Source organism: Myotis nattereri (genome assembly GCF_964212035.1).
Source record: "Myotis nattereri genome assembly, chromosome: 5".
NCBI classification, from domain to species: Eukaryota; Metazoa; Chordata; class Mammalia; order Chiroptera; family Vespertilionidae; genus Myotis; species Myotis nattereri.
The window spans coordinates 74,889,990-75,034,168 of NC_138080.1; the positions used below are offsets into that span (position 1 = coordinate 74,889,990).

The window sequence follows — 144,179 nt, forward strand, 5'->3', positions numbered from 1 at the left end:
AGTCACCTCTCTGATTGGGTTAAGACTCGGAAGACCTGTTTGTGACTTTGCCAACAGGTCAGTCCGAGGCTTAACCCTGTATTGACTCCCCACATCCACTGAGCCAAACCAGTTAGGGCTGAAGACCCATTTTCAACATTGTGTGTGTGCGTGTGTGTGTGTGTAGGTGTGTGTAAATATATCCTCTCAAAGGTCTGCCTAAGATCATAAAGGTTATCCTTTTCATTCTTCACGGAACAGTGTCCAGAGCCACAACATTTTAAAGAGGGAAAAAGAAATAAAGCATGATGACCATTAGCTTAGACTTCAGGGACAAACACCTGAATTTGTGTCTTTAAAAGGTCATTTCTAGTAAAACACTCCAGTGACGTTATTTAATATCTTTGAACATTGGTTTCTTTAACTCTAAAACTAGAGGTCCAGTGCATGAAAATTCATGCACTGAAGGGGAGGTCCCTCAGCCCGGCCTGCCCCCTCTCACAGTCCAGGAGCCCTCAGGGGCGGGAGGTGACCCGGTGATCAGGGGAAAGTGGCGCCCCATCACACCTCTGCTGCTGCCACTGCCGGCAGCACAAGCCTTGGCTGGCCCTGGTTACCTAAGGCTCGGGCAGCCCTGGGCAGCTGGGCAGTCGCCATCCGAGGCTTGCCTGCACCATGGGCCAGCCCTGGGCGGCTGAGGGCTGAGGGGACTTGGGGACTCGGGAAGCAGGCGTGCGGTATGGCCCTGGTGGGGCTGAGGGGACTGGGCACCACCATCTTGTGGCTGTGGGTGCCATCTTTTGAGGGTGTGACAATTAGCATATTCCCTCATTGGCTGTGGGCGCTGCCACCTTTGAGGGCATGGCAGTCAATTAGAATATTCCCTCCTTATTGGCAGTGGGCACTGCCATCTTTGCAAAGGTGTGAGGGTCAATTAGCATATTCCCTCTTTATTAGATAGGATAGTAGCGCTGGCCAGTGCGGCTCAGTTGGTTGGAGCATCCTCCCAAGCACCAAAGGGTCATGGTTTCTATTTGGGTCAGGGCACATACCCAGGTTACCATTCGATCCCCATGAGGGAGGCAACCAATCAAAGTTTCTCATATCACTGTTTCTCTTTCCCTCTCCTTTCCCCTCTCTCTCTAAAATATCGAATTAAAAAATAAAATGGAATAAAGAATCTATTGCTTTGGGATTCTCTTAAGATTGTGAGATAATTCATGTGAAACATTTAAGATGTTGCCTGCCCATTCCAAGAACTATTCTATTACTTTACTTCTGAGAAGTGACTTCTCTAAAGCAGAAATCAAGCCTGAAGAATTTAATAGGTTTTTTTTAAAATGCCAATTTTTCCCATTAACTATTCAGGAATATATATATATATTTTTTTCATGAAGATGTGGAGCAACAGTAACTCTCACAAACGGTATGTGTAAATTGGGAGACCACTTTGGGAAAAAAAAGTATCTAGTAAAGTGGAAACTTAAAATACTGTATGACAAGTCAACTCCGTGATATATATGCTAAAGAATACCCATGTACACCAGAAAAGTATCCTTTTGTTCATAATAGCCAAAAACAGGAAATAACCCAAATGTCCATCAATAATAGGATGGGTAAATTATAGTATATTCATTCAGAGGAATACCAGCTACCTAGCATATGGATAATTCTCCAGCATAATGTTGAGAGAAAAAAGCAAAACACAAAATATAAAATATAATTACACATACAAAGTGCAAACACAAGCAAAATTAAAGTATATCACTTACGGATGCATACATAGAGGTAAATCTATAAAGAGAAAGCAAGGAAATGATGTTCAAGAAGTCAAATTGGTAATTATAAAAATGAGAAGGGGAGGACTTTATTGAGAATAGGACACATGGAGGAGGGGGCTTCCGAGTTACTTTTCTGTATATAATACTTCCCAAGAAAAGATGAACTTAGTATATAAACATAACTTTATTAAGCTTTATTATAAAACACCAACAGTAAAAACTGTTAATATCCATGGTAACTACACATACCTAAATTTATGCACATTTTCAAAATCTTGGCATTTACCATCTTATATTATGCTCTGATCTGCTGGGGAAAAAAGTGAGGAGACGTGAAGGCTTTAATAGTTATTTCCAGATGAAAGGCAACCTCCAAAATAGGATTCACCAGCATTAATATGTGGAAGAAAAAAATGATTCTTATTGCAAGTAATTTATTAAATTCTGGCAAAATAAAAACTGGTTGAATCTTAAGAGAAAAAAATACACTATACAGATCATGTATTATAGAATTGTATACCTGAAACCTGTAATCTTATTCACCAATGTCACCCCAATAAATTCAATTAAAAAAATTTAAAAAAATTTGTTTAAAGGAAAAATGCTTAACTCCTTACCATACCTTATTTTACTTTATTATACCAGTAAGTCCTTCTCATTCAGAGTTACAATTCCCCAGCCCTCACTGCACCTTCAGGTCAGGTTTGGTCTGGTCCCACTTGCTATTCCATCCCTACCTTCCACATTGGCAAAGACACATGAAGAAATCCTGGGTATCTTTACATCTGTCACCATATACTAGTTGGAAACCATTCTGGTCTGAGAGACAAAATGGACCTGACAGGAAACACTATTACCTCAGATTAATTTTTCTGTATCTAAGTTTCTCATCAACAAAATCATTCCTCTATGCTTCTCAGACAAGTAAGAAAACAGCAAATTTAAACACAGGTACCAATTATAAACCTCTAAAATAACTGATGGATGCTTCTCAAATATTTGCTATTTCCTCTGCTTTAAAACAGTGCACTTACTCTTTGGTCAAATATAAGAGTGATATGTGTAACACGATATGAAAACAGGCACTACAAAAACCCCCTGTCTAATCCTGCCTCTTGCCCAAATCAACCCAGCCTAACTAAGGCAGCTTCCCAACAGCCTACACAGGGCTGAATCACTGCTGAAGAGCAGGCAGGAAGAACAGATGGAAGAGCTGACTTCCCTACAATGTAGATGAAGAGGACAGACTTGCTCAGTCACATGCAAATAAGTGAACAAACCAGGATTAGAACCCAAAACAACTGGCCAACTTTTAATTGTAAAGTCAATAGTAATTTGTATTAAATACAATGTTCGTAACACATTTACATGGCTTTTTCTAGGTTTTAAATGATTTTCAGTTTAGCATGTAAAGAAATTTTCCATTTGTCATTGTAAAGATTAGGTCAAATGTAATATACCAGTATTTTTATATTACATTTCCATTTGGAAGACTCTATGTTAAATTCTCCCCACAACAGGTGGGGGCCATAGAGAGGAGGCTGGACAGATTGCTTAGAAACAGTAGCAGCCACAAATTAATGAGTACTTGGGGTATGCCATGCATTAAGATAAATTCTTGACATTTCACTTGATTCTCAGAAGCTCATAGGGTAAATTGCACTAAATTACCCAAACAGAAATTTACGATTAGAAAAGGACATTATAAACAAGGTCACATGCCTAGAAGTGTCACATCTGAAAAAAGAATCCAGACATCAGACACATGAAAGAACCAACATCATACATTAAATTGACTTGTGTATTTATTGCACAAATTTCCCCTAGAACTGGGAGGTTATTATAATACAGGTGTACATTTGAGAAATGTATACAGAACAAGAAACAGTATGTACATTTACCCCACCATCTAAATAACTTAAAGAAAGCAGAAGGATCACATAAGACATCTACCAGAAATAGACATTGTGTAAAATCCTTTTTTTTAAGTGATCATCCCCAGTGTATGCCAATTGCAACAAAATTAAATCGGTGCTGGTATGTTTATTGCACTTAACAATTTCAAGCTCAAAATTAAGACATATTAATAAAAGCCAGTAATATTTAAAATCAAACCAATTAGTTTATATGAAAGGAAAAATTACTTTAAATCTATAATGTAAAAGATCCCTTTTTCATTTCTATTGCAACAAACAGGTTTTTAAAAATATGTAACACATATCTGTCTGTACCATAAGAAGTTGAAAAATATTTTGAACAGTCCAAAACTCTTTTCACATTCATTATAATGACCACACTTTAAAAGCAGCAGCAGCTTACTCCATGGTCTTTGTGTAAGGAAAAAATGACTATGATGAAGGTAATAGAAATTACAGAAGGGCTGGGAATTATAAAGCTCAGGAATCCTATAAGGATTAATAAGAAGAAACTATGGGCCTTTTCCTTCCAAGCAAAGCTTTGTTTTAAGAGTTAACAGTAGCATGAGACATCCACTTATTGAAGACTAAATTTTCTAAATGATAATTTATTAGATTTCAAATAGATAGGACTGTGAATAGCTTGATGATTAATTAAAAAAACATGCAAAACAGATATTATCTATCTGTTATATATCATTCTAAACTACAAAAAATAATGAACAATGACCCACATATGAAATTTTCTGTATTCTGACTTCTGCCAAAGAGATTGATTCATAAAATTCCAAACAATAAAATAGTGAAGAATTTCATTAATGAATGGACTAAGAATATTAAGCAAATGAAAATATATCCATAAACATTCTTTGGCAGCAAGTCATCCATGGGAGACTCCAGCACTAACTGGGGCCAGCTGATAGGACACAGAGGCCAAACTGATTGCAGGCACACCAATTTCAGATTTACATTCCATTAAAACAATAATTTCTTCTTAAATCTAGGTTGGAGAGTTCTTGCATACAGAGAGAGCAAGGCAAAATGTGACCCACCACTATACATTAAAAGTCAAAGCTTAAACCACAAAAATCTTAATTACTGAAAATTGAAACAGCAAGAATGAATGTATTATATAGGAAATGTATGTATTAATAGGATAAGCAATTAGTTTCTTTTTTAAAGCTAATCAATTATAATAAAAATAGTCCATGAAAGCAGAAATCAACTTCACTTCTAGAATTAAAGTATCTTAGACCAGGTAATTAAAGAATAAACTATAATGTAGTATTCAAGTAAACTGAGGTAGTAGAGCATACTGAAAACTTTACTTACCCATATTTTTATTTACATTATTTACAAGAGTTTGGTTCCATATTAGCCTTTCTCAGAAGCAACACTCTACACTATATACAGAATAACAATAACTGAAAAGTGAAAATCCCTGGGGGGAAAAATAGCTTTTGGAATAAGGGAAATTCAAGAAAAGAGAATAATTTTAAGGATTAATGAGTTCTATTTAGTGTAAATAGAATATTATGAAGCAGTGAAACAAAGAAAATATTTCCTGTGGGTTCAAGGACGGCTAATGCCAAAAGCAAGAGCTTCGGCTACCTGAGTACTTTTGAAGAAAATATTATTTTTGCCAATACTTTGGTGCAATTTTTAATCCTAATTTTAATTTATTAAATTAGGTACAAATATGTTAATATTAACATTTATAAGAATTAGCTTATACTTACAAACAAAACAAATAATATAAAGTACTATTATTTGGGGAATTTACATTCTTCAGCCTTAAAAAAGCGGTTGGTTTTACTTATATTTTAGGGTGTGTGAAACAGGAAAACCACCACAAAGGAACATTTCAACATTATATACAATGAATACTAGTTGGAAAGTGTATATATATATATAATATTTAAAAAGTATGTTTACCAATCTTGTATTTCTACTGTTCTAAAAAAACTACATACATATGTACACTTGGGTGGGTAACATAACACAGATTGACACTCATTCTTCTAAGTTTCTTATAATTAACAGGTTACTTAAAATACTTTGAAAAATACCCCCAAATTAGCTATTTTGAATTGACAGTATAAGAAATAATCAAGGTTTTGTAAACCTATGTACCTTAGAAATAAAGAATTAAAACTAATGAAATGACTATTTGTGAGCCATTTAATCATAAGACATCTGTTGCTATTTATGAGTTGTGAAAACACTGTAGTGATCATATAAAAATCCTCAATGTCATTCATTTTATAGAATTTTCTAAGTTATACTTTGGCTTTTTCAAATGCTTTCCCCCAAATTACATATGCTGTTTTAGTTCCACTTGGTTAAAAATCTACCTCCACCCAAAAAGTCCAGTCAAAAAGAAAAAGCCATCCATCCAAGAACACACAATATGCACTGCAATGCATGATACACAGGTGACTGACTCATTCAGATCAGAATCTAATGGGGGAAAAATGCCATAAAGCATGTTGTGTCTGCTTCCTTGTTATCTATTTAACGTTCCAAACAATCTTTATGTTAAAGGAGTATCTGAGCAACATATGGAGAGTGAGTGCTTGCTACAGCAGCCAGAAGAGGAAGATCACTGGATTCAATCCTGAAATTAAGAGAAAAAAAAATCTCAGTCAGGCTTTCTGTACCCAAGTCACTATACCTCAGCAATAAAGGACCCAGGCCACCCTGACCAAAAGAAAAAGGTAAGAGAGCTGAAGATAACAACAGTTGGAAATATTTCAGTCAGTAAAACCCAGAATCAAAATTTTTTTTTAAAAAAACCGAACATCTACCCAGCTGATGTGGCTGAGTGGTTGAGCATCAACCCATGAACCAGAAGTCACAGTTCGATTCCCAGTCAGGGCATATGCCCGGGTTGCAGGCTCAATCCCCAGTAGGGGGCGTGCAGGAGGCAGTCCACGGATGATTCTCTCTCATCGATATTTTTATTTCTCCCTCTCCCTTCCTCTCTCTGAAATCAATAAACACATAATAAAAATATTTTATTAAAAAAAGGATCTGAAACCCAATGGTGAAGTCATGGGTGTAGGAATGCATCTCACTGACGTGCTGATGGACCATGCATCAAATGGTCCAGCAAGAAATCTAAAAAATACAATATTCTATATAATAAAAGCCTAATATGCAAATCAACCAAATGGTGGAACAATTGGTTACTATGATGTGCACTGACCACCAGGAGGCAGATGCTCAACACAGGAGCTGCTCCCAGCCCGCAGGCCCCAGGCCAGCCAATGCAGGTGCCAGTGGGGGTCCCCCGATTGCCCTGCAGGTCGCCCTGCAGAGGGAGGTGACCAGCAGCAGCAGAGGGCAGGGCCAGCTGGCGAGCAGGCGGAGTAGGGCCAGCTGGCGAGTGGGCCGGTGCCTCCCCCTGATCACCCCACCAGTCACCTCCCACAGAGGGAGGCAACCAGCGGCGGTGGCAGGAACAGGGCTAGCGCGCGGTGGGTGACAGCAGAGGCCCCCAATCGCCCTGCCAGTTGCCTCACAGATCAGCCCTGATTGCCGGCCAGGCCTAGGGACCTTACCCATGCACCAATTTTGTGCATCGGGCCTCTAGTAGTATATTAGGATAATAGTGTGCAACCACATCGTTTTGAACACAAATGTTTCTATAAAATATAGAAGAAATAATGGAAGCATCTTAAAAATACATCTTACCACAAATAATTTACAGGAAAAGAAAAATGGCCAATAAACACAGAAACATCACTCATGTAGACTGATTCATGTTAGAGAATAAATAAATATACATACGTAAACTGTAATCAGATTTCATTTCTTAGCAAGTAGCCTGACAAAGATTAAAAAGTTGGTAACAGCCAATAGCAAGAAGTGTGTGCTTCCTGCTATTTGTGATAAATTATTCTGGTACTTACTGGGTAACATTTACTATTACGTATCAAAATAACTATCAATATCTATCAAAAATTTAATACACATGCCCTTTAACCAAAAATTCTTTAAATAATTCATCCTATAATCTTCAAAGATTTTACTCATTCTAGCATTGATTTGTAGTAGCAAAAGAAAATACATCAGGCCCTCAAATAATGTTCTTCCATTAAACAACATTTCATTATAACTATAACTACAGGCCCAGTGCATGAAATTCGTGGACTGGTAGGGTCCCCAGTGAAATTTGTGCATTGGTAGGGTCCCTAGCAGCTGCTGGCTGGGTACTCCCTCCCTTCCCCGAGCCAGCCTCGCCCACCCCTCCCCTCACCCCCCCGTCAAACTCCTGGACAAACTCCCGGTCGAGGGGACAATTTGCATACTATGCTTTTATTATGTAGGATGAGATGCCACTGAAACTTAATTCTTGTTTATATTAATTCGTACATGGTAAAACTGGTTTCATTATGTCATTTCACTTAAAGCTGCAGAACCTCCTAAAGATGTTAAGTGAGAACTCACTGTTTATATAAATCCCACCATATAATGAAATGCTATACAGCTATTAAAAATAATGAGATAGATCAGTATGTGCTTATATGAACAAATGTTCAGGATTTATTAAAAGGCAAGTTGCCCGATGATATAATAGACTAGAAATTAATTTCTATTTTTTATTGTATAAAAAATTTCTGTCAGAAGAAACAATCCATTAACTGTGTTTGGGTGAAGCTTGCCGGGAGCCGGTCCATGCTTGCTGTTTCAAGGGACCTGGCATATATGGCATACTGTTCTTAATATGTTTGCTCACCTTCTTGGCACTATGTGTTTTAACCAAGGTCTCTGAGAAAGGTTGTTTCCCCAGGTAGGGATTTTCCCCTGAAGTTAGGGAGGGAATAAAACCTCTTAACTAAGTGCCAGGCGGGTAATTAATCACTTTAACTACGAACAATCATGCTTAAGATACATAATCTTTACTCCCTGGAATGGAGATAAGAAACGCCCTAACCTTTGTAATAGAGATTGATAGGACTGGAATCAACTAGTATAAATACAGATGTAAGAAGACAGAACTAAAAAGACAGAACCAAGAAGACAGAACCTACACAGAACCTAGAGACAGAAGAACTTCACTGGAGAGAACATGGCAAGATCCTGGACTGAACCTGACTACAGAAATTGGCAAGAGAACCTGACTAGAACCTGGTGACTGAACCTGGCTGAAGAACCTGGACAGAACTTGGCTGGAGAACCTAGTGAGGGAACATGGCTACAGAACCTGGCTGGAGAACCTAGCAAGAGAACATGGACACAGAACCTGGCTGAAGATCCTAAGCAGAACCTCTCTGGAGATCCAGACCAGAACTTGGCTGGAGATCCTGGCTGGAGATCCTGGCTAGGCTGCTGATCAACTGAACACTGTCTCCGTGTCATTCCTTCTTCGCCAACTCCGTCCACACCTTTGGGGACCCCTGGACCTGCTGGGGTTGGACTCCGGCATATGGCGCCCAAACAGGGACCCTTAGGTAAGCCCCCCCATTCCCCTAGGTAAGCCCCACACTCGGGACGGATAGGACTCCACCGTAGGAAGAGGGTGGATAGTCTTTGCCGACTCCGTCCACACCTTTGGGAACCCCTGGAACAGGATTCCCCTAGGTAAGCGCCCCCCACCCCATTGAGAACCCCACACTCGGGACGGATAGGACTCCACCAGGGTACTGCAGACCCCCCTATAGAGGATAAGTAGGGTAAGAAGGTGGATAGTATAGAACTTAGATTGAGAAGATGTGCCATACTGAGTCCAAAGAAAGAAGACTCTGTATTGATTCTTAGATTGAGAAGATGTGCCATACTGAGTCCAAAGAAAGAAGACTCTGTATTGATCTTTAGATTAAGAAGATGTGCCATACTGCTTCTAGCCGAGACCGGTTTGGCTCAGTGGATAGAGCGTCGGCCTGCGGACTGAGGGGTCCCGGGTTCGATTCCGGTCAAGGGCATGTACCTGGGTTGCGGGCATATCCCCAGTGGGGGATGTGCAGGAGGCAGCTGGTCGATGTTTCTCTCTCATCGATGTTTCTAACTCTCTATCTCTCTCCCTTCCTCTCTGTAAAAAATCAATAAAATATATTTAAAAAAAAAAAAAAAAGATGTGCCATACTGCGTCTAAAGAAAAAAGACTCTGTATTGATATTTTAAACACATATGCTTGCTAGCAGAGGAATTAAGGTTACTCCCAATCAGACAGAACGTTTTATACAAGAAGTATGTCCATGCTTTTCTGAGGAAGGAAAGGTAAACGTAAAGGCATGGGAGGAGGTAGGCCCAAGGAGCCTTATCCTTAACCCCACAGCAGCCTTTCCACCCCGGGAAAGTGCAGGATTGGCAAGCTCTCCCTGGGGTGATAGATCAGGACTCAGGTAATAGCGGAAAGCGCCAATCCTACTCTTAAAATGGATACAAGAGAGCATTTCAGGTTTTTCTTTTTAATGCCTGGCTTTTAAAAAATAAAAAAGGGGGAATTTGCCGGGAGCCGGTCCATGCTTGCTGTTTCAAGGGACCTGGCATATATGGCATACTGTTCTTAATATGTTTGCTCACCTTCTTGGCACTATGTGTTTTAACCAAGGTCTCTGAGAAAGGTTGTTTCCCCAAGTAGGGATTTTCCCCTGAAGTTAGGGAGGGAATAAAAACCTCTTAACTAAGTGCCAGGCGGGTAATTAATCACTTTAACTACGAACAATCATGCTTAAGATACATAATCTTTACTCCCTGGAATGGAGATAAGAAACGCCCTAACCTTTGGAATAGAGATTGATAGGATTGGAATCAACTGGTATAAATACAGATGTAACAACACAGAACTTAGCGAGGGAACATGCCTACAGAACCTGGCTGGAGAACCTGGAGAACCTGGCTGGAGAACCTAGCAAGAGAACATGGACACAGAACCTGGCTGGAGATCCTAAGCAGAACCTCTCTGGAGATTCAGATCAGAACTTGGCTGGAGATCCTGGCTAGGCTGCTGATCAACTGAACGCTGCCTCCGTGTCGTTCCTTCTTCGCCAACTCTGTCCACACCTTTGGGGACCCCTGGACCTGCTGGGGCTGGACCCCGGCATATATTAATTACCCGCCTGGCACTTAGTTAAGAGGTTTTATTCCCTCCCTAACTTCAGGGGAAAATACCTACCTGGGGAAACAACCTTTCTCAGAGACCTTGGTTAAAACACATAGTGCCAAGAAGGTGAGCAAACATATTAAGAACAATATGCCATATATGCCAGGTCCCTTGAAACAGCAAGGATGGACTGGCTCCCGGCAGAAGCTGGCAAGTTGGGGAAAAGACAATGAGGAATTATTTTTCATTTTATGCCATAATGCACTATAAATTTTGGATAAATTCACATTACTTTAAAAACTACCTTTTTTTAAAAAATAAAGGCATTATGCACAGAGAATCATCTATTTCCAATCTGGATGGTAAGGAGTAACATTAGTGAAAGAATTTAATTTAGTTTCTAACAAACATTAGCTTCTTGTTGATGTTGGCTCTTTCTTCCTTCATAAAAACTGAATTAGACAAAAGTTCTGGCTTGTTTTAATTTCCTCAACTAACCTTTCAAGAATAACACACACACACACACACACACACACACACACACACAGACAAAATGGCCATGGAACATAAGGAAAAAGATCACGGAACATAATGAAAAGGGCTATACTATGCCTCCCAACAATTTATCTGTTCTTCCTTCAGTTAGCACTTTAGATAACTGTCTTCTTCCCAAGAATAACTATAGAGTAGACAGACATATAGATAATGGGGAAAGAGTAGTAATGTGTAGATAATGTACTACCATCCAGTGTGCTGCTATTTTAATCAGCTCATTTGGATGGTGGAGAGGAGGCTGGGAAGGATTTTTGAACATATATGTAAATAAAAATAAATATTACTGATTTTTCCAAGACAAAAAATTAGATTTAATTCATTTTTATCTCACTATATTCTCAATTTACTGTAATGGCACAGGGGACATGCACTTTAGATCAGTGGAAAACAGGGATATGCTCTTATGTGGTACAGAGCAACCTGAATGATAATAGTGTCCAGCTTCTAACAGGAAAAGACACTTTCAAGAAGGCAATTCTAAGGAATAGCTCTTGCTTAAAGAATGCACAATGTGAAAGCCAGAAAAGAAACCATGAACATACCCTAGAACCACTCCCAGCTCCTTGACATGAACACGCATCTGGCCCCTCAGGTATTCAGACAGCATTTTGCTTTTGAAGTACAGCTCCTGTAACCGGTCTTCAAGATGCATTACACACTGCAGTTAGGGGAAACCAAGAACCAGGTAAGAAAATGGTGTACAATTCTAAATGATGGCAATTTTGAAAGCATCATATTTTTGACAATTCTATTTAGTTATTCCAACATAAACTACAATTTGGAGCACATTTTTTAAAAAACTGAATTTACTGGGGTGACAACAGTTTGCAAAGCATGCAAGTTTCAAGTGTACAACTCAACAAGACATCATCTGCACACTGCATTGTGCACCCATCGCCCCAAGCAAAGTCTCTTTCCATCCCCCTTCCCACCCCCCTTGGCCCCTCTCTCCCCCACCCTGACCCCATCTCCCTTTCCCTTTGGCTATCACCACACTGTTGTCTATGTGTTACATATATGTTTTTTGGCCAATACCTTCACCTTATTTCATCCAGTCCCTCCTCCCCACTTCCCTGTGACAGCTGTTAGTTTGGGCCATGTATCCCTGCCTGTTTTCTGTATTTTTTGTCAGCTTATTTTTTTTCATCATATTCCACATATAAGTGAGATCATATGGTATTTGTCTTTCCCACAAGGGATCCAATTTCTCAACATCCTGGCCAATACTTTATTGATGTTATAAATATCCTTATGGGTGTGAAGTGGTATGTCATTGTGGTTTTGATTTGCATTTTCCTAATGAGTAATAATGTTGAACATCTTTTTATGTGCCTGTTGGCCATTTGTGTATCTTCTTTACAGAAATATCTATTCGTTGTGTCTTTGTTATTATTGAGTTGTTAGAGCTTCCTATATATTCTGGATATCAATCTCTCTTCAGATATGATTTGCAAATATTTTCTTCCATTCTGTGGGTTATCTTTTTACTGTTGATAGTGTCCTTTGATACAAAAGAAGTTTTTAATTTGATGAAGTCCAATTTATCTATTTTTTACTTTTGTTGCCTGTGCTTTTGGAGTCAAATCCAAGAAACCACTGCTGAATCCAATGTCACAGATTATCCTCTATGTTTTTCTTCAGAGTTGTATAGTTTTAGCACTTATATTTAGGTTTGTTCAATTTTAGATGTAAGTTTGAGTTTATTTTTATATAAGGTATAGGTAAGGATTCAACATCATTCTTTTGCATGTGGACAGCCTGTTTTCTCAGTATGAGTTCTTGAAAAGGCTCCTTTGTCTCTGTCTTTGGAAAAGGCTCCCCAGTCATAAACCAGTTCATCATATATGTGAGGGTTTATTTTGGGGCCATTATATTCTATTGGTTATATGTCTGTCCTTATGCTAGTACCATACTGTTTTGATTACTGTTACTTTGTAGTAAGTTTTAACACATTGTATGCGGGAAACGTATTTATACATTTTACTTATACGTTTTACGTTGACTGGTAGTAGAGCGCGGGACACGTATTAATATGTTTTTTTTAGGCCAGCGGTAGAATGCAGGTAACGTATAAATATGTAAACTAAAGTTATCGTAATTTTACTGAATGTTGCCATTTGCGCAAAAAATTAGCAAAAATGGCCCGCGCCACCTGTTAGCGCACGATAAAAACTACCCGCAAACAATGTGTTAAAATCAAGAGGTGTGAGTTTTCCTACTTTGTTCTTTTTCAAGATTGTTTTGGTTTGTTCAGAGTCCCTTGAGATGCCATACACATTTTAGGTTGGGTTTATTTCTGAAAAAAAAAAAGAAAAAGAAAAAAGAAAAAAAAAAGTCACTGGAATTTTTGATAGGAATTGCATTGAAACAATAGATCACTTTTGGGGGGTGTAATCATTTTCATAATAGCAAGTCTTCCAATCCTTGAAATATGGAAGATATCTTTCCATTTATTTATGTCTTTAATTTCTTTCAGCAACATTTTGTAGTTCCCAGTGTACAAGTCTCTTGCCTCCTTAAATTCATGTCTAAGAATTTTATTCTTTTGATGATATTGTAAATGCTTTCTTCATTTCCTTTTCAGATTGTTCATTGCTAGTGTAATGAAATGCAACTATCTTTGCATGCTGATTTTATATCTTCAAACTTTGCTGAATTCATTTACCAGGTCTATTAGTTTTTTTGTGGAATCTACGTTTTCTAAATATAAGGTCATGTCATCTGCAAACAGAGATCCTTTTACTTCTTCCTTTCCAATTTGGATGCCTCTTGTTTCTTTTTCTTTCCTAACTGCTCTGATTAGGACTTACTATGTTGAATAGAAGTGGTGAAAGTGGGCATCTACGTCTTGTCCCTCATTTTAGGAGTAAATCCTCAGTCTTTCACCATTGAACATAACATTAGTTGTGGGTTTGTCATATATGGTCTTTATCATGTTGATCTAGAATGGTTTTTAACTATGCTATCTTATAGTTTTCCTAAGAAGAAAAAAAATCTTGAAAGTTGGAAATGGTGTCATCCATAAGAGGTTACCGGTATTATGAAGAGGAATCATCAAAGCCCTGGCATGACAATGAGGGTCCAGAATGCACTGCATTCTGCACAAAGCTTAGGGACATTGCACGTCCATACATTACATGATACTAATCAGGTACTAAATTATGGCTGCTGAAATCATAGAATCCTATATAATAAAAGGGCAATATGCAAATTGACCCTAACAGCAGAACGACTGGGAATGACTGGTCACTATGACACACAATGACCACCAGGGAGCAGATGCTCAATACAGGAATTGCCCTCTGGTATCATGGCGCTCCCACAGGGGGAGCTCTGCTCAGCCACAAGCCAGGCTGATGGCTGCCAGCACAGCCGTGGTGGCGGGAGCCTCTCCCATCTCCTCAGCAGCGCTAAGGATGTCCGACTGCAGCTTAGGCCTGCTCCCTGCTGGCAAGTGGACATCCCCCAAGGGCTCCTGGGCTGCCAGAGGGATGTCTGATTGCCAGCTTAGGCCCAATCCCCCCGAGAAGCAGGCCTAAGCCAGCAGGTGGACATCCCCCGAGGGGTCCCAGACTGCGAGAGGACACAGGCTGAGCTGAGGCACTCCCCCAAGTGCACAAATTTTTGTGCACCGGGCCTCTAGTATACTATAAGACATGTACGCATCCCCTTCTTTTTCTAGTCAGCTTGGGCTGCCATAACAAAATAACATATACTCAGTGGTTTAAACAGAAAATTATTTTCTCACAGCTGTGGAGCCTGCAAGTCTGAGATCAGGGTGCCAGTATGGTCGGGTTCTAGTGAGAACTCTTTTTCTGACTGGCAGAGAACTCTTTGTCCCTGTGTCCTCACATGGTAGAGAGAATGCAATTTCTCTTTCCCTCTTCTTATAAGGACACTAATCCTATCATGAGGGCCCCATCCTCGTTACCTAATTAACTAACTCTAACTCCAAAAGGCCCATCTTCAAATACCATCATCGCATTAGAGGTTAGGGATCCAACACATGGGACTTTAGAGGAACAACAACAACACCTTCTTTCAGGAAAACAATGATGAAGCTAACAGTAATGGTTCAATGTAGGCACATACTAAATAGTTTAGTCACCTATTACAGTGCTCAAATTCAAGCCTCAGACACACTTACAAAATTTGGAGACAAGTTATGTTTATAAAGCTGAAGAGTGGAATGAAGCAGATTGGAAACAAGACTGGAAACCAGTACTTCCTTTCCCAGTTTATTATCTGTCACTCGTCTCTGGCTACTGGCCACTTGCACAGTCCATTTATCCATATCTGCTATAATACAGACAGCTTCTGCTATTGGTTCATCCAACACTGGATGCTGGGGGGGAAAAAAGAAGAATTCATCTTATAATGAGCAAATGAAATTTTCAAAAGATAATGCTAATGGAATGAGACAAGAGATATGAAATGCAAATGGAATAAAATAATATTGTTATGACAGCTACTGCCAATCATCATAAGTAGAGATGTATTACCAGAATTTTGTAGTCTTTAATCCAGAACTTGATTTTCACTGATCTTTTGGCCGTTTATTCATTCAACAAATTTACTGAGTACCAACCATGTGCCAGGCAATTGAAGAAAAGGTTTTTTACCTTGAAAGAGCTAACAATTTTAAAAATAGATAGGATGGAGATTGACATGAACAAGTCAATCTAAGGTTCTGTGCTAACTATCCCAACCTGTCAGGCATTAATTTGCTTGAACATCTCAGGGACCATTCCTTGATCACATGAAGTACCCTGCTGGCTATGTGCAATAGGTGTTTCTATTTTACGAAGATGTATATCCAGAGTATGGATACAGAAGTTAAAAGGAGACAAGTCAACAGATACTAATATGGCTAAATGGGAAAAAAGTCACTCTGCACGCGCACACACACACAGACACACACACAGATATTATACCCTAGTTACAATTTTAAAAATACAGATCTATAGCTAATAGAAAAAAAAGAATAAAAATACTCAAATCAAACTATCATAAAGATCTCTGAATAAGTATGGAATATTAAGATTATAAAGAACGATTTCTTTTTTTGTTTTGTATATCTTTATTTTATTTGCATTTCTATCACAAACATTTACCTAAATAACACTTTTAAAATTAAAAAATTTAATGCATAGTAAAAAGTATTTTTAAGTCACATATACTGATAATAGGACCATAGGCATATAGCTGTGTTCTTGACTTTCCATGGCTTACACATAAAGACCAAAAGCAAATATGTGCACAACCACTATCAGAAAGAGACGATGAGCCCTACAATGCTCAACTCTTCAACATCAGTCTATCTTTGGAAAGGTAAGAATTTCTTCAACACTGGCCATATAGATTAGCAGCAATAAGACTGAGACACAAGTAATAATTTGAAATACTTGGACCCAATTGCCTTTTTCCTTTCAAATTTTATGTTATTACAATTTTATAGTTAAGAATATACGTTTCCTCCCGGATAAACCCAGGTTTGGCACTCTCAAAGGATATACTTTTGCTCAGTTAATGAACAACCGCTTTGAATAAATCTTTTTGTTTGATGCTAAGGAAACAAAAAAAAAAATGAAGCTCACAGTCTTATGATAAAGATAAATAGAAATACACCTGGCTATAAAAAGACATGTATAGCCCAGCCATTGACCTGGATTGGGCGTCGACCTATGAACCAGGAGGTCAGGGTTTGATTCCCGGTCAGGGCACATGCCTGGGTTGCGGGCTAGATCCCCAGTGTGGGACATGCAGGAGGCAGCCAATCCCTTATTCTCTCTCATCATTGATGTTTCTATCTCTCTATCCCTATTCCTTTCTCTCTGAAATCACTAAAAATATATTTTAAAAATTTTTTTTAAATAAATAAAAAGACATGTAACAGATGAAATAGAAACCAAGTGCTGGGGTAGTATAAGAGGGGCAACGGGGAGTTCTGTGTGACTGGGAGTTTCACAGTAGAAGGGTCACAGGGATAGGACACTGAAGTATGGCTAGGATTGCTGTTGATAATCAGGAGAGAAATATGGATAATTCCCATATGGATAACCCTTTGAGACAATGTAGAGGAACCTGGAGAGTATTATGCTAAGCGAAATAAACCAGTCAGAGAAAAACAAGTATCACATGATCTTACACATATATGGAATCTAATGAACAAAATAAACTGTTGAACAAAATAGATCCAGAGACATAGAATCCTGGAACAGACTGAAAATCACAGAGGGAAGGCAGAGGAGAGGGAGTGGGAAGAGATTTACTGAAGAACTTATATGCATATATGCATAACCCTTGGACAGACAATAGTGCGGTGAAGGTCTGGGGAGAGGGCAGGAGCCGGGTGAAGCGGGCAGGGGACAGCTGTAATACTTTCAACAATAAAGGTTTTTAAAAATTACGTGTGTGTGTGTGTGTATAAAATATGAAAGACTAGTAAACCAGTTACTGAAACAGATGGCTGAAGACAAAACATTCTTTTTTTTCTTTTTTTTACCATAGTGAAAAGGCTCCAAGAGCAATAGTACTACTAATGTAAAAGCTTTGCAAGCTTTGTAATGCCAATTTTGCTATCTGTATCTGTAGTAACCTTTGTTCATCTATTTTAGAGACAGTATGGCACAGGAGTTTAGAAGCATAGCATAAGAACAGGCTTAGTTAAGATTGGGATTGATTTCTAGCTCTGCCATTACCTATCTATGTAATTTGAAAATCTTTCCATGCTATACCTGAAATATAAGAGTGATAATAGTAAGTACTACAAAGGGATTATTTTAAGGTTGAGATGTTACATTAAGTGTCTAATACACACTAGGAACACAAAAAATACTAAATGCTTATTACTACTTCTATTCTTCCCTAGTAATTAGCAGGTAGCAACTCAACACCAAAATGCTTTGTCTTCAATAGAAGACAGTAACCCCATCCACTGTCAGGCTTTCAGAGAAAACACTGAAGAGCACCGTGTGTGGTAATGGGTACAGAGGAGAAAGAAAAGAGACTGAGCGACTAAGATCAGGCGTAAGGAAAGACAAGAAAACACACAGAGCATTACAAGGACCCACGTGGGATTTCCTAATCAAGTACTTACTCAGCACTCTATTAGGCATTGGGAGGACAGAATTGAAAATACAGAAATGGTTCCTTCACCCTGAAGAACAAATATCATCAACTGATATAATTTGTTTCTTCTGAAGCATTAAATTACTTTCTGAACCTTCTTCAAGTATTTATTTTTTTATATGTTGTACTACACTTACTCATTTACTTGCCTTATTTTCTCCATTACTAAGTAAATAACTTGAGGTCAGAAACTATTCCTTTTTCATCTATATATCCCTTGAAGTGTTAGCACTATGTTCACAACAAAGAATGTCAGTAAATATTTGATATTAAAAGGTTGAGCAATATAGCTTTTTAAATATAAAGAATGTGAGTGTGACTAAGTTTTCCTGGATTTACCATAATTCCCCTACTATATAATAAAGCACTAAAATGTACAACTTTAATTTTCTACAGATACAGGTTTAAACCTTTTTGACTAACAATTAAGTGTCTGCTTGCTCACTGAGTCATATTTTCTCACCCATATTTTCCTAGATGGCTTTCTTCATTTCCTTTTTAATGGTTATTATGGGGGATTGGGTGGGAAGAAGGAAAAGTTTTGTTAAAAGAAAAACTTACTAAAGTGACAGATGGAATTGAAGGGAAAAATAGAAAATTCAGCAACAGTTGGAGACTCCAATATCCACCCTCAATAACTGATGGAACAACTAGACAGAAAATCAGCAAGGACATAGGCTATCAAGCAACTTGTCCTGACATCTATAGAACACTTTGCCCAATAACTCTTTAAATGCACATGGACCATTCTCCAGGATAGACCATATGCTGGGCCATAAAAAAAATCTTAAATAAGTTTAAAAGAACTGAAATCAGACAAAGTATCTTGTCTGACCACAATGGAACTAATATAGAGAACAACAATAAAAAAAAAAATTCAAGAATTTCACAAACATTTGGAAAGTAAACATCATGCTTCTACATAACCCTTGGGTCAAATTAGAAAATACTTGGAAGTAAATGCAAATGAAAACACAACATCAAAATTTATGAGACTCAGTTAAAAAAGTGCTTATAAGGAAAATTTCTAGCTTTAAACGCTTATATTTGAAAAGAAAAAAAATGTTTCAAATCAATAACATAGGCTTTTACCTTAAGAAGTTAGAAAAAGAGCAAACTAAACCCAAAGCAATCAGAAGGAACAAAATAATAAAATTATGATAGAAAACAATGAAATATAAAGTGATTACAGAAAAAATAAATTGAGACAAAAGTTGTTTCCTTGAAAAGATCAACAAAACTGACAAACCTTAAGCTAGAATAAGAATCAGCAAACCTTTCCTGTAAAGAACCAGATAGAAAATATTTTTGGCTTTAGGAGATGTATGATCACTGTCTCAATGACTCAACTCTGCTGTCGAGGCAGAAAAATAGTCACAGAATACATAAATAAATGGGTGTGGTCACATTGCAAAAAACCTGTATTTACAGAAAGCAGGTGTATTTGTCCCATGGGCCACTGCTTACTGATGTTTGATGTATGTGGGCCAACAGTGTCTACTAATGAAATCAAGGCATGAATGAACTCTTCTTTGGAGAATCCCCTCCTTTATGGGAGGAAAAAGGAACAATACAGATTACAAAAATCACAAATAAAAGAGGGGACATAACCAGAGACCTTATAGAAATTAAAAGGATTATAAGTATATACTATGAACAACTTTATTCCAATATATTGAAACTAACTAATTTCTAGAAAGACAAAAATCACCAAAATTGACTCAGGGAGAAAAAGAAAATCAGAATAGATATATAATAAGAAATTGAATTAGCAATTTAAAATATTCTCTTTAGGGCCCTAGCAGGTTTGCTCAGTGGATAGAGTGTCAGCCTGCAGACTGAAGGGTCCCAGGTTTGATTCCAGTTAAGGGCACACGCCTGAGCTGTGGGCTTGATCCCCAGTGGGGGGTGTGCAGGGGCAGCCAATCAATGATTCTCTGTCATCATTGATGTTTCTAGCCCTCTCTCCCTCTCCCTTCCTCTATGAAATCAATAAAAATATAAAAAATATTCTCATTTGACCCTGGTTGAGTGCTTAGTTGATTAGAGTATGGTCCAGACATGCCAAGGTTGCAGGTTTGATGTCCAGTCAGGGCACTTACAAGTAGCAACCAATAAATGTATAAATAAGTGAAGCAATAAATAAATGTTTCTGTTTCTCTCCCCCTCTCCCCCCCTCTCTAAAAATCAATCAATAAAAATTAAATAGGAGGAACCAAGATGGCGGCATAGGCAAACACCGGAAACTGCTGCCTCGCACAACCACTTCAAAAATACAACTAAAAGACAAAACAGACATCATCCAGAACCACAGGAAGGCTGGCTGAGTGGAAATTCTACAACTAGAAGGAAAGAGAAAAACACGCTGAGACTCAGAGGAGGTGTGGAAGCAAAGTACAGAGGTACAGAGGCGCACGCCAAAAGGGCTGGCAACTGAGGACGCAGCGCACGTGGAATTGGAGAGGGCTGGAAACTGAGGACACGGTTGTCTTTTTCAATCGGGAGGGAGTCTCAAGCTCCTGACTGCTCTGAACTCCAGTTCCAGGTGAGTCTCTGGGGACCCAGACTCATACGGAGAGAAACTGGACACATCATTAATTAAAATGCCAAGAGCAAAAGACAAAGAGAGAATCTTAAAAGCAGCAAGAGAAAGACAGTCAATTACCTACAAGGGAGTACCCATACAACTGTCAGCTGATTTCTCAACAGAAACTATTCAGGCCAGAAGGGAGTGGCAAGAAATATTCAAAGTGATGAATAGCAAGAACCTACAACCTAGGTTACTTTACCCAGCAAAGCTATCATTCAGAATTGAAGGATAGATAAAGAGCTTCACAGATAAGAAAAAGCTAAAGGATTTCATCACCACCAAACCAGGATTATATGAAATGCTTAAAGGTATCCTTTTAGAAGAGGAAGAAGAAGAAAAAGGTAAAGATACAAATTATGCACAACAAATACACATCTATTAACAAGTGAATCTAAAAAACAAGTGAATAAATAATCTGATGAACAGAATAAACTGGTGAATATAATAGAATCAGGGGCATAGAAAGTGAGTGGACTGACTATTCTTGTGGGGGGAAAGGGTGTGGGGGGTGTGGGAAGAGACTGGACAAAAATTGTACACCTATGGATGAGAATAGTGGGTGGCGGGGTAAGGGCAGAGGGTGGGGTGGGAACCGGGTGGAGGGGAGCTATGGGGGGAAAAAAAGAGGAACAACTGTAATAATCTGAACAATAAAGATTTAATTTAAAAATAATAAAAAATAAATAAATATAGCATATTCTTATTAAATTTTTTCTAGCTTTAAACACCTATATTTAAAAAGAAAAAGTGGCTTATAGACCCAGATGGTTTTATTGATAAATTCTATCAAACGCTTAGAGGAAACAAACAAATAAAAGCAACAACAACCTTCCAGAGAATCTTGAGAGAAAGAGAAGGGGACACTTCCCTCCTATTCACTCTATAAGGCTAGTATCATTCTGTTTTTAAAGCTAGACAAAAACATCACAAGAAAGCTATGGACGAATATCCCTTATGAATACAGACTCCAAAATTCACAATAAAATATTAATAAATCAAAACCAGTCAACACATAAAAAGTACTACATATACCATGACCAAGCGGAATGCCCCCCTAGAAATACAAAGGATTGGTTTTTCATCTAAAAATCAATCTATGTAGTAATCCTGATTAAGTTTAAAGAAGAAACAAAAAATCACATGTTCGTTTCAATAGACACCAAAAAATTATTTGACAAAATCCCACACCCATTCATAATTTAAAGGGAGAAGGGACAAAAAAACTCAAACAATTAGGAAGAGAAAGAAATTTTCCCCACCTGATGAAAGGCATCTGTAAGAACCCTATAGCTAACATCATACTTATTAATAAAAGACTCAATGTTTTCTCTCTAAGATAGGAGCAAGACAAGGATGTCCGCCCTCAGCACTTCTGGCAGCACTGTATGGAGGTTCTAGACTAAAAAAGAAGTCAAACTGTCTATTTATTGATGACATGAGCGTGTATGTAGAAAAATCCTAAAGAATCTACAAAGAAACTACAAAAACTAATATAAAAGTTCAGGATGAATATACATAAATCAACTGTACCTCTATATCTAGCAAAGAATAAACTGAAAATAAAAGAAAATTCTATTCACATTTAAGCATTTGCGATTTTATTGATATAATCTAGTGATAATTCGATATTGGAACTCTCTACTCACTTTCATGGTGTCAGATACAAACAAACAGTTATTAGAGAAAGTGACTGATTCAGAGAACAATGACTGTATTACACAGTGAAGTGTAACAAAAATATAAGGCAATTCTGGGTTCCACTGGTTAAGAGTTAATTCTAAATAAATTCAACAGCAGTGATGGTCACTCACCTGCACAGCATGGGACAAATCTGACAGCAGACACTGACGGAGCCTCTCATCACTACTAATTCCTTGAAGAACAAAGTCAGGCACATAAGACGAACAGTAGCCACCTAACAAGGACCTCCCAAAATTGGCGATGTTGGGCTGAACAGCACTCACTTCAATTAACTTTGACCTAGAAAAAAGGTCCAGTCAAATCCACAAAATACTCCTATCCAGAGAAGAGGGTCTAATGAACAACTTTCTAACGAGGTAAGCATAAATATTCCATAACAGACTTTAGGAATGCTGTCCCTTGTATAACAGATTCTTAATACAATCAGATTATGAAACCATCATCCAAAACAAAGTAGTTAAATACCTCACAAACCCAAAGTTTGGTTTCTAACTTTTCTCAAGTATAAATCTTCTCCTTGTACATTTGACCCAGAATATTATATACATTTCCTGTTTTCCTCTTAGTGTTGGCCAAATTTATTTGTAACAGCCATTTATTACCTTCTCAGTGATTCTCTCTCCCTAGTTGCCAAACTCAGCATAGGTTCCTTTTTGGAGCATGATTATTCAATCCTAAATGGCTTGAAAATTCCTAAGAAGTAAGAAGTCTCCTACACACCAACATTACTTTTCTCCACTGCCTCCACAAAGCCTTCCTGGAGTGCCTATAGGACTTAGCCTTTAATCTTTCCTGTGAGTAATAGGGCATGATAACTGAACCGTCCAGGACTATGATCTGTCTTTCATATTAGCTGCTACCAACTTTCAGAGACAAACTAAATAAAAGAATGGTACATATCTACATAAGGCCTATTATAGATTGAAACTTCCTACTTACCCAGGAAAAGGTATCTCCTCTTCTTCTGCCCAATCTTCTTGCTCTCCTCCATAATAACTGCTTACTTGTCTAGTCATATCATGACCTGTATCTTCACTTTCACTATCCCCAAGGGCACTATCTGAACTTTCATTTCTTGGAATGTCCCATTCAGTTCCTACAGCATTTTTTTTCTCTGAACTCTCTTTATCCCCATGGGGGACAAGAAGGGAGAGTGTACCTCTTTGATCCTGCTGAGGGTAGCAGGTTTTACATGAATCTTGATGAACTGCTTCTACACATTTACAAAGTTCATTTTTCTGTTTGCTATTTTTTGTACATAATCTTTTTGAAAACTCTAACATGCAGCAGTGTTCTTTACTGTTTGTACTTGTTTTAACTGGGATATCATCAATAGTTCTGGTTTCAATGGAATCATCATTAAAATATTCATCAAATAAGCTCATGCTTTCTGGGTCTGAATGATTCCAACAGGGAAGTTCACAGGGCTCTCCAGAAACCATTGGTATATCAGACTCTCTAGATTGGTCCTTAGTTGTTTGTTTAGTTTCTTGATGCAGATCAATAGCTTCTCTTTCTTCCTTCAGTGGTTTGGTATGATGCCTGGTGATCTGATCCACCACAGCCTGACTCCTGAGTTCAGTATCTGAGTCAGGTGACATAGAATCCCCAATCAAGAAAGTAACCTTTGTCTGGGTTGCCTCACAAGAAAATGCAGCGGTCACAAGCTTATCTGGAGGTTTCTTTTCCACAACCATTCCTGTGGATCTCAGCACCTTGCCTGTGTGATTACCAGAATCCAGCAATTCCTCACTCTGCCATGTTTCTTCTGCTGGTTCTAAGCCTGATTTCAACAATGCACATTTGTCAACTGGAGCAGATGCTGTGCAAACAATTGTCTCTAACTTGGTGTCAAGGCAAGCTCTTAATTTATCTCTGCACTGTTCAACATCAACAGCATTTTCTTCTTGGCAGTCAGAAGGAGAAATCATTCCACATTCATCTGCAATTCCTAGGAACTCCTTAGGGGTGTTTTGAATATCTTCACTCTCTTTTCTCAAAGCATTCTCTGAATTTTGCCCAAAGAGTGGATGACTACAATATTTACAGTTACAATTAGGAGTCCTTGTTTCTTCTGACTCTTTAAAGAGCAAACTGCTTTTGTTTCTATGCATTGTGATAAGCACATATTCAGATTCTTCTATTTCACCTTTCTCTAACGTGGTTGTAATTACTGTGCCTGGCATAACAATGGCTTCATCTTCTCCATTTTCTAAAAGATGGGTTTCTTGAAGTTCAGAGCATCTTATGAAATAAGTAAGAAAGTAAAGCAGCCTCTGGACCATGTCTTGTCGTTTGCCAACTACCACAGTTCTTGCTAATCTTACAGGAGAGCCAATAGCACCATACAAGTCCCCTGCAATGGAAAAATAAGTTAATGGACACATCCTTTACTCATGCAGCTAAGCAAGCTATTTTCAATGAATGGAAACCTACTCTTACTGTATGAGGGTTCGGGTTTTATTCTTAGTTCTTTAATAGGTGAGTAACTATTCAGAAGAATAGGATAAGATGAGTGGTCTAAAACAAAGAGAACGATGAATGCAGGGGTTTTCCATCTTCCTCCTTAAGAAGTTGCTATGGTTTTGAAACCTCAAGAAAAAAGTCAGTTGTAAAAGTTGGATTTAACAAGAATATTTTGTGTCAGGCCCCAAGTAGAGAAGCAAAGCCCTCCATCTAGGTGGAGAAGTTCTGCCTAAAATACTATGTACAAAAATATTCTGTAGCTGCATCCAATGCAGAGAAGGGAAGCACAATACCTTCTGGGGGACAAGGAGAGGAAGGGAGTGGTGGTGGAATGGACAGAGCTAGAGTGGTCACATCATACACTTCATCTTCCTTGATGTAAATCATAACACCAAACATTAATTTTTGCTACCCTAATCAGAACCCTATAGCACCCATGGTTTTAAAAGCTCGTTTTCCTTTCCATTCTCTCAAGGGTAGGGGGCCTTAGGACAGATCAGAAAAGGCAGAAAGAGTGAGACCTATCCTAAGAGGAAAACAAAGGGAAACACATTTAGCCATGTAGTTCATTTTCACTTTTGTATCCATATTAGACATAAACAATAACTACATTATAAAAGGGGGCAGGAGTAACTAAGAGTTACCAATGTCATTTTATATTTATCCTATACCTCAACTTAAACCAAAAAAAGGTTTAAACACTTTAAAATGGACAATACAAAGTCATTAATTTAAATATAATTGAATTTTGCAAGTTGTTAGTATAAATACTTAAAACCTCTATTTAAATTTTATAAAACCTTCACACTTTTTAAAGGAACGAACACATATAAGTCTCAAATAAAGGTAGCTACAAACAGTATTATGCTAAATTTTCTTTTTTTAAGCTAAGACACTGGCCCTAATACCATCATGCCACTATTCAAAGCTATTCCCAAGGCTCCCACTAATTACTAAATAAATTGAACTACTTTGGCATGGCAACTGAGTCTTTCATGACTATTTCCACTTTACTTCTACAGGTTACCTTCTTATGCACCCAAAGTCCTTTTTAAAGTAGACTACTTAAACTGAATATGCTCAGAACTTTCAACACCTAGACCCCTTTACTCATGTTATTATTGTTCCTTTCCCTCTGTATTTTTATCAGTCCAAAGCTACCAACCCAATCATCTTCCCTTGGGCAAAGTTTCCCCAATTGAACTCCCACTGAATTTTTTATTTCTCTCATAGTTGCTCTTTGAATTATCATTATTGCTCACATATTCATTACCTATAGAATAATACTGTCAACTTCTTGAGGGTAAGACCAGATATAATTTTATACCCTCCAATGTTCTTTGCTCTTTTCACAGAGCCTTAGATATATCATGTACTCAATATATAACTATAGAAGTGAAAATAGGTTTGAAATGTCCCCCCCAAAAATACTACTGAATCATGTGATTTGAAAAAAGGAGTTATTAACCATACAACAGAATACTACTTAGCATTAAAAGAGAATGAACTATTAATAAATAAAAGATAGGTGAATCTCAAAATAATTGAACAAAAGCATATACTACTCTGATTCCATTTCTTTAAAACTCTAGCAAATATAAACTAATCTATAGTGACAGAAAGCAGAACAGTGGCTACTTGGGTATATGTGACAGTGAACAGGAAGAGTGGTGAAAAACAGGAGGAAGGGCATGAGATAATTTTGGAAGTGATGGATATGTTCTCCATCTTGATTTTAGTGATGGTTTCAGAGACATATATTTTGACATATACATCAAAACTTACAAAATTATATACTTTACATATGTGTTTGCTATATATTAATTACTCTGTAATTCAGTAGAAAAAAGGAGAAGAGGAAGGAAGAAAAGGAGGGAAGAGAGAGGGTGGGAGGAAGGAAGCAAGGAAGGAGAAAGGGAAAGAAGGGAGGTTGGTTACATGAATTAATAAGCCATATGACAATCTGCCTGGCAAGTTAATTCACCAACATAACCTAAAGGAAGTTTCTATGAGGTCACCAACATGTTCTCATTATATTCCTCCCCGATTACCTAACAGCAATAGAGTAAGAGCAGCTACATTTACCAGTCACTGTCCTAAGCACTTTCACAACTCTATGAAGTATGTAATACCTATTAATTATCCCCACTTTGCAAATAAAGGAACTGTGATCCAAATGTGGCCTGCCTGATTCCACAGCCTGTGCTTTTTAAGCACCATGCTACACTGCCTTCCTAATGACTGTCTACTCATCAACTATTCCTTCTCTCCTCTATTAACCATTTATTCACTGAGGCCTAGCACGAAGGGAAAAATTACTCAAAATTACTCAAACAAAATTACTCAACAAACAAACAAAAGTGGAACAATACAAACCTCTGCTTTTCAGTTAACTGGATTTACTAGGTGTACCAGTTAATAATGTGGATTTTTTTCAATAGATGGCGTTACATGTATATTGATATATATGCGATTTAATATGTATGCTATTTTGTTGTATTGACAGCAAGCTCAAAACTTCATATATCAAATTTGCTGAAGGTGTTAACATCATAGATAGTGTTATGCTTAAAAATGTCAAATTTCGTGCAAAACAAGAGCATTTGCGGGAAGTTTAATTCATTATTTTGAAGAAAAAGTTATCATATACTTCAAGAAGCTTATGCTGAACACTCTCCATCTCAAGATCCTTGTGAACGCTGGTTTAAACGCTTTAAAAGTGATGATTTCCATGTGAAAGACAAAGAACGTCCAGATCAACCAAAAAAGTTTGAAGACCAACAATGACAAGCATTATTGGATGAAGATGCGTGTCAAACTCAAAAACAACTTGCAGACAGATTAAACGTTGCTCAGCAAACAATTTCCCATTGTTTACAAGCAGTGGGAAAGATTTTAAAGGAAGGAAAATGGGTGCCACATCAACTAAACAAAAGACAAATGGAAAACCGAAAAGTCGTCAGTAAAATGTTGCTTCAACAGCACGAAAGGAAGTCTTTTTTGCATCGAATTGTGACTGGCGATGAAAAGTGGATTTATTTTGAGAATCCCAAATGCACAAAATCATGGGTTGATCCAGGTCAACCATCAACATCGTCTGCAAGGCCAAATTGCTTCGGAGAGAAGACAATGTTCTGCATTTGGTTGGATCAGGAAGGTCTGGTGTATTATGAGCTTCTAAAATCAGGTGAAACTGTTAATACTGATCGCTACCGACAACAAATAATAAATCTAAACTACATTTTGATCATGAAATGACCAGAACGGGCCAGAAGACACAGCAAAGTAATTTTGCTTCGTGATGATGCATCATCACACACTTCAAAACCAGTTAAAGACACGTTAAAAGATCTTGTCTGGGAAGTATTAACCCACCCGCCGTATTTGCCAGACTTTGCTCCTTCAGATTACCACTTGTTCCGATCGATGGCACACAAATTTTTTCAGCAGCACTTCGAAACATATGAAGAAGTGGAAAATTGGGTCTCTGAATGGTTTGCCTCAAAACAAGCAAAGTTCTATTGGGACAGTATCCACAAATTACCTGAAAGATGGGGGAAATGTGTAGCCAGCGATGGAGATTACTTCGAATAAAGCACTTCTGATGTTTCCCTTGAAATTATTGTGTTTTCTTTGATTAAAAAATCCGCCATTATAAACCAGTACACCTAGTATTGTACTATCATGAGTCACTTTGTTGACTCATTCTTTCTAGGCAAAGGATCTAACACAAACCCCCGAAGATCCTGAAGTTACTAGTGAACAAACATTATCCTGCTTCCCTTGCTCCAACTGCAGCTCTCTAACTATAAGGAATCTCTCTATATATAAAAGGCTAATATGCTAAGTGTCCCTCCAACCATCTGACCGATTGCTATGACACGCACTAACCACCAAGGGGCAGGCACTCGATGCAGGAGCTGCCGTGATGCACACTGGCCATTTACAGAGAAATGGCACGACGGACCTGGCGCCAACAAAGCAATGCTCAGCTTTCCCCAGTGGGACACAGGCCTCGCCACCACCACGGAGTGACAGCCCACCAAACTGCAGCCAACGCTGCCGAGACCCCATGGCACAAAATGCGGCCTACAGCCCAGCCCAGCCTAGAAACAGTTGCTGTGGGCGTTGGGTAATTACATCACGTAGCAATGCCCAGCTTCCTTTCCCTAGCGACTAGCCTCCTTGGAGTTTCTTCAGCCCAGGAACATGACTTGCTTTATAGCCAGGTACAAACATTTTATACTGTAAACCAAATGTCTGTAAAGCGTTTGCCTCATCTCATTTGATCCTCACACAAGTCCTGGAGTAGGTAGATAGAACATTCAGTGGAATCCTATTTTCTTTTCATTAGCTGGAAAATGGAGATTTAGAAAGTTTAGAAACCTGACCTGACTGAAAAGAAGAAATGGTGGACCCTGAAAATAACTTCAGGTTTTCTCGCAGAATATAGTCAAACACTGCTACAGTTAAATATTTTACCCTTTGTTCTCCCTGCATGATCTACAATAATAATCTGCTTTGTATTGCTATTTACTGCTGTGTTGCTGACAATTACCTGAAAGAGAAGTTGGGGTGCTTTCCTGGGCTGGAAAAAGTTTAGTTAAATCATAAAGCAGGTCTAATTAAACAAGTTTATTCTATATCTACAAAAGGCTAAATTGACTCGCGCATGTTCAATACACATAAAGCTCTCGCTGGCGCCAATCGCATGTGTGTGTTTCAAACTGTCATTGCCAATCATGAATTTGGTTGATACTTCTATTATAGAGAAAGAGCGAATAGTGGTATGAAAACATTTCTTCTAATTAATTTCCTTTCAATGTGCACAAATCCGTGCACCAGGCCAGTATTAAACATAAGATAGGGAGGGGAGAATAAGACAATTCAGCAGATATAAAATGACAAGAAATGAACAGGTGCTTTAGAATGAAGGAGGTAAAAAAGACCACTTACTTCCTTTTCTTTTGGCTATAAAATAACTCCGGACAGTTACACAAAATTCTAAGTATAATGCATAATATAAGGGTTATTAGACTACATACCCAGCTGTGCCCAAAGTGGGTTATATGGATGAGTTTTTGCCAACATGTCCACACTCTGAGAGGAATGTTTTTCTAAAAATATTTTTATAGGTGGTTGTCCATTTGGCATGACAGTTGGAACCCAGGCAAGATGATTGGTCAGAACTGCAGTAATGAGTGCTGGCAAGAATCTGAAAACAAAATGCATCTTATCAGATTCCAATTTGCCTTCATGAAACCTCAGGTAAATACAGTAACAGAATAAAGCAAAGAGAGTACATATTCTCATATGGCCAAACAGCATACAAAAAGAGAGGGGAAAGGATAGGCATATCCGGGATAAAAATGAAAGTTAATTAATTTTTTTGGTTGTGTGGGAGTCAAAGAAAATCCTTGAAATAAAGACAGCATTCACAAGGAACTATTTCTGATCGTAATTACAAAACAAATATGCGGTTTTACATTAAAAACTATGGATTCTTTTCAGTGTTTAATTTACACAATTTTTATTAACAAATCAACCAGGAGGTCTATACATTTCCAAAGTACTAAATGGGAAAATGAAGGAAAGCATTAAACAACCTACCATCAAAGAGAATTAAAAAAATTTGAATTACTCATGTGAATTCTGGGAATTTTATGTGAAAAAATATGGTAAAATATCACTTTAAAAATGGATCACAGGGTCCAGCCGGTATGGCTCATGGTTGAATATTGACCCATGAAACCATGGTAGTCATGGTTTGATTTCTATTCAGGGCACATTTCTGGGTTGTGGGCTCGATCCCCAGTAGGAAGCAGCCAATCAATGATTCTCCCTCATTGATGTTTCTCTCTCTCATTCCCAATCAATAATTCTCTCTCATTGATGTTTCTCCCTCTCTCTTTGAAATCAATAAAAAAATATTTGAAAAACCAAAATAACCACACCCACCACTATTTTTTTAAAAATGAATTACTAGAATCCTGGCACTTCTTTATATTGTTAAATTTCTTTTTTATAGAATGAAACATTAAAAGTGGATACAATTCACAAAAAATGGAAAGCCTCAGAGAGTTCTGTAAGATGTCAGGACTTTTCATTTCACACATAAGACATTTTTACTGTTTCTTATTCATAAAGTTCTGTGGCCTTTTTCCATACCTTATATTGCATTATCTTTTAGAATTCAGTTTATTAATACTAGTAATCTACACTAATAAAAGAGAAACATGGTAATTGGCGTACGACCGCTACCCTTCCCATTGGCTAATCAGGGCAATATGCAAATTAACTGTCAGCCAACATGGCGGATGGCAGCCAGGCAGCTTGAAACTAACATGAGGCTTGCTTGCTTCAGTGACTGAGGACTCCAACCTTCCCCGCCTGCCGCTGCAGGCCTCTGAGCCTGCAGTTTCAAACATTGTAACAAATACAGAAGCTAAACAAAACTCCAGAAACCAGCTTTCAGCTAGCCGGCATCTCAGAGCTGGAGTTGATACACAGTTTCGATTATAGAACCGAAACAAACCAGATGCCTGCTTTCAGGAGCGGAGGCCTAAGAGCTGGAGCCTCAGAGCTAAAGCTGGCCCAGAATAAAAAAAAAAAAGAAAGAAAAAAAGGAGCAGTTGGGAGCTTCAGTCCCAGCCTGAAAACAGCCCTCAGCCCCTCACCCAGACTGGCCAGGCACCCCAGTGGGGACCCCCACCCTGAAGGGTGTGTGACCAGCTGCAAACAGCCATCATCCCCTCATCCAGGCTGGCCAGGCACCCCAGTGGGGACCCCCACCCTGATCCAGGACACCCTTCAGGGCAAACCAGCCGGCCCCCACCCGTGCACCAGGCCACTATTCTATACAGTAAAAGGGTAATATGCCTCCCAGCACCGGGATCAGCGGAGCCGCGAGGCCTCCTGGCACTGGGATCAGCGTGACAGGGGGCAGCGCCCAAACCCCCTGATCGCCCTGCGGCTCTGTGTGTGACAGGGGGCGGGTCGACAACCTCCCTAGTGGCCCTGCTCTGTTCCTGACAGGGGAAGGTGCCCCAACCCCCTGATCGGCCCTGCTCTGTGGGTGATAGAGGGCGGCACCCCAACCCCCCCCTCCCCCCCGCACGGGCCCTGCTCTGTGTGTGACAGGGAGCGGGGCCACAACCTCCCTATCGGCCCTGCTCTGTTCCTGACAGGGGAAGGCGCCCCAACCCCCTTATCGGCCCTGCTCTGTGGGTAATAGAGGGCGGCACCCCAACCCCCTCCCCCACCACGGGCCCTGCTCTGTGTGTGATGGGATAGAGCCATAACCTCCCCATTGGCCCTGCCCTGAGTGTGACAGTGGTGGCCCCCCAACCCCCTGATCGGCCCTGCTCTGTGTGTGACAGGGGGCGGTGCCCCAACTCCCCTATCGGCCCTACTCTGTGAGTGACAGGGGGGAGCTCCTCAACCCCCTGATGGGACCTGCACTGTGCGTGACAGGGTGCAGCGCCCCAACCCCCTGATTGGCACTGCTCTGTGCGTGACAGGGGGTGGCGCCACAACCTCCCCATTGACTCTGCCTTGAGTGTGACGGGGGCGGTGCCCCAACCCCCCAATCGGCCCTACCCTGAGCGTGACTGAGGGTGGCATCGCAACCTCCCAATCCGCCCTGCTCTGTGCATGACAGGTGGCGGCGCTCCAACTCCCCAATCGGCCCTGCTCTGAGCTCGACCAGGGGCTGCACCTAGGGATTGGGCCTGCCCTCTGCCACCTGGGAGCAGGCCTAAGCCAGCAGGTCGTTATCTCCCGAAGGGGTCCCAGACTGCGAGAGGGCACAGGCTGGGCTGAGGGACCTTCCCCTCCCCTCCAACTGCACAACTTTTTGTGCACCAGGCCTCTAGTATCTAATAATTACAAAGGTAATGGTTAATTCTTTTACTTTCATAACTGAGTTTGATTATAATTTGATATCTAGTTATAGTAAACTAGAGGCCCGTTGCATGAAGAGATTTGTGCAATAGGCCTTCCTTCCCCTGGCTGCCAGCACCGGTTTTCCTCCGGCACCCAGGACCCAGGCCTTCGCTTCAGCCGCAGTGGAGAAGCCAAGCCTCTTCAGTCTTCCGTTGTCTTCAGTCTTCACTCCGTGCCTGCATATGCAAATTAACCGCCATCTTTGTTGGGTTAATTTGCATAATCATCCTGACTGACTGGTGGGTGTAGCAGAGTGACACCAATTTGTATGTTTCTCTTTTATTAGTGTAGATAAGAGCTAAGATATTTAAGATAGCGCAGATAATTAAGACAGACTTACTGATTTTTTGAAGCATTTTCCATTAGAAAAGTGAACTCCTTCATGAATCGATGGCAAAGCTGGTTCTTTTCTGGAATCCCTGACATCATTGTAAGCCAAACAGGCTCTCCAATTCGTGGCATTGTGTAAAGATTACAAATTGTTGTCCTAAAAAGAAGAAAACACACTATGAAATTCATAGTTCACAGAATTACACACCTTAAAGTTACCTTACCATCTTGGGCCTCACACCTAGATTATTAAAGCTTTTGAGAGGAGACAATAAATCAAGTTGCTTTTTTTTGGTCATCAGGACAGTACCATGGAAAATGTTCTGTACATAAACTCATAATGTTGGTTCTGCCACTAGCTCTGCCCCCAATGACTGTGTGCCCTTGGATAAATTATCTCCCTACTTTAAGCATCAGTTTCGTCCACTTGTAAAAGGATAGGACTAGATAATTTCTAAAACCTCTTTCAGTTTTAGATTTCTAAGGTATATGCTGTATTTAAATATAAATAACGAGCAACATAGAAAAGAAAAATATTATAAATGGGGTAATAGCTTATCCATATACCCACTTAAAACAACAGTTTAGCCCTAGCTGGTTTGGCTCAATGGATAGTGTGTTGGCCTGTGGACTGAAGGGTCCCAGGTTCGATTCCGGCCAGGGGCACATGCCTGGGTTGCGGGCTCGATCCCCAGTGGGGGGTGTGCAGGAGGCAGCCAATCAATGATTCTCCCTCATCATTGATGTTTCTATCTCTCTCCCTTTCCCTTCCTCTCTAAAATCAATAAAATATATTAAAAACAAATAAACAAAAAACACAACAGTTTATCTGCATCATTTAGTTGTCTCAGCTGAGACTTTTTAGTAAAGTTGTGAAGGATGATGAGGACACTATAGATGGCATGCTATATTTTAACTCTCAACCTTCTGAAGTTTTCCTTGAATCAACACAAGAAAGGATTAAGTAATTATGATAGTGCTCTTCCGCCTATTTCATTTATTTAAGCAACAGCTAGTCTTGTGACTTACACTCTCTCTTGAAGGCTTCAAGGATAACTTTGAAATGTCAATTCTTTTCCTTTACATTAGAATCTATTCAGCAAAGTCCTACACTCTTATCAGACTAAACAACTCCTGTAAAGTCGGGCCTTAAGAATCTAATTGGTCTCTAGTTCTCTGATAACTCCACAAGTGCTAGCATCCCATTTCAGCATAATTCTCTAGCACAGGGGTGGGCAAACTTTTTGACTCGAGGGCCCCAATGGATTCTTAAACTGGACCGGAGGGCCGGAACAAAAACATGGATGGAGTGTTTGTGTGAACTAATATAAATTCAAAGTAAACATCATAACATAAAAGGGTACGGTCTTTTTTTTTTTTAGTTTTATTCATTTCAAACGGCCGGATCCGGCCCGCGGGCCGTAGTTTGCCCACGGCTGCTCTAGCACCTACAATCCAAAAAAGGAAAACAACAACTTTCACTAAATTGTGACCCAACATGCACAAGCTATATTCCAATGAATAGAAGTGACAAAAAGAGGTTAACAATTTTTTTAAAAAATATGTTTTTATTGATTTCAGAGAGAAAGGGAAAGAGAGAGGAAGAGAGAGATAGAAACATCAATGATGAGATAATCACTGATCAGCTGCCCCCTGCACACCCGCTACTGGGGATCCAGCCTACAACAGGGCATATGCCCTTGACAGGAATTGAATCTGGGACCCTTTAGTCCGGAGGCCAACATTCTATCTACTGAGCCAAACTGGCTACGGTGGTTAATAAAGAGTTCTTGACAGGACATAAAATCATTACTGAGAGCTTAAAAATAAATAGAAAAGAATTAAAGGTATTTTACAGAGAAAAATATGACTAGAATATAAAATAAGGACATGTGAAAATGCTTATTTTTAAAGCATACTAGGAATGTCCAGATACTACTTAATAATATGGAGGTAAATAACAAAAGAATAGTTAAGGGAATAAGAGAGGTTGGATGGGATTCGCTTATTTTTCATTATTAGACGATTCAGTATATTTATTTTTTGTTTCTCAACCATGGGAATTTACTTTTTGATTAAAAGAAACACTGTATAAATGAATCAATGAGCTGGTCAATTCATTTGCTATTAATTTCTTTAGTGTATTAGTGTCTACTAAAAACCTGTGTGTCATGGGTCAGGGGCAGATCATTAACATTAGTATAGTGGCCCACTGAGAAACACTAATGCCTTAGCGTTTTGGTGTTTAAGGATATGTACTATGATCTCAAAGTGTATCAGGTGCAAAGAAATTATGAGTAATGCTTCTCCCTATATACAATTCTATGTTGTCATCAATGATCAAGAAGTAATGGTGCTTTCTTCCCCACTAATGACTACCTGGTATGTCTTGCCCTTCAGTGGTAAGAAGGGCAGGTGTTTTCAGTCATCTGATTCTTCATTTCTCCTAAGCTGTCCTTGGAGAATGAAAGACTCCTTTAGTTGTAAGGGAACTGTGCATATAATTTAGTTTTGCTTGTTATGCATTAAATCTATATAAAAATCCAAGGACCTCATCTTTCTGAAAGGAAGCTATGCTAACTAAAATGTACTTCCTGCTTCTCTAGGTTTCAGGATTTCTGTATACATGTGAATCATTTCCTTCCTCTTCTCAACTACCCAAAATTCATTAATTTTTCTGGTCTCAAATAATCACCTAGTTTAAAAATCTAATTATAATTTTTAATAACCATTTAGCTTTAAAATTAAGTATGACAGTCTCATTATTTGCAGTAATGTTCTACAGTCACATCAGTAATGATGTGAACACTGAATTAGTAAACACTGAGTCACTATTCCTAGGGGAAGTACAGGGTCAAAGTTCTAGTGAGCCTTTGGATCACAACATTTTTGCCAACCCATCAATACATAATCTTGTTCTATATGGATTTATTAACATCAAATTCACAGCCAACAGCAAAATGACTCATGCCTGAATGAAGCTTACCTAACACATGTTATTTTTCTCTGTAAGGCACATCACAGCCTTCTTGCACTTAGGAACATTGGTCAGCATTTCAGCACAATATATGTCCTTCTATATATAGAAGGACATATATATAAAGAATAAGAGCTGAAATAAGAACGCAGAGCATTGTCTTGTCCGATATCATCTGGGAATGTGTGTATAAGGCCACTCAAATTTTTCATTGCTCTGTGCATGTTCACAAATGATTGTAAAAGCATTGGGGAATGTGTGTGTAAGGCCACTCAAATTTTTCATTGCTCTGTGCATGTTCACAAATGACCGTAAAAGCATTGTGGGTATATTTTGGGATTATGAATCTTATAAAGTAGTGAATTCACAAATACAGAATTCATAAATAATGAGGATCAGCTGTACACATTAGAGTACTTCTACAGATAGCCTTCAGTTCGATTCCTGGTCAGGGAATATGCTTGGGTTGCAGGCTCAATCCCAAATGTGGGGTGTGCAGGAGGCAGCCAATCAATGATAGTCTCTCATCATTGATGTTTCTATCTCTCTCTCCCTCTCTCTTCCTCTCTGAAATCAATAAGAATATCTTTTTAAAAATTATTAGTTTATAAAGTTTTTTAGATACTGTAAGAATGCTTAATTAACCTACATAGCCTTTCAGATTTCCAGTGACTGAAGTGAAATAATCACACTAATATAAAAGGAAAGGCACTCAATCATGATATATATTTTCAATGATTTTATAACTCATACATGTTTTAAATTCTAGGCAATGTTAAAATTCTAAGGCTAGGCCATTCATACTACCTTATTACCAAAGCAATTAACTTGCAAGTATTTAATTCAATTGTTTTAAATAAAAATACTGTTTATAACCTAAGAGCAAGATCAATCTTCTAAATGGAATGAGTCTTATGACAATATTTACTATTCTGGTAACCTCAGCTGGGTCTATAATGACAGTGTTACCTCGGAGCTCAAATAGGGACTCTTGGCCTTCTGCCACAAAGCTTGTGACTGCAGAAAGGAACTGTAATCCAATAATGTAAGTAATAGCTCCAAGTTCAAGGGCAAAGATTCATTACCTTGTAATGCTGAAAAATGTAAAACTCAGAAACAATATTGCAGGATTCTTAGGCAAATAAGCAAAAAGTCAATACTGTCTCTCCAGGCTAAAGAAGGAAAAACTAAGTAGATGAGAGGATGAAGTAGTCCTGAAATGGTTCTCTCAAAGGGAGACACACATCAGTCACTTTGTGTGATTCCTAACGTAAGTTTGTATGCAATATGTTTGCCTGCCATAATGAGAGCAGTTACAGCAGTTGTTGCAGCTTTAGGCACAAACTTTGTTGTGTGAGAAAATTCTGGCAGAAGAAAAACTATTTGCTTTGCCATCATCTAGAAAAAAGATCAAGCAACATCAAGTTCGTATTCACTATATCCATCCTTGTATTCCATGTATCCAAGAACATCAGATTACTATCACTGGTTAAATAACTAGTCCCTATATCTAACAGCCCAACAGAGGACAAAGCACATTTCTGTTGGAATAAGGGTCTCTTCTGGTCATCTTAGCTTGTCTAATGGTCCAATACTAAAAATCACACTGCTGATGGCTCCCTTATGTGCCTCAATTCCAAGCACTTTTAATATTTAATAACTTAGAAACCAATAGGTTACTGAATTATACACTCCTTTGACAATGAAAGAAAGTAATTTAAAGAATTAAATTTTATCAGAAATAAGTTAAAGAATACAAATAAATCTTTTGTGTACACTGCAAAACAACTCTATATTATCAGAATGTAGAGAATATGTACCTGAATTCATTTAGGGCATCAACTATTCGATTATAAGCCAAACTCCTCTGGCTGGTGTCAGCTGATCTCCGGCTCATTTTCATAGCCTTAAAAGCAATCAAATAGTTAATTCTTATACTGATCATGGGTAAAATATGGGGGGAAAAGTTAAAGACAAAGTCACATATTTCCACAATACTCTACCACCATTTTTATCTAGAAAAAATGTAAAGAAGACATACATATTTAGAGTCGCTTTCTTTTATACACTAAGGTCATTAATGACTACAACGAAATTCAAAATTTTCAAGTGTTAAATCTCTTGTTGTAACTGTCAAACCACAGAATGTCAACACACAAAGAAATTGATGTTGACAGTTTCTGGGTTACATAAAACTATTTTTTTTTTCTCAAGTAGAGCAGGACACAATAACAACTCAGTAACAATAGCTCATGATTTTCTCTAATATTTCCAAATGGTTGTGTTAAGAACAGGGGGATGAGGGCATGAGTGGGGGGAGGAGGTTGGGGGTCAATGGAGGGATGAGGACACATTTGTAATACCTTAACCAATAAAGAAGTTAAAGACTAAAAAACAAAACAAAAAAGAAAACTATTTTTTAAGATCTGAAATATAAAGATTCTACTGAAAGATACCTTAAGTTAGTAATATCTGCTTTCTTTAAAACATATTTAGCCAAGGTTGAAAAGCCTTGCTTTAAATAGAAAAAGGGGATCAGGATTAGTCTGTGTATATTAAAAAACAAAACCTCTAATTTTGTAGATTTTTTAAAAGAATATATTTTATTGATTTTTTTTTACAGAGAGGAAGGGAGAGGGATAGAGAGTTAGAAACATCGATGAGAGAGAAACATCGATCAGCTGCCTCCTGCACACTCCCTACTGGGGATGTGCCCACAACCAAGGCACATGTCCTTGACCAGAATCGAACCTGGGACACTTCAGTCCACAGGCCGGCGCTCTATCCACTGAGCCAAACTGGTTAGGGCTAATTTTGTAGATTTTTAAAAGAGGATGTATTTCTGCGTTAAGTAACTACAAATTAATTTTTAAATATTTTAACATATATCTAAAAGATCAGACTACATCAGCCATAAATCATGCTCATGTATATCAAAAACCTTCATAGGGTAAAAGGAAACTTACTTTATGTTTTTACAAACTGTCAATAAACTCCCAATTTATAAAGAAGTGAATTTTTTTTTTAGCTAGAATTGAGAAGTATTCTTCCTTAATTTTACCAGCAGTAGAAATGTTTAATTAAATCATAGATCTCAAAAGGTAGTACAAACTTCAAAAGAATACCCAAGGTGCCCAGAAACAAAATCCATAGCTTTACAATAAAAAAAAAAGTGACAGTTTAAACTGGCTCCAGAAGATAAATTTTTTTGAATGGTTTAGTGTTTATTATATTCTATCATTAATTAACAACTGTAGAACTTTTCAAATTAAGTTCTATAAATTTATATAAAAGTATTCATTCATATAGCTTTATCTTTCAGCTTTAATAAGAAATGAGATGTTAAACTTGAATAAATATCCAGAGAACTATAAGTATACTAGAGGCACATTGCACGGTGTATGAATTCATGCATGGGTGAGGTACCTCAGCCTGGCCAGAGATTGGGGCTGATTGGAGCCAATTGGGGACGCGGGAGGTTGGCCAGCTGGCTGGGGGGAGGAACCAGCAGGAGGTTAGCCAGCAGTCCCGATCGGGGTCATCAGGGCCGACCAATCAAGGGGAGGGGCTGTGGAAGGTTGGCCGGCCACAGGAGGTTGGCTGTGGGAGCGCACTGACCACCAGGGGGCAGCTCCTGCGTTGAGCATCTGCCCCCTGGTGGTCAGTGTGCGTTATAGAGACTGGTCGACCGGTCGTTTGGTCGCTTAGGCTTTTATATATATACACTAGAAGCCCAGTGCACGAAATTCGTGCACTGGGGGGGGGGGGTGTTCTTCAGCACAGTCTGCACCCTCTCCAATCTGGGACCCCTCGGGGGATGTCCGACTGCCGGTTTAGTGGGATCGGGCCTAAACCAGCAGTCAGACATCCCTCTCACAATCTGGAACTGCTGGCTCCCAACTGCTCGCCTGCCAGCCTGCCTGTTTGCCCCTAGACACTTCTGCCTGCCAGCCTGATCACCCCCTAACCACTCCCCTGCCAGCATGATTGGTGCCTAACTGCTCCCCTGCCAGCCCGATTGCCCCCAACTGCCCTCGCCTGCTGGCCCGATCGCCCCCAACTGCGTTACCCTGCCGGCCCAATCACCCCCAACTGCCCTCCCTTGCCAACCCAGTAGCCCCCAACTGCCCTCCCCTGCCAGCCTGGTTGCCCCCAACTGCCCTCCCTTGTAGGCCTGGTCCCCCACAACTGCCCTCCCCTGCAGGCCTGGTCCCCCACAACTGCCCTCCCCTACTGGCCATCTTGTGGCAGCCATCTTGTGACCACATGGGGGCGGCCATCTAGTGAGAGGGTGTGACAGTCAATTTACATATTACCTCTTTATTATATAGGATAGATAGGTAGGTAGATAGATAGACACACAGACTGACTGACTTTAGGTTAAAGATGGTCAAAGCATTTAAACATTTGAAAAGTCATCCATAATGAGTTCTATAGTGCTTAAATACTCCAAGTTTTATACAAAGCTTGAAACACATCTCCCAGTAACTTAAAAGTTCAGTTCAGCCATAGCTAAATATTATGTATTGACTTTGGCAACAACAGACTACAAAAAGAGAGAGAAGCTGACTAAAGAAAATGTCAAAAGTGCCTAACTTCTGAAAAAGTAAAAATGGCTTTTACTCATTTTTTCTGTGAAAGAAAAAAAAAAAAGGCATTGCTAATGACCTATTTGTCTTTTGACAGATTTGATGTGAATAACTAATATCATTGTCCTCTCTAGAGGCAGATGATTCTTAGTCACTACTAAGTTACTGAAATGCACCCTCTGCTTTCTAGACTACTCTAATTGGTCTTTACATATCCAGCCTTTTTACTCTAGTCTCTTTTAAACATGCTGCCAAATTAATCTTCCTGAAGCACAATTTGGAGACAGCCTTAAAAACAAAGTCAAAACTTCTCTCAAGCATTCTAGATTCTTTGAGATCTGTATCCATTAACTCTTCCAGCCATCTCCTTTTTGCATACTGTCACAGGGATTAAGAACTTTAGTTATATCCACTGATTCACTGGTTCAACTTCTGGGAATTTCTTCTGAAAAATAATCTGGAAAATTCACCAATGTGTTAACTATACTGTAGCTATAATTGTGAGAAAGTAGAAATGGCCTAATAGAAAATTTGTTACTTATGGTAAGGAAAGTGACTAAAATATATTTAAGAATAATTTATAATGACAAGAAAAGGCATGTGTTACAATTATGAGGTTTTTTTTAAATATGCATGTACTTAAAGCAATATGGACACAGCACAATCCCAATCAAGTGAAAGTACAATATGCATAGAAAAGGCCTGGACAAGACTTTCAGCAAAACATTAATGAATTATCTTTGGGTGGCAAGGATATCTGTTTTTCTTGCTATTCTGCTATATCTAATTTTTGAAGTTTTGTTTAAAAAAATCCTACATATCCTTTAAGACAGAGGTCGCCAACCGGTGGTCCGTGAAGTCCAAAAGGTTGGCAACCACAGCTTTAAGATGCAGCCCAAATGAAACATCATCCCAATAGTGTTATTTTTTTCACACCTTATCTTTAGTTTCTAGAATAGTGCCTGCCACTTCTTTCTTATGAACTATTAAAAAAAGCTTGGCTTGTTGTCCTCTCCCTTTTTAGTATCCTTATTTTCTATCTTGTATTCACAATTTTCTTACTTTATGAAAATTTATTATACACTATCAGCAGCAATTGATCACTTGTGCTTTCTTAAATCATTTTCATCACTTGGGTCCCTGGCCCTCTCCCCCAAAAGTACTCTCTCCTTTTTCCTCCTACTTGAATGGCCAATCCTCAGTCTCTTCTCAAATGTTAACTGCTGAAATGCTCCACAAATCAGGCCTAGGATCTCTGCTCCTCTCTTCTCTCCTGACCTTTTCCCTAAATTCTAGACTTATAAAAAACCATTTGGATGTCCAGGAGGCATCTCAAACAAACCCCTGATCTTCATCTGCCAAATATATTTTACCTGTAGTTTCCCCATTTGAGTACTGGTAAGTCCATCCTTCTTATTGCTCAAATAAAATTCTTGAGTCAACCTCTATTGCTCTCTTACACCCCAATTCAGCCCACCAGCTAATCTCATTAGCTCTATTTTCAGTATGTCCAAAATCCAACCACTTCTCAACAATTTCACCACTAAGTTGGTTTGAGTATCCATCATCTCTTACCCAGATTATGCCAATAACCTCCTAATTGGTCCTACCAACATCTATCTTTGCTCCTAGAAATCTATTCTCCACCAGCATTAGAGTGATCCTCACATATAATGTCATTCCTCCACTCAAACCTCCCAATGGTCTCCCATCACTCTTAAGAGTAATTGACAATGCTCTTACAATGGAATCCTATAAGGCCCTATATTATTTTGTCTTCTAACCCAGCCACTTGGGCCTCCTTCCTGTTGATCAAGCATCAGGCTTACTCCTAACACAGGACCTTTGCCTCTGCCTGGAACATTCTCCTCTCAGACAGTTGTAGCTCATTTCCTTCATATTTCTGGAGCATATGTCATTTTATCAGGAGCCTTTCAGACTAGTCTCTAAAAATTACCAAGCCTTCCACCCATCACTTCTTATAAATCTGTTTAATTTTTCTCCACAGCGCTGAATCCCATCTAGTAGCTTATATGTTCATTTGTTTATTTGATGTCCCATGAGGTCAGGAGTGTCACTTTTTTCAGATCTTATCTTCAGTTTCTAGAATAGTGCCTGACACATTATAGGCCCTCAAATATTTATTGAATGAATGGATGAATGCCCTTAGGTCTTTTATTAGGCAGTAAGCTCCTTAAAGAGTTAAGGTTTTTTTTGCATCTCCCAGAGCAGTTTGCAGGGTATATGCACAGTACCTATTAATTTTTGTGTCAAATAAATAAACACAACGCTTAAGCAGAAGAATAAGATTCAAAGAAAAATAAAGGATATAAACAAACCAACAACATGACTATGCTTACCTGTTCTATTGCACTCTTTAATTTGTTCATGTGGCTTTCAAAGAGAGGAAAATGTGAAAAAAAGAATTCATTAAATTTGTTATTTTCATCTTCATCTTTGGATAATGAAAAGATTACGCCAATTGCAATCTTCTTTTTTCTCACAATTCCTGGTGTAGGGCCACAGCTTTCATCTGATAGATTAAAGCTTTCTTCTATAGACCTTAAAAACAAATATTTTTATTTAAAAAAATATAAATATAATTAAATTTTCAACTCTATCCCCTTGCTAATTAAATGTAGGCAAACTAAAGGCCTTCTGTTTTATCAAGTAAATCTAAAAATTCCTATCAATTGTAAATCTCTTTCAGAAATCTACTGGCTAGTCCTTCATGGTCAAATTTTAATAAAAAATTTTAGGAGTCAGTGTAGGAACACTTTGGTTTAACTAAAAGTCACTAAAATATAGATAATCCCAATTCATAATTAACCTAAATATGCCTGAATTTTAAGGTTTATAGATGAGTCTGATTCAGCCTCTTCACTGTTCTAGAATCTACTTGTCTCTTCTTTTGATTGAAGGAGTAAAATCAAAGATGAAGGAATTACAGGGGGTAAATAAAAGAGAAGCTTCATTATCTATAGTTGCACTTAACATAGACAAAAAAAAAAAACACACCACCTTTCAAGCATGAATTAACTTGCCAAAATAGAAACAGGAAAAACTGAAATATCAAATTATGCAGTACATGGATCAAAGTCCCAACAGAAGAGTTAAGACTAGAACACTCTTACAAGAAAACAGAGGGGGACGGTTCAGATCCGAGTCACGGCACCAAAAAAAAAAAGAGAGAGAAAAGAAAAGAATAAAAAAAGAAAACAGAGGGTCAAAAGCTTTATGATGGACTTGACAATGATTTCTTGGGTAAGACAGCAAAAGCACAGGCAACAACAAAAAAAGAGATGAACTACATAAAAATTAAAAACTGTTGGTTGAGCATCATCCCATGCACGAAAAGGTCACCAATTTGATTTTCGTCGAGGTATGGGCAACTGAATAGATGTTTCTCTCTCACATCAATGTTTCTCTCTTTGTCTCTCCCTCTCTAAGAAAATAGATTTAAAAAGGAATAAAACGGCAACCCGTGGAATGGGAGAAAATATTTGCAAAGCATTTGTATGATAAGAGATTGATATCTAGAATATATAAATAATTCCTACAACTCAACAACAAAAAAACAAATAACCTGACTTTAAAATGGGCAAAACACTTGAACAGATATTTCTCCAAAGACATATACATGGCCAATAAGCACATGAAAACATGTTCAACACCACTAGACATTACAGAAATTCAAATCAAAACCACAATGAGATACTACTTCACACCTATTAGGATGGCTGTGATAAAATAAAATTTAAAAAAGAAAAATAACAATTGGCAATGATGTAGAGCAAGTATGTCAAACTCACAGCCCACAACAAATATTTTTGCGGCCCAGCCAATATTATGGTATGTGAGAAACATTTTAATAAAAATTTCGTAACTTAATTTTTACAATATTCTGTTATACATAATTATTAATAACGAACTATAACGTTCACTAATGACTAATTACTATAATCGTGTTGCATTCATTTCCCTTTTGCGCCTTACGCATAGGCGCACCATTTCTCTCCACTAATACTAGCACCGAATATTTTAGCAGCCAACTGCCACATCATTAGTCTTCCACTGACTTGTTTGGTGTGCACAACAGGAAATATTCGCTTTCAGAGAACAAGAAAAATAGGTTTATTTGTGTTACACTTATTAATCTGTGGTTATTCAGTGTCTGGTAAGTTCATGTTCGAGAAAAAATATTAATTTTTATTAAAATGTTCTATTGTTTTATGTTAACGATTACTCATTTATTTCAGCCCTTTTATATTCAGCATGGCTCTATCAAAATAAACCTACATTTCTATGAGTATTGAAGCTTTTGTGTTTTTGTGGCCCACATAAACTTAAACCTTTTTTATTTGGCCCATGTTAGCCTTTGAGTTGACATGCTTGATGTAGAGAAATTAAAACTCTTGTGCTTTTCTGGTGGAAATGCAAAATGGTGCAGCCACTATGGAAAACATTATGGTGATTCCTCAAAACTTACAATCCAGCAATTCTATGTCTGGGTATAGACCAAAAAGAAATGAAAGCAGGGACTCGAACTAGTATTTGTACACATGGCCATGTCCATATCAGCATTATTCATAATAGCCAAAAAGTGAAAACAACCCAAATATCTATCAATAGATGAATATGAATAAACAAAATGTGTTATATACATATAATGGACTATTATTCAGATAAAAAAGAAAATGTTGATTCATGTTACAACATGGATGAACCCTGAAGACATGCTAAGCAAAATAAGCTAGACATAAAAGGACAAATATTATATGATTCCAATTATATGAAGTATCTAGAATGGTCAAATTCATAGAGACAAAAAGTAGAGTGGTGATTTCCAGGGACAAAGAGGAAGGAGGAATGGGGGTTAATTATGGTTGAATGGATAGAGTTTTAGTTTGAAGAGATAAGTTCTGGACATGAATAGTTGCACAACAATGTGAAGGTACTTAATGCCACTGAACTATATATCTAATAATGGTTAAAATGGTAAATTTTATGTTATGCATACTTTACCACAATAAAAAAAAGATGCAATAGATTTAAAAATAATACAAAAGATCAATGAAACCAAGAGCTGGTACTTTGAAAAGATAAACAAGACTGATGAGCCTTTAGCCAGACTCATCAAGAAGCAAAGAGAGAAGACTCAAATAGAGGAGAAACCAAGATGGCGGCATAGGTTAACGCCGGAGTCTGCTGCCTCGAACAACCACTTCAAAAAACAACTAAAAGACGGAACGGACATCATCCAGAACCACAGGAAGGCTGGCTGAGTGGAAGTTCTACAACTAGGAGGAAAGAGAATATCATACCCAGACTCAGAGGAGGCGCAGTGCTGAAGTGAAATACTCAGGTGCGGAGTGCACGCGGAGCGGGCTGGAGGCGGAGGGCGCGGTTGTTGTTTTCAATCGGGAGGAAGTTTCAGACTCTGAGCTCCAGATCCGGGCGAGTCTCTAGGGACCCAGACTCAAACGGGAGAAGCAGGACTGTCTGGCTTCGGTCGGAACTCGAAGGCAGCTTTCTCTCCGAGGTTTGCAGCGGTTGCTGGGACTCTGTGAGGCAGAGCCCCTAGGGACGGAACTGAGAGCAGTCATAACTGCTCCCTCCACCCGCCCTGTTTGATCCCGTGCGACCCGCCCCGCCCAAGCCCTGCGCAGAGCCATTTGCCGGATAGCCTCAGGCAAACGCTAGATTAGCACCGCCCTAGAGATCCAGCACAGAAGCTCTCCCACTGCAGACACAGCTGACTCTCATAGCCAGTTAGCCTGGAGGTCAAATCACCCCCGGTATTGCCGACAACAATCAAGGCTTAACTACAACAAGACTGCGCACAAAGACCACTAGGGGGTGCACCAAGAAAGCATAAAAAATGCGGAGACAAAGAAACAGGACAAAACTGTCAATGGAGGATATTGAGTTCAGAACCACACTTTTAAGGTCTCTTAAGAACTGTCTAGAAACCGCCGATAAATGTAGTGAGATCCTCAAGAAATCTAATGAGACCCTCGATGTTATGATAAAGAACCAACTAGAAATTAAGCATACACGGACTGAAATAACGAATACTATACAGACTCCCAACAACAGACCAGAGGAGTGCAAGAATCAAGGCAAAGATTTAAAATGCGAAGAAGCAAAAAACACCCAACCAGAAAAGCAAAATGAAAAAAGAATCAGAAAATACGAAAATAGTGTAAGGAGCCTCTGGGACAGCTTCAAGCATACCAACATCAGAATTATAGGGGTGCAAGAAGATGAGAGAGCAAGATATTGAAAACCTATTTGAAGAAATAATGACAGAAAACTTCCCCCACCTGGTGAAAGAAATAGACTTACAGGTCCAGGAAGCGCAGAGAACCCCAAACAAAAGGAATCCAAAGAGGACCACACCAAGACACATCAAAATTAAAATGCCAAGAGCAAAAGACAAAGAGAGAATCTTAAAAGCAGCAAGAGAAAGAAACTCAGTTACCTACAAGGGAATACCCATACGACTGTCAGCTGATTTCTCAACAGAAACTTTGCAGGCCAGAAGGGAATGGCAAGAAATATTCAAAGTGATGAATACCAAGTACCTACAACCAAGATTACTTTATCCAGCAAAGCTATCATTCAGAACTGAAGGTCAGATAAAGAGCTTCACAGATAAGGAAAAGCTAAAGGAGTTCATCACCACCAAACCAGGATTATATGAAATGCTGAAAGGTATCCTTTAAGAAGAGGAAGAAGAAAAAGGTAAAGATACAAATTATGAACAACAAACATGCATCTATCAACAAGTGAATCTAAGAATCAAGTGAATAATCTGGTGATCATAATAGAATCAGGGACATAGAAATGGAATGGACTGACTATTCTTGGGGGGGAAAAGGGGTGTGGGAGATGCGGGAAGAGAATGGACAAAAATCGTGCACCTATGGATGAGGACAGTGGGTGGGGAGTGAGGGAGGAGGGTGGGGTGGGAACTGGGAGGAGGGGAGTTATGGGGGGAAAAAAGAGGAACAACTGTAATAATCTGAACAATAAAGATTTAATTTAAAAAAAAAAAAAAGAAGACTCAAATAAATAAAACTGGAAATAAAAGATGTGAAGTAACAACTGACACCACAGAAATACAAAGGATTGTAAGAAAATACTATGAACAACTATATGCCAAAAAATTAGACAACGTGGGTGAAATGGACAAATACCTAGAAACAAACAATCTTCAAAAATTCAATCAGAGAGAATCAGAAAACCTGAACAGATCAATAACAACTAAAGAAATTGAAGCAGTGGTGAAAAAAGTTCAAGCAAACAAAAGTCCTGGACCAGACCACTTCACTGGGGAATTTTACAAACATTCAAAGAACACCACCTATATCCTCCTCAAACTATTCCAAATAATTCAAGAGGAAGGAAGATTTCAAAGCTCATTTTTCTAGGCCAGCATTATCCTAATTCCAAAACCAGATAGACAATACAAAGAAGGAAAATTACAGGCCAATATCCCTGATGAACATAGATGCTAAAATCCTCAACAAAATATTAGCATATCAGATCCAGCAATATATCAAAAAGAACATACACCATGACCAAGTGGGATTTATTTGAGGGATGCAAGGTTGGTGGGGGGAGCACAGGAGACTTGGTTGAAAAGTTTGTAAGGATGAAATTCCGAAAAGGGAAGTTGGCTGAAGGTGGCCCACCACTCTTTATCAGAATTCTGACTTAGGGGAGTTGGCCAAAGGCAGCTGTCCCTAATTGTTCCTTGACCTTTCCAAATAAGTTTGTGTATGTGCAGACCCTCAGGTATTTACCAGAATCTTTATGCTTGATCTTTAGGTGCCCTTGCTTAAAGGATATTGCAGACACATGCGTCCTCCCAAGATTACTTACCCTACTGATTGTATCTAAAAGATAAACTTTATCTCAAACTGCTGTTACAATAAAAGCCTGAAGAGGCAGGCGAAAGAGGCTGCCTGGTTCCTTTAGCCAAGTAGTCCCTTAGCCCTCTCTTTCAGAGCAAACCTGTGTCAGAGTAATCATTCATCCATTGCTCAAGGTCTGCCGGTCAGCCCTGGCAAAGGTTGGTACAACATTCTTAAATTAATAAATGTGATAAACAAAATAAAAGATAAAAATTACATCATCATTATCAACAGAAGTAGAAAAAGCATTCGACAAAATCAAGTACCGATTTAAAAAAATATATTTTTATTGATTTCAGAGAGGAAGAGAGAGGGAGAAAGAGACAAACATCAATGATGAGAGAGAATAATTGATTGGCTGCCTCCTGCATGCCCCAGACTGGGGACTGAGCCCACAACCCAGGCATGTGCCCTGACCGGGAATCAAACTGACCTCCTGGTTCATAGGTTGACGCTCAACCATTGAGTCATGTTGGCCTGGGACCCATTTTTGAAGAAGACTTTCACCAAAGTGGGAATAAAAGGATCATACATCAACATACTAAAGGCCATATATGACAAACCTACATCTAACATCATACTCAACTGGCAAAAACTCTAAAAACAGGTATAAGACAGGGATGTCTGCTTTTACCACTCTTATTCAACATAGTGCTGGAAGTCTTAGCTACAGATGTCAGACAAGAAAAAGAAATAAAAGGCATCCAAATTGGAAAGGAGGAAGTAAAACTGTCATTATTCACAGATGACATGATACTGTACATAGAAAACCCTAAAGACTCCACCAAGAAACTACTAGATTTAACAAAGGAATTTGGCAAAGTAGCAGGATACAAAATTAACATCCAGAAATCTATAGCATTTTATACACCAATAGTGAACTCTCAGAAAGAGAAACTAAAAAAACAATCCCATTTACCATTCCAACAAAAATATTAAGATACCCAGGAATAAACTTAACCAAGGAGGTAAAAGACCTGTACTAAGAAAACCTATAGGACACCGAAAAAAGAAACAGAGGAAGATATAAACAAGTGGAAGCATATACCATGTTCATGGGCTGGACGAATTAACATCATTAAAATGTCCATACTACCCAAAGCCATCTATAGATTCAACACAATCCCTATTAAAATATCAATGGCATATTTAACAGATCTAGAACCAATACTTCAAAAATTAATATGGCATCAAAAAAGACCCCAAATAGCATAGCAATCTTGAGAAAGAAGAACAAAGTTGGAGGAAGCACAACACCTGATATCATACTATACTACAAAGCCACTAAAATCAAAACAGCCTGGTACTGGCACAAGAACAGGCATATAGATCAATAGAACAGACTAGAGAACCCAGAAATCAACTCAAGCCATTACACTCAATTAATATTTGGCAAAGGCATAAACTTGAGTAAAGACTGTTTCTTCAGTAATTGGTGCTGGGAAAATTAGATAGCAACATGCAAAAAAAAGAAAAGAAAGAAACTAGACCACCAACTTACACCACTGACAAGAACAAATTCAAAATGGATAAAAGACTTAAATACAAGTTATGAAACCATAAAAACCTTAGGAGAAAACAGGCAGCAAAATCTTAGACATCTCATGTAGCAGAATTTTCACCAATACATCTAGTAGGGCAAGAGAAATAGAGGAAAAGACTAAGCAAATGGGACTACATCAAACTAAAAAGTTTCTTCACAGCAAAAGAAACCATCAACAAAATGAAAGAAAATCTACTATATGGGACTCATCTTATCAATGATACATCTGATAAGGGATTAATCTCCAAAATAAATAAAGAACTCATACAACTCAACAAAAGGAAGACAAACAATCCAATTAAAAAGTGAACTTCACTCATCATCTGAGATGCCAATTAAAACTACAAAGAGGTATCATCTCATACCTGCCAGAATGGCTACCATCAATAAATATACAAACAGTAAGTGCTGGCAAGGATGAGGAGAAAAAGGAACCCTTGGACTCCACTGGTGGGAATGCAGACTGGCGTAGCCACTATGGAAAACAGTATGGAGCTTCCTCAAAAAATTAAAAAGGGAACTGCCATTTGACCCAGTGATCCCACTTCTAGGAATATATCCTAAAAAGACAGAAACACCAATCAGAAAGAATACCTACATCCCTATGCTCACGGCAATTTACAATAGCTCATAGTTATTTACAATAGCTAAGATCTGGAAACAGTCCAAGTGCCCATCAGTACATGAGTGGATAAAAAAGATGTACATTTACACACGGAATACTATGCAGCTGTAAGAAAAAGAAGGATCTCTTACCCTTTGAGCCAGCATGGAGGAACCTGGAGATTATCATGGGAAGTAAAATAAGCCAGGCAGAGAAAGACAAATATCACATGATCTCACTTATATGGGGAATCTAATGAACAAAATAAACTGACAAACAAAAATAGATCCAGAAACATGGAAGCAGTAACAGACTGACAAATCTCAGAGGGAAGGGGAAGAAGGGGTGGCGGGAAGAGATTAACCAAAGAACTTATATGCATATATGCATAGCCCAGGGGTGGGCAAACTTTTTGACTCGAGGGCCACAGTGAGTTCTTAAACTGGACCGGAGGGCCGGAACAAAAGCATGGATGGAGTGTTTGTGTGAACTAATATAAATTCAAAGTAAACATCATTACATAAAAGGGTACGGTCATTTTTTTTTTTAGTTTTATTCATTTCAAACGGGCAGGATCCGGCCCGCGGGCTGTAGTTTGCCCACGGCTGGCATAGCCCATAGATACCAATAATAGTGTAGTAAAGGCCTGGAGCTAAATGGGGGTACAATGAGTGAAGAAAAGGGGGAACATCTGTAATACTCCCAACAATAAAGATACATTTTTAAAAGTTTTAAGTTCCAAACTTAAAATACAGAAAATGTGAGTCCAGTCTCTAAAAACCATACAAAAGTATGTTTAAAGAGCTATTCAATCTTATTTATATAAATTGAAGGTTCCAACTTACCATCTAGGAAATACCCCATTCTCCAAACTTGTTGTTTGGCTGCGTCGCCAACGTCTCTGGTAGCTGCTGGCACAACTTCGGGTAAGTGAGGAATTTGGGGAGGGAAATGGCGTAATAAGCAAGCTGCTGAGAGATGCTGTCAAATCAGAATAAGAACAAGTATAATGTGTAAGTCAATTACAACTAGGCAAAAGGACAAATTTCTTTTTAACAAATTTAAGAGCCGTGACTCAAATTTTCCATTTTGCTTCATGAGTCTCTAAAATTTTCATTTAATAACATAACTGTTGGAGCAAGGACTCAGAAGAGAAAAATCATATTTTAAGTGTGTTGGCAAGAGAATCTGAGACAATCCCTCTTGACATGCTTATCCCCAGCCCCACCCAGGAAGAAAATGCTACTGTGAAACAAAGCGTTATCTCTTATTTCTTTGGCCATGAGACTACCCTCTAGCTTAGCTGAACCCTTAGTCCTTAAATTAAAAGAAATATGATGTGATTCAATTTTAATGCTGTAGTTGGATTTTAAGAAAAACTGTATTTGAAAGTAAGTGTCTAAATGTCATTTAAAGATGTCACTTAAAAGTATTCATGGATAACTTGTGCATAGGTAGTCAAGCTTGTAAATGTTTGGCTACTTTTAATAAGTGTCTCGACTATACCTACCAAGTTCCAAAAAAAGAGGTAAATCCTATCACCTGCTCTCTAGAGCATCCTAATGGTTGACAGACACATTCCAATAGAGGCCATTCTGATGATAATTACTATAATCCCATAACTGGGGATTATTCTCTTCTTAAAGAATCTGCAATCTAGAAGTTCTATTTCTTGCCTAGGTGTAATAAACTACAACTCTATTTTTCCTTGGGCTAGGAATGATCCCCTCCTTCCCACTTGATCCACAGAGAAAAAGACATTAAGGGCTTGCTTTTCATTTAGCAATATTTTTAGGTTGCCATCTTTACGATTATAACCACATACTGAAAATTTATAAAGTAATCTAAAACAGGAAGTTATTATGATCATCTATGAAAAGGTACATGCCACATGATAGGTCATGTTGGATATCAGGACTGAAAACTAAGAGATCTACCTTATAAAGATTTGTTTTTCTGAATTCTCTGACAAATTCACTGATAAAGGGGAGAGGCCTTAACTACCATGCAAACATCTGAACCACCAATGAATTAATTCCTTTCTTGAAAGATCACATTTTATCAATTGGTATTACAAAACTTTGTAAACTAATATAAGACTGGGTATGTATAACAAATGTAGGTAGGTATGGGTTCAGTGAAAAAACAAATGCTACTCTAAATTTTGAAAAGCTATGTTTTACTAAATTCTGAAATTAAAAATAACCCTATTAGAAAAAAGAAAATACACCATTAACTTAAATGGCATACGTGAATTTAAGGGCTTGAAGAAGCCTTACGGATCAATCTAGCTAGTCCCTTCAATTTATAACTGAAGAAAATGAAGTATAAAGATATGAATTTCTCACCTCTAAAATGCTGGATAAAATAATGAGTTAAATTATAGCCACAGAAGAAAAAACTATATAATATAGAAGCAAAGGTATTAAGAGAAATATACTCTCAATTAGTTCCAAAGAACAAAAATATAGAATTTGAAATGAAAGGTGAGATTATTAGAAAGATGTAGACTTTTCATATTAGATTAGTGTTTCTCAGCTCTAGCTATCCATCAGAATTAGGTGCTGAAGTTTTTCATGTTGTTCTGTTTCTCAAATACAGATGCCTAACACTTTTTCTAGGCTAAATCAGTGTTCAGGCATCTGAAAATTTTTTTTGAAACTTCATTTTTCTAATGCAAATGTAGGGATTACAATATATGGTTAAGTATGGACTTCCCATCTACACTCAAAATTGAACTGTAATCAATTTGGATAGCAGGGACATATGTGACAACACTATGGATTACCACAGTGATTAAAGTTTCTCACACCTAACAATAACTTAAAGCCTAAGCTTATTCCTTCTTTCACTTATGCTGATCTCTGAGCCCTGACAGACATTTTTCCTTTTAAATGGAATATCCTTCTTCCATGCCTTTGCCTGGATAATGCTAATTATTTTTCAAGACATAATTCAATTATTATCCCTCTGTCCCTTGCCCAGGCTGTTAGGTTCCCTTTATCTGGGGCTAGCACAGAATTCATCACATAATGAACCATTACAGATTTGTCCTGACCGTTCTCTCATTAGACTCTGCTCCTTAAGGCAGACTCTGGACTTTTTTTTTTAAGCCTCACCTTGTTTCAACAAAAGTTTGTGAGACAAATTTTGGGAGAGTCTACATTTGGGGGGGGGGGGGGGAAAGTGTAACATTAGCTCAAAATGCTTAAGTCATTCTGGGCAAGAGATAGTCTAACCATTTAAACTCTAGTGAGGAGCAAGCAGATATAAGCAATGTGATTTTCTACTATACTATCTAAGCAGTCTCTTGAGCAATGCTTTTTTTCTTATACGGCTAAGCCTAAGCTAATGTACATTGATCTCTAGGCCAAGCATGTCAAACTCACGGCCTACAATGAATATTTTTGTGGCCCAGCCAATATAACGGTATGTGAAAAATGTTTCAATAAAAATTTCTTAATTTTTACATCTTGTTATACATAATTATTAATAACGACTACAACGTTCTCTAATGACTGATTACTATATTTATGTTGCATTCATTTCCCTTACACAGCGCAAGTGCACTATTTCTCTCCACTAATACTAGCAGCGAATATTTTAGCAGCCAATTGCCACATCATTAGTATTGTACTGACTTGTTTGGCGCGCGCAATAGGAAATATTTCGCTTTTGGAGAACAAGAAAAATAGGTTTATTTGCGTTACGCTTATTAATCTGTGCAGTTATATTCAGTGTCTGGTAAGTTAATGTTCAAGAAAAAATATTAATTTTAATTAGAATGTTCTATTATTTTACGTTAATGATGACTTTTATTTCAGCCCTTTGCATTCAGCATGTCTCTATTGAAATAAACCTACATTTCTATGACAACTGAAGCTTTTGGTTGTTTTTTTTTGAGGCCCACATAAACTTAAACCTTGTTTATTTGGCCCATGTTAGCCTTTGAGTTTGACATGCTTAATCTAGGCCATGCTCCACCAAGCACGTTTAATAATATAAGTGAAATATTTTAAATTTAATATATTTCTCTCTACTGTTTCTAAAATTCTCTTGTAATATCAATATAAAAGCTATATACATAAAATTAAAGAATAAAGGCAAAGATAAAAAAGAAAATCAGTGTCAGCTAACAATTATCTCATAAAAAAACTGAGTTAATACATAAACCTGGCATTACCAGAGCGTGCTATGCCACTGTCTCTGTCCTCATTCAACTCTCTTCCAGGCATGTCCATTGGGTTGCTGTGAACTGTGAATCAAGACAAAACTGTCAGTTAAAAAATATACTGCTATTCCAATTGACGATGTTCCTTTTAAATAGCAAACTCAATCATGCTCATCTCATTGCATTCCTTTATTTTTTCAATAGCATGGCACAAACCCAACACCAAGAGCTATTACTCAGCTGAACAAGCTTTAAGATCTATATTATGATTTGACATACAATATGAAAATAGTCTATAATATTATAAAGCAAGGGTGACTAAAGTATTTTAGAAGCATATTCAACGACATAGCAAGATATTCACAACATAGTATTAAATTTTATGAAAGGAAGCTACTGAACAGTAAGAATGGTGACTGCTGGGCATATGATAGTTCACTTTATTATTCTGCCTGTAACAATTTATGTTTAAAAATATGCACAATAAAAATTTTAAGAAAACTATTTGAATAGTATGGTCCCAACTTTGTTTTAAAAAAAGGCGGGGGGGGGGGGGGGGGTTATTCCTGACTGACAGATGGTTAACATTTTTTGCCTATTGTCACATTTCCCAAATTTTCTATAACAAATATGTACTGTTCATATCTCATATTTGTACGGAAAATAAATATTAATTAAAGTAAGAAATTAAATAGTTTCCTAAATACTGAAACATGAACACACTCACTCTACAATGATATAAACAAATATGCTCATATGCCTTCTACAGAACAATTATAATGATGCTTGTTCATCTAAATCTTAGCTCTAAGAGATTTTATTCTTATTAGTGCAGATCAGAAGTTTTACAATAATAATAAGATATGATATTTTCTGCAATTGGTGAACTATGGTTCAAAAGCTACTCAGCCATGGAAACAAGATAGTATCACATTAGAAATTCTGAGTTATAATAATTATACTAAATTTTGGTCTGGAATTCTAAAGTTAAAGTCATTATTACATAATGAGATAATAAGTGACAAACACTGAAATTCATAACAATGTCAATTCCACTGATAAAAGTTTCTGGAAACTTTAAGAACATATTCAGTAGAAATAAATTATGTTCTTGCACTTTCTAAGCAATATTTTCTTAACCAAACCCTCTATAACAGCGGTTCTCAACCTGTGGGTAGCGACCCCTTTGGGGGTCAAACGACCCTTTCACATGGGTCGCCTAAGACCATCAGAAAACACATATATAATTACATATTGTTTTTGTGATTAATCACTATGCTTTATGTTCAATTTGTAACAATGAAATTGGGGGTCACCACAACATGAGGAATTGTATTAAAGGGTCGGGGCATTAGGAAGGTTGAGAAACACTGCTCTATAACTATATTTATTTACTCTCTTGTTTCCACAGCTTAACTACAGATTCTAGCCACTGGGTCACACCAACTAGTCTACCCACACAGCACATCGCAAACCTGCAAAGAAAGAGGCGCTCCTGATCAGGCGGAGCGGACCCTGTTCAGAGAATGCCCGCCTGGGGCTGCAGAACTGTGAAAGACCTACATGGCAAAAATGTAAAATACATGTGAAAGAGAGCTGTTAGAGAAGCTGCAGTGCATCAGGAATAAAAGGTGAGCTAAAGCAGCACAAAAGCAGACCAACATATATGAATAGAAACTTTTAAACTAAGTTTAAATAATTCTAGTTGGCTTCCCTTTTTTGAAACAGGATGGTTTCCCTCTGGTCATGGCAAACATAATTTCATGCCCATTTACTAATAAATTTGTATAAAATAAAAAAAATAAACTACTACTGCATAAGGTAAAAATTATTTTAAATGTTCCATGCTTTCTAATATAAAACAACCTTTTTTTAATTTGTTGGGGTGACATTGGTTAATAAGGTCATACAGGTTTCAAGTGTACATTTCTATAATGCATGATCTATATGTTGCATTGTGTTCACCACCTAAAAAATCTTTTTAAAGAGCCAAAAAAGCACAGTAATGTTATCTGTATAAGTTGGCACTTGCCAAATAAATTTATCTTTTTAAAAGTCAGTTTTAAAATGACAGTTATCTTGCAATGGCAGTAAGGAGAAACCACCTAAATGCTTGGCTTAGAAAACAAAACACGACACATACAACAAAGAACAAATACAAAAAAGGAATCTATTGACAAATTAAGTATAAAAATAGTTTTTTCTAACCTAGTAATAAATTACAACATAATGGAAGAAACCAAACTTCCTAGACTAGGAGGAGTCAGCCACTAAGGAAGCAGGTCACCAATACAGCCTGTCAGTCAGGGCCAGACTCCTGGCTGTTCAAAAAACTTGGCAACTACAGACTTGACCAAGAGAAAATTATAGTCTAAAAGACCCAAAAAGAACAACATTTACAGTCTGGAAGCAAGCAGTTGGGTTACCTGTTAGGTTACTCTTTTTAAAAAATATATTTTCTTATTGATTCCAGAGAGGAAGGGAGAGGGAGAAAGAGACAGAAACATCAATGATGAGAGAGGATCACTGATACTGCCTCCTGCATGCCCCACACTGGGAAACGATCCTGCAATCCGGGTACGTGCCCTGACTGGGAATCGAACTGTGACCTCCAGGTTCGTGGGACAGGGCACCTGTTACTTTTAATCAAGATGGCCTAAATAGTCACCCAGGAGATTTACCTAGGATAGAATAGGGAACTTTCTATCTAAAAAGTGACAAATGTATCTTTCAAATTGCTAACAGATATTTTTCCATAACAAAAATTTCTACAATTATAGTACATATGCAACAATTCTTTCATGTTTCTTTATTCAGCTTTCTTCAGTTCTCCCTTCAAAATGTATCTGCTCTCTTTAAACTCCTCCCCTGCCTGCCTCTTCCTTCGTCTCAGCATACGACTGTCTCCTACAGTCATATGAGACGCATATGTATGTAGGCACACACAGAATGCACCAGATGAGAACTCTTTTCCTACCAACCTACCTCCAAACTTAATCAAATTCTCCCCTATTCTTGCCCCCTTCATGCCTGAGCAGTAATAATAGGTAACATTATTCAAACCTTACTATGTGCTAGGGACTTATTCAGTGAAAAATCCTGAGAGGTCCTTCCTTACCTCCCTTCCAAAACTAACTTTTCTAAATCAGCCAGGACCTTCAAAAATCTCATTTGGCCAAATATCACCTTTATCTCTAATCTCATTCTCCTTTCCATCAACATTTAAACACAGTCAAAACTCTTCTACCTTCTCACCATATATCTAATCCTATAGTTCCATAGTTCTTAACAGATTTCGTACCGCTCAGTTTTCTCGTGTTTCGCGCGCCATCTGTTAAGGACCGCTCACGAGTGTTCTCGTTTTTCATGCCCATGGAAAAAGGAGCGAATCTAGATACTTAGGTAAATTTTGTTTGGTCCCGCTTCATAGAGGAAAATGTTTTACACAGTACCATACGTTAAAAAAGTACTAGGAACTTTAATTGTTTAAGTAAATAAAAATGTTATAATTATTGAAAAACAACACCTAAAGTGCATTTAAATAACGTGCAGCTTGCCCAAAAACGTGCGGTCCCTGGCGTATGTCTTAGAGATTTCTATGCGGTACGCAATGTGTTTTAAAATGTGGTCTAAAGACCCTTAGGAAGTCCCTGGAACACTTTCAGAGAGTTGGGGAGTACTTCCCATTCCAACTACATGTTTTTTTTTGAGACTGGATTTTCTTAATGCACTTCAACCAAACCAACATATCACAAGAGACTGGAAACAGAAGCAGATATGAGAATCTAGCTTTCTTCTAGTAAGTCAGACATTTAGGAGATTTACAAAAATGTAAAACAATGCCACTCTTCTAACTCAATTATTTTTGTCTTGGAAAATAATTATTTACATTAACATGAAAAGGGTTATTAGTGTTATTTTTTCATGAATTACTAAATAAATACTTTGAAATTTTCTGTTTTAGTTTCTAATACAATATATATCAACAAATGTGACCAATATAAACAAAAATTCTCTGTGGTCCTCAATAATTTCTAAGTTTTTAAAAGGATCCCAAGACCAAAAATTTGAGAACCACTGCTTATATCTTGGAAAAGAGACTAACTTCTGAGTCTCTCCTAAATTCTGAAACTGTTCACATATGCCACCAAAAGCCTTCCTGTTGCTTAATGCAATCCATACTATCTTATATTACCTTACAGTGCATTTGATGCTGACTCCCACGAACTGTAAATCCACTGAGGTAGAAACTATGTCTGGTTTACTACTATATCCTCATGGCCTAGCAGAGTGCTTGGCATAAAACAGTACTTGATAAGTATTTGTTAATTAATGGGAAATATTAAGAAAATAAGAAATGGTGCTCAAATATTCTTGATTCACCGTCAGAATGTACAAATAAAAGCTGTTCAACATTTAAAGTCTGTACTCTGTTAAATAAATTTCCTATTCTATAACAGAGAAGATGAGTATATCTAGCACCTATTGTATTTAGTATAATTACCTTTATACTAGTGATAATGAATTTGTATTAGTAAAATATATAGCTTTTAATAAGCCCTTTGAACTTTGAAAAGTGTCAATTATAAAGAAAAAGATTCAGTCATTTTCTTCTCACATCTTTACTTTGTTAAAGCCAAAGAAATAATCAAATTACGAAAAAGCAGAACTTTTTTTCTATAAAATATACACACTTTGTGAAGTGCATGCCTGACACTATATCCCACAGTGGGTGCTTAATAAATGGTTGCTCACTTGAATGAATTATAGAATGTTATACTGTTCAAGTTGGAAGAAAAAAACTATTTTCTACCAATTCATATAACTAACACATATTTATTTAAATTAATTATAAAAAAAATTATCACTAAACAGGGAAGAGAGAAATATTCACTCTAACTGCTGTCTACTCTGACATACTGCAGTTCTCTATTCACTGGAAATAGGGTCAGCAGCAATTTAGTTGTTTTCTAGGCTAAAGCAAGTGACTAGAAATGTTAGAAACAATTTGTCACTTTGCAATGTTTAACTTAAATAATTACAACAATCAACTAACCAAATTACTAAATAAGTTGTTACTCCAATAAATCTTTTAAGGAACATCAACTTTGAATATCTTCTCATCTAAATTACAGGTCAAAATGAGTACCATTCAAAATTAACTTTTATTGTTAGGGAAGAGAGAAAGGAGAAAATATAATTAATACCAGACTTCCTCAGATGGTTTTTCAAAGATACATCAAACTTAAAAACAAGTTTGATAGATACAAAATAAACATTATGCTCAAATATATGAAAATTATATTTTCCAAATAATAAAGATATAATATATACTTATAATTTAAAAGCCTTTTCCACTTATAGTATTTGAAACTCTTTGGTCTTATAAAAGATCTACATTAACAAGAAAAAACTACATATCCCTGTTATACTGTTCACATTTTTAAAACTTACAAAACCAAAGGAACCACTTATTTACCTATATTTCCAAGTAGTCCATTAATAACTGTGTTACTGTCAGCCTTTAATGTACTGTTGTCCTGATTGATGAATTCAAGACTATCTTGCAACCTAAAGGGAAGAAGAAAAAAATATAAATTCCAAATTCATTATATGCTCCTTATTCATTATGGCCCTTCCTTGAATATCCTAATGAAATTTTAGTGTGTAACAGTTTTTTAAATTTCCCTATTAGTACTAGAAACAAACTAATAATTTTAATCATCCTAAGGGCTAAATCCAGTCTGCTGCCTGATTTTGTAAATAAAGTTTTAATGGAACACAGCCACATCCATTCATTTATGCATTGCATATGGCTGTTTTAATGCTACAATTGCAGAGCTGAGAAATTACAACATACTGTCTGGCTCACAAAAACAAAAATATTTACTATCTGGACCTTTATAGAAAAATATTGCTGACCCAATTTAAATTACAATCTTTCCTCTCATATTTTGACCCTGAAAATATTTTCTAAACTTCTGTCAGGATTAAAAAAGAAAATAAAAAAAGAGAATCAACCAAATATCCAAAAAGTATCTCTAGTCCACACATTATAAACGGCCTATATTACTTCTTTTAGTAAATTATTCAAACAACAAAAATAAAATCACTTTATGCATTTAATTCAAAGTATTGTTCTTTGGTATTTTAAGAAATGTTAATTAGAACTTAGAAAATACATAGGAACTGAGGGAATTACAGTTAAAGTCAGTCATGACAATGTAGGATCTCTAATTTCTAGTTTAGTATTAAACTCTTAAAAATTAGTACCTCTGGCATCCATCTCTCTCTATATATAAAAGGCTAATATGCAAAATGTCCCCTTGGGAGTTCGATTTCTCACTATGACATGCGCTGACCACCAGGGGGCGGCGAAGAATGAAGGAAGGCCCCAGCTGGCAGCTGGAAGGCCCCGATCAGCCCTGATTACTGGTCAGGCCTAGGGACCCTTACCCATGCATGAATTTCATGCACCGGGCCTCTAGTGATAGTATAAAAAAAAATCTTTCCCTTTCTTTCCTAAAAGTTAAGTCTTTTTAAAGTATTGACAATAAATAGCTCTTAAGAATGGCCCTCGTTCAGAGTTGGCTTCTGGCTATCTCTTGCTGCTTTTGACTTGGGTACCCCGATGGTTTCTGATCTGTAACCTGCAAAATCCCTCCCTGGGGTCCACTACCACTTCGTGCTAGCCCCAGTCCTTCATTAATAGGTTCTGGCATGTAGCCCATTATCCTAATAGTAGGGGCCCAGTGCATAAAATCGCACGAGACCCATGACCCAGAGTCCTGTGGCTCAGCAGGACCCAGAAAGAGTCCTGCGGCCGCCACCGCCTCTGGAGGCGAGACCCAGAAACCCGCCCGCACCTCCAGTCAAGTCCTCCAGAGTCAAGTCCCCGCCCACCCGTGCGTACCTCACCACACACAGTCCCGCCCACCCCACGCATGCAGCCTCCTGCTGATCGGATGTTACGGCATGACAACCACAGGCTTTTTATATAACAGATCAGCTTCACTATTCTAATCTTGGTAATAATAACCTGTAATATCCTTGTGCCCCACCATATGGCTGGCCTTGGTCACTCCTAATTGCAGGGTTAATGTGCAGGGGGATCTAAAAACTGAAAAGCACAACCTCCGCATGCACTGCAAAATGGAAAATCAGCATATCAACGTAACATGGAAATGCATTCAACATTTTACTTCCAGATATAGCTCCAAGCAAATTAGAGAAAGAGAAATCACATTTCCTGTTCTTCAACTAAACTCAAATGAGGAAGCAATCTGGCCTCCAAACACAGAGTGGCTGGATGGGTAAAAAAAAAACAAGAGCCAACATTATGCTGCCTACAAGAGATTCACTTCAGCTGTAGGGACACACATAGGCTCAAGGTGGTGGGGTAGAAAAAGATATTCTATGCAAGTGGAAACCAAAAGAGAGCAGGGGTAGCTGTATTTATGTCAAACAAAACAAAATGTTTTTGTTTACCAAAAAACGGTAAAAAGAAACAAAGATGGTCATACAAAAAGGAGTCAATTCATCAAGAAGATATAGCTATCATAACATCAGAATATCTAAACATATTAAGCAAATACAATCAGATCCAAAGGAAGAAATAGACAACAATGCAATAGAGGATTTCAATACCTTACTCTCAATACTGGATAGATGATCCAGACAGAAAACCAACAAGAAATACAGACCTGAACCATGCTTTAGACTAAATGGCACTAACAGACACATACAGCATATTCCATTCAATAGCAGTGGAAAACACGTTCTTGTCAAGCACACACGAAACACTCTCCAGAACAGGTCACATGACAAGTCACAAAACACGTCTCAGCCAATTTTAGAAGACTGACATCACACCAAGTATCTTTTCTGACCTTAGTAGATGAAAACTGGAAAAAAAAAAATAGAATGAAAGCTGGAAAATTCACAAATATGTGGAGATTTTAAAAAATGCTCCTAAACAACCAATGTATCACAGAAGAAATACAAAAGAATATCAAGAAATATCTTGAAACAAATGAATATGAAAGTATGCATATCAAAACATGGGATGCTGCAAAAGCAGTTCTAAGAGGAAAGTTTATAGCAAAAAAAATGTCTACATTAAAAAGCAAGAAAGATCTCAAACAATTTCACTGTACACCTCAAGGAACTAGAAAATAACAAATTATGTCCAAAAGTTATCAAAAGTAAGGAAACACAGTAAGTATCCACTTAACTTCAATAAGTTCTGCAACTTTATTTAAGCAAAATGATTTATAATGAAACCAATTTTACCACACAGGCTAATTGATAGAAACAAGAGTTCGATTCTTACAGAATCTCATCAATGTTATAGTAAAACAACATTGACCAAAATGACGTTATTCAAGCACCTGTTATTAACGAAAATCAGAGGGGAAATAAATAAAAGAGACCAGAAAAATAATAGAAAATATCAATAAAACTAAGAGCTGGTTTTCTGAAGAGATACACAAAGTTGACAAGTCTTTCACTAGACTAATTTGGAAAGAAAGAGAGAGGCGATTGTGTGATTGCAGGGGTGGAGGTGGAAGAGAGCATAGAGGGGACAAATGGTGATGGAAAAAAATAATATAAAATAAACACTTTGAAAAGTCACTCTGCTTCAAAAACAACACAATAGCATCAAAAACAATCAAATAGGAAGAAATTTAAGAAAGGAGGTAAATGATCTCTACAATGAAAACTACAAGCCTTTCTTGAAAGAAACTGAAGGTGACACAAACAAATGGAAAAATACCCCATGTTCATGAATCAGAAGAATGAACATTGCTAAAATGTCCCTATTATCCAAAGCCATCTATAGATTCAATGCAACCCCTAACAAAATTCCAGTGGCATTTTTCACAGAAATAAAATTTTTAAAAAACCTTAAAATTTGCAGAGCCTGGCCTGTGTGGCTCAGTGGTTGAGCATCAACCCATGAACGAGGTCGTCACAATTCGATTCCCAGTCAGGGCACATGCCTGGGTTGTGGGGTTCCATCTCCAATGGGGGCAGCCCATCAATGATTCTCTCTCATCATTGATGTTTTTATCCCTCTCTCCCTTTCCCTTTCTCTCTGAAATCAATTAAAAAATTTTTTTAAAAAGTTGTATAGAGCCACAAATGACCCTGAATACCCAAAACAATCTTGAGAGGAACACAGCTACAAGCATCACACTTCCTAATTTCCAACTAGACTACAAAGCTACAGTACAGTAATCAACAGTATGGTACTAGCATAAAAATAGACACATAGAACAACGGAACGAAACTGAGAGCCAAGAAAAAACTCACATTTACAGGGTATGGCAAAAATTGGTTTATAGTTGTGAGTATGGGAAGTGGACTTTATTCTTGTATTATTATTTATTAATTAGTATATTATTTTCCATACTAATAATTATATTAAACCTACTTTTGCCTCACCTTGTAAAGCATGCAGATTATAGCTAATAATACTGTATTATATACTTAAAAGTTGCTAGGAGAGTACATCTTTAATGTCCTTACCACAAAAAAATAAATGCAAGTATGTGATAGGATAAAGGTGTTAGTGCTATGATGGTAACCATTTTGCAATGTAAATGTATCAAATCAACACCATATATACCTTAAATTTACACAATGTTTTATGTCTGTCATAGCTGGGGGGCAAATCTGGTTTCCATAAACTTTCAAACTTAAGGGAGCAGTCTGTTAGTTTCATATTCTGCACACCTTAAATAATTCATTTCTCCCTGTATCCATAACCACTTACGTATTAAGACTCCCACAGATGCTGCTGCCAGTCCTTGCAGTAAAAACTTTGCTAAGCATAAGCTGTGGAGGGGAACTAGGAAAAAAAAAAAAAGAGAGAGGAACACAGAGAGATCAAAACTAGAACACAAGAACCTTCTCAATTTATTATAAATAAAAAATGTATAACTCAGAGAGATTTCACAGCAGTCACAACAGCCATGAAGCAGAATTAAACCTATAGAAAATTATAAATTGAGAAATCTGACATTCTCAATCTGAGTGAAGACTATATGAAAATTCATTTATCTTAAAAACTATTAACTATTCTAAATGGATTCATTAAGAAAAAAATCAGAAAATCCCTTACCGGATCTGATGAATTTTTAAGGTGGATCCTTTGTAGCTCATTGCTACTGAGCCAAACATCATCTCTCCAAGCATATTGGCATCAGAAGAGCACCGAGAGCCCTAAACAATAACCATACATTAATAAAATTGTAAGATTTAAAACCCTATGACTATTTCAAATATTTTTATTAAAAATTCCTTTGCTATAGTTCTACATAATGGTTTTTAAGTGATTCTATGCTGTTGTGCAGCTTGATTTTCTTCATTTCACAATGTCTTATAGATCTAACCATATCGCTGTACATGGATTTCTTTTAAGAGCTGCACAGCATTCTACTGCATGAAAATACCAACATTTATCAAGTCAGCTCCCTTTACTGATGGGTATTTAGGTCATTTCTAGATTTTTGCTATTACAAATAATGCTCAAATGAGCATGAATAACCACATCTTATGCATATGCAATGTTTCTCCAGGAGAAGTTATAAAAACTGGAATTCATAGAACTTGTAGAATAACTTTTACCACTCCTACAAAAATAGGCATTCATAAATGGGGTAATTGTGTCTATTTTTTTAAAAAGGACTTATTTGAAACATTAAAATGTCTTGTTTTTGAAGAACTCATCAAAAACTTATTCCTTTCCATTTTTCTTTAACTGTCTTATAGGAGTCAGAAAAAAGCTAAAAATTGAACTCATCCATTTGGTCATTATTTAGATACTATGGCAAATATCACTAATTAACTATCAAATATCTATTCCTTATATTTTGAAGTGCTATTTGTTTCAGGGCAGCACGTGCCCTGAAAAAAACAAACAAATGCATTTCAGAGCTGCCTCTATAAATAGGAGATTTAAGGTTGGTTTCTATATTCAATGGGTGAGACTAATGGCTAGAGCAGCAGCTTTCAGAACTATCCACTTACAGGCCTGGTCAATGAGATAAAAATGGAAGTCACTGGAGACAGAGATGCCACATTAGAACAACAAGGCAACAAGTACACATTAATTCTGTCTAGGCAGAAAGATAAGGAAGTTTTCGTTATCTTGAAACCCATATGTACCATACTTCTTGTCATGTAAGAAAAAAAATCCTTAATTTGCTTAAGTCGCTGTTATAGAGGGTGTCCCAACCCAATTCCTAACTGATTTATATAATAACACAATGAGGAAGATGACATAAATAATATAATAAATGATGATTATTCACAAATTTTACTAAAACCATTATATTGTGGAAAAATCAAGAATTTGAAGTTTTAAAAAAATTCTTAACAATCATTCACTACTTTAGGGTTTCTAAAATCTGAATCCATTCGCTAAAATTCATTTTTCACTGCATAATATCAGAAAGGCAAGTTTGCACAACTGGTCAAATTAGAAAATGTCCAAATTAGCATACATATGAAGATATATTTATAGCACAGCACTATTAGGAAATTGTTAAGGTATTCTGCTAACGGTGAAGAAGGAATATGGGAGGACAGGAGGAACTATGTAGTACCTCCTAATATCTGAACTTTAATAACTTCAGAGTTCTTCATATAATTCTGTCACATTGATTTGGTATAAGGGCCAGTTTCCATCCAAACATAATTATCTAATTACAAACAACTAAAAAGCCCAGTATTCCATTTTGGTACCCCTAAATATAAAATACTTGTCACTCATTCATGCAAGCTTGGCTGACACAAATAAATTCACATTTGCTTAGTATGATACCAAATACTGATCTTATGTAAAATATAGCAAGTTCATAGAGAAGTTCCTATGTAGTTACTTATTTGTTTAATTCTGTTTACTAATCCTCACTCGAGGATATTTTTCCATTGATTTTTAGGGAGAGTGGAAGAGAGAGGGGAAGACAGAGAGAAACATCTATGTGATAGAAATACACTGATTGGTTGCCTCCTGCACAAGTCCCAACCAGGGCCCAGGCAGGGGAGGAATCTGCAACCAAAGTACATGCCCTTGACCAGAATCGAACCTGGGACCCTTTGGTCTGCAGGCTGACATTCTATCCACTAAGCTAAACCGGCTAGGGCAAATTCTGTATTTTTAAGTGTCATAATAGTTTTCAAAAATAAAAAATGCACATTTCTAATTGTATATACTTCAAATCATACTTTAATTTCATACTATAGCTGAACTGTACAATTATTTTATATTTATCTTCATATTTTAATAATTAAAAAGTATATAAAATAAGAAATTATTTTGGTAGCCCAAAAAATGCTGAAGTGGAAAATAAAGGGTAAAGAAAATACCCCTGCTGCCTATGCCTATAGTTCTCTGTACTTCCCCTACCCTAAGATTTATCTAAGTACATAAACTTACTTGTTTAATTATCTGCCTCCCCAACTATAAGGTAAGCTTCAGGAGGGTAAAACTAGTCCATGTTATATCCCAATCCCTAGAATAGTGCACAACATATTGTAGGTACTCAAAAATATTTATGAATGAATAAATGACACCAGTGATCTTACCTGGTACTTAGGACACTGTTCTTTCACATCAGAAGATGAAGTAATAGAACTATCCAAAGAAGAAGAACTGTCTCCTCCAGGTTTCAGTTGGCAGCATTTCCCAAACACTTTAACTTGAGCATCACTACAGAGTTTCTGAAATTACAGATATTATCCCCATTTATATTTTAACTGATTTTTAACCATACATGAATCTAATTATAGCATAAAAACCTTTGCAAATCCAAACATGAAATAATTCAAAATACTATAACCTTAATGTAATGACTATTTGCATTTTACCGTATTCTCTCCAATACTGTTTACTTTTCTTTATGTCATTAACTATAATTACTTGTGGAGTTTGTATCTTACTTTTCTCAACAACGTTATTAAATCACTAGAAGTCGGGTGCACGAAATTCATGCACTGGGGGTGAGGGGGGAAGGGAGTGCGGGTCCCTCAGCCTGGCCTGTGTCCTCTCACAGCCCTGGAGCACCACAATTGATCGCCCAAAAGAGGTCGGCCCTGCCCACCCAGCCGGGGCTCCTTGATGCCTCCTCCCAGCAGAGGGAGGCCCTGTCCACCGGCTGCAGCCTGCCAGCCAGTGGCCTGGGTCACCCTCTTCGGGGCAATAGTGGAGTCCCCTCTCCCCGCCCCAATTGGTCAATAACCCTGCCAGCTGGTGGCCTGGGCCTCCCTGTGCAGGGAGATCATGGGGCGATGGCCGGGCCCCCAACCAATCGCATCGCACCCACCTTGGCTGGCCTGGCGCCAGTGGGTGTCATAACATGGTCGTCTGGAGGGTCATTCTTGCTGTTTGGTTGTTCGGTCTATTTGCATATTATGCTTTTATTATTATAGATTATTATAGATGGGGATCTTTCTATATTACTATGGGCTAGACAATGTTCATTACTAGTGACTTAACAAATATACTAAAGCAATTTCAAATTATTTGGCCTCAAAACCCCTTTATGCCCTTAAAAATTATTGAGAACTGCAAAGGTCTTCTGTATGTGAGCTATATCTACATTATTTTCAAAAAAAAATTAAAAATACTTATTAAATCAAACATAATACAACCACTAAAGGTGAACATAAGTAACATATTTTATGGAAAAAATACTTCTGGGAAGAGATGCAGAGGTGGAAGAAAACATGTAAATGAGAGCTGTATATTTCACTATATGTACATACATATAAACTTAATCTTTTGAAATAAAAATGTATTGAACAATTGAATTTTTAATAAAATCTAACTTTAGGATCAAAAGGTTTTGTAGTCAAGTATGGAAGAAGAATGTATTTCTACTTCTATTTCTATTTCTATTTCTATTTCTACTTCTAGGCTCCAACAGGTTCTTGAATTTTCACTCAGAACCATCAAAGCTGCACCTCACCAAGGTCTGTGATACCCCTAAAAGCATTCCAGTGCTTTATCATAGTTACCAGAATGTCCACTCTTCCATAAAATAGACCTCCAAAGGTTTTCAGAAGGGGGATGAGGGGACATTGTGGGGATAAGGACACATTTGTAATATCTTAATCAATAAAGGGGGGGGGGGGAATAAAAAAAAAAGAAGTAATGTGACTGACATCACAATTTTTGGAAGACCAATGGCATTGTAAAAGAGAGCATCTGGTAATTCCAAATAATCTCTAATCAAAAATGTAAAGAGAGAGCGTGGTAAAACAAAAACAAGGGCTTTAAAACTAAATAGACGACATTTAAATCCTGGTTCCTTGAACAAGTTACTTGACCTCTCTAAAGCCTTATGTCTTTAATCGGGAGAAAAACCCTACCTAATGACTAGGTTATTTGTAATACTTTTAGGGGTATATATGTGTCTGTGTGTCTCTCATTACATATTTGTACACAAATAAATATATAAAGTGTCCTATACAATGTCTAGACCAAGCATATGCTTACTGATTTGTAGTTATGTTATTAGAAAAAAGTTAAAGTCAAGGCTAACATAACTGAATGCCTACTCTGGAATCAGGAACGTCACTAGATATTTTCATTTATAGTATTTCATTTAAAAACTCACTAAAAATATTGGTATTTTCAGTATTGATATTCTTGGCCACATCATAAGAACTTTGCTACTTATTGATCACCCATAAAATGCTAGACCTTAAGTATATTTTTTATAATACTCAATATGGTAGATATTACAACCCAATTTTACTGATGAGAAACCTGAAGTCCAGGTTAAGTCACTCACCAAGATTACAAGAGCTAGTGAGTCTGTAATATACCTTAGAGTCAAAATCAGTTGGCCTGACAGATCTACTATTACAAACTACCATTTTATTTGTTTACAAAAGCATTTGAGTAGTATGTGTACTGATGATTAGGGAACAGAAATGAATAAAATAGACCCAGTCCTTTTCCTCATAGAACTAACAATCTAAGTGGAAAAAGAGACACTTAACAAATAATTAGACCAAAGTATATATATATGATGAAACATATACTTCAAATATATTTTTAAAAAGTAATAATATTAAAATACCAATGGCATATTTCAAAGATCTAGAACAAACTCTCCAAAAATTCATCTGGAATAAAAAAAGACCTCGAATAGCTGCAGCAATCTTGAGAAAGAAGAACAAAGTTGGAAGGATCACAAAACCAGATATATCAAGCTGTATTACAAAGCCACTGTCCTCAAAACTGCCTGGTACTGGCACAAGAACAGACATATAGACCAATGGAACAGAACAGAGAACCCAGAAATCAACCCTAGCCATTATGTTCAATTAATATTTGACAAAGGAGGCAAGAGCATACAATGGAGTCAAGACAGTCTCTTCAATAAATGAAGCTGGGAAAATTGGACAAATACATGCAAAAAAATGAAACTATACCACCAACTTACACCATACACAAAAATAAACTCAAAATGGATAAAGGACTTAAGTGTAAGACGGGGAACCATAAAAATCTTAGAAGAATCCATAGGCAGCAAAATAGCACACATATGTCATAGCAATATCTTTACCGATACAGCTCCTAGGACAATGGAAACTAAGGAGAAAATAAACAAATGGGACTTTATCAAAATAAAAAGCTTCTGCACAGCAAAAGAAACCACCAACAAAACAACAAGAAAGCCCACTTCATGGGAGAATATATTTGCCAACATTATCTCTGATAGGGGTTTAATCTCCAAAATTTATAGGGAACTCATACAAAAGGGAACTTAACAAAAGAAAGATAAACAATCCAATAATAAAAAAAAAAAAATAGGAAAAGGACCTAAATAGACACTGTTCGAAAGAGGACATGCCGAAACCGGTTTGGCTCAGTGGATAGAGCATCGGCCTGCGGACTCAAGGGTCCCGGGTTCGATTCCGGTCAAGGGCATGTACTTGGGTTGCGGGCACATCCCTGTGGGAGATGTGCAGGAGGCAGCTGATCGATGTTTCTTTCTCATCGATGTTTCTAACTCTCTATCTCTCTCCCTTCCTCTCTGTAAAAAAATCAATAAAATATATTTAAAAAAAAAAAAAAAAAAAAAAAAAAAAAAAGAAAGAGGACATACAGAAGGCCGAGAGATACATGAAAACATGCTCAAAGTCACTAATCACCAAGAGATGCAAATCAAAACAACAATGATGAACCATCTCACACCTGTCAGAATAGCTATCATCAAAAAATCGACAACGACAAGTGCAGGTGAGGATGTGGAGAAAAAGGAACGCTTGTGCACTGCTGGTGGAAATGCAGACTGGTGCAGCCACTGTGAAAAACAGTACGAAGTTTCCTCAAAAAATTAAAAATGGAACTGCCATTTGACCCAGTAATTCCACTTCTAGGAATATATCCCAAGAAAACAAGAAACACCAATCAGAAAGGATATATGCACCCCTATGTTCATAGCAGCACAATTTACAATAGCTAAGATTTGGAAACAGCCTAAGTCCCCATCAGCAGATGAGTGGATTAGAAAACTGTGGTACATCTACACAATGGAATACTATGCTGCTGTAAAAAAGAAGAAATTCTTACCATTTGCAACAGCATGGATGGACCTGGAGAGCATTATGCTAAGCAAAATAAGGCAGTCAGAGAAAGATAAATACCACATGTTCTCACTCATTTGTGGAATATAATGAACAACATAAACTGATGAACAAAAATAGAATCAGAGACATAGAAGCATCGAACAGACTGTCCAACCTATGAGGGAAAGCGGGGGGTGAGGTGGTAAGAGATCAACCAAAGGACTGGTATGCATACATATGAGCATGACCAATGGATATAGACAGTAGGGGGTGAGGGTGGGGGTAAGGGCATGTGCTGGGGGGGTGGGAGCCGCCAGGGAGAGGTCAATGGGGGAAAAGGGAGACTCATATAATACTTTAAATAAAGAATTTAAATTTCTTTTTTGAAAAGTAATAATAATATTAACTGAGCTAACTCATAGGCACTTATTTTCTGGTCAGGTACTATTTATTCTGTTTTACATATTCTTTTTTTCCTCATAAAAATTCTATAAAGTACATACTATTATCCCCATTTTACAAATAAGTAGTCAAAGAATGATGTTAAAATTAATCATCCAAGAGAGGACTTAATTTAGTCAAGGGAGAGCAAGGAAGTTCCCCTTGATCATTTAAGCTGGAACTACAAACAAAGCATAGGAGTTACGGTGAAAGAGAAGAGTGGGAGGGCTTGAAAGATATTCCAGACTGAAGGAACTATGTATTGTGCACGTCCAATTTCTGAAATAAGAAGGAACTTGCTACAGGGAGAAAAGAAACAAACACACATCAGTTCCAGAACAACACATAAAAAGTATGCATAGAGGTGTACATAAAAGTTCACTCACACTCACACATACTCATACACACACACTTTCTGCGCCCCCCCCCATTCTTTCTCCCATAACTCACACTCACACACACACATACCCCTCTTTCGCCCACCAACTCCCCAGTTGTCTGATGTCTTTTCTCTTTCCCATTTTGAACTCATGGCTTTTTTCTTGAAACCAAATAACTAGTGGAAGAAGGTCTAGTGAGGGGACAGGGGACAGTCAGCAACCCATCTATGAGAACAACTGTAGGGCCAAAAGGGTTTCCTTTTCTTATTTTTTTGCTCTTATTCCTAAGGGAAATTATACAACATTTTATTTTTAACCCACAAAAACTAGCAACATGCTACGTAAGAATAAGAAATAAGTTATGAACACTGAGAAAAACATGCCTCTCATTGTCCTTAACATATATTTATTTTATCAACTCTCTTGTATAAAACCACTATCTCATTTCCCCTAGCACTCCTCACCTACATGAATGATAGCCATGGTGAATATCCTCCTTATCCCTTTGGGCTTTGATAACCTATTAGCCAACACCTTATGTAGATGCCCTCCTCAATCTACCAGGGCCCTGATGCTCAGCTCTGATCCAACATGTCTCTACCTCCTGACATCAGTGTTCAGCCCTACCTAATAGTTTTAAGACTAATTTAGAAGAGAGAGAAGGGTGGGATAAAGGTAGACATGGGGAATCAGAACTTTTAACCTGGATACATAATCATATTCCATGTTCCAGATTCAGTGTCACAACTGAAATTTAAATAAATAACCAGCACTTATAACATATAGTATTTCTATTTATAAAGTATTTTGCATGAATTTTCAACTCTTCTTCTTGTCCTGTTAACTTTTTAAAATTTTAAATTGCATGGAAGTAATGTGTTTACTTATAAAGTTCAAAAGTCAAAACAATGCCCGGCTGGTGTGGATCAGTGTTGAGCATTGGCCCATGAATCAGAAGTTCACAGTTCAATTCCCGGTCAGGGCAAATGCCTGGGTTGCAGGTTGCAAGTTCCATCCCAATAGGGGGACAGGGCAAGAGGCAGCCGATCTATGTCTCTCATTATTGATGTTTCTATCTCTCCCTCTTCCTTCCTCTTTCTGAAACCAATAAAAACATATTTTAAAAGGGAAGACAAACAATCTAAAAAAGGAGCAAAGGACCTAAATAGACACTTCTCCAAAGTGTACATACAGAAAGCCAAGAGACATATGAAAAAATGATCAAAGTCACTAATCATCCAAGAGATGCAAATCAAAACGACAATGCGATATCACCGCACACCTATCAGAATAGCTATCATCAACAAATCAACAAATGACAAGTGTTGGCAAAGTTGTGGAAATGAAGACTGGTGCAGCCATTATGGAAAACAGTATGGAGTTTCCTCAAAAAATTAAAAATGGAACTCCCATTTGATCCAGTGATCCCACTTCTAGGAATACTAGAGGCCTGGTGCACTAATTCGTGCATGGGTGGGGTCCCTAGGACTGGCCGGCAATCAAGGCCTATTGGGAAGTTGGCCGGCCGGCCCCCTGATTGGGGCCTATCAGGGGAGCCAGCCAGCAGGGGGTAGGGACCGCAGGAGGTTGGCCGGCAGGGGGTGGGAGGAGGGGCTGCGGAAGGTTGGCTGGCTGGCCCCCACATCAAGACCAACTGGGGGGCCAGCCAGGGGGAAGGGGCCACAGGAGGTTGGCTGTGGGAGCGCACTGACCACCAGGGGCCAGCTCCTGCATTGAGTGTCTGCCCCCTGGTGGTCAGTGTGCATCATAGCAACTGGTTGACCACTCATTCCGGTTGTTCGGACATAATGGTCGCTTAGGCTTTTATATATATAGATATCCTATGAAACCCAAAGCACTCAGCAGAAAGAATATATGCACCCCTATGTTCTCAGCAGCACAACTGACAATAGCTAAGATTTGGAAACAGCATAAGTACCCATCAGCAGATGAGTGGATAAAAAAAAACATGGTACATTTACGTGGCAATAAAAAAGAAAGAACTTGTAACTATTTGCAACAGCATGGATGGAATTATGCTGGATAGAATTATGCTAAGAGAAATAAGCTAGTCAGAGAAAGATAAGTATCACATGATCTCACTCTCACTCATATGCATATTCTAATGAACCAAATAAACTGATGAACAAAAACAGACCCAGAGACGTAGAAGCATGCAGAGGGATAAGTGGAGTGGAGGGGGAGAGATCAACGAATGAACTCAATGCATAACCCATAGACACAGACAATAGGGTGGTGAAGGCCTGGGGGAAAAAGGAGAGAGGGCAATGGAGGAAAAAGGGGATATATGTAATACTTTCAACAATAAAGATTTAAAAAAGAGAAAGAAAATAAATGTCAACCTAAAATGTCCTATGGTACTAGATTGATGACAAATAAGGCAGTGTTTTTTCCTTTAAAAATCTAAAAATAAGGGCTCTTAATTACAAAAGGATGGCCAAGATGTTTTATACTGACAAACAAAAGCACCATAATTAAAATTTTACTCACTTTTTCCAATTAAAACATGACATTAAATCAATAACAATGCTCACCGATACTGATATGTCTTCATTTTTTCTCTTAACACTGGAGTCAAACAAGACATTTCTTCCTCGTCTTTCACAGTCTTGATATACAATCAGTCGAATCTGGCTTGGATCAAACTCTGGCAAAGGCCAACTTTAAAGAAAAATAAAGATCCATTAGAGTTATTTAATAAATATTCCACATAAATTTCTATAAATAAAACCTATATAACAGCCCTAGCCAGTTTGCAGTAAAACTTTACAGTAAAACTTTTAAAAAGCCACTGCATTTGTCTTATGTACTATTATAATGCATTTATTTCACAATTAAAAAGATTAATGTAATAAGAGAGAGATAGGGAGGAAAGGGAAAGAGAGAAAACAAAAAGCTGTGAATACTAGTCTGGTGAACTGAACACACAACTGATAGGACAGTTGCTAAGAAATAGGAGAACTGCCATTCCAGAGGCTGTTTGTCATTAGTTACATTAGGCTGAATGGTCCATTCCTCACAATCCATTAGTCACAGCTCTTGGTTGGGATTCCTCCTTTCCTTAAGAAAACCTGATCCTTAACCCTATCAATATCTGTCAAGCAAATTGTAACTGGCAACATAAAACATCTTCATCTCAAACTCTTGACAGTATATACAATTTTAGTTTTCTCCTGTCTAATCCTTAGCAAATATCTGTGTGTTTGAAACTAATGAAAGAACCTCCAAGAAACTGAAGCTAAACCACAGAGATTCATCCATAGACTACACTAATTTGCATCCCATTGAACAAAAATCTTACACCTATGGATGAGGACAGTGGCAGGGGTAAGGGCATGGGGTGGGGTGGGAACCAGGTGGAGGGGAGCTATGGGGGGAAAAAAGAGGAACATCTGTAATAATCTGAACAATAAAGATTTATTTTAAAAAAGAAAAAGAAAAAAGAAATAAATACCCCTGGTCAGTGTGGTTCAGTTGATTGGTTATGGTCCCATGCACCAAAAGATGGCCGGTTTGACTGCCAGTTTGATTCCCCATCAGGGCACAGGCCTGGGTTGCAGGCTCCACCCCCAGTAGGGGATCGGGCATGCAGGAGGCAGCCAATCAATGTTTTTCTCTCCTGGATGTTTTTATCTCTCCCTCCCTCTCTCTGAAATCAATAAAAATTTTAAAAAAGAAATATAGTAATTTTGGATAAGTGGTAGATGAAATAAATCAAAACAGAAAATTAACAGATTATGATAGAGGTAGGTGATAGTAAGAAGTAGTATGGAAGTGGAAGAGGTATAGTCACTTTTTAAAGTGCCTATATGGACAAAATTCTGTAGAGAAAGAGAAATTGGGTTTTGCTGGATGTAAGGTCTTTCAACAAATCTTGAATAAGTACACCCTCACTTCATTCATCCAAACCCTAAGACACCCGAAGAATAAAATCCAAATTCCTTTGCTTAGATGTAAAGTTGTTTAAAATCTGGTCCTGCTCTGCCTTTCCAGAATTATGTTAGCCATGATACCATGGACATTGGATATGTGAAATTAGGAAAGAGAATGGCTCTCAGTTTTCAGATTTTATTTAAACAGGTATCAATAATAAAGGTAGGGAATACAAGGTGGGGGCGGAGGGGAGAAATTTTGGGATAAGGATGTTAATAGGCTGAGTTCAAAGGGCCTGAGACAACTGCAGAAAGATGTCCAATAGACTGATGACAAGCAATGGTCTCAGAATAAAGGCTGAGCCTAGAATTCTAGACACAGGAGTTACTGACACACACAGTTGATAATGAAATCATTTAGGGAGAACTTATTAACTGAAAAGAAAAAGGAAAGTGAAGGATCAATACACTAGAATTTTAGGGCACAACAATATTTTAAGGACAGAGAAAAGACAAGTAGAAAAGCTTCTAAGGAACATCAGTAATGACAGACTACCAGAGTGCTGGCTGGTGTGGCTCAGTTGGTTGGGCATGGTCCCATGCACCAGGCAGTTGCTGGTTTGATTTCCGGTCAAGGGCACATGCCTGGGTTGCTGGCTCAATCCCTCATAGGGGGGTATGCAGGAGGCAGCCTATCGATGTTGCACTCTCACATTGATATCTCTCTCTCTCTCTCTCTCTCTCTCTCTCTCTCTCTCAAAATCAACAAACTATTCTTTAAAAAAAAGAGAGAGACAAAAGAGAAAACCCATGGTAAAATGTCATTTCAAAAATCAAGGAAGCCGAAACCGGTTTGGCTCAGTGGATAGAGCGTCGGCCTGCGAACTGAGAGGTCCCAGGTTTGATTCCGGTCGGGGGCATGTACCTGGGTTGCGGGCATATTCCCAGTAGGAGATGTGCAGGAGGCAGCTGATCGATGATTCTCTCTCATCGATGTTTCTGACTCTCTATCTCTCTCCCTTCCTCTCTGTAGAAAATCTATATTTAAAAAAAAAAATCAAGGAAGATGAAAGATGAAAAAAGGAATAGTGTGCACAGTGCCAAAGGCAGCAGAAAGGCCAAAATTTATAAAAACTACAAATGTCCATAGAGTTTATCAATGTCTTTGGTACTCTTGCAAGAACCATTTCTGTGGAGAAGTAGGATGCGGACGGGGGTCAGTCACAAAGCAATAGCAATGGACTGAAGGATAAGAGCTGAGAAAGTAAGGATAGTAACTGTATGCCATTTGGAAAGATTTCCCTGTGAAAGGGGAAGACATAAGAATAGTGTGACAAACTATAATTGCAGTGCAAAGTTTTGAAAGTAAAGGGGGACCCTAAACACACAGGAGTAAATTGAGATTATTTTGGGCAACCAAGATGTATGGTCACCCCTGCAAGTAGAAGAGGAGTTGAGGCTACAAGAGGATGTTTTCTTGAGGAGATGGGGGAATAGACATATTGAGATTTTTTTTCTATCTATCTATCTATCTATCTATCTATCTATCTATCTATCTATCTATGGGGGGTGGCGGGGCAAGAAGGCTCAATACCTAGAGGAGCTTAGACCTTAGGACAGGCCTGAATAAGATAAGAATAGAGATGGAAATTACATAGCCTTATATTTAAATGGAAAAGAAATTCCTAGAGTCATTTGTTGTAAAAAAAAAAAAAAAAAAAAGGAAGAAAAGAAATAAGAAAAAGCTGGTCAAAGTTATTCTTCACATCTTCAAAGTATGTACCTGAAATGGAGAGGTTTTTTAAAGCCTTGATTCCCTTTATGTTACAATGGAAATAAGTGTAAATTCTGAAATTTATAGACCTATGAAATTGAGTATAAATAAATTTGTTACCAAAAAAGTTGCCTGGCAAATTTATTCTATTTCAAATACACTAGGAGAGCATGATATTAAATAACAACAAATAAGAACCCTAAAGTGACTTCTTTATTAGGCAAGTCATTTTAAATGGTAATAGTCACCCTAGATTTATTCATTTTTCAAGTGAAAGAGAAGCCAAAATGACCTACCTAAAGTCACTGTTCTGGTTAGTGCTGGCTGGTCTCTCCCCTTCCTTTCACTCCCATCTCTACTCTAATCTTCTAGTGGTATTCACTTCTAATCAGCACTTCTGACATCTAATCCACCATGCTTTCCACTTCATCGTGTTGCCTCTTTTCATCAAAATTTAACTGAAGACATACCTAAGCCAAGTCATTAACAGAGGTAAGTATACCATCACCTTCACAAAAACTATATACTACAGTAAAACTTTCCTCAATATTAAGCTATTGTGTTCAGCATATTAAACATTAGTAAGAAAACTACTCAGTGATGAACCACAACTATTTTAAAACTCTGCACAGACGTTATTTATAGTTTATTTCAGCTTATCTGCTCTGCATGTTTTTTATCTCACACCTTAAAGAATGCTAACAGAAAGTAAACATGCTGGAATAGACACCTCCTTTACACACTAACTCCTCAGAAGACTACATGAATTCCTGTAACATATGTTACTGTTAAAATAAGGCTAAATCATTCATTCTCAGTGAAAACAAGGTGGCTTCCAAGGAGCCAAATTTGGTTCTTGGGGAGGGAGGAAAGAGACAAAAAAAGTTTTAAGATATTACAATAGGTGTGGCCTCCATAGGGCCACAATACATAAGCAAATACACAGTGTATGTGTGGTATTAGAACTTTGGGGACTGGGGTAGGGGGGTTTGACAGTAAGAGAAAAACTGTCTAAAAAAAGATCATTAGGGGGAGAATAATGTTTTTAAAAAAAGGTTGAGAAAAACATCTAAATACTAGTCTGCATCTCAATGCATTAAAAACGGTCATGTTTAAAGAAAATACCTAAATAATTCACCTTTTTATTCTATTTGGCCAATTCTTCTGTTTCATCAATCATCTTAAACTTGAATTTTATGCACTTTTAGATAAATACCAACCAACTGGTCTCTTCTCTTTCTCTACTCCTATTCCCACTTCATCAGCCATACATTTCCACTCCATCAAGGAGTCTGGAATAATCTCTGACTCATACAGTACACACTTATCACAACTGAAGATTTTAAGTTCATTCACTCAATAACTATTTGTATAGTGCTTACTATGTACCTGGTACTATGTTAGTTTTCCTTCCTGAGACTTATCCATCATTGTTGTCTCACTTAAATGAATACATGCAAGATGATGTAGACTATTCTGAGAACTTATTAACACCCAAAGCTCCTGCAAGTAGAGAGGGCAGCCAAGTTTCAAAAACTATGCACAGAGAATTAGAGAAAGAGCCACCAGTACTGGAAAACATTCTAAGTTTGGTAAAGGATAAATTATTGAGGTAGGACGGGAAGGATGATGGAGGGATAAGTGAGGGAGGAAGAGATAAGCAAAAAGCTTTCCCAACATAACACCAAAATACCAAGGACTGGTCACCATCAGAACCCCAAAACATCATATTCAATTGGAGAAATATTTTCTGTGGATGGGGAAAGTGATCCGAGTTTTTAAAAAACCTGTAGAAGGATTTTGCTTTAGAGAAATCTGATGTTAACTAGCCAATATTAAATATGTCTCCTGAAAGCAAAGTATATGTCTTATAATACTTTTAACATAACACTTTAATTTTTTGCCCCACAATGCAACATTCATCATTCCCTCTGTAAAACATACTAACCAGCAAAGGATGACAAATGAATGTATCTTTATGTATTTTAAGCTAAAAATGTTACAACATGTAGTTTTTTAATTCTCACTTCACTGGACTTTTTCCATTAATCTGGAAGTCCCAATTGTCAGATAAAACAGCTTATTTTCCTTTTGATATATTTACTGTGCATTTAAAAAAAAAAACAGTAACTGTGAACATATCAGCAATTTCCAATCATTTCTAGTAAAATACTTTTAATAAAAAATTTAATATCCAGTAACTGAGATATTATGACTGAAATTAATCAAAACATCTATATCTGCATGAGATACAGAACTACATTTGCATCAGACAATCATTTACTCAGTTTATAGACAATAAAAACTCAATTTTTTGTCGAGGCAAGGACCCAATTCAATAACTTTTCCCCAACTAGGGGTCAAAATATATACAAAATTATAGAAACCGTTTACAGAAAAGTAGAGGAATCATAAACTACATGTAAAAATTGCACTGTAGAGAGTTTTTAAAGTCTTGAAAAAATACACATCATTATTTAAAGTATCTCTCATGGCATTTCTGCTACAAGTCACACATCAAAGCAGGTGCTTAAAAGAAATTTTCCTAAGCAGGTAGGATCGTCAAGTAACAATGTGCTGTTATTGTAGCAATTTTGCTTTTCAATGTAACTCAAACTGGTTTTGTAAACAATGGAAATTCCTCCCAAATTGACAACTTATTAATCACAAATTTTAGTTCATAGTTTACTTTGGCTATTCATGCTTCAGTATCTTCCTAAGTACTACAGGAAGAAACTGGAAGAGATAATGAATATAACAGAACTTCAATTAATTTGTTGAATAAATTCATGAGTGAATGAATGGCTACTTCAGGGGGTAGCACTTTAATGCTGGAAGCCTATATGTATAGGCTCTATGTACAGTAATTATTTCTCTAAGGAATAATTCTCTAACCTGACAGAAAAATAATCCCATAATTTATATGTTAATCTCAGTTCCAAAGAACTCTCTTATCAACACCAGATAACCTTTAGTCTGTTTATCTTTAGTCATACTAAATTCAATTATACCCAGAATATTAATAAAATCCTAATGATTGTCTTTTACATTTCAACGACAAGCATAGTCAGCTATTGGGCTGCAGGATTACTACCCTTTAATCAAATTAGATGATTTATATGAAATGTTATAAAATAAAGATAAATTATTACCAATGTTCATTAGAGATCCCCAAAATCCATTTATATTGATCTCATAATCTAACATGTATAAAATCATATGCAAAAAGTGAAATTTTACATACAATATTTCAGAGAAGGGGATTAATCACCTGTAACATGAATTCCTGGTGAAATGAAACCAATGCAGGAACAAATTTATATGCCCTCAGAACATAACATATCATCTACCATATCTGCTATCATATTTAGTGTTTTTCAGTAACACATACACCTAATTGAATTCTATATCTGACCTATGTGGCTTTAAACTTTCTGACATTAATTCTGTATACCTAAGAACTTAAACTTCAGTGGAACACTGAAAGAATGTTAAAATGAACTGAACTACTGAGAACCAGTATCCAAGTTGTTCAATTTGGTTATACATATTGAAAAATTATTTTTAAACTTCCAGAGAATTTATTTAAAATCCAAAACAAAAGCCTGGCTGCCTGGTGCAGTGGTTGAGCATTGACCTATGAACCAGGAGGTCACGGTTCCATTCTAAATCAGGGCCCTTGCCCGGTTCGATCCCTCATATGGGGCATACAGGAGGCAGCCAATCAATGATGCTCTCTCATCACTGAAGTTTCTATCCTCCCTCTCCCTTCCTCTCTGAAATTAATAAGAATATACTTTTTAAAAATAATAAAATACCAATGGCATATTTCACAGATCTAAAACAAATACTCCAAAAATTTATATGGAACCAAAAAAGACCCCAAATAGCCACAACAATCTTAAGAAAGAAAAACAAAGTTTAAGGAATCACAATACCAGATACCAAATTATACTATAAAGCTAGTGTAATCAAAAACAGCTTGGTACTGACATAAGAACAGGCATATATCAAAGGAACAGAATAAGGGAACCCAGAAATCAACCCAAGCCATTACGCTCAAATATTTGACAATAAATGGTGTTGGGAAAATTGGACAAGTACATATAAGAAAATAAAACTAGGTTACCAATTTATACCACATACAAGAATAAACTAAAAATGTATAAAAAAACTTAATTGTAAGTTGTGAAACCATAAAAATCTTAGAAGAAAACATAGGCAGCCAAAGCTTATATATCCCACGCAGCAGAATTTTCACAGATACATCTCCTAGGACAAGAGCAAGAAAGGAAAAAATAAACAAATGAGACTACATCAAACTAAAAAGATTCTGCACAGCAAAGGAAAGCATACTTAAAATGCAAAGAAACCCTACTGTATTGGAGAACGTATTTGCCAACGATACAACAAATAAAGGGGTTAATTCCCACAATATATAAAGAACTAATACAACTCCTATGCATTTTTAAAACAAAGTCAAAACAGTCTTTATTTTCTAAATAAGGTAAAGGCAGCATATCAAATACCACCTTTTATGTTATCTCTAAAAGAGTCACATTAATGAAGTCTTCGGTTGTATATTTTTTTAAATGTATGTTTATTGATTTCAGAGAGGAAGGAAGAGGGAAAGAAAGATAAAAACATCAATGATGAGAGAGAATCATTGATCAGCTGCCTCTTACACACCCCCTACTGGGGATAGGGCCTGCAACCCAGGCAATGTGCCCTTGAGCGGAATCAAACCCAGGACCCTTCAATCCTCAGGCCTACGCTCTATTCACTGAGCCAAACCAGCTAGGACGGTTGTAGATTTTTTTTTTAAATTTTCTTTTTTATATATTTCTTTATTGACTTCAGAGAGGAAGGGAGAAGGAGAGAAAGATAGAAACATCAATGATGAGAGAGAATCATTGATTGGCTGCCTCCTGCACACCCCCCACTGGGGAACAAGCCCGCAACCCAGGCATGTGCGGGACCCTTCAGTCCGCATGCTGATGCTCCTTCCACTGAGCCAAGCCGGCCAGGGCGGTTGTAGATTTTTAAGAGCTCTAACTTTAAGATCAACTTTTGAAAGCCACACACCTGATGCCTAATTTTTTTTATTTCATCCATTTCTATTATTTCCTGTAAGATTTTGGAGAATTCATTCATAAAGGCTCCGTCACTATGAAGGAGTAATCAGGCCAACTAATAAAGGTCAATCCCAGTATAAAACAAAGCCACCTAGATTCATCATAGGTCTGCATATTGAAGGAGGTAATAAGCAAGGTTAGACAATGGTTAAATTTTAAGAAAAGAATATACACACAATTAAAATTATATAGAAATATGACTTTAATTTTGAAGATCTAAAATATTTAGTATGTCTAAAATATTTTAAGAAACACAGTAATTGGATTTGTGATTCCTTCCAACAAAAGCTCTCCGCTTGAAAGGAGACTGGGAAGCTTCTACAGCAAGACAGACAATATTGATAATTTTCCTCAAGCTCTCTCTCAGTAACTACTGAGGATCATTAACTATCATCTATTAATGTGTAACTTATGAGTACTCAAATGTTACTTCTTGTAACAAATGAGTACTCAAATGAATACTGTTAGATGTGCTACATACTGCTTCTGTATCAAGAAATAAAGAAATGAACTTGACTCAAGCAAGTTGCCAGTTTCTCGGAAGTTTCTAATTTCATAGAGGTATATATCCAAGTAAAAATAATTATGAACAAAGAAAGATTCTAATGCATAGTTAAGATACAGTGGAACATTAGTGTTTGTTTAGTATCTAGTTTCCAGTTCCAAAGTACTATAAATAAGATATGAGACACCAAACAAACCTACGTAATACCAACTGGTACAGGAAGACAACAGGGCTTTTTTCCCTCCTAGCAAACAGTTATTTTATTGTGCATGCTGTTTTCAGAACACTGAACAATCTTTGCTCTAAGCTTTTAAAATTAATATGTAAACATATTAATACATATTTAACTGAAGATTTTGGCAGGAAGAAACTGTAAAATCCCAAAGCATCTTTTATACACAAATAAAACAGGAGAGTGAGGATAAAAACCAGTTCACTAAAAAATTAAATACCTATCTAATCTAGTAATTTCACATTGAATTTATAAAATATTTTAAGATAGTCTGCTCTCCAGATAAGTGCAAAAATGTGTGCTAGTATTTTTAATTTAGTTCTTATCATAACTAGCAAGTTAGAAAAACTGAATTTAGTAAATGCATATAAAATATTTCTAGTCCCTAACACATTATCTCTAATTCTAAAAATTTAACTCCTGAGGACTCCATTACATACTCTTAAGGAAAGCCAGACAATATAGCTGAGATACTAAAATTTTTTACTGCTATAAAGCCAGAGAAGAGATAGTAGTTGCCAGAAGTTAGTGGGGAGGAGAAGGGTCTGATTGCAGAGGGATAGCATGAAGGAATTCTTTGGGCCATTGGAATAGTCCAGTAAGGGTGGTAGTGGCTGTAATTATCTTAGCCATGTGTTAGAACTGAAAATAAGTAAATGTTTATGCATGTTCTTATCAGCTTTTACAATAGCCGAAAGGTGCAAACAGCCCAAATGACCATCAATGAGTGGATGAATAAACAAACTGTGGTATACACTGAACGGCCAGATTATTATGACCACCCCATCAGTACTTCATTGGGCCACCTTTTGCCTTCAATACTGTGATGATGATTCTTGGCATTGACTCCACCAGATGTTGAAAGGTGATGCGAGGAATCTGACATCATGACTGATGAATAGCACTGTCCAGTTCTGTGAGATTTGATGGTTGTGGAACCAGCTGGCTGATGGCTCCTTTAACTTCATCCCACAAATGCTCAATTGGATTGGGATCTGGTGATTGTGGGAGCCACCTAAGCAAGGTAAAGTCTCCCTCATGTTCTTGAAACCACTCCTGCACAATACGAGCACCGTGGCATGGCGCATTGTCTTGCTGGAAGAAGCCATCTCCATTGGGATACGCCATCAACATGATAGGATGAACTCGATCAGCAACGATACTTAGGTATGTCGTGCTATTCAGATGTTGTTCCACATGAATTAAAGGGCCCAAATCATGCCAGGAAAACATGCCCCAAACCATAACACTGCCCCCACCAGCTTGAAGAGTTATACTCATGCATGTGGGGTGCATGCTTTTATGGTGTTTCTGCCAAATTCTAACTCTGCCATCTGCATGATGCACCTGGAAACGTGATTCATCAGACCACATGACTTTTTTCCAATGCTCAACTGTCCAATCCTTGTGTTCTGTGTGAATTGAAGACATTTTATCTTGGTAACTGCAGACAGCAAAGGTGTTTGAACAGGCTTTCGGCTTCCATATCCCATACGATGCAGTGTACGGATAATTTGCCCACAAATCTCAAGTAGTCATAATAATCTGGCCACTCACGTTCAAATATATCCCACGTTCAAAGGCTGTTAAATCGCTTTGTTTACCCATATCTTCAGAAAAAAATCACTTCTACTGTCGTGGTAAACAACCTGCTTCCCTCTAGCAACTTCAGCGCGAAATTATAGCTAATTTGCCTACAAACGTCAGGTGGTCATAATAATCTGGCTACTCAGTGTATACATCCAATGAAATATTATTCAACCATAAAAAGGAATGAAATACAGAAACATGTTACAACATGGATGAACCTTGAAAACAATATGCAAGTAAAAGAAGACAGACTCTAAAGGTCATATATTATATAATTCTATTTACATGAAATATTTAAAACAGATAAATCCAAAGAGACAGAATACAGATTGGTGATTGCTAGGGACAGAGAGAAAAGGAAAGGAGGACTTTGAAGTCATGGAAATGTTTTGAAACTAGTTATAAATAGATAGATAAAGGTAGTGGTTGTGTAACACTATGAATGTACTAAATGCCACTTATTCGCTTTAAAATAGTTAATTTCATGTCATATGAATTTTACCTCAAAGTATACACCTATATGCATATATACAATATATGAAGTTTCATACATAAGCAACATGGTAATAATGATGGTGGTGGTGATACAGCAGATGATATGTGCTTTTGAAAAACTAAAAAGGGCAGAGCATCTGCCTTTAACATTTAAGGAATATGCACAATACCTGCAACGGTTAAATATATTCATATGCACACAAAAGACATCCCTCTGGCCCTAACTGGTTTGACTCAGTGAGTAGAGTGTCGGCCTGTGGACTGAAAGGTCCCAGGTTCGATTCCGGTCAAGGGCATGTACCTTGGTTGCGGGCACATCCCCAGTAGGGGGTATGCAGGAAGCAACTGATTGATGTGTCTCTCTCATCGATGTTTCTAACTCTCTATCCCTCTCTTTCTCTCTGTAAAAAAAATCAATAAAATATATTTTAAAAAAAAAGACATCCCTCTGTAAAAATATAGTCACATCATAAAAGGAAAAACAGATTCTCATTTGACTGGCAAATCTTGTTTGAATGACAAAGCTTAACAATGATTGATTTCAGTAAACCTTTGAAATTACCATTACTGACATTTGGCTTTGACACTTCTATCAAGATATGAAACTCTCCCCCTAGCTGGTTTGGGTCAGTGGACAGAGCGTCAGCCTACGGACTGAAGGGTCCCGGGTTTGATACTGGTCAAGGGCACATGCCTTGATTGTGGGCTTGATGCCCAATAGGAGGGCATACAGGAAGCAGCTGATCAAAGATTTTCTCTTATCATTGATGTTTCTATCTCTCTTTCCCTCTCCCTTCCTCTCTAAAAATCAATAAAATTATATACATATATATAAGCATATATATATATAAAGATATAAAACTCACCAAGAAAATGAAAATATGGCCTCATCTACAAAGCCCAGAAACTGCTGTTGTTGGCAGGGAGGAAGACCCTGTCACCAACTTAGAAAAGAACAACCCCTAATGGGTAACTAACTGCTTCTCAATGGCCAGAGTTAAGCCATATGTCACAAGGATCATAGGACATTAAAGGCCAGAAATCATGCCTTTATGCACTCAGCATCGTCTGTGTGTCATTTACTGTGCCAGAGTACACCAAAAAAGATTAACTCGGGCCCTAAACTTCAAAAATACACAGTTCACATTCAAGCCTGTGAAGCTAATGGGATTCTGATATATAACTGATAGAATTAAAACTGGTATAACCAATTTAGAAAATAATGTGGCAAAATGTAATAAAGCTAAACATATACATACCATCTAACTTATAAATTCAATTCAAGGTACATATATCTTCCAAAAAAAACTTGTACATAAATGTTCATAACAGCATTATTCATTACAAGCTCAAACTATAAATGATCCAAATATCCATCAACACAACAGCCTGGGTAAATAAACTGTGGCCTACTCACACAATGGAATACTGTACTGCAGTAGTTCTAGACCAGGGATGATTTTGGCCCCCCAGGGGACATTTGTCAACATCTGGATATGATTAGGTTGTAACAACTGGGCGGGAGGGGGGGGGGGGTGTGCTACTGGCATCTAGTGGATGAAGGTCAGGATTCTGGTAAACATCCTTCAATGCACAGGAGAGCTACCCATAACAAAGAATTATCCCATCAAAAATGTCAAAGGGCCAAGTTTGAGAAATCCTGGCTTACAGCAATGAGAATAAACTAGACCACACAGATTATACGGATATATTAAAACATAATGTTGAGCAAAAAAAGAAGACAAAGAAGAATGCATATCTATAATTCCACTTACACAAAGCTCGAAATCAGGCAAAATCAATCCCTGGTGTTAAAAGTCAGGATAGTGGGGATCAAGAGGGGTACAAGCAAAGTTCTGTTTCTTGAGCTGAGTACTAATTATTTGGCACTGTGTGTAAATTTGTTGAACTGAATAATTAAAAAATGTGTGTATATTTTTAAGTATATTATTCTTCCATAAATAGCTTATTTTAAAAAAACTTATATGCATTTCAAAGACAGACAATCTGTCCTAGCTGGTTTGGCTCAGTGGATAGAGTGTTGGCCTATGGACTGAAGGGTCTCTGGTTCAATTCCAGTCAAGGACACATGCCTGGGTTCTGGGCTTGATCTCCAGCAGGGGGCGTACAGAAGACAGTTGCTCAATGATTCTCTCTCATCATTGATGTTTCTATCCCTCTCCCCCTTCTCCCTTCATCTCTCTGAAATTGATAAAAACATATTTTTTAAAAAAAGAGGCAAACCAGAGACCAGAGAAAATTAACAATACATATTATCTAACAAAAAACTTTTTTCCAAAATATATAAAAAGCCCTGGCTAGTGTGGTTCAATTGATCAGAATATCATCCTATACACCAAAAGGTCTGGCAGGTTCGATTCCCAGTCAGGGTACATGCCCAGGTTGTGGGTTTGATCCCCATTCTGGGCACCTGCAGGAAGCAACTAATTGATGTGTCTCTCTCTCTCTCTCTCTCTCTCTTCCTGCCCCCCTCCCTCTGCCCCTCCCTCCCTATCTCCCTTCCTCTCTCTAAAATAAATTATATATATATATTACATAAAGTCTTGCAACTCACAGTAAGAAGTAATCCAAATTTTAAATGGCAAAATATTTGGACACATTACAAAAAAAAGATACATGAATAACCAATAAGCACAAAAAATATGCTCAACATCACTGGGCATGAGGGAAAGGCAAATTAAACTACAATGAAATGCCACTATACACCCACTAGAATTGCTAAAATTAAAAAGGCTGATACCAAGTGTTAGTGATAACTAGAATTATCATACATTGCCAATGAGAAAGTATAATGGTACACTTTGGAAAATATTTTGGCAGGTTCTTATTAAGTTAAACATACACCTGCTTACAGCCCAGCAATTCCACTTAAGTATCTTACACAACAGAAATGAAAACATTTTGATACAAAGACTTATACATGAAGGTTCACAGCAGCTGTATACCTAATAGTCTCTCCACCCCGCCCCCCCCCCCCCCCGCCCAGGAAATAATCCAAATATCTATCAACTGGTGTATGGATAAACAAATTTTAGTGTATCAATATAATGGAATATTGGTCTTCCATAAAAAATAATTAGCTACTGAAACAATCAGAAACATGAATGAATCTCAAAAACATTCTACTGATGTTTACATTAAATTTTAGAATACGCAAAATTAATCTATAATGACAAAAGCAGATCAGAAATTGTCTGGAGTCAAGGGAAATGGACGTTGGTAACTGACTACAAAGGGATACAAGGGAACTTTTGGGGTGATAAAACTTCTATATCTTCATTGTAGTGGTCATTATACAGGTGCATATATTTGTCAAGACTCACAAAACTATATTGTTTATATTAACTGGGTATGGTAAGACACAGACACGGATATGACTGTCATGAAGGAAGGAGTTTATATTCACAGTTCCCTAGAAACAGGAGGCAAGCCATAATACACCAGGCCACAAGAAGTACCAGAGTGGGTCAGAAGTTAGAGGAGAGGAGAGAAAAATCTATCAATAAAATGTGGTTTTCGCAGGAAAGAATGGGCAAGGCAGAGTAAGGGTAAGCAAATTAAACAGGTTTAGGATTGGCTAGTTTGAAATAATTTCAGTGGTCTCCACAGTATAGGAACAACCCCCTTGGCTGGTAGTTGGCCCTCGGGTGATTAAAGCAAGGGGATAGTTGCCCAGGAGTGTAAGAGGCGCAATAAAGGAGGTAGATGAGGAATATATCCTGGATTCATTGGTTTGCACATTTTCTGCTTAAGTCATTAGCACAGCCTCTGAATTGATCTATGACTTAGAAACAAAAGCTTCCTGGGGGTTGAGAGTTATGGTTTTGGCCCTCTCAGCAATACTGAAAGCCGTAAGACAACGGAGCAAAGCCTCCAAATTTCTGAGTATTCTCAACATAGAATTTACCAGCCTGACAACCAAACATAAAAAGAAAGTCTCAAAAAATTTTACCTCCCAAGCACTCATTCTCAGAAAGCTCCTAGAGGAAATGAGCACCCCAAACAAGGGAATAATCCAAAGAGGAAAAAGTCATGGAAGCCAGCCAACACATTCTAACAAAAAAAGGTCAAAGGAATTCCCAGGAGAAAGGCAAAGAAAGCCTCATGACAATGCTTTGGAGCAGACATACAGGACAAGTAGTCTAAACCAGAGATGGAAAAAGGCAGAGGGTTCCAAGGACATATGCAGGAGATAAAAAAAAAAAAAAAGAAAAGAAAAGAAAGAAAAGGAGAGGGGAAGGGAGGGGAGGGAAGGGGAAAGAAAGAGCGAACTAATCAAGTATCTGATAGGTTTAACTAAGAGATAAGTTGTTTTGAGAGGTATTTGGGGGGAAAGTGTTGAAGGATGTAGAAATAGTTGGCTAAAGATTTAAAAGAAAACAAGGTGACCCCTCTCAAAGGCAGTTAACTACAAGAAAACATAAAATATACTTAGCTCAGTGGTGAACATTTACAATATAATAGTATATATAGCTAACCTCGATCATGTTATTAAGATAACCAAACATTGTAATATTGGCAGAACGAAGGGGGAAGGGTATGTGTGAGTGTGTGCATGTGTGTATGTTTAAGACCTAAAACTTTACCAATACAGGATATTACTACATAATGCCTAAGATGAATACGTTTCTTAACAAACAGTACACTCATATGATTTGTAAATATAAAAGTAAATACAGTAAACCTGGATATAATGGACTAATTGGGGCAAGGGGATGTCCGTTAAAGCCAAAAGTCCAATTTGTTTCCTAATGCATGTTAAAAATTGACAAGTTTACCTGTTTTTACTTATGTAGACACATTGGTGTAATTAAATTTAAGTACGTATGAAAAATTTAATTTCACAGAAAAGTTTTCTATATGTATTATTGTAATTTTAAACTTATAGTAAATATGTCTAGTAAATGGGTACATTCCCGTCACCCTGAGTAAACAAATGCACATGGCTGGGGCATGGCTTAGCACATAGTCAGAACATCCCGAGTTAAAAATGCTGCAGAAAGTCACCAACAGAGCCAATTATTGGGTGTGATGGGGGTATGATCATGTGCCGATCATTCCTCAAAACTGTTTATGAGTGGTGACTCATAGATTTCTATGTAGACCAAAGTTGTAGATATGCAATATTTATTAATGTCAGCAAAATTACTAGTGTTCTTTCCAACATATGGCCTATTCGCTAAAATTTACTAAAAATAAACAGTGAAGCCCAGCCGGTGTGGCTCAGTGGTTGAGCATAGTGCCATGAAACAAGAGGTCACCAGTTGGATTCCTGGTCAGGGCACATGCCCTGATTGTGGACTTGATTCCCAGTAGGGGGCATGCAAGAGGCAACCAACTCATGTTTCTCTCTTATCACTGTTTCTCTCTTATTGCTGTTTCTCTCAATCCCTCTTCCTTCCTCTCTTCTCTAAAAACCAGTCAAAATATTTTTTAATAAAAAAATAACAATGAAGCCAGGCCCCTGCGACTCAGTGGTTAGAGGGTGGGCCTGCACAACCAAGGGCCATGGGTTCGAATCCCAGCCAAGTACAAGGCGCATAGGGAGGCAACCAATCAATGTCTGTCTCTGTCTCTGTCTCTCTGTCTCTCTGTCTCTCTCTCTCTCTCTCTCTCTCTCTCTCTCTCTCTCCGTCCTTCCCTCTTTTCCTCCCCTCTTCCTTTCCACTCTCTTTAAAAATCAATGAAAAAAATATCCTTGGGTGAGGATTCTTAAAAAACAAACAAACAGTGAATTAATAACAAAAATAACCTGTTATTTTAATTACAGTGGGGCCTTGACTTACAAGTTTAATTTGTTCCGTGACGGAGCTCGTAACTCAAATTATTCGTATGTCAAATCAATTTTCACCATTACAATGACATGTGATGCTGGGCTGATGTTGTGGTGTTCACTGTGACGTTCGCTGTGCCAACTAGCGGTGGGGTATCTAAAGCTGGCTCGTAACCCGAATTTTAGCTCGCAACTCAAAGCAAAAAATCGGCCAAGAGACAACTCGTATCTCGAAAAACACGTTAATCGGGACACTCGTAAGTCAAGGCCCCACTGTTAGGGTTAGTAAGTGATAGGGAAAGTATGAAGTGTTATAAGAAATGCAAATGGAGTATCTATTTCTGGAAAATCAGACCACCCTTGCCATCTTAAAAACATAAAAATAACAATGAAATTTTCCTTTAAATTGGTAAAAACCTGCTTAAATTACTCATTTAAGTGAATAATTACTTTAGGCAAATAAAACAGATACACCTCTGTTAAATGAATGAAAATGTTTTTTCCATTCAGTGACTTTTTTTCTAACATTCAGGACACTTATTTTTACTTTTTAAAAATATGGTTTTATTGACTTTAAAGGGAGAGAGGGAGAGAGGGAGGGAGAGAAAGAAACTTTGATGAGAGAGAACCATCAATTGGCTGCCTACTGCACAACCCTACTGGTGATCAAGCCCACAACCCAGGCATGTACCCTGACTAGGAATCAAACCAGTGACCTTTTGATGCATGGACAATGCTCAACTGACCAGGGCTCAGTGACTATTTTTATTCATTCATTCATACATTCATCAAATATTTACTGAATGCCTTCTGTGAACCAAGCACCAGGAATACAGCACTGAACAAGTTAAAGACTATGCTCTTATGGAACTTACAATCTAGTGAAGGATATCTATATATTCTAAATATATAGAGGGCTAATATGCAAATTGTCCCTGCGGGAGTTTGACTGGGAGACCGGGAGTTCGATCGCTTGCTATGCCATGCGCTGACCACCAGGGAGCAGCACAAAGTGAAGGAAGGCCCTGGCCAGCAGCCGGCCTGATCACCAACCAGGCCTAGGGAACCTACCAATGCATAAATTTTGTGCACTGGGTCTCTAGTCTACTAGTCTAATCTAATGAAAGAGAAACATGCAAACTGACCACACCTCTGCTATGCCCAAGTCATGCCCGCCAGCCAATCAGAGCAACTATATGCAAATTAACCCAACCAAGATGGTGGCCGGCAGCCACAGAGCTGGAGCAAGCAGGAGGCTTGGTTGCCCCAGCGATGGAGGAAGCCGAGCTTCCCCCCTGCCCTGGCTGGCTGTGGCCTCTGCTCAAGGCAACAAAGTTTCAATTATAGAAGACAAATAAATCCCAGATAACTGCTTCCAGCCAGCCTTCACTGGGAGCTTGGGTGGCTAGGGCCATGGCCAGCCTGCAAACAGCCATCAGCCCTTCACCCAGGATGGCCACACCTTCATGGGGTGAGGGTCCCCACTGGGGTGCTTGGCCAGTCTGCAAACAGCCATCAGCCACTCACCCAGGCTGGCCACACCCTCATGGGGTGAGGGTCCCGGCTGGGGGGCTTGGCCAGTCTGCAAACAGCCATCAGCCCCTCACCCAGACTGGCCAGGCACCCCAGCAATACCCCCCACCCTGACGGGGCTGTGGCCAGCCTGCAAACAGCCATCAGCCACTCACCCAGGCTGGCCAGGCACCCCAGCAGGACCCCCACCCTGATCCGGGTCACCCTTCAGGGCAAATAGCCGGCCTCCATCCATGCACCAGGCCTCTATCCTATATAATAAAAGAGTAATATGCAAATTGACCCTAACAGCAGAACGACTGGGAATGACTGGTCACTATGACACACACTGACCACCAGGGGCAGACACTCAATGCAGGAGCTGCCCCCTGGTGGTCAGTGAGCTCCTACAGGGGGAGCTCTGCTCAGCCACAAGCCAGGCTAAGGGATGCCAGTACAGCCGTGGTGGTGAGAGCCTCGCCCGCCTCCTCAGCAGTGCTAAGGATGTCTGACTGCAGCTTAGGCCTGCTCCCTGCTGGCAAGTGGACATCCCCCGAGGGCTCCCGGGCTGCCAGGGGGATGTCTGACTGCCAGCTTAGGCCCAACCCCCCGGGGGAGCAGGCCTAAGCCAGGAGGTGGTCATCCCCCGAGGGGTCCCAAACTGCGAGAGGGCACAGGCCGGACTGAGGGACTCCTCCTAGTGTGTGTGTGTGTGTGTGTGTGTGTGTGTGTGTGTGTATATATATATATATACATATATATATATATATATATAAATAATAGCCTAAGTGACCATCTGACTGTTCGACCGTCTGACTGGTAGCTATGATGCACAATGACCACCAGGGGGGCAGATGCTCAGTGCAGGAGCTGCCAAGCTGCGGTGACTTGGCAGCTACAGTCCTCGGGTGATGCACCAGGAATCAGAGGAGGGAGCCCTATTTCGGGTTGCATCACCCGAGAACTACCCTCTCACAGTCTAGGACCTCTCAGGGGATGTCGGAGAGTCTGTTTCGGCCCCATTCCCACAGGCCAGGCCGAGGGACCCTACTGGTACATGAATCCGTGCACTGGGCTTATAGTAGATTCATAAACAAGCAACTACAACATAAGAAAATAACTGCCATGATGGGGAAATACAGAGAAACCATGAGTTCTATTAAGACTTTAAAGAAAGATGTGTTGTGGGGTGGAAGAGATCAATGGGGGGAAAGGAGGACGGGGAACATATGTAATACTTTCAACAATAAAAATTTTTTTAAAAAAGATGTGTCGTAGCGTATTATTCTAAGTAGTGTGCAAATACATGAACCAGATTACTCTCAAGAAATGTTAGTATGGTTCAGAATCCATAACTAGAGGAAAAATTAGAAGACCAGAAAGGATAAACTGAGGGAAGAGGAAATTTGAGAAGGAATTCTGACATCTGAGTGCTTCCCATGTCATTTAATACTCAAAACAACTCTAGTCTTGGCCAGTGTGGTTCAGTTGGAGCGTGGTCCCCTGCACCAAAGTATCACAGGTTCGATTCCTGGTTGGGGCATGTACAGGAAGCAGTCGTTATCTCTTCTCTCCTCCTCTCTCTCCCTCTCTCCCTCTCTCTCTCTCAAATCAATGAAAACATATCCTCTGTGAGGATTTAAAAATCACAAAACTCTAAGATGGGACAGACTGTATCTCTAGCATCCACTCCCTCACTGACATGCACATATATAGCCAAACTTTAATGACAACATACTGCTTCCCAAGGTTATATTTACAGAAACTATTGGGGCAGGAATCTGAACTCTGGTCCAACACACAAAGCTATACCTCCAGAAGAAAATGACAGACCAGATTTAGGAGTTTGGATTTTGTAAAAGATGATTCTCTGATTTTTCAACATGGTAGACTAACAGCATATTGGTGCCAAGAACAGGGAGAGGACCATGTGAGAACGGTTTAAGGCTCCTTTAAATAAAGAAGTTCTGTTACTTTTTATACAGGAAAGCTTTTTTTAAGGCAAATATTTTCTAAAGGATAATTTAAACTCATCAGATTTAAGATAATAATTATTATATTAGTATGAAATGAGGTTCAAGTTTTAAAACTATTGAAGCTGTATTTTTCACTAACCTATTTTCTTTCAATAAACATAGTTCTAAAAAATTTAACAGCACTACTTAGCGATAGAAAAGCAAATCAAATTAATAAAATATATTTGCAATTCTTACTGCAAAATTAAACACTTACAAATAACTATTGATACCACAGATTATTGGCATGTATTTACTTATAACTCTCAATTTTCCACTTTAATAAGATATGATCATACAGGATTCTCTGTAAAGATTATAACCATTATTTCTAATATAAGATTAAAAGGTATAATTTATGGAGGGGTAGTATTATAAAAATAACAAAAGCCCTTGTAAATGCAGCAAATCTTTATAATAGGTGTCCCAAAATTCACGCAAGAAGTAATTTTGATAGAAAACAGAGGTTTAAAATTAAAAAGTGTAAATTTTTTATTGATTCATAAAGTATACAGTATAGGGTTATGTATGGAATAGCATATCAGGTAAATGGCCTCCACAGCTTTGCTGGCACATACACACTCTTTTGTTGAAATTTTCCATGACCGAAATGCGGCTGCTCAGGCAATAACAGTTAATGGTGCTCGCTATCGTGATATGATAATCCAGTTTTTTGTGCCTAAATTGCAAGATATGGATGTGGATGACATGTGGTTTCAACAAGACAGTGCCACATGCCATACAGCCTGAGAAACAATTCAATTACTGCATAAGTCATTTCCTGGTCATGTAATTTCCCGTTTTGGTGATCAGAATTGGCCGCCCAGATCACGCGATTTAACGCAGTTGGACTTTTTTCTTTGGTGTTTTTGAAGTCTAAGGTTTATGCCAACAAGCCCACGACCACCCATGCCTTGAAGGAGGAAATTGAGCGCTGTATCAACGAAATTCAGCCACATTTATCAAAACGGTCATGGAAAAATTTACAATTATAAACCTGCGTTTTCTATCAAAATTACTCCTTGCGTGAATTTTGGGACACCCTCTAAAAATCACATTGAAAAAACAAAACTTCTCACAGACAGTAGGGGGGTGAGGGCATGTGCTAAAGGATGGGAGCAGCTGGGAAGAGGTCAATGGGGGGAAAAGGAGACTTACGTAATACTTTTAACAATAAAGAATTTTTAAAAACTTCTGAAATATGATTCTTACAGATATTGACAACATTAAGAAGCTAGCTTTTAGTAGACATATATAATACTGTCAACAATAAAGACTTTTTTAAAAAAAAGAAGCTGGTTTTTAAGAACTTTAGAAGCTCAAAATGTGAAATAAAATCAGAATACTGAAAGAGAAAAAAATAATTCAGCACTACAGACTGTTTCTCCTACAGAAATAGAATGCTTTAAGAGTGAAGCCATTTCCTTAGCTCTCGTTTACTCCACATCCATCTCACTCCAGAAATATGGCTCCTCAAACAAAACACACATTAAAATCACCAATTATCTCCAACTTGACAAATCCAATGGATACTTTTCTGTTTCTCATCTCACAAGACCTATCAGCAATAAGCATACAAAACAGTTCATCATTCCATCATTTTTGAAACACTTCCCTTTCTAAACTTTCCTAATACCACACACACCCCTGGCTCTCCCCTCTCTCTCTTGGCCATTCCTTCTTCATAGACGTTCCTCTCTCACATCTGTACATTTTTCATTTCTCAGAGCAAAGTCCTGTTCTTCTCCAATTATCTGTCCACACCTTCTTTCTATATAATTTCATGCATTTCCTTAGTTTTAATATTGACAGTAAGTCCCAATTCTACTGTGAACTCCAGATTTACTTTATTATCTGTCAACTAGATATCTCTTAGTGGGTATTTCATTAGCAATTAAAACTAGACCAAATGTCCAAAACAGAACTTTTGATTCTCTCCATCTGCCCTCAAAATAATTTCATATATTCATTCTACACATATTTAGTAAACATATACTCAGGCATTGTGTACACCGGCACAACAATATGCGCTCCGGGAAAACAGATAAATTGTAAAAAGGGCTATGAAGGCTATAAGCAGTGTGCTCTGATAGAAAATAGGATAGAGGGTGTTCCAAGATAGACCTCCACAATATTATATTCTCCCTTAGAAATTCGTGTCCACATAACTACTCCAGACAGAAACGTATGTATCTGTTCCCCACAAACAACCCATCAGGTGGTTCCAAAGAGTTCTAACTCCAAAATACACCTTGAAGTTAAAGGGAGCTCTCAAGTAAAGAAGAGAGATGCAGAAAATGTAATGACAACTGTGATAAATGTCACAGAAGGAAATAAGCTATGGAAGAAATTACAGTGAAACCCAACTCAGTCTGGGAGAAATCAGAAAAGGCTTCCTGGAGAAAGAAGGATAAGTAGGATAATGCAGATCATCACAACAAAAAACTAAATGAAAAGGTACAGAAGACTATACCAAGAACAGGGAAACAGCACAGCATGACACATCCCAGAATCTAACATAAGTCCCAGGTAATAAAACCATAGGAAAGGGAGAGGGGAATTAAGGCCAAAAAGAAGAGAGACATTATCAAAGGCTAATGAGATCACATCAAAAGGGCACATAAATTCGAAGTCTTCCAATGGCCAAATATGGGACAATTTGACTATAATGGATTAATACATTCAAATCCAGGAACTCATGATGATAATAAAATGATTATTATAATGAAAACCTTCACTAAACAATTCATTATAAATTATTCTGAAAAAATGATAAAGGAAAACAATCACACTTTTATGCTGTTACACCTGTGGCAAAGAGTAACAAAGTATGTAATCAAAGAAAAGTTCTTTTAGGAAATAAACCCAGAAAGAATTAAAGATTCAGGATATCATCATGTCACAACCCCTAACAAGATATGAATTCTGGCAAAAGTCAACAAAAGATGGTAAAATCATTAGTGAAAGGAGAGTTTTATAGTAAAGAATAAGACTGAAATCACTAATCAATCTTATAACATCATTAACAGTGGGACAACCAGACATTATGTAACTCTAATGGATAGGAAGTATACAACTACATCTACGGAATATTTTTATTTAAAAAAAGTTGACTCTAAATCTAATAAAGTTTCTATCTTCCAGTCTGAAGGAAATAGAGAATAGGTTATAACAGTGGATCTCATAGTTGAGCATCAGAATCAGCTGGAAGGGGCTTATTAAAACACAATTTGCTGGGAACCAGTGAATTCTAAAGGGAACTATAAGGAAGCAAACAACAAAATAGAGAGTGTGGAAAATATTACAGGATAAATAACCCACTTTCAATAACAAATCACATTTAAAGGGAACAGGGGGATGTCATAGAATAAAAATTATTTAAACAACATAAATGCAAATGCAATATTCACTCTTAAGATTCTGATTCAAACAAACCTACTATAAAAAGACATTTTGAGACAATCAAGAAAATTTGAATGTAGACTAAGAATAGATGATATTTAAAATTTTTTAAGTATAATAATAGAATAATGGCTATGTTTTAAAAAAATTACTTTATGGAAATTTTTTTAAAGTCAAAACTAGAGACTTGGCAAAAGCCACACACCACCATATAGCACCACTTTAAGGAGTTTGAGCCTAAACTGAATGGTTTTACATAACCATGAAATCATCATATTAACAACAACTTCTGGTTCCTGAAAGCCATGTGGTAAGCACTGCATTGAGTACTTAATGTAACTTATCTTTCTGAATTCTTAAAATAACTGAAATGAAGATATTAACTTTTATACTCTTTTGCCTGCTGATCATGATCAGAATTTGCACTTCTTTAAGGGTAAAGTAACGAGAATAGTTTGGAGAAAGGCAAAAGTAATGGCAAAAGACCAATTAAGTTATTTCAACAGGTTAAGAATTCCTGCTACAGACAATATGAGCAAATGTTGATGCATTAGGAACAAAAATATAGAAACTATGTTTGAACAAAACATGAATTATGTCCTCCAGACATTTAACTATGAAACAACCTTCTTCAGCAAATTAAACTTTTTTTTCAAGAATTTTACTTTTAAAACAATCATTTCATATGTACTGCAGTTACTGGGCTTACACTTAATTCTTACTTCGACTGGAAAGCAGCCTGATGGAGAAAACATAAAGCAATACCTGCTAAAATGCACCTTCTTCCCAAAATTCTTTAAGGGATAAAAACAAACTATTGTTTTAATTCTATAAATGACTGAAATATCCTCCCTGTGACACCCTTCACACTCACCTCCATCTCAAAGTAGCTTAGATAAAACAAGCAGGAAGGATCATAAGAGTGAAGAAGACTGAAGGGAATGGGATGATCCCTAACCATCTTTTCCAATGGGATAATCATGAAAGAAAATATTAAAAGGCTACCAACGCTTCTTTATCAAAAGCCTCTCCTATCAGAGTCCTATTGCAGCTTATCACCAATGGGCCTTACACTGTATTACTTCCTCTAGGAACTGACTTCTTAGAGGCTGGGGTATAGTTAGTTGCTAATGGTTAATTGTGTCCAAGCCTGATTACCAGTATGATTACATCCATATGAAATTCTAAAAAAGTCAAAACTTCTGTCATTACACAAAAAGCAGATCAGTGATTGCCCTCGGTGAGGCGTTAAGGACTGACTGCAAAGGGGCAAGAGGGAACTCTTTGGGTGAGGCCAGTGTTCCAAAACTTCACAGGTGGTGGGTACATAACTGTATACACGTCAAAATGTACCTGAAATGGTTGTTTTATTGTATGTAAATTATAGCTCAATGAAATTGTTTTTAAAAAGATGTGGGGTTAATTAGATCTGCAGGTTACTAGTTGTGTGACATTAACCAGTTTTCATTTTCTCACATGTACACTCATACACACTTTATTTTTAAAGCAATCATTTCTTTATTATACTGCAGTTATTGGGCTTACACATAATTCTCACTTCCACTAGAAAAAGGACCCTGTAGTTATCTATACTGCTACTTGTCCTATCTCACAAGGTAGTTGTGAAATACCACACGAGATAACTACTGAGAAAGTGCTTTGGCAACTCTAAAGTAGTATTACACAACTTTATAGTAGACTTCACATTTTTAGAAAACAGAGATGAAGATGGTTTTCCACATGAATGACTTGAGACGCTTGGAAACTTGAGTATCCTAAAGTCAATCTTTGCCCAGAAATAGAAAGCCTATACAATGGACACTGTTTTAATATCCTTCCTAAACCTGCTTTCTACTGACTCTTGATTACTGGATGGCTCCATGCAGTATTATCTAGACTGCACTTTCGTTTTTCAAAAAGAAAACACTAAAGAAACGTTTTTAAAAGATCATTAAATGAGCATGGTAATACATCTGTTTCCCAGTAGAAAAGGCCAAAACCTAGAAAACGGATACTGAGCACTTTTCCAAAATATTCACAGCTGAAACTTGTCTTCCCCTTTAGTCTGTTAAATTTCTTTCCATCTACTACTACAATTCCACATGTATTACTGAATATTTCCTAGTGTAACCTGCATTAGCAGGAGTGAGTGAATAATTCTAACATCAAAACTTTTAAACCAGTGTAGTCATTTCACTCTTTCGCCTGTTGCAAAATTTAACAGATTCTCATTTTTTCCTACCACCACTGCACCATTGGGTTCTCCACTATCCTACCAGGTATGAGTGATATTTGACATTTAGCCTAGCTATATATACAAAGTTTCCACACCGCACAAGTATGAGGGCTGTTTTGAAAGACATAGTCTCTTCTTCAAATGCAGTTTGGCGACTAAATTCTACCGTGAACCCGGGTTTTTATTACATTGTTTGACAATTTAAAAAAGTTTTTCTACCAGCAACAGGTTTTGCAACCAAACATTAACAAAGCCTGTATGTAGTATCACAGAGTATGTTGCTATCGGTTTCCATTGTTAAAGATGCCTTTTAGTAACAGCTCTAAGGGGATGATCCCATGGTCCTTTTCTACGGTCCTGCTCCCGTCTGGTCAGTAGGAACCGTAGCTCTTGGGTTTCACGTTTTTCCTTCGAAAACATTAACGCCGCTCAGTCCGGGAGCCGCACACCTCCAATTTTAGTTTCCAAGAAACCTGCAAGAACGGCATCTTGCCCGCTCGCTCCTCCAGCCTTCCCTACACGCGGACGGTCGGCCAGAACGTGCAGCTCTCCCCACACCACCAACCAAGCTGGAACCGAGCACCCAGAGGGCGACTGGTCACGGGAGGAGGGGAGAACTTCTCCGCCTGGAGGACGGCGGCCGAGGTCCAATCCAGCCCGCGCCCAACTCCGCTCGCCGCCAGAAAAGCGTGTGGACCCCACGTTCAGGCCGCGGTGCTCGGTCCGGAGGGGCAGAGCCGCGCGCAGCTCCTGAGCATGACGTAAACAAACCGACCCGGAGGAGAGGGAAGGGGCGACCCGGGGTGGGGGGTGGGGAGAGAGGACCTCGCTCGGACCCTCCAGCGCAGGCCCGCAGCCGCCTGGCCCCTCCGACCGCGACCCGGGTCCCGCTCCCAACACCGCGTGGCCGCGCGGACGTGGACACCGACTGTCCTAGCGCCTCTGGAGCCGGGAGCCACCGGGCCGTCGGCTCCGCGCCCCCCGCCCGCAGCGCCCTACCTGAACGCGCAATCCGGGTCCCGCGCGTCCCGACCGGGCGCGCCCGACCCGTTCCTCTTGCTGAAGAGCTTCTGGAACAGCGTAGGGGCCATGCTGGCGATGGCCAGACCGGGGTCGCTCCTCGGGGTGCTTTGCTAGGCCCCCGCTTCTAGAGCCGCCCTGCCACCCCCATGGGCGCCTCAGTCATATGACAGAAATTAGTCACTTCAAACGGCCACGGCGCGCGGGGCGGGGCGCGAGGCGAGGCCCGCGCTCATTGGCTGGCAGTGCGCCGCGTCACGTGGCGGCGCGCGGAGCAGGGAGCCAGGTGGGGGCGTGGGGCGGAGCTGGCGCCCATAGGCTGTGGAGTAGACTCCCTCACGTGGCAGCTCACGGGGCGGGGCGTGCGCGGAAGCTAGAGGCGAGGAGGGGAAGGGCGGGGCGGGGCGGGAGGGGAGCGGAGGGGAGGGGAAGGGCAGGGAGGAGGGGGGGCTGGGGAAGCCGAGCCGGGCGCGCGCGGGTCCTGTTCCTCCGCGAGTCCGTCAGTGGCTCTCTGAGGCTCCGGCGGGTGGAGCGGGGAGGACACCAGGGACTTTGGAGCGCAGAAGCTTTCGGCTCCCTTCACCCTCGGACCGCGAGATGCCTAGAGCACCCCGACAGTCACCCCGCCCTCGTCGTCCTCATCTCAGCCCTTGTGGCTTCGCACCTCCACCCGGCGCCTGGCGGAGCGGAGAAAGCGCGCGAGCGTTACCCTGGGGCCGGCGTCGGCTGGACCTGGAGCCCGCGGCCTCGGCCCGGTCGCGGGAAGTGTGGACTCAGAGCTCGACGGCGCGGGGCTGGCTCGCGGGGTCTGGTGGAGGACCCTGCCCTGACACCCGCCACCGACAGGGCATAAAACTGTACTGATTATGCAGATTAAATCGGAAATACTTTCAGGTTTAATAACGGGGTATAGTTTTTCCTTTTAGTTAACACCACCTCTTTCCTCAAAGAGGTGGAGGGGTCTTACAGTTGCCTTCTTAGGTTTAGGGAGTCAAGTAGGAGAAAATGTGAGAAAGAAAATATTCATTAATGTTATATGAATGTGGGGCTGTTGAGTTAGATTAGACATAAGGCCTATAACTTTTTTTAGTTTATAATGTGTTTTACTTTACTTTTATTGTTGACATTATAGATGTTCCCATTTCCTCCTGCCCCTTTGCCCACTCCCCTAGCCCCTGCCCCCACCCCTTTGTCTGGCCCTCGCCGCAGTGTTGTGTCTGTGGGTTATGCACCTTCTTTCCTCCCGTCCTCTCCTCCCCCTCCTGACAGCTGTCAGTCTGTTGCATGTGTCCAAGGCCCACACTTTACACGGGAGTTGAAGGTTCAGCCTCCCCCACAGCCCCGAGAGCCTGTGGGTCTCTGTCCACTTGCTTCCAATAACGGTAAAGACTGGGCAACTCTTCTGGTTACTAGATATAGGAAAAGGTGGCATTAAAACTGAAATTGTCATTTCAGAGAGGAAGGGAGAGGGAGGGAGAGAGAAACATCAATGATGGGAGAGAGTCATTGATCAGCTGCCTCCTGCACACCCTGACCGGGACTCCAACGATGACCTCCTGGTTCATGAGTCGCTCAACCACTGAGCCACACTGGCTGGTCCATAGCCTTTGTTTTCAAGTTTGTATTGAAGGGAGTCTCCTGTAGGCACTGTATGAAAGGGTCTTGTTCTCTTATCCATTCCATGTCTTTTTATTGGGGTGTTTAATCCATTTACATTTAAAGTAACTTGATAGATATGTAGTTATTGCTATTTTATCCATATTTTTATTTTCTTTAACATTTTTTGTAATACTGGCTTGTTGATGAACTCCTTTAGCTTTTTCTTGACAGAATAAATGAACAACTAAACAACCAGAAACAAACTCATAAATACAGAGCACATTTTTATGGTTTCCAGATGGGAAGGTGATGGGAGGATGGATGAAAAAGGGGAAGGAATTAAAAAGTACAAATTGGTAATTACAAAATAGTCATAGGCATGTGAAGTATAGCATAGGGAATATAATCAATATTATTATAACTATGTATGGTGTCATATGGGTGCTAGGTTTATCAGGATGACAACTTTTTAGGTTCTGTAAATGTGTAATCACTATGCTGTACACCTGAAACTAATATAATATTGTATGTCAACTATTATTTTTTTTGCCCCACCCGTCTTATTATTTTAAAAATTTTAATGGAAATTACATCATGCCTGGCCTTTCACACATTTTTAATTGAATTTTCAGGGTACTTATGACCTGAGAATTTTTTTCATGAAGTATAATTTGAAACTACAATTTTAAATTTAAAAATTAAATTAAATTATATGCTGAAGTAAAGAGGTCCAGTCCCAATGTTGACCTTTTAACGATAACAAACCATTTTGAAAATGTGATGAGAACTATCTCCAGAAAGAGATGAACTCCTTTATTTGATGCTCTTCCAGGGAGGTTCACTGAAAGACCTCTGAGACCTACCCATAGATATGAGGTAAGAGTACACCTTCTCCTAGGATTTGCCAGCAGGAATCCTCTTTGACTTCTCACATATGCCAAACAGTAAGCAGGCTTATTCTACTTTCCTTCATTTTAATCATAATTAAAGTTATATCCTCCACCTCTAAGCCTTGAACACCAATTGTAACTCCTTCCTTCTTCACACCTTTTCCTGTGCTCTAGCTGATAATACAAAAACAAACAAAAAATATTGGACTCAAATAGTCCTGCTTTCAAATCCTGGCTCTTGTCACTTTCTAAATTACATGGTCCTGGCCAAGTATTTATTTCTCTGAGCTGTATTTTCCTTAACAGCAACATGAAACTATCAAATGTTCATATCCTCCAGCATCATTAGGCTCAGTCTAAGAATCAAGTATCATTCTTTCTTTAGGAATCTACCACCTGATTAAACTATCAAATAATCTGTTCTCATTCTCTCCCCTTGCCCTTGGATTGTAAACTCCTTGAAGGCAGGAAATAGGCCTTTTACTTAGTTTCTCCTTCCCCCACTGCTTATCACATTTTTGCTATTAAAATTACCGAAAGAGTTAATCACTTAGTTGAACACTGATTTAGAATTCAGATCTAAATTTGGTTCTAGCCACTATCATTAATGATCTTTTTCATTTCCTAACAGCTTTCTCATATTTCATCTGCAGATGAAAATGTAAAACAAAAATTATAAATAGTTTGTTATTGGCTTAAGGCCTGTTGAATCATTTACAAGAATATCTTTATGGGACTCATTTAAAAATAAATACTGTACAAGTTACATAACCTCACATTAATTCATTGATTTTAGAATTTTCATTCTTATGAAAGCAACTTTGAAAGTTTTACTCTTATTTTATGTACAGTAACAGTAAAACCATCAGAGTTAAAATCTCACTAACAGTTATACAACTGTACTTTGTTAACTGATAACAGATTTGCTACTTTGTAAGAAGGACATTGTTGAGATGTGACAGGTTAATTATAAAAAAAAAAAACCCTACATATAGTGTTAGCTAAAGAAGATTGTGTGGGGATGAGGTAATATATTAAATATTCAGTGTATGATTTATTATACATACACATTCCTTGCTTCAGCAAACCTTGAGTGTGGAGTTTCTTTCAGTCAGACCTGAAATTAGGTCTCTCGCTCACATGGTTTCAATTAAGTTCTGTTAAAAAATAGTTCATAATATAAGCATTTTCACTTTTAGGGCTTTAACAACTTTACTAATTTTAATTGATACAAAGGAAAAAACAATCAAATGAAGTTACATAGAGCTCTGGTTTTAGCACTTTATAAATTAGTTGAAATCATCTATTTAGTGAACAGTCCTCTAATATAAGTTATTTTTTCTTATTTTACAATACAAATACATATATTTAAGAAGCATACAGAAAATGTTTCTTTTTTAACTGATTAATAGTAAGTTATAAGAATCTCAGTAGAATTTTAACACCAGGATATTATCACAAATAATTAGAGAATTTTGATTTTTGAATTTCATATAATTTCAGGCAGACATTCTGCTTTATGGACTTTGACTTCACATTCATGTCTTCAAAGTACTGAAAATTTAGCCACAGCTGCTACATCCTGCCATTTGTTTTTATTATAATATCTGGAGAAAAAAATATAAAAATCAATTACTTCATATACATCACAAGCAGGTGTCCAATAGTTATTAATAACCAGACATTGTGGAGAGAGCTCTTGATGCGCAGGCCACTTGAGCTGCACAAATCCAGAGTCTATTTAAAAAAAAAAAAAAAGGAATGGGTGGCCCACTCCTTCCTGGACATGCTGAGGACACTCTTTGGAGATGCAAAGAGACTTGCTCAATAACATTCCAGTGGAAAGCCCAGCAAAGACAGCGGTCAGTGGGCACCATAAGGCCTCTAACCCCAGCCTTGTAACTTGGAAGAACTCATCGCTGTCCTCCTTCAACCCAAGTTGAAGTCCCTCACATTTTCTTGTCCACCCTTCCTTTGCATTCTCCTACTCTTTGTTTTAATTGAGCTCAGATTTTTCCCAATAGAAGATTCTGGGCCCTTTCCCCCCAACATCTTGTACCAGGAGATCCAGTGGAGCCAGATTTATTTATTCCTATTGTCACTTTCATAGTTTGATACACCTCACCCTTGACCTAATTAGCCTATCTACATCAATGGTTCTCAAACTATGTTTTACCTTAGAATTCACTGAGCTTTTGAATGTCCTGATATCCAGGTCATACTCCATTACAATTCAGTCAGAGTCTCTGGGCAAGGGACTCAAATATTTAGGAAAGTCGGATGTGTAGCTAAGTTTGACCACCAGAGACTTATACCTTTGTCATTCATAGTATGCTCCGTGGACCAGTAACTTCATCATTACCTAGGAGTTTATTAGAAATGTAGAATCTTGGTCTTCATTCCAGACCTACTGAATAAATATCTCCATTTTTAACAAGATCCTCAAGTAATTCATATATTAAAATTTGGGAAGCACTGGGTATTCTACCTTCTCCTTACTATTTTCTTTACTGACCTCATACAGTATCTGCACATGTATTAAAGAATTTGGAAACCTGACCACAGTAATCCTCTCCATTCCAACTTTTGAATAACTTCCCAATAATCATCCCACCCAACCAAATCCCACCTACCCTTCCTCAGCCTTCACATATACATCCAGAGCCATGCCCTATGTTTTCCCCTGACATCACCTAGCATGTGTCATTTCTGAAACTTTACAGTACTGGAAACCTGGAGTCATCCTCTTAACTGTCCTTTTCTCTTACTATCCTGTACCAGTACCTAATCAGTCACTAAGCCCTGGCAATTATACCAATAAGCATTTTCAGTTTAAACGGGTTTTCAAATCCCAGAACTCCTGACCAGATTGCTGAAGCAATGACCCAGGAATATGCATTATTTATAAATTTCCCCAGGTGGTCTGAGTACCATACTTTGAGATACACTAGCTCGGATCCTTATTTTCTCAACTTTGTTCATCATGACTTTTGTAAAACTCCCACCTGATCTTTCTGCTTCCAGGTTCACTTCTTTCAAGACACCTCCAAATTTCTAGCCAGAATGATCTAAATAAAAAGCAGTCTGACCAGGATAAAGCCAAAAGTCAGTATGGCTTAGGAGGCTCTCCATGATCTGAGCCCTGATTACTACTCACAACTCAGTTCTCAGAGAACCCAGTCTCCATTCTAGCTGACCATGACTACTTTCAGTTCCTTAACTACCTGAGGATGCTTTAGAACTCTGTGCCTTTATTTATGCTGGTGTCTAGAAGCCTATGCTCAGGATGCCTCTGAGGGCTTCAGATCATCCTTCAGTGCATTTCTCACCTCCCCTATGTACCCCAAAAGGGTCCTACATGGAGCTCTATGAAAGCATCTATACCTCCATCGGACTTGTTTTATATATCTGACTTCTTCCATGAGATTACAAACTTCATAAAGACAACTATGTCTTTGTCTCAAAATTATCAGCAACAGTGTGTAGCATAGACATGCAGATCAACAAAGGTTTGCTGAATGAATGAAACAATCAACTTCAGAACTTCCTCTTTTTATTTTATAGCTACATGACACCAGATCAACAGTCTTAAAAGGTCTTCATGATGTCAAACTTGTCTGATTTCTTTTTCCCCAAGGAAGTGACTGGCATACTTCATCTCTGTATTTGTACTACATCAATAGGTGTGTAGTCAAAGACTGCACACACTTTATATGAGATGGCATAATCAAATTTATCATCAAATACAATAACCACACAATATATTTCAAGCTCTTGCAATTTAATGAAAACAAAGGAATCAAAGTTTTCAAAGGAAATTGTAGTGAGCTAGACTTGAGTAATTAACTTAACCTATAAAAGCAAACAATAATCATTGCATAACGAGTCAGACACTTTTCACAGGTTATCTCTAATCCTTGCAACAACTCCTTAAGCTAAGAGCTACTATTATGCCAATTTTACAGATAGAAGAGTAAAATTCCGAGGATTTAAAGAATTTGTTCATATGACAGAGCTATATTTGAACTTAGGGATGTCCTACTCTTAAGTGACTTCTACCACTCTCAGATACTCTAATCTTTTTTCATCTCATTCCTATTTAATACTTCTGCCTGCTATTATTATCTAAAAACTCAAACTTCTCATATTACTAGCTTGAGATAAAAATTGATAACACACAATTTATCATCTCTTTTAAAGGTCAAAATAAAATAGAAATCTTAAAATCTTACTATAAGGATAGCCACAGGTTTCGTTTAATTTCCCAAAAGGTATTAGCCTAGAAGTCTTCCCTGACACTTCAGAGCAAAGTTCTATGTTTTGACAGTGCCTTGCTCCACTTCTAGCTTATCAACTTACAGATAAGACGGTGAGGTTCATCTTATAACTAGTCTGTAAGCCCTGGAGGGCTAACTCATATACCAGATAATATTGTGGTGCCTAATACATGCTTATTGGTCAAATTAAAGTGCCAATATTTTACCCATCCATTGCTATAACTGTAAGAAGTACAAAGCAATGATTGTCCAAACCTCTTATTGGTGATCTATATATATAAAAGCCTAAGGAACTGGCTGACCGGCAAGTAGCTATGACACACACTGACCACCAGGGGGCAGATGCTCTACACAAGAGCTGGTGAGCTGCAGTGACTTGGCAGCTGCAGTGACTTGGCAGCTGCAGTTCTCGGGTGACACACCCGGAACCAGAGAGGAGGGAACCTGATTCCAGGGTGCATCACCCGAGAATTGCCCTCTCGCAATCTGGACCCCTTGGAGGATGTCGGAGAGCTGGTTTTGGCCCGATCCCCACAGGCCAGGCCGAGGGAGCCCACTGGTGCACAAATCTGGGCACTGGGCCTCTAGTCTATGTATCTAAAAGCCTAAGCAACCATTACAACCAAACAACTGGGAATGACCGGTCAACCAGTCGCTATGATGCACACTGACCACCAGGGGGCAGACACTCAATGCAGGGGTTGCCCCCTTGGGGTCAGTACACTCCCACAGCCAACTTCCTGCAGCTAGCCAACCTCTCACAGTCCCTCCCCCTGCCAGCAGGCCCTGATCAGCTGGGCCCCAATCGGGACTGGGTGAGAGGGCCCCGATTGGCCCTGATCACCAGCCAGGCCTAGGGACTCCACCAGTGCATGAATTCATGCTCTGGGCCTCTAATAAATAAATAAATATCTGTTTAAACAGAATACAGAAGCCCAATGTACTAGTATAAAGCAAAAAGAAGAAAACTGCTTTGTCTGGATGAACTAGGAAACTCAGAGCCCTATGTACTCTACCTCCTCCATTCCCTATATTTCAGCTATTCAAACTATTGATAATCAGGAAAGCTAAATTCCAGTATTTATTCTGCCAGTAATTAGTTGTATGTGTGGGGAAGCACAGGACTTGGTTGGAATGTCTGTAAGGAGGATTCGCTGAAAGGTCAGGGGCCTCTGAGGGGACCTTGCCAAAAGCAGCAGCCCCTACCTTGACTTTCCCAAAAAAGTCCGATCCCCTGGGGTATTTTGCTAGAATCTCTATGTTTAGTCTTTAAAGACCTGACCTTGTAGAAGCATATACTTTCTGAAGGATACTTACCCTGCTGATTGTATCTAGAGATTAATATGAGTTCAAACTGTGGTTACAATAAAAAGCCAATAAGGCAGGAGAACAGGACTGCTTTTACTACTGAAGTAAAAGAGTCCCTTAGCTCTCTCTTTCACAGAAACCTGTGTTGGAGTAATCTGTTCAATCGCCGCTCAGGGTCTGCTGGTCAACCCTGGCAGTATGAACTTGGGACAGTCATTTATTGATCTGGCTGTGTTATTTGTTATGTAAAATGAGCAAAAGAGAATAGATTATATAGTTCTCAAATTTAAGTGCTTATTGGAATCACTTTGAGAACCTACCGATTTCAGATTCCTGTGCCTTATTCTAGAGTAAGCATGTCAAACTCATGGCCCACAACGAGTATTTTTGTGGCCCAGCCAATATAACGGTATGTAAGAAATGTCTTAATAAAAATTTAACTTAATTTTTACAATATCCTGTTATACATAATTATTAATAATGAACTACAACGTTCGCTCATAATTGATTACTACAATCATGTTACATTCATTTCTCTTATGCGCCTTTCCCTCCACTAATACTAGCAGTGAATATTTTAGCAGCTAATTGACATGTCATTAGTCTTTTTTAAAAAAAAATATGTATTTTTATTGATTTTAGAGAGGAAGGGAGAGGGAGAGATAGAAACATCAATGATGAGAGAGAATCATTGATCGGCTACCTCCTGCTTGCCCCCTACTAGAGATCCAGCCCAAAACCCCTTTACCGGAATTGAACCGTCAGGCCGCAGGCTGGCGCTCTATCCACTGAGCCAAACCAGCTAGGTGTCATTAGTCTTTAAAAAAATAAATTTTTTTATTGATTTCAGAGAGGACGGGAGAGGGAGAAATGGAAACATCAGCCCTAGCCAGTTTCGTGCAGTGGATAGAGTGTTGGCCTGGGGACTGAAAGGTCCCAGGTTCGATTCCAGCCAAGGGCACATGCCCAGGCTGCGGGCTTGGTCCCCAGTGGTTGCTGTGTGGAAGGCAGCCAATCAATGACTCTCTCATCATTGATGTTTCTATCTCTTCCTCCCTCTCCCTTCCTCTCTTAAATCAATAAAGAAATATTTTTTTTTAAAAAAAATGGAAACATCAATGATGAGAGAGAATCATTGATTGGCTGCCTCTTGCATGCCCCCTACTGGGGATCCAGAGCACAACCGGGGCATGTGCCCTTGACTGGAATCGAACCTGGGACCTTTTAGTCTGCAGGCCGACTGAGTCAAACCAGCTAAGGCTAGTCATTAGTCTTGTACTGACTTGTTTGGTGTGCGCAACAGGAAATATTTCGCTTTCGGAGAACAAGAAAAATAGGTTTATTTGTGTTGCACTTATTAATTTGTGTAGTTATTTAGTGTCTGGTAAGTTAAAGTTCAAAAAAAATTATTTATATTAAAATGTATTGTTTTATGTTAACAATTAATCATTTATTTCAGCCCTTTGTATTCAGCATGTCTCTATCGAAACAAACCTACGTTCCTATGAAAATTGAAGCTTTTGGTTTTTTTGCGGCCCACATAAACTTAAACCTTGTTTATTTGGCCCGTGTTAGCCTTTGAGTTTGACATCCTTGTTCGAGAGAGTATAATTTACAGGTCAGAGAAACCTTGGACTAGATGTTTTCTAAGGCCTCTTCTATCCAGGTTGTCACCATTCTTGGATCTCAACTTACCCATACTACTTCCTCTATCACATCTCTTTTGGACTCCTCTGGTGGTTCGCTTTCACCACATTTTTCCTTTAATCTGCACAGTGCCAGCCAATGAACAAACACCATACAGAATAGGGGTCCTTGTCCATCAAAAGCGAGCTTCATCGTGTAGTGCTGATTAGATTACTGCCAAACTAGCTAAAACATTAAATGCCAGGACTAAAAATAGGCTGCTGCATGTTTAAAATAACATGATCACTAGTTAGCTTGGGGCTTGGCTATTTTTACTGAAGGGAAGGCAGAGAGACAAGTGGCCAGGGGTTGAAAGGAAATTACTTACACAAGGAGGCTGCTAACTGAGGTGAGAGCCTAGGAAGAAGCCAGAAGGTGGCACAATTGGTTCAACATGCATCAATGGGTCTTTGAGAAACTAAAAATTTTGGTCTGAACACTCAAAAGAATTTCCCAGACACATTTTGTTTTGATTTGTTGCAAAATCCAGAATTGTGACATTACCTGATGTCAGAAACCAATATGACAGGCCAAGAAGATCAAATTAAGAGAAGTTTCTCTATTTTTATTTTTTAACTTTTTATTGAAGTATAGCATTCACACTGAAATGTACACATATGTGTACTGTACAACTTTATGAGTTTTCATAAATAACACACCAACATTGCTGGGGTCCAACCCCAGCAGGTCCAGGGGTCCCCAAAGGTGTGGACGGAGTCGGCGAAGAAGGAACGACACGGAGACAGCGTTCAGTTGATCAGCAGCCTAGCCAGGATCTCTAGCCAGGTTCTGGTCAGGATCTCCAGCGAAGTTCTGGTTAGGATCTCCAGCCAGGTTCTGTGTCCATGTTCTCTTGCTAGGTTCTCCAGCCAGGTTCTGTAGCCATGTTCCCTCACTAGGTTCTCCAGCCAGGTTCTGTCCAGGTTCTCCAGCCAGGTTCAGTCACCAGGTTCTAGTCAGGTTCTCTTGCCATGTTCTATCCAGGTTCTGTAGCCAGGTTCTGTCTCTAGGATCTTCAGCCAGGTTCTCTTGCTAGGTTCTGTCTCTAGGTTCTGTTGCCAGTTTCTGTCCAGGATCTTTTGCCATGTTCTCTCCAGCGAAGTTCTTCTGTCTCTAGGTTCTGTGTCTAGGTTCTTTGTCTAGGTTCTGTGTCTAGGTTCTGTGGCCAGTTTCTGTCCAGGATCTTTTGCCATGTTCTCTCCAGCGAGTTCTTCTGTCTCTAGGTTCTGTGTAGGTTCTGTGTCTAGGTTCTGTGTCCTGTTGTCTTGTTACATCTGTATTTATACCAGTTGATTCCAATCCTAACAATCTCTATTCCAAAGGTTAGGGCGTTTCTTATCTCCATTCTGGGGAGTAAAGATTATGTAGCTTAGGCATGATTGTTTGTAGTTAAAGTGATTAATTACCCGCCTGGCACTTAGTTAAGGGGTTTTATTCCCTCCCTAACTTCAGGGGAAAATCCCTACCTTGGGAAACAATCTTTCTCAGAGAGGTGACCTTGATTAAAACACATAGTGCCAAGAAGGTGAGCAAACATATTAAGAACAGTATGCCATATATGCCAGGTCCCTTGAAACAGCAAGGATGGACCGGCTCCCAGCACAACATAGCTAGCATCCAGGTAATGAAACAAAACACTACCAGCACCCTAGAATTCCCTCTTTAAACCCTTCCAGTTGCTATCCCTGTCCACAAAAGGGCATCTACTATGGTGATTCCCATGATAGTTTACCTTTGCCGAATTTTGTACTAAATATATTAAATATACTTTATTGTACCTGGCTCTTTATGTAACTAACGTTCATCAATATTGTTGCATGTACATTGCAATTGTATATTGTTGATTCCCAGTGCTATATAGCACTTCAGTGAATGAATGTACCGCAGTTTACTTATCCATTATACTGTTGGTGGGCATCTAGATAGTTTCTAGTTTAAGGCTATTATTAACAGTGCTGCTATGAACACTCTAGTATAGATCTTTTGATGAACATATGTACATATTATAGTTGGATATACTCCCAGAAGTGGAATTACTAGGTCTCCAGGTTCCAGGGAAATGGAATTGCTGGGTACACCTCAGTGAAATTTCCTGGAGTCCAGTGAAATGAGAGATATGCTTCCAAAGGCGAAAGATAAGTTGTTGCATCGGGCCCTTTATGCAACCAAAAAAGAGGCACAATGCTTAGGGGTCCTTTTTAGATTCTGGAGTCCACATATTCCTCATTTCAGTGTAGTTCTCTGGCCCATTTACCAAGTGACCTGAAAAGCTGCTGGTTTTGAGAGGATCTCAGAACAAGAGAAGGCTCTGCAACAGGTCCAGGCTACTGTGCAAGATGCTCTGCCACGTGTACCATATGATGCAGCCAATACAATTAGCTGTACTTGAAGTTAAGTGGTGTATAGAGATGCTGTTTGGAGCCTGTTGAATCACAGCACAGGTTCTTAGGATTTTGGAGCAAAGCACTGCCACTCTCTGTGGATAACTACTCTCTCTTTTTGAGAAAAAGTATTTGGCTGTTATTGGGCATTAGTAGATACTGAATACTTAACTATAGGCCACCAAGCTATAACAGGAGCTGAGTTGCCCATCATGAATTGAGTGTTGTCTGGTGTACCATGCCATAAAGTTGGCTGTGAAGAGCAACACTCCATTATCAAATGCAAATGGTACATATGAGATTGGGCTGAGCAGGCCCTACAGGCATAAATAAGTTATATGAGGAAGTGGCCCAAATATCCACACTCCTGTTATATAACCTCTTTCTCAGCCTGCACTTATGGCATTATGGGGAGTTCTCTATAATCAGTTGACTGAGGAAAAGAAAAGACAGGCTTGGCTTACATTTGGTTCTACATGATATTCAAGTACCACCTGAAAATAGATAGCTATAGTACCTATAGCTCCTTCTTGGGGCAACACTGAAGGAAACAGGCAAAGAGATATCCTCCCAGTGGGACAGAACTTAGAACAGTGCACCTCATTTTTCACTTTGTTAGAATTATGTTCATGGACTATGGCCAATAGTGTGGCTGGATGGACAGGACTTGGAAGGGACAGGACTAGAAAATTGATGACAACGAAATTTATGGAAGAGTCATGTGGATCGACTTCTCTGAATGGGCAAAAAAACATGAATATATGTGTCTTATGTGAATGCTCAACAGAGGATGAATTAAGCAGAGAAGAATTTTAATAAATAAGCCAATGACTTGTTCTGTGGATACCAGTTAGCGTTTTGCTCCAGTGATTGCCCAATGACCACAACAGAAGTTATGCATGGGCTCAGCAACATGACCTTCTGCTCACCAAAGTAAGCCTGACTATACCCACTGCTGAGTATCCTATATCTGTCAGCAGCAGAAACCAATACCCCATCCCCCAAAAGGCACCTTTCCTTTGAGTGATCAACCAGCTACCTGGTGGCAGGTTGATTACACTGGACCACTTCCATCACGGAAGGGGCAACATATTATTCTTACTGGAATAGATACTTACTCTGGATGGTAATTTGCCTTCCCTGCATGCAAAACTTCTGACAAAACCTTCATCCAAGGTCTTACAGAATGCCTTATCTATCATCATGGCATCCCACATAGCATTGCTTCTGATCAAGGGACTCATTTCAGAGCAAAAGAAGTGCAGCAGTAGGCCCATGTTCATGGAATTCACTGGTCTTACCACGTTCCCCACCATCCTGAAGCAGCTGGGCTTAATAGAATGGGATTGTCTTTTGAAGACAGTTACAGCACTAGCGAGGCAGCAATACCTTGCAGGACTGGGGCAAGGTTCTCCAGAAGGCAGAAGGTATTGCTCTGGATCAGCATCCAATATACAGTGCTGTTTATCCCATAACCAGAATTCAAAGGTCCAAAAATTTAGGGGATGGAATTGGAAGTGGAACCATTCAATATTACCCCTGGTGACCAACTAGTAAAAGTTTTGCTTCTTGTTCCCATGACTTTATGCTTTATTGGTCTAGAGGCCTTAATTCCAAAGGAGGAAAGCTTTCACCAGAAGATACAACAATAATTCCATTGAACTGGGAGTAAAGACTGCCACTGGCCACTTTAGGCTTCTCATGCCTCTGGGTCAACAAGTAAAGAAGAAAGTTCCTGTACTGGTTGGGGTGATTGATCCTGAATACCATGGGCAAATTGGACTACTACTCCACAATGGAAGAGTATGTCTGCAATACAGAAGATCCCTTAGGACATGCCTTAGTATTACCATGCCCTGTGATTCAGGTCAATGGAAAACTACAACCCATCCAAGCATGACTAGATCCTTCAAAAATAAGATTGTATGTCACCCCCCACCAGTTTAAGAACCATAACCAGCTAAGGTACTTATTGAGGGCAGAGGGAATATGGAATGGGTAATGGAGAAAGGTAGTTATAAATACCAGTTACAGCCACATGACTAAGCAAATATCTTTGTTTCCTTCCCTCTCTTATACTCTATCATCCTATATAAGATGTATTAATAATAGTTAGCTTCATAATACAGTACTTGAGTTACAGAATACCAAGGAGAAGAACATCACCCAAGGACTCTGAATCCTGTTCTGGGGAATCAGTTAGCACATTTTTAGTTGTATGTAGGACAGTCACATTATGTTAGGACATAGAAGTATGACTTTGTGACTGTTTTTATTTGGATATTAAATATGATTTAAGGGGATGTGTATGAATGTGTAGTTGAGATGGTTAGTTATAGTTTCAACTTGGCTAGGCTATCTACCCAATTATATTAAATATTAATCTAATTTAGGAGCTGGTGTTGCTGCAAAGGTATTTTGTATATGTGATTAACATCTGTAATAACTGACTTTAAATAAAGGAGATTATCCTTGATAATGTGTATGGGCCTCATCCAAACAGTTGAAAAGCCTTAAGAGCAAAACTGAGGTTTTTCTAAGGAAGAAGAAATTCCTCCTGAGGACTGCATCAACATCAGCTCCTGCCCAAGTTTCCAGCCTGCCCTACAGTTTTTACCATACCTTATAATTGCACTAAGTCAAATCCTTGAAGTGTGTATTTACATCCTATTAGTTCTGTTTCTTTGGTAGAACCCTGACTGGTATGTCATCTACTATTCCTTACCACTATGCTATTATCAGAGATAGAAACAGAAGTCTATTATGTGGTCTCTGTCCTTGAAAACTTCATAACCTAAAAACCATAAAAAGTTAGCATATAAATTATGTCAGGGAGTAGTAAATTATTATCAAATGAGTAGCACTGAATTAAGTATTCAAGGAACTTAGAAAAGAAAAATATCTCTGTGGATTTAGGGAGTGCTCAGGACAGGCTCTGTGGAAGAAATTGGGACAAGGATATGCAGTGAGGGAAGTACAGAAAAATCTAAACTTGGAGTTTAGATGGAAAGATTGAACTCCTTTCTACTACTTGGTAGGAATATGATCTTGGACAAATTGCATACTACTTTAAGCCTCAGATTCTTAATATATAAAGTGAGGATAATAGCACACATCCTGTCTATCATAAAGTCATAGTGAGAAATAAACGAGATATAAAAAGGTGCTTAGCTCAATGCCTGTCACAGAAAACCTGCTCAACCACTATCTCAATATCTTTAAAAAGAATGCTACTAAAAATAAGACCCAACAACACTAAATTTTAAATAATTATAAGAGGAATCATCTTAAATACATTTTAATTCTATGGCATTAGCTAATTTTTCAAAAGATGAAGTATTTGACTTTCAAAAAAAATATTTTAATGAGGTTCTGAAACCTGACCAAACTTACTATTAAAATTTTAGTATTTCCCCTTGTGCAAGAACTCTCAGAATGCAATTTATAACTGAACTTCCCATGTATATAAGGAATTTACAATGAAAATGTGTTTTATAGCTTTTTAAAAGTAGTTTCTGCAGTACCTTGAGGAATATCTTTAGGAAGAGAATATGTCTTCTTCTTTACAATAACACCTTTACTTTTCACTTGTCTAGTGCCTGGTGATGCTCTAATAATACAACATATTTCTGATGTATTTAAAGGAACCTGAAAAAGAATAACAGACATTGCATAATTCTTCCAGATACTATATTTATGTTATTTTATTTCAAAGGCAAATAATTAATAAACATATTTCATAAATATTAATAAAAGCACTTATGAAATGCTTATCCACTCTGGACACAGATTGGTTTTAAAACATTTGCTTATTTAATATTCATAAGAACCAGGGAAGGCACATTATATTATCCCCATTTGTAAAATGAGGAAACTTAGATTTCAAGAGGTTGGATAACTTATTTAACGACTGAGAGAAAATCATGATAGAGTTGAGATTCAAGCACTCCAAAGTGAAAGAGAGTGTTTACATGATTTACTGAATTAAAACACAGTTTATATTTAACTTGTGCACATAGTCAGTGCCTAGATGGCATAGGTGAGGGGCTTGACACAGGACTGGAGGCAGAAGGGGATCTTTGTGTGGCCCACGGATGCCACTCTCTGACAAATCACTGCCGCTGACCATCCATAGTACACAGGGAGACGTTCCACAGGTCTGGATGGACTTAGCCAGCTGAGGGATGTAGGCTGCCACTTTCTCTCCAGTGAACTCTCTGGCATCCTCAAAGATGCGATCCACATGGCAGGTGAACTCCTCCAAATCAGAAATGACAAACTTCTTTCAGAATGCCTGGGTCAGGAGCACAGTGTTGCTGCTCACACACTTTTGGAAGATATCTCGGTCCAAGAGGCCACCACTGTTGGACTCTAGAACCATGGGGCACATCTGGCTCATGCAATCCCAGACCCAGGGATCTGATGTCTGCAGTCCAGTAGCCTTCAGTGCAGTAGTGAACTTGTGGACAGGGATTCGCTCCTGTCCCTCAGCAACAGTGTAGAAGAGCAGATCACCCAAGCTGGACAGCATGCCACTCTCTTGACGAATCACTGTCCCGCAAGCCTTACTAATCCTGGTGCTGCAGCTGGTGGCTACGCATCATCTCCCTGCCCTGCGCAGCGGCCTCACGGAGATGGTGCCAGATGCCCTGACAAGGTGGGGGCTCTGGCTCAGATGATCCCTGCTCAGCGCATTCTGCAGAGCCTTCATAGAGTGCATCCCCCCAGCATGTCACCCGTTCCGACAGAGCACCCGGGGCATCTCTATTTCATTTATATCTGCTCTGTTCTTTGTTATTATCCCTCTAATTGCCTCTAGTCTCAGCCTTTTACAATCTGTTCTCTGCCTCTGGATCCAGAATAAACTTTATACAGGAACATTTGATATCATTTCCTTTTCATAATCCTTTATTGGCTCCCCTCAGGAAAAAAAAATTCAAAAATTTTAATGTATATTACAAGATCCATTACTCTCTTGGCCCTGGTTTATCTTTACAAACTCATCTCTAGTTTTCCCCTCATCACCTGGATCCCCACTCTCACCCCAGGGTGAGACTGAGAGGTCTGGCTACACTGAACCACTACACAACCCTAAAGTTTTTCCTCTTTATTTCTTTTTCTCTCTGCCTCTGTCCCGTCCTATTGTTTTTCTCTCTGTATCTCTTCCTCTTTTCTCTGGCTCTTTCTCTCTCCACCTCTCTCTTTTTCTATTCATCCCCTCTCTCTACTCCCACCCGCACCCCCATGGCTCTTAGAAAAATGAGTTTAATGTATTTATTAACAAAGCATAGTACTTTCAAATAACATAATGAAGTTGGTGACCACAATTTATATGTAAAGACAAAAGCTGAGTTTTGGATCAAAGTAGATTAATATTGTTTCTTCTGGTTGTTTAATACCCCTTGGTCCTGAGGACGCAAAATGTTTTGGCTGTGGCAGCCTAATATCCTTTCTTTGGAATTGTAACTGAAAACTTACTCCACATGTACTTTTTTTTTTTTTTTAATTTCTAGCAACTTTATTAATAACTGCCCAAAACGACAATGTTTTTACCACAAAAAAGAAATGTGCTATCAAGCCATGAGAAGACATAGAGGAATCTTAAGTGCATATGACTAAGTGAAAGAAACCAGTCTGAAAGGGCTACATGCTGTATGATTCCAACTATATGACATTCTGGAAAAGGCAAAGACTATACACAGTAACAATATCAGTGGTTGCCAGGGGCTCTGGGGAGGGGGTGAGAGGGATGAATAGGTGCAGCACAGGTGACTTTTTAGGGCAGTGAAAATACTCTGTATACTATAATGCTGGGTACATGTTACTGTCCATGCCCATAGAATGTGTAACACTAAGCGTGAACCCTAATGTCAACTATGGACTTTGGCTAATAGTGATGTGTCAAGGTAGGATCATCAGTTGTAAATGTACCCCTCTGGTTGGAGGATGTTGATGTGGGGGTAGCTGTGCATGTGCGCAGGAGGGGGAAATGGGAAATCTCTCTACCTTAATTTTGCTATGAGCCTAAAACTGCTCTAAAAATTTTAAGTCTTAAAAACAAAAAACAGAAGGGAGCATTTGAGATCGTCTCCCAGCATGTCATTAGTTTGGCTCAAGGAAATTCATAAAAATTCTTAAACACACACACATACACAAACAGAACACCTACTTTTAAGAATTGCCTATATGTAAGATCACTTGGTGCTATAAAGTCTTTTACTTGGCTAGAGGATGCAATTAGGAAACCTTAAAACCCCAGAAAATTGTCACATAAACCACATTATCTGATTGTGTCTTTGCCCTATGCAAAACAGCACTTAAATCTTCACCTTTAAGTGAAGCGAGTCTACCTGAACACCTTCCCACAGAAGCTAGTCTCCATGGAAAATGTTTTAATTAAGCTAAACCCCTACCACACACACTTCTATTCATTTTTAAAAGCCTGTAAGGACAGTGAAACTACAATTTTTTTTGTATATTAGAGGCATTTTCATGATTTAAAAAGTGGACTGTTAAATTTGTGGGGCCAAAAAGCAACAACTACCTCAACTTGACTTTCCAAGAACCATCTCAAGTTTTATTCCTTGTTTCTGAACCAGGTGATCTTCGGATGCCATGTCTCACGTTGACCTTCCCTTACTATAGTGACCCCATCACTTCCTACTAGTGATGTGTACCCCAACTCAGACCCACTGAAAGGCTGTGCACCTGAGAAGTCAGCATATATTTAACAATCACCCAAATTTAACAGTCTCCACTTACAGGTTTCCTATCAGAAAGGTGCCAAATCTAAGTAACTCTATATAGGGTGAGGAGTAATCTGGAGGAAGATTGGAAGGCTGAAGGAGGTTAAGTATTTTCTTGCCTCTAGAAGGCAGGATTCAATCTGGTGCCTTTATAAATGATGCCATGTTAATTTTTCTCACCAAACATATGCTAACTCAGTGGTTTATAACCTTGGCCAACCACCACCTAAGACCCATTGAGATATACCAGCTCTGCATGATAGGCCAAGAAACCTGAGATGTTCCATAAATTCCACAGTTGATTTGCATGCAGGGAGCCCACCACTGACTTGAAGACAAGTTTTGGAAATACTTGCACAAACTGCTGTTCTGGAGTCAGATAAGGAAAAAGTCATATCACAGGCATTCAAGTAAAACTAACAAGATCCGGAATAGTTTACTCAGGAGCAAATGTTACACTTAATAAAAGCACTGTAATTTCTATTATATTAGCTAATACATGAAAGAACAATTTAAAAAATGGATTCAAACTACTGGTTTTTACACCCACAAACATACATCAGAATCACTGGTGAGGTTTTAAGTCCAGGTCTCACTCTTGGAGAAGGTTGTGGCAGGGGTCAGGCCCCAGGTATTTTTCAAAAGCTTTCCAGGCAGCTCTCATGTTTCCTCCTGGCCAAGTCACTGACTTTAGGTCGGCTGGGGCACTTTGGGTTTTTGGGGCCACTGTTTGGGGGTGTGGGAAGCTTTTCTTGCAGATTTATTAGCTGTAGTGAAGAACTTGGCCTCTGGCTTTTTGGGCGTCTGTCTTGGGTCTTTTTTCCCCAAAGGAGAGTTTCTTTGCTTCTCCACTTCTTCTTTGACTCTTGGCTTCTTCCCTGGGCCTTTACCTGGGGTCTTGGGCTCTGGTGCTTTCGGCATCTCCAAAGCTGGAAAGGCCTTTCTCTTCTTCCCACGAGGTGGGTTGGAACCAGGACTCTTTACTGGAGAGTTCTCTCCTGTGGCATGTTTTTGCATCTCTACATTTTCTTTGGCAGGAGCTTCTCCTATTGGGACCAGCAATGGGATTTCTTCTTCAGATTCAACTTGCACTTTATTTTCGGTTTTTATTCTGCAGGTCTCTTTCTTCTCAGGCTTAGGGGTCTCTTTCTTCTGGGGTCCAGGGCCCTTCACTGGAGAACCACAAGTTTTAGAGGCCGTCTCCTCTGTAGGTAGGGCTGGTGTAGACTTTCTACCCCGTTTCATAGGCTTTCTGTTTTTTTTCTCCTTTCGTCTCGTTTTTGCTTTTAGTTTTAATATTTTCTTTGCTTCTTGTTTCTTCAGACTAGAAATATTCACTCCTTTAGCTTCATCCCAACTGCTGACAAATGAAGAAAAGATAGGAAGGGCAACTGATCTCTCAGTTTTCACATACAAGAGTTTCACACTCTCCCACTTCTCTGGCAATTTCTGTGAAAGCTTTTTCGTAACAGCAAGAATGTTTTCGGTGATGTGCTGAACCTGCATTCCAGTGTGACCGATGCGGATAGTGCTGCAAGAACCACTCTTAGAGATGTTTAAGACAGTTCCACCTATTGAGGAGTTGATTTCTTGGGAAAGATTCTTGGCTTTCAGATTGACAGGTATTGGAACTTTCTTTCTCTTATAGAAATGTCTCCCGAGGTGTGAGGGTAAGAGCCGCCGGATTCTTGCATCAGAAAGGAACAAGTCGAAACTACCCAGGAGGCGGAGCTTGGCCTCATAGGCCTTATACTCCTTTTTTAAAGTTCGGAGGGGGATAATCTGAGAAATGGTTTTTATTCCATGCTTGTTTAGAAGCTTCTTATAAAAACGTTCCGTCTTTTCAGGAGTTACATTGGGTTCGTCCTTAGTAAACAAACAGACATCTGCTAAATCTGACCGAATACCATGAGGCAAGGGCAATCTGGCCCTCAGTTCTTTACTTGGAATTTTCCATAATACCACCATTAAAAAGAAATTTTCATTCTCATTCAAAAGCAATCCATTCGCGTTTTTCCTGGACCTGGAATGCGCCAGCAGAGCTTTCACTGCCTTTCTGGTCTGCTCTTCATCCAGCTGCCCTAGTGCGTCCGGGGTTGCTGAGGTCGAGGCTGGAGTTGCGGTTGAGGCTGCAGTTGCGGTTGAGGCTGCAGTTGCGGTTGAGGCTGCAGTTGCGGTTGAGGCTGCGGGTGGTGTTGAAGCGGAGTCCTCCATTTCTTCCCGCCGCGTGCAGACTTGCGTGCGGAACACCACGACTCCACATGTACTTGATATTAACCTTAACTGAGTTACAGATTTTTTAAAGTCTCATAAACAAAGTATCTAATATAACAGTAAGTATTTCTTTTGGTATTTGAAGGAGAAATTGAAATACTACCTCATTTGAAGAATTTTCCTGGGAACTTGACACAGGAACAATTTCATCTGAATTAACACAGCTGCTGACATTTGGAAATAGTTCGTCCAAAGATGATTTTTGTACTGAGGACAGATCAATCTATAAAAGAATATATTACTCTTTTGTAGAAGTTAAATGTTGCAAAACCAGTTATTTTTAAATAATTAAAGGAAAATTGAAACATACTATTTCATTAGAAGCTTTGTGATATAGAACTTGACATATGAACAATCTTATCTGAGTTAATATAACTGCTGACAGTTTGGAAATAGTTCTCCAAAAGATGCATGCTCAACTGGGGAGAAATAAATTTATAAAGAAGATTATAATACTCTTTAGCTTTCAAGTTATTATTTAAATAGGTATTTTATTAGCTTCAATATCGTGTAATTTTTTTCTTTTCTTCACCCAATTAATATTCATAAGGGACCTATTAACTGAAATCTATCTACCCTTTCTGTGAGCCAAAAGACTGAGATAGACAGTCAAAGAAACAGAGTCAGAGACAGAAAAGGACAGATAGAGAGAGAAATCAAGACAGGTTGGTGCTACAGTATTCTAATCTTCCTTACTTTATGTATAGCAATATACAGAATACTTCCAGTGAAAGTATGCTTGTGCAACAGCAAAATAAAAATACTACTGTCTGTGTGCAATATCCCCCTGGGGTGACAGAAACAGAATAAAGGTGGAGCAAGAAAATAGATTCTACATGTGCAAATACTAATACTTACCTCTAAACCAGCTGTTTGCGAAGTCGGAGTACTTGTTAACAGGCCTCTGCTTTTCTTATCAAGAATAGTGGGGTTTGTGTTCTATCAATGTTTTGTGAAATAGGGGATTGAATAGCAGGAAGAAATAAACTACTTTAATACTGTAAAAATGCAATTTAAAATTAGTAGACTAAATCATAATATATTATACTAATAAAAATTTAATCTGCTAATTATATTTTTAAACCATTAGACAGGTAACTAAAGAATTTTCTGGCTTGAGCTAGGTCAAACAACTCCCAAAAAAACTTTATGTGGTGCAACAAGTATTTGAGAATACTTTGGTTGAAATCACTACTAATTTAGGAAGAAAAACTAATTAAAGTTTTCAATTATGAAATGGTGCTTTGATTATCTTTGTTAACTCCTAAGAAAGATATTTTACTTATAGCATTTGTTTAATTCCTATTATATACTGGAACTTATGGAAAGGGATTATAAATTATTTCTGAAGCTGTTAAAACATGTAGCAAGGATACTTGATTTAAAATACACACATTTGAATGCATATAGATACTTTCATTTATGGAACATCAAAGTTAAAGAAAGTACAAAGTAGAATACAGACTAATTTTCTATTTCTTTTTTTTCATTTTCTATTTCTTGAAGATGCAGAGGAAAAGAGACAAAGAGTGAGAGACAGAGAAGAGAAAGAAACAGGATTAGAGGCTAAAGAGTTTAAGAAAGAGAGGAAAGGACTGTTAGAAGGATAGAGAGAGAGGGGGGAGGAAGGAAAGAAAAAAGAGAGAAAAGAGAGGAGGAGGGAAGGAAGAAGGGGGAATTAAGAGGTGGGGAGGAGAGAAGAAGAGAAAGAAAGGATGGGGAGATAAAAGACAGAGAGAAAGAAAAATAAAGGCAGATTAAGAGGAGAGAGGGGGGAGAAGAACGGCAGATAAGACAGAGAACAGAGACTGAGCAGAAAAGCTGAGATTGATAGTAAAAGAAAGGGTCAGAGACAGAAAAGAACACATACAGAGAGATCAAAACAGGACTGGGAGGAAAGAGAGACAGAGCTTGAGACTGAGACAAAACCAGGGGAGCAAAGACAAAGAAACAGTGATAGAGTCAAAAAGAGAGAAGATAGGAAGCTTCCTTTCTAGCCATCAACTGCCTTTCAATTCTTAGATTCCATGAAACAACCATATCCCTCAGATAAATGTCTAAATAGGTGTCTATTATATGCTGCCAAGTCTGGACCACAAACTCAGAGTTAAAACTTGAACAGTTTATTAGATTTATTTTTCCTTTATTTCCTCTTTGCTATCTTTCAGGATTAAAAATCTCTGAAACTGCCAGCATGGCTCAGTGGTTAGAGTGTTGGCCCATGCATTGGAAGGTTTTGGATTTGATTCCAGTAAAGGGCATATACCTGGGTTGCAGGTTTAATCCCCAGGCCCAGTCAGGGTGGGAGCAGGAGGCAACCAATTGATGTGTCTCTCTCACATCGATGCTTCTCTCTCACTTATCCCCTGCCCCCTCCCTTCTACTCTCTCTAAAAATCAGTGGAAAAAATATCCTTGAGAGAGGGCTAACAGGGGGGAAAAAATAACACTCTGAAAATAGTTGTTTGTTCAAGATATAATCTGGAATAGTTCATTAGAAAATTTTTTTTATCAAAATAATAAGAACAAGCCCAGCTGGTGTTGTTCAGTGATTGAACGTTGACCCATGAACCAGGAGGTCATGGTTCGATTTCTGGTCAGGGCACATGCCCAGGTTTCAGGCTTGATCCCCAGTAGGGGGGCGTACAGGAGGCAGCCAATCAATGATTCTCTCTCATCATTCATGTTTCTATCTCCCTCTCCCTCTCCCTTCCTCTTTGAAATTAATAAAAAAATAATATACATATATGTATATAAACGTTTAAAAAATAATAAGAACAAAAACGTTATGAGCATATTTACCTGGTACACTGAATATGACAGCTCTCTAATTTATTAGCTATATAATCTTTTAATTTCTTCATCTGAACAATAATGATTATTCTACCCCTAGGGACTACCGTGCAAAGGTTACAAATAAAACATGTATAGAGAACCTCTGGTGCTTGGAGAGTAGGAGATACTCAGTGATAGCTGTTATTACTATTACTGTGGCAGCCATGCAGGTGCTCTGTTCAGACCTTGAACAAAGAACCTGCTGGTCCACTGCAAGGAGTGCAGCTAGCTCTCAGTCCACTGCAAGGAGTGCAGCTGGCTCTCATTCCACTGCAAGGAGTGCAGCCGGCTCTCATTCCACTGCAAGGAGTGCAGCCGGCTCTCAGTCCACTGCAAGGGGTGCAGCCGGCTCTCAGTCCACTGCAAGGAGTGCAGCCGGCTCTCAGTCCACTGCAAGGAGTGCAGCCGGCTCTCAGTCCACTGCAAGGAGTGCAGCCGGCTCTCAGTCCACTGCAAGGAGTGCAGCCGGCTCTCAGTCCACTGCAAGGAGTGCAGCCGGCTCTCAGTCCACTGCAAGGAGTGCAGCCGGCTCTCAGTCCACTGCAAGGGGTGCAGCTGGCTCTCAGTCCACTGCAAGGAGTGCAGCCGGCTCTCAGTCCACTGCAAGGAGTGCAGCTGGCTCTCAGTCCACTGCAAGGAGTGCAGCCGGCTCTCATTCCACTGCAAGGGGTGCAGCTGGCTCTCAGTCCACTGCAAGGAGTGCAGCTGGCTCTCAGTCCACTGCAAAGGGGTACAGCTGGCTCTCAGTCCACTGCAAGGGGTGCAGCTAGCTCTCAGTCCACTGCAAGGGGTGCAGCTAGCTCTCAGTCCACTGCAAGGGGTGCAGTTAGTTCTTAGTCCCCAGCGACAGCATATTTAGGATCTGCTTCAGTTTTGGGGCTGAGGCCATTATCTTTTTTTAAAATATATATATATATTTTATTGATTTTTTTACAGAGAGGAAGGGAGAGGGATAGAGAGTTAGAAACATCGATGAGAGAGAAACACTGATCAGCTGCCTCCTGCACACCTCCTACTGGGGATATGCCTACAACCAAGGTACATGCCCTTGACTGGAATCGAACCTGGGACCTTTCAGTCCACAGGCCGACGCTCTATCCACTGAGCCAAACCGGTCAGGGCCATTATCTTTTCAGACAAACCTCAGCCAACGTCTGAGCACAAAAGCCCAACATAGGATTCCTATAACGGCAATCTTTGCTCCAGACCTCCCCACTGGGAGAGCTTCTGTCAGACCTGCAGTGAAGACTGAGGCTCTCTTCCTCGGCGCTGCCTACGGAGGTGGCAGCCATTTCCTGCTCAGCACCATGGCTGCCCTCAGGCCCTTGTGAAGCCCAAGATCACCAAAAAGAGGACCAAGAAGTTCATCCGGCACCAGTCATACCGACATGTCAAAATTAAGCATAACTGATGGAAAACTAGATGCATTGACAACAGGGTGCAGAGAAGATTCAAGGGCCCGATCTTGATGCCCTTGGTTATGGGAGCAACAAGAAAACAAAGCACATGCTGCCAAGTGGCTTCCTGGTCCACCACATCAAGGAGCTTGAAGTGTTGCTGATGTGCCACAAATCTCACTGTGCTGAGACTGCTCACAGCATCTACTCTAAGAGCCACTAAGCTACTGTGGAGAGCAGCCCAGCTGGCCATCAGTCACCAATCTACTGCCAGGCTGTGCACTGAAGAAAATGAATGGACAGACTGTGTGCACAATGTATTTGTGTTAATAAAACCATGAAATTCTGGCATTAAAAAAGAGACTGAGGCTACTCCTGCCCAGTCCTGCTTCCTCGCTGCTTTCATTTCTCATGTATTACCTGCTCCAATACACCATATGAACTCTTAATTCTGTCTGAATATTCTTGTACCAAGCGGCATAATTGTCAACTATCAGTCCAATTACAAAACATTTACCTGTATACAGCTGTAAGTATAGCACCTCTGCATTTCCCCCTAGATTTGTTAAGAAATTATGCATATCTAAATCCCAATAAGTACATTTTCTTTTCATAGTTTTTTCAGGAAATAGTAAAAGACTAGTGCTTACCAATGCAGGTTCCAGCGGCTGAGACAGCAGAACTCTGGTAACTGACTTACCACCTGCATGGCTTTCAAGAACAGACCTCTGTTGAGATGATGGAACCTTGATTTTTAGAAGAGAGCTTAACTTTGTTTGAAAATTTGTGTCTCTAGGTTCAGGATCTTTTCCAGGCTGAAACAAATTCATAATCATGAAATACCATCCACAGGCTATAAAAAAATGTGTAGCACTTCTCAGATGTCTTATTTTTGTTGTAAGCTATAATAATAAAAGTGTAATATGCTAATTAGACTGGAAAGCCAAATGGCCTTCTGGACATCCGGACGAAGCCGCAGTGGTTAGGGGCAATCAGGTAGGCAGGAGAGCAGTTAGGGGTGATCAGGCAGACTGGTGAGTGTTTAGGGGCGATCAGGCAGGAAGGCAGGAGAGTGGTTAGGAGCCAGCAGTCCTGGATTGCGAGAGGGATGTCCGACTGTCAGTTTAGGCCCAATCCCACAGCGGGGACTGCCAGACATCCCCGAGGGGTCCCAGATTGCGAGAGGGTGCAGGCCAGACTGAGGGACCGCCCCCCCCCCGCCCCCGCCCCGCACAAATTTCATGTACCGGGCCTCTAGTATATGTTATAATTGTTACAATTAAGATATATATTATCCTATTATCTATCCTCTCAATTTGAAAAAAGTTTAAACTTAAAATCTTTTTTTAAATTTAAGATTTTCTAGCCTGGCTGGTTTGGTTTAGTGGTTGAGCATTGACCTATGAATCAGGAGGTCACGGTTTGATTCCCAGGCAGGGCACATGCTTGGTTTGCGGACTCCATCCCCAGTAAGGGGCGTGCAGGAGGCAGCTGATCAATGATTCTCTCACATTATTGATGTTTCTATCTCTCTCTCCCTCTCCCTTCTTTTCTAAAATCAATAAAAAAAATTTTTTTTTAAAGTAAGATTTTCTATATAATATATTTAAGGAAAAAATATGTTGCAAGACAAAATGGTTTTCAATATACTCAGCTCAAAAAATTTCCCTACCACATTTAAGGCAACATCTCCCAAAAAGTGTTCTGTTAAAAGAAAACAAATGATAATTAGATCTATCTATTGCTCCATATTTAAAACTAAGTCTTAGAGAAAACATTACATATGTATTCATTATGCAATAATCATCATCCACGATCCTTTTCCTGTCATATTCCTTCCTTTTCTACCACCATCCATCTTTATAAGTACTTTTTTTTTATCCCATTCTCTTTATAAATATTTTCTTATCCTTTCTCTTTCCTAAAACTCAAATATTCTTTCCTCAGCTGTGTTTAATCCATTAATGAGTCCATCAAAGGCATTCTTCATTGCTGCTATAATGTTTTAATATCTAGAATTTCTTCTTTTTTGTTTTTGATCTCTATAATTTATCTTTTTGATTCTTTCCTAGAATTTATGTCTCTCTGTTCATACTATCCATCTATCTGTTCTTGGATGTTGGTTACTTTTTTCTACAATGCCCTTAGTATAATAATCATACTTATTTTAAATTTATTTTCTGATAATTCTAACACTACTGATAACTCTGGATCTGATGTTGTCCAGTCTCTTCAAACTGTGTGGGTTTTATGTTTGTTTGTTTGTTTACCTTTAGCATGCCGTGTAATTATTTGCTAAAAAGTGGGCATGATGTACTGGGTAATAGGAACTGTGGTGAATAGGCCTTTAGTAGTGTAAGATTTGGGGGGCCAGGAAGCAATCTATAGTTTTGCGATTAGGTCTTAGTTTTTTGTCTAGCTTGTGCCCCTCGATTGTGAACTTCACCAGTGTGTCTGTTTTTTCTCCCCTTAGGTGGGACAGCATGGCTAGAGGAGACTGAAGTTACGTATTTCCATTTTCCCAATGTGGAAGGCTAGAGGGAGCTAGAGTTGAGTATTTTCCTTCCCCCACTTGGGAGGATAGAACTGGTTATTTTCCTTCTCCTAGAAGGGTTAGGCTCTGATGATACCCTAGCAACTTAGGCTCTAGTGAAGTACTTTCTCCTGAGGGCAGGCTCTGTTAAGAAAAACAGAATAGCCTAACTGCATGGCTCAGTGATTGAGTGTCGACCTATGAACCAGGAGATCATGATTAGATTCCCGGTCAGGGCACATACCCAGGTTGTGGGCTCGATCCCCAGTGGGAGACATGCAGAAGACAACCAATCAATGATTCTCTCTCATCATTGATGTTTCTCTCTCATTGTTGAGCTCTGGGAGGTAAAACTCACAAAAGTGTGAAGGGCACCTGATGACTGGTTCCCCCTTAAGTTTTTTAAAAATATGTTTTTATTGATTTGAGAGAGAGAGAAGGGAGAGGGATAGAAATAGAAACATTGATGAGAGAGAAACATCATTGATTCATCATTGATTGGTGCCTCCTGCATGCTCACTACAGGGGATCAAGCCTGCAACCTGGCCATATGCCCTGACATGGAATTGAACCATGACCTCTTGGTTCCTAGGTCGACACTCAAACACTGACCCACACCGGCCCAGCCCCCTTAATACATTGTGGATGGATCACGAGAATTCTTGCTTCATATTACAGTGTTTTACAAAGTATCATACTTTAAAAAATATATTAGCTTGTAAGAATATGTAATAAATAACTTCAAAATGCAATGGGTATTTAATTTTAAAGTGTGCCTTTAATGTTTATGTAAAACGTTTTTTGTACTCCTTCAATAGAAATTTATCTGGCCACGGGGTAAAGTTAGCAATAAAACTACTGGCCCTCAATGTGTTAAGTTTTTAATTTTCAGAGTTGTCCACACTGAACTTCCAATAATTTATCAATCATGTTTTTGTTTTTCCTACCTCAGAACTGGTTCTCAAGGAGGTTTCTGTTCATGTGTTTTTGCACCAGTAAGTTGTGATTCTCTGTATCCACCTGTCTGTCTTTCCAAGTTTTGGTGCAGCAGTATGCCCTGTGACCTTATTTGATGGATCAAAAAATGAGTTGTTGATTTTTCAGTTTGTTCAGGTTTTTACTTGTTGTTAGGACAGAGTGGTGATTTCTAAATTATTTACATCCTGGACTGGAAATTGGAAGCTTTCCAATTTTTCAAAATTTTTTATAAACTGGACCTCCAAGTAGCATTTAACATTGTTGACTACTCCCACTTTCAGGAAAAACTATTTTCTTGGCTTCTATGATACCATATTCTGCGTATTTTCCTCCTTCTCTCTGTTCACTCTTCCTTTTCTACCTGAATGTAGATTTTTCCAAGGATTGATCCTGGACCCCTTTCTCTTATGAACTCTATATTCTTTCTCAGGTGATTTTATCCATTTCCATGAACTTAATAGTATCTATAATATTATACACTCCTCTTCTGTTTTCCTGGCTTACACATTTATAGCCAATGGCTCTTCCAACATTTTCATCTTTGTGTGTCCTCAGACCTCCTGCCTTTCCTATCACATTAAATAGCGCTTTTATCCACCAAAGCTGCTTAAGACAGAAATCTAACAGTCTTTGTTGATGCCTCTCACTCCTTCATCCTCTATATTCAATCCATGAACTTTATAGGCAAAATTATCTTGAGTTCATGCATATTTCTTGTCCTCCTATATCCTAGTCACTGTTTACAATGACATTATGGTGTATTGGAAAGAGTACAGGTTTTAGATCCAGAAAGACCTGCCACAGCTTCTTAAACATATTGGTTAACATGTAAACCTCATTTTTCTCAGCTATAAAAAGGTAAAAACAAAGCAAGCAAACAAAAAGCTTACCTGATAGGAATGCATAGAGATATAATTAATGAAAAGTGCTTAGAATAATGCTTAGCATAGAGTAGCCATGTAGACAGTAGCTCCTGCTATCTAAATAAAGTCCAAAGACCTGTAGATTCCAGGCCTAATATAGGAATTCACACGTATTCCTCAGCCTAAAGCACTGCTCTGGCTACATAGCAAATGTCTTATTGATTTAATGATTAAGTTGGAAAAATTATAAATTTTAAGTAACTTCATTTAAACTGATATGTTATATACTCATGTAACAATAATCCTATCTAATAAAAGAGAAACATGGTAATTGGTGTACGACCGCTACCCTTCCCATTGGCTAATCAGCGAGACATGCAAATTAACTGGCAGCCAAGATGGCGGCCAGCAGCCAGGAAGCTTGAAACTAACATGAGGCTTGCTTGCTTCAGTGACAGAGGAAACCAACGTTCCCCGCCTGCCGCTGCAGGCCTCTGAGCTGGCAGTTTGAAACATAGTTACAAAAATAGAAGCTAAACAAAACCCCAGAAACCAGCTTTCAGCTAGCCAGGATCTCAGACCTGGAGTTGATACAGAGTTTTGATTGTAGAACCTAAACAAACCAGATACCTGCTTTCAGGAGCAGAGGCCTAAGAGCTGGAGCCTCAGAGCTAAAGCTGGCTCAGAATAAAAAAAAAAAATAAAAAAAAAAAGAAAAAAAGGAGCAGTTGGGAGCTTCAGTCCCAGCCTGAAAACAGCCCTCAGCCCCTCATCCAGGCTGGCCAGGCACCCCAGTGTGGACCCCCACCCTGATCCAGGACACCCTTCAGGGCAAACCAGCCGGCCCCCACCCGTGCACCAGGCCTCTATTCTATATAGTAAAAGGGTAATATGCCTCCCAGCCCCGGGATCAGCGGAGCCGCGAGGCCTCCCGGCACTGGGATCAGCGTGACAGGGGGCAGTGCCCAAACCCCCTGATTGCCCTGCGGCTCTGTGTGTGACAGGGGGCGGGGCCACAACCTCCCTATCAGCCCTGCTCTGTTCCAGACAGGGGAAGGCGCCCCAACCCCCTGATCGGCCCTGCTCTGTGCCTGATAGGGGGGAGCTCCCCAACCTCCTGATCGCCCTGCAGCTCTGTGTGTGACAGGGTGCGGCGCCCCAACCCCCCCACCCCAGGGGCCCTGCTCTGTGTGTGACGGGGTAGAGCCATAAGCTCCCCATCGGTCCTGCCCTGAGTGTGAGAGTGGTGGCACCCCAACCCCCTCATCGGCCCTGCTCTGTGGGTGATAGAGGGCGGCGCCCCAACCCCCCCCACCCCAGGGGCCCTGCTCTGTGTGTGACGGGGTAGAGCCATAACCTCCCCATCGGCCTTGCCCTGAGTGTGACAGTGGCGGCGCCCCAACCCCCTGATCCGCCCTGCTCTGTGCATGACAAGGGGTGGCGCCGCTACCTCCCCATCGACCCTGCCTTGAGTGTGACAGGGGGCGGTGCCCCAACCCCCCAATCGGCCCTACCCTGAGCGTGACTGAGGGTGGCATCGCAACCTCCCAATCCGCCCTGCTCTGTGCATGACAGGGGGCGGCGCCCCAATTCCCCAATCGGCCCTGCTCTGAGCCCAACCAGGGGCTGCACCTAGGGATTAGGCCTGCCCTCTGCCACCTGGGAGCAGGCCTAAGCCAGCAGGTCGTTATCTCCCGAGGGGACCCAGACTGCAAGAGGGCACAGGCCGGGCTGAGGTACCCCCCCTCTCCCCCGAGTGCACAAATTTTTGTGCACCGGACCTCTAGTGTAATATAATTGCTAAACTCAAAAAGTGTTTGAATTATTGACTTAAATAGCTGAAAAATTATTTCTATAAAAGTGTTGGTTAAAAATATGTCCTATGTTAATAAAATTTACAGTTTATATAATTATTCTGCTTTAATACTTGCTTTTTTCTTTGTTTTTTCAGGTGTTAAAGTGTAAGTTTTCTCAGCAAGTACTTCACAAGCTGCATTATCTACAAATAAAAACATACTTTACAATTTTAATTATTTAACTTATCATTCACTATAAGTACAGAAAACTCAAATATGAAAAACACTAATAACTGCTTTTGTAATAATTTTAGAAGAAAAAATATATGTGTTGAATAATCTGACAGATAGAATAAAGTATTCTTTAAAATATATTTATCTCAAGAGTTCCAGGTTTCACAGGAGTAAATAAACTCTATATAAAATGCTGATGGAGAAGTTGCAGTAGAAAGAAAGAGCATGGCCTGGCTGGTTTTACTCAGTGGATAGAGCATTGGCCTGGGGACTGAAGGGTCCTGGGTTTGATTTTGGTGAAGGGCACATGTCTGGATTGTGGGCTCGATCCCCAGTAGGGAGCATGTAGGAGGCACCAATCCATGATTCTCTCTGATCATTGATGTTTCTCTCTCTCACTCTCACTCTCCCTTCCTCTTTGGAATCAATAAAAATATATTTTAAAAAAAGAAAGAGAGAGCCTGAAAATCTCAGGAAAGTGGAAATGGAAGGATAATTAATGAAGAATTTTAATTACATACACTTTCTCTACTTATTGAAATGTAAATAACTGTTGCAGTCAGTTTCCTCTGATGTCTGGTAATATTAGTGAATGAGTTTGAGGAGACAGGATTTTCAGAATTTCAAACTATCTTTTTCTAAATATTTATTAACTACAAAGAAAAACTAGTAATGTTATAATGGAGAAAACCACCAGATACCACCTTAATCAAGTATTGAGGTTTTCTCCTGTGGTATGAGAAAAAAGAATGTAAAAACTCACCTAAAATTGCAGAGAGGTTTGAAAACTGTGGTGCCTTCTCTATTGCTACTGCTTTACTGGTATCCAGAAGAGTAGAATTCTTGCATTGCATGTATTCTTCCAACTTGGGACATTCCCAATCTAACAAAGCAGGGAGAAATGGCACAAAACTTTGAACAATAGCACACAAGTGGCAGGTTACCTTTCCTACTTCAGCTTAGGTCCCCAGCCCATGCACAGTTCTGATAACTAACATTTTGGATGAGAAAGAGAAAAAAGACAAGCCTTGGCCTATTCCCATGCTCTAACCCACTTTCAGACTTTTGCCCCAAGGAGATTATTGATCTAAGGGACAATTAGCACACATGGGAGCTCCTTGTCATATTTTATGTATGTTATACCTATGTCCCATTATCATATCACTAAATAACATAGTGTTATTACTTGATGTCAGTTTTAAACTTTCCATTGACTTCTCACTATGGGAAATTCAGGCTATTGGCAGTGCCCTCTGTGGTCCTGGATCTGTCTCTTGCTTCAACAGTGTTTGGACAGAACAGATCCAGAGATGCCCCTTCTTCCAGCCTCTGGCCACTCTCTAATGTCTTATCCAGTCACCACCTTCAGAACCACATCTAAGACCAGCCAACACACCAGGTTGTTTTCTTTCTACCTTAACTCGTCATTGCTGAACAACCATGAGCTCCCAAATTCAGCAGAATTATTCCACCGAGGTGGAGGCTCTGGTCAACCACCTGGCCAACCTGCACCTGCGGGCCTCCTACACCTACCTCTCTCTGGGCTTCTACTTTGACCTGATAATGTGGCTCTAGACCAGCCGTGGGCAAACTATGAATGAAATGAATAAAACTAAAAAAAAAAAAGACCGTACCCTTTTATGTAATGATGTTTACTTTGAATTTATATTAGTTCACACAAACACTCCATCCATGCTTATGTTCCAGCCCTCCGGTCCAGTTTAAGAACCCACTGTGGCCCTTGAGTCAAAAAATTTGCCCACCTCTGCTCTAGAGGGAGTGGGTCACTTCTGCGAGCTGGTGGAGAAGAAGCCTGAGGGCATTGAGCATTTCTTTTTATTTATTTATTTATTTATTTATTTATGTATTTATTTATTATTGTTTGAAGTATTACATATATCTCCTTTCCCCCCATTGACCCTCCCAGCCACATCCACCCCTGAGGGCATTCCTCCACCGCCCCAGTGTCTGTGTCCATTGGTTATGCTAATATGCATACACACAAGTCCTTTGGTTGATCTCTAACCCCCGCCTCCCCCCGACTCCCCTGCCATTTGTCTCTGGATCTATTTTTATTCATCAGTTTGTGTTGATCATTATACCCCACATATGTGTGAGATCATGTGATATTTTTCTTTCTCTGACTGGCTTATTTCGCTTATCATAATGCTCTCCAGTTCCATCCATTTTGCAAATGGTAAAAGTCCCTTCTTTTTTATAGCTGCGTAATATTCCATTGTGTAGATGTACCACAGTTTTCTAATTCACTCATCTGCTGATGGGCACTTAAGCTGTTTCAAATCTTAGCTATGGTGAATTGTGCTGCGATGAATATAAGGGTGCATATATCCTTTCTGATTGGTGTTTCTGGTTTCTCGGGATATAGTCTTAGAAGCGTGATTACTGGGTCAAATGGGAGTTCCAATTCTTAAAGTTGCAAAACAAGCACAGTGGCCACATTCTCTTCCAGGAGGTGCTGAAGCCTTCCCCAGATGAGTGGGGCAAAACTCAGGATGCCATGGAAACCGCCCTGGCCTTGGAGAGGAACCTGAACCAGGCCCTTTAGGAGCTGTCTGCCCTGGGTTCTACCAGTGCAGGCCCTCATCTCTGTGACTTCCTGGAGAACCACTTCCTGGATGAGGAGATGAAACTCATCAAGAAGATGGTCAGCCCTAACCGGTTTGGCTCAGTGGGTAGAGCGTTGGCCTCCGGACTGAAAGGTCCCAGGTTCGATTCCGGTCAAGGGCATGTACCTTGGTTGCATTCACATCCCCAGTGGGGGGTGTGCAGGAGGCAGCTCATCGATGTTTCTCTCTCATCAATGTTTCTAACTCTCTATCCCTCTCCCTTCCTCTCTGTAAAAAATCAATAAAAAATATATTAAAAAAAAAAAAAAAAGAAGATGGTCAGCCACCTAACATCAGCAGGCTGGCCGGCCCCCAGACTGGGCTGAGTAATATCTCTTCAAAAGGCTCACCCTCAAGCACAACTAGGAGCCTTTGGAGCCCAGAGGCTTTTGAGGGGCCCCTCTGCATTCCCTTGGTGTCTGGCTTTTACCTGAGCCTCTTCCCAAACTACTAGCCATTCTTTTAACCACCCTAAAGCCCTCTCTCATGCATTGAACCAAATGAAACAATAAAGTTTTTTGCAGCAAAAAAAAAGAGAAAGAAAAATGAGGCTATTCTCTTTTACATCCCTATTCTCACCTTTCCCATTGTCCTCATATTACTATATCACATATTTAATTAGATAAACATTCAATGTAGACATTATGGTAATGTCTACATAAAAAATGCTATTTATTCTTGTGGTATACTATGACTACCTTTTGCTTTCCCTGGGGTTAATAAAAGTCTTTTTGTTTGCTTAGTTTTCTCTATTTTTCATCTATTTAACTTAAAACTACAAAATCATATAAATCCATCCTCTGATAAATTCCATTTATCATCCATCGTATAAATTCCATTCTCTGATGTTCTGAAGTTCATAATGCTCTATCTTGGTGTTTTTCATGTTGTGCTAGGCTCTTTTAAACCAGAATATTCTTTAAAAAATTTTTATTAATTTCAGAGAGTAAGGGAGAGGAAGAAAAGGATAGAAACATCAATGATGACAGAGAATCATTGATCGGCTACCTTCTGCATGCCCCCTTTTGGGGGTGGGGCCCATAACCCAGGCATGTGCCCTGACAAGGAATTGAACCATGACCTCCTGGTTCATAGGTCAAATGCTCGACTGCTGAGCCACACTGGACAGGCATTAAGGCTAATATTCCATTAACTGTATATATACTATATTTTCTTTATGCATTCATCCACCCATAGACATTTAAGTTATTTCCACTCTTGGCTACCTATATATATAAGCGCCTAAGCAACCGAACGACCAAAGGACGGGCCAACTGGTCACTATGATGTGCACTGACCACCAGGGGGCAGACGCTCAACACAGGAGCTGCCTCTTGGTGGTCAGTGCACTCCCACAGGGGGAGCACCATTCAGCCAGAAGCTGGGCTCACAGCTGGCGAATGCAGAGGCGGTGGCAGGAGCCTCTCTCACCTCTGCGGCAGTGCTAAGGATGTCCAATTGCCAGCTTAGGCCCACTCCCAAGGAGAGCAGACCTAAGTCATAAATCAGACATCCCCCGAGGGCTCCCGGACTGCAAGAGGGCACCAGGCCTCTGGTTTTGAATAAATATCCAAAAGTGGGATTACTGGGTCATATGGTAGTTCCACTTTCACTTTTTTAAGGAACTTCCAGATTGTTTTCCCTAACAGTTGTATCATTTTACATTCCCATCAAAAGGGTATAAGGGTTCCAATTTCTCCACATCCTTGCCAAGACATCTTTTTAAAAATAACCATTTCAACAGATATGGTGGTATCTCATTGTGGTTTTGATTTGCATTTCCCTGATTAGTGATGTTGAATGTCTTTTTATGTATCTGTTGGCTAGTTGTGTCTTCTTTGGAGGAAAAAAACACCTATTCAAGTCCTTTACCCATTTTTAATCATGTTATTTGTGTTCCCCTCCCCACCCCACAGTTGTAGGAATTTCTTAATATACTTTTTTAATATATTTTTATTGATTTCAGAGACTGGGCAATATATTTTTGAATACTAATCCCTTATCATATATTAAGTTTGCAAATATGTTTTCCAATTTTGTAGGTTACCTTTACACTGTTCATTGTTTTTGCTGTGCAAAAGCTTTTTTGGTTTGTTTGTATGTAGCTCCAGTTGTCTATTTTTGCTTTTGTTACCTGTGTTTATGGTGTCATATCCAACAAATCATTGCCAAAACCAATGTCATGAAGTTGTCCCCTGTTTTCTTCTAGGAGTTTTATAGATTTTGATCTTATGTTTACATATTTAATACATTTTTAGTTAATTTTTGTGTATGGTGTAAGGTAAGGGTCCAGTTTCACTTTTTGTATGTGGATATCGTTTCCCAACATCATTTGTTAGACTACTCTTTCCTCATTATGTATTTTTGGCATCCTTGTCAAAGATTAGGTGACTGCATACACATGGATTTATGTCTGGGCTCTCTATTCTGTTCTACCTGGTTTATGTCTCTTTGTGCCAGTATCATATGGTTACTGTAAAACATAATCTGCAATATATTTTGAAATCAAGAAATTCTGATTTTCTATCTAGACATTCTGTCCATTATTTGAAAGTGAGGTACCTGAATTCTCCCACTATTGTATTATTTTATTGCCTGTTTTTGCTTTTAGTTATGTCAGTGTATACTTTATGTTAGATACTCTGATGTTGGGCACATATTTATTTAAAACTAGGGGCCCGGTGCACGAAATTTGTGCACTGGGTGTGTGTGTGTGGGGGGGGGAGAGTGTCCCTCAGCCCAGCCTGCCCCCTCTCACATACTGGGAGCCCTCAGGCGTTGACCCCCATCACCCTCCGATCGCCTGATCGGCCCCTTGCCCAGGCCTGACGCCTCTGCCAGAGGTGTCAGGCTTGGACAGGGGACCCCCATCTCCCCCCGACCACTGGCTCTGGCCCCCGCTCAGGCCTGAGGCCTCTGGCCCAGGAATCATGCCTGGGCAGGGGACCCCCATCTCCCTCTGATCGCTTGCTCCACCCCCCGCCCAAGCCTGACGCCTCTGACCCAGGCTTCAGGCCTGGTCAAGGGGACCATCATATCCCCCCAATACCCGGCTCCGCCCCCCACCCAGGCCTGATGCCTCAGGCAGAGGAGTTGACCCTCATCACCCTCCGATCACCAATCACCAGATCGGCCCCTTGACCAGGCCTGAGGCCTCCGGCAGAGGTGTCAGGCCTGGGCAGGGGACCCCCAGCTCCCTGCGGTTGCAGGCTCCGCCCCTGCCCAGGCCTAACGCCTCTGGCCTAGGCGTCCGGCCCAGGCAGCGGGGACCTGCAGTGGCAGCGGGGGGCGCCGCGATCATGGGCTTCGCTTTAGGCCCAGGCAAGGGATCCCTAGCTCCTGGGACTGCCAGCTTCGACCTTGCCCAGCTCCCATCGCTGGCTCCACCCCTACTTCCTGCTATCACTGGCCAGGGCGGCAAAGGCACCTGATTCTCCAATCATGGCTGGGGGGCAGGGCAAAGGCGGCCCTGCCCCCCAGCTCTTAGCTCCCCCCTGGGTTTCCGATCACTGTCAGTGGCAAGGGGCTTCTTCCTGCTTTCCCTTTCGCCTCCCTGCATTGTGCCTACATATGCAAATTAGCCGCCATCTTGTTGGCAGTTAACTGCCAATCTTAGTTGGCAGTTAATTTGCATATAGCCCTGATTAGCCAATGAAAACGGTATCGCCGTACGCCAATTACCATTTTTCTCTTTTATTAGTGTAGATTGTTATATGGTCCTAGTGAGTTGAACCTTTTATCATTATATAATGTACTTTTTTGTCTTTTGTGATAGATCTTGACTTAATTTCTATTTTATCTAAGTATAGCCACTCTTGCTCTATTTTGGTCACCATTTACATAGAATGTCTTTTTGTATCCCTTCACTTTCAACATGTGTGTCCTTAAGTCTAAAGTGAGTCAGTCTTTTAAAATCCACTCAGCCACTATCTTTTGATTGGAGAGTTTAATCCACTTACATTTAAAGCAATTATTGATAGTGAAGGACTTACTATTACTATTTTGTTGTTTTTTTGTAGTCCTTTTGTCCTTTTTCCTGTCTTGCCATCATCCTTTACTTTTTATTGATGTACATATTCACATGCTTTGACATCTTTCTATTTTTCTTTTGTGTATCTTCTATAGGTATTTTCTTTGTGGTTACCACGAAACTTAGTTTTAACATAAAACTAATAAAAACTTCAATCATATACAAAAACTCTACATTTTACTTTTCCCCTCACAGTTATTGCTGTTACAATTTACATCTTTTTACATTGTGTATCAACATATTTTTATAGTTATAATTAAATACCGTCTTTTAACTTTTATACTAGAATTAAGTGAATTACATACCAATTACAGTATTAACTATTCTGTATTTGTTTACATACTTACTAGTGTTTTATGCTTTCATATTGCATTGAATCTTGTTTCAATGTGAAAAACTCCCTGAAGCACTTTTTATTGGGCATGTCAAGAAATGATTAACCCCTTCAGCTTTTGTCTGTCTGGAAAGGTCTTTATCACTTCATTGTGATTTTAAGGATAGTTTTGCTAGTTATAATATTCTTGACTGACAGTTTTTTCTTTCCCCACTTTGACTGTATCATTTCACTACCTTCTGGCCTACAAGGTTTCTGCTAAGAAATATATTTATGGTCTCATGGGGTTCCCATTGGCATATCAAGCCACTTTTCTATTGCTGCTTTTAAATTCTCTTTGACTTTGACAATTTATGTGTTCTAGTGTAGATTTCTTTGCGTCATCTTATTTGAGGTTCTTTGTGCTTCTTAGAATTGAATACACATTTCTCGCCAAAACTGGTTTGGCTCAGTGGATAGAGCGTCGGCCTGCGGACTGAGGGGTCCCAGGTTCGATTCCGGTCAAGGGCATGTACCTGGGTTGGGGGCACATCCCCAGTGGGAGATGTGCAGGAGACGGCTGATCGATGTTTCTCTCCCATCGATGTTTCTAACTCTCTATCCCTCCCCCTTCCTCTCTGTAAAAAATCAATAAAATATATTAAAAAAAAAAAGAATTGAATACACATTTCTTTTCCCAGATTTGGGATTTTGTAGCCACTGTTTCTGTGAATAAGCCTCTCTCTGGAATAAATATTTTGACCTGTTTGATTTTTCTCTTCACTCTGAATTCACTAATTCTTTCTTCTGCTTGATCTAGTTGGCTGTTGAATCCTTTTATTAAATTTTTCAGTTCATTTATTATATTCCTTAGCTCTAAGATTTCTGTTTGATTCTTAAAAAAGTTTTCTATGCCTTTCTTGGAATTCTCACTACTTTCATGCATTGCTCTCCTAAGCTCATTGAACATCTTTAGTGATGATTATTTTGAATTCTGTTAGATAAGTGAGATGAAAACTTGCATGCTAGACCAAGCTGCTTTGTTCTCATCACCCATCAGTCTTCTAGAGTATGTCAGGTCCCATTAGTACTCTGGAACAGGCAAGATGGTATCCAATCCTTTGGGTAGCGCCAAAAAAATTTAGAATGTTTGATGCATGGTTCAGTCCTTTCCTTTGCTTGCAGGGAGAATCTTGGAGCTAGGGATTTCATGCCAATTATATGGTACCATGCTGGAAGTGCAGTTTATGGTGGGAGGGTGTCTTGAATTTTCCTCCTGGCTTTGATGTGGCTGGTTTCATGCTTTTCTGAGGTTAAGAAGCCCCTCAACTAGTTTCTAGATTCCTCACAAGTGGGATTAGTTTATGTATTGCTGTTGAATTGGTGGGTAGGAGGGTCCACGGCTTCCTATTTCAACAGCTTTCTGATGTCACTCCCATATTTTGCTTTGTTTTTATCTCTATGTTTTATGCTAGAGACTCCTCAGAAGTCTGGTGATTCCTGGCTCTCTGCTAACATTTAAGAGGGAACCCAAAAAGCCTCAATGGACTCTCTGTGGCCTAATTGTAGCTTGCCACAAGGTTGGCTTCACTGTAGGGTGTTCTTGTCAGTTTCATCAAAGTACTACTGTAGTCACTATCTTTAGATATGTTTTTCTAGGGTTGCTCAGATTTCTTAGGAAAGTGTCTTCTATTCTCCTGTCTGGAAGGTTCAAGTCTGGGTACTAGTATTCTGGAAACTGAGCAGAGAAATGAGCTGTTGGGTAGGATGAGAATAGGCATTGGTAAACAGGTCCCACAATTTAGAATGTATAGTTTCATTTTTTTTTTTTCTAATATATTTTTATTGATTTCAGAGAGGAAGGGAAAGGGAGAGATAGAAACATCAGTGATGCATTTATTTATTATTCCCGTGTCTACTGGTTGGTTCAGGCAGCTCTGCTTTAGATTCCAGGTGTGCTGATCAACTGGGCAGCCCTCTGCACTCTGCAGATTGCCTGGGCCACTCTGCTCTGTGCCGGTCATTCAGGGGTCCCACTGGAGCTAATTAGGATATATTCTTCTCTTGATGGCAAACGTGTAAGAGGAGAAGCCGACCATTTAAACATATTTCAAAGGTTTGTATATTTTACTCACTAATATCATATTGCCCAAGCAAGTCACATTGCCAACTCCAAAGCCAAAGCGTGAAAAGGAGGTTTTGGTGAGGAAGGGAAGTATGCTTTCTCAAAAAGATCATTAGTCATTGGACGATTGTAGACAAAGGAACAATTTCTATAGTGGAGCAACTTAAAATTGAAATTATTTTCTTACCTAAATAATCTGATCCTCTGAAGAGTTCAGGTGATGGGAAGCTACTTAAATTCTCTTCAAAACTCTTGCATTCTATAGAAGAATCTGTGATTGAATAGCTTAGAAGAGAGCTAGAAATGCCATGCTGCAAACTTAGTCCTGTAGAATAAACAATCAAAAAGGACAAAATGTTTAAATAGTAAACAGATTCAAAATCTTAAGAATTCAAATTTGTAGAAATGTACTTGTAGTTGTATGTTAAGAAAGTAAAATTACTTCTACATACAAATGAAAAAATATACTCTTGGTAAACCATTTTATCTTAGAAAATAATTGTTTTTGATGTAGAGAAAATGCATTATAACCCTTTTCCATTGTTTTTCTAAGTTTTATAACTTATTCTTTCCCTATTTTGGTTCAGTTATAATTCTTGACTCAAAAATCTAAGTTTTATATATAAGTTACCCACTAACTAGCTGAAGAGAAAAAAGCGTGATTCTAGTAATTCCATTCAGAAAATAATGTGCCTAAATGTAGACAAATAAGTCAAAGGAACTGAATAGAGAACCCAGAAATAGACTCACACATATATATGAGCAACTGATTTTTATCCAAGATACAAAGGCAATTCAGTGGAAAAAAAATATTCTTTTTAAAAAAATTATGCTAGAACTGAATACCCGTATGTAAAAGAAAAACAAAAAATTTGCACTCATATCTTCAATCATGTAAAAAATTAACTATTAATGTATCATAGATCTAAATATAAATCCTAAAACTATAATATTTAACCCCCCAAAAACCAACAAAAAAAAGAGAAAATCTTCATGATATTGGGTTAGATTTCTTTTTTTTTTAAAT

At 38.9% G+C, this 144,179-nt stretch overlaps 3 protein-coding genes across 6 annotated transcripts in view; all 3 read right to left on the bottom strand.

Annotated features, from left to right (window-relative positions):
- Positions 1-5,840: 5,840 nt before the first annotated feature.
- On the bottom strand, positions 5,841-102,443 carry FNIP1 (folliculin interacting protein 1; the record flags this gene model as incomplete). Of its 4 annotated transcripts, none has more annotated exons than XM_081092614.1 (18): positions 5,841-6,293; positions 11,822-11,937; positions 15,427-15,624; positions 22,812-22,980; positions 23,641-25,057; positions 30,213-30,382; positions 33,452-33,598; positions 38,239-38,324; positions 43,368-43,569; positions 51,922-52,057; positions 55,260-55,331; positions 56,723-56,806; positions 60,727-60,818; positions 65,026-65,100; positions 65,374-65,474; positions 67,842-67,976; positions 75,214-75,340; positions 102,241-102,443. In XM_081092614.1, the coding sequence occupies 18 exons, from the start codon at positions 102,330-102,332 to the stop codon at positions 6,215-6,217; spliced, it is 3,498 nt and encodes a 1,165-aa protein (XP_080948740.1). In that variant the 3' UTR covers positions 5,841-6,214. The 4 variants fall into 4 exon arrangements, with proteins under 4 accessions (XP_080948740.1, XP_080948742.1, XP_080948743.1 ...); XM_081092616.1 differs by having other exon boundaries at positions 43,368-43,401; positions 102,241-102,429; XM_081092617.1 differs by lacking the exon at positions 102,241-102,443 and adding an exon at positions 76,134-76,267.
- A 10,152-nt stretch (positions 102,444-112,595) lies between these two features.
- The window catches only part of MEIKIN (meiotic kinetochore factor), a gene marked incomplete at its 5' end in the record, with an annotated part of 38,376 nt that continues 6,792 nt past the window's right edge, over positions 112,596-144,179 (bottom strand). Inside the window, 7 exons of the mRNA XM_081092777.1 lie at positions 112,596-113,367; positions 117,927-118,050; positions 123,526-123,645; positions 124,281-124,361; positions 133,959-134,026; positions 134,821-134,940; positions 143,340-143,477. Coding sequence (XP_080948903.1) covers positions 113,357-113,367; positions 117,927-118,050; positions 123,526-123,645; positions 124,281-124,361; positions 133,959-134,026; positions 134,821-134,940; positions 143,340-143,477 — 662 coding nt within the window. The 3' untranslated portion in view covers positions 112,596-113,356. The remainder of the gene's footprint in view (positions 113,368-117,926; positions 118,051-123,525; positions 123,646-124,280; positions 124,362-133,958; positions 134,027-134,820; positions 134,941-143,339; positions 143,478-144,179) is intronic.
- LOC308519909 (ribosomal L1 domain-containing protein 1-like) lies at positions 119,865-123,843 on the bottom strand. Its single transcript, XM_081092266.1, has one exon. The coding sequence runs from the start codon at positions 123,360-123,362 to the stop codon at positions 121,839-121,841; it is 1,524 nt and encodes a 507-aa protein (XP_080948392.1). The 5' UTR covers positions 123,363-123,843; the 3' UTR covers positions 119,865-121,838.

Bases quoted from the DNA above. Each gene is read 5' to 3' on its own strand.
- LOC308519909 (XM_081092266.1), bottom strand. From the start codon at position 123,362: ATGGAGGACTCCGCTTCAACACCACCCGCAGCCTCAACCGCAACTGCA.